At 34.6% G+C, this 144,179-nt stretch overlaps 5 protein-coding genes across 14 annotated transcripts in view; 3 read left to right on the top strand and 2 right to left on the bottom strand.

The window, feature by feature from the left end:
- LOC117321644 (prefoldin subunit 5-like) overlaps positions 1-4,640 on the bottom strand; it is a 7,107-nt gene extending 2,467 nt beyond the window's left edge. The window contains exons 1-3 of the mRNA XM_033876148.1: positions 4,454-4,640; positions 2,164-2,298; positions 1,653-1,727 (exon numbers count right to left, since the gene is read on the bottom strand). Coding sequence (XP_033732039.1) covers positions 1,653-1,727; positions 2,164-2,298; positions 4,454-4,534 — 291 coding nt within the window. The 5' untranslated portion in view covers positions 4,535-4,640. The remainder of the gene's footprint in view (positions 1-1,652; positions 1,728-2,163; positions 2,299-4,453) is intronic.
- Positions 4,641-7,506: 2,866 nt separating this feature from the next.
- On the bottom strand, positions 7,507-17,420 carry LOC117321642. Its single transcript, XM_033876147.1, has 2 exons — positions 17,359-17,420; positions 7,507-10,434 (listed from the first exon to the last, which is right to left on the bottom strand). Exon 2 carries the CDS (start codon positions 10,431-10,433, stop codon positions 9,183-9,185), a length of 1,251 nt encoding a protein of 416 aa, XP_033732038.1. The 5' UTR covers position 10,434; positions 17,359-17,420; the 3' UTR covers positions 7,507-9,182.
- A 6,996-nt stretch (positions 17,421-24,416) lies between these two features.
- Positions 24,417-52,495, top strand: LOC117321640 (cytoplasmic dynein 1 intermediate chain 2-like). The gene is given in 21 exon segments (XM_033876139.1): positions 24,417-24,623; positions 25,189-25,282; positions 26,874-26,967; positions 27,278-27,402; positions 29,745-29,759; positions 31,824-31,847; positions 32,984-33,019; positions 35,752-35,772; positions 39,506-39,601; positions 45,036-45,152; positions 45,766-45,922; positions 46,177-46,273; positions 47,093-47,218; positions 47,401-47,547; positions 47,893-48,006; positions 48,262-48,395; positions 48,930-49,002; positions 49,004-49,075; positions 49,330-49,470; positions 51,400-51,525; positions 51,888-52,495. Coding segments are annotated over 21 exon segments (2,034 nt in total). The 5' UTR covers positions 24,417-24,524; the 3' UTR covers positions 52,014-52,495.
- Positions 27,411-29,738, top strand: LOC117321641. 7 transcript variants are annotated; one of them, XM_033876144.1, is made up of 3 exons: positions 27,411-28,073; positions 28,239-28,430; positions 28,533-29,738. In XM_033876144.1, exons 2-3 carry the CDS (start codon positions 28,243-28,245, stop codon positions 29,368-29,370), a joined length of 1,026 nt encoding a protein of 341 aa, XP_033732035.1. In that variant the 5' UTR covers positions 27,411-28,073; positions 28,239-28,242; the 3' UTR covers positions 29,371-29,738. The 7 variants fall into 7 exon arrangements, with proteins under 7 accessions (XP_033732035.1, XP_033732032.1, XP_033732037.1 ...); XM_033876141.1 differs by having other exon boundaries at positions 28,185-28,430; XM_033876146.1 differs by lacking the exon at positions 27,411-28,073 and having other exon boundaries at positions 28,082-28,265.
- Positions 52,496-68,444: 15,949 nt separating the features above from the next.
- LOC117321639 (unconventional myosin-Ia-like) lies at positions 68,445-143,597 on the top strand. Of its 4 annotated transcripts, XM_033876135.1 has the most exons (33): positions 68,445-68,586; positions 95,440-95,593; positions 98,904-99,019; positions 114,166-114,260; positions 114,598-114,702; positions 114,960-115,006; positions 115,131-115,194; positions 115,539-115,552; positions 115,910-115,994; positions 116,381-116,487; positions 116,983-117,130; positions 117,400-117,518; positions 117,954-118,040; positions 119,374-119,445; positions 119,948-120,052; positions 120,694-120,756; positions 123,068-123,085; positions 127,689-127,883; positions 128,017-128,131; positions 128,353-128,408; positions 128,815-128,880; positions 129,134-129,201; positions 129,571-129,787; positions 131,155-131,304; positions 131,741-131,809; positions 132,541-132,702; positions 133,150-133,281; positions 133,577-133,683; positions 134,879-135,014; positions 135,708-135,860; positions 136,679-136,711; positions 137,450-137,586; positions 137,920-143,597. In XM_033876135.1, the coding sequence occupies exons 2-33, from the start codon at positions 95,459-95,461 to the stop codon at positions 138,038-138,040; spliced, it is 3,297 nt and encodes a 1,098-aa protein (XP_033732026.1). In that variant the 5' UTR covers positions 68,445-68,586; positions 95,440-95,458; the 3' UTR covers positions 138,041-143,597. The 4 variants fall into 4 exon arrangements, with proteins under 4 accessions (XP_033732026.1, XP_033732027.1, XP_033732028.1 ...); XM_033876136.1 differs by lacking the exon at positions 123,068-123,085; XM_033876137.1 differs by lacking the exon at positions 136,679-136,711 and having other exon boundaries at positions 68,446-68,586.
- The last annotated feature ends 582 nt before the right edge of the window (positions 143,598-144,179 follow it).

The following is a 144,179-nucleotide window of genomic DNA, read 5'->3' as shown; positions in this document are numbered from 1 at the left end:
TACAATAGGTCCCACCAAACTCATACTTCCATCCATACAATAGGTGCCACCAACTCTTACTCCCATCCATACAATATGTCCCATCAACTCATACTTCCACCCATACAATAGGTCCCACCAACTCTTACTCCCATCCATACAATAGGTCCCACCAACTCTTACTCCCATCCATACAATAGGTCCCACCAAACTCATACTTCCATCCATACAATAGGTCCAACCAAACTCATACTCCCATCCATACAATAAATAAGTCAAACAATGTATGGCCCTAATTAACCATACAATAAATCCAAACTCACCATACAATACAATAGTCCCACCAGTGTATGTTCCCATCCATGCATCAAGTCCTACCTACCAACTGAGGTTCCTATCAATGATTCAATATATCTATTCCCACCAACTCTATCAATTATTCAATATATCTATTCACACCAACTCATGTTTCTTTCCATGATGTAAGTCCAACCATCTCATGTTCTCCGTGCAATAAGTCCCATCATCTGATTATCCCATCAATATGATAAGTCCCACTCACCATCTCGTATTCCCATCAATATAAATCTTGCCATCATATGTTCCCATCCATGCAAAAAGTGCTGCCATCCCATGTTCTCCACGAAATAAGTCCCAAAATCCCATGTTCTCCATGCATTAACCCCACCATCTTGTGATCTCCATGCAATAAGCTCCATCTCGTGTTTCCATCCATGCAACAAGTCCAATCATCTCATGTTCTACATGCAGTAAGTCCCACAATCTCATGTGTCTATCCATGCAGTAAGTCCCACAATCTCATGTTTCTATCCATGCAGTAAGTCCCAGCATCTTGTGTTCTCCATGCAATAAGTCCCATTTCATGTTTCTATCCGTGCAATAAGTCCCAACATCTTGTGTTCTCCATGCAATAAGTCCCACAATCTCGTGTTGCCACCAATACAATAAGCTCAAACAACATGTTCTCCATGCAACAAGTCCAATCATCTCATGTTCTACATGCAATAGTACCATCATCTCATGTTCTACATGCAATAGTACCATCATCTCATGTTCTACATGCAATAGTACCATCATCTCATGTTCTACATGCAATAGTACCATCATCTCATGTTCCCATCCAATCATCTCATGTTCATGCAATAAGTTCAATATGATGTTCCAATTCAAGCAATTAGTCCAACCATCTCTTGTTCCCCATGCAATAAGTCCCGCCATCTTTTGTTCTCCATGCAATAAGTCCCATCTTGTGTTCCCATCCATACAATAAGTCCCACCATGTTGTGTTCTCCATGCAATAAGTCCCATCTTGTGTTCCCATCCATACAATAAGTCCCGCCATATTTTGTTCTCCATGCAATAAGTCGCAACATTTCATGTTCCTATCCATGCAAAAAGTCCCACCATTTCATATTCCCATCCATGCAATAAGTCCCAACTTCTCATGTTCTCACCAATATGACAAGTCCAACCCACTATCTCATGTTTTCATTGATATATCAAGTCTCACCATCACATATTCCCATTCATGCAATAAGTTACGCCATCTCATGTTTGAGATGTTCCCATCCTGGCATCCAAACATTACCATGTCAATTCAAATATTCCAACAAACTTGTGCTTGATAATATAACAAATGAGAATGTACTTACCATTTCTACATAATACCCAGTACCAATGTCCACCAACACATTTTGTACATCACTCAACTGCCCCGGAACATACATCTGTTGTTTAGGTCAAGGTCAGTAAAATACAAATGACTCAATTTGGTCTATATTGTCATAACTGTACAAAGTACTCAATAGAGATGAACATCAATATTCATAACTAAATATCAATATAAAGTATGATGGCTGATTTTAAAGTTTCTTACAATGAATACAGTATCCATGTATGTAGAACTAAACCTTTAAATTTCTATATCTGATACATGTATGTCATTGAATTGTACTGGATATTTTCCGATAACCATGGCCACTCCAGGAAAGCATCTGGTCTCTTGTTGCACGAATAAATCCTGCTTTCAATGTAATATACCTGGTAGACTTATTATTTGTTATCAATCAATACGTGCATTTAATCACACTATGATTTTTTTTCTCTAGAACAATATACACACACATATAATCAACTTTATATTACCGGTACTTAAAAGGATACAGAGCTGGTGAGAGGCACCAAGATGTCTTTACTCAGATTATCTGGACTGACTTTGTTCAAGCATTCCTGGGACTCGACAAACTTTCCTTGTGCCAATTTCAGCTGATTCAATGAGTTTGAAAAGAATTCTATCTCCTGTAAACAAAATCAGCAAATGTCATTTATAAAACTGTAACAGTATAATATAATCATACCAAACAACCAAAGGAACAAGAAATTTTAACATATCAATCATTTTCTTGATAGAAAATTAAAAATAGGAAGCATTTTTCTTTTTCTCTTCCATGTTACACGTTATCACTCTGAACTTTCACTTTCTTTTGAGTTTGTTTTTTACTTCCAAAATTAGGTCAGAGTTTTGACAGGTCTATAAAACAAGTTAACTGTTTTTACATATACAGTAATTAATACTGGAATTAAGATGATCTACACTGCTCTCTGGTAGGGTACATGAAACTATTCCTCCTACTGATAGTACTAGTGTAACAAGTCTGATGTGATTCACATGTATACAGGCAGTGTTAGTTCTATGACTACAGTTTTCTCGGATAAAAAGCACATGTAAATTGATGATATGGGTATTTATTATAATCAATATATAATCCAAAAACCTACTCATTAAATTATTTCTTTGACATCAATATTCAATCCAAAAACCTACTCATTAAATTATTTCTTTGACATTAGTAAAATTGAAGATGAAGACAAGAAGAGAGAAATCAGTTCAAATATACCACCATGCATCTTTTATACAAATTTACAATTTCCTCATAAGGCAATCAAAATAAATTGATGCTTATTATGAGATTTCCAACAAAGTTTCAACAGATAAGTTATATCTTTGGATGAGCAAGGTCAAACATTCTGAAATTGAATAACACAAAGTAAGATGCACTATTCAAAAGATAACATTCTTTCCTCAAGTAGCTTGATCCATATTTGGTCACAGATACCATATTTGGATCAGCATCCTTGCGAAAGTTCTCCAAGAAATATCATGGCGGATTACTGAAACAAAGTCCTCCAAGTAGTATATTGTTGAAATGTGTGAAGGAACCGGTGATGGTAGGATATAATACGTGTACATTGCAAAATAGCATTAAAATGTTTAATTATACCAAATATTATTGCAGAGTTACAACATCCACTATTTGTAGCATTTTCGTGTAACATGATCATCAATGGAAGGGAAGCGTAGCTCTGATGACGACCTACTGTCAGAAATCTCCATTCATATCCAGAGCTATATGCTATCAAGCTAAATCTCAACTTGCTTAAATGCTTCCATGAATGTTCGCAAAATAAATATAAATAAAGTAATTAGGAGCAAGATATAGCATCAACTATTTATCTTTAACCATATTTTATGCTCTAGAAATTTCATTTTGAAGGCTTTTCTTTTTTCCAAATACTGACAATATTAATAGCAACCAGATTGCTAAATATCTAAACAAGTACAACTTGTAATGTTATCATTGGGGAAAACCTCCAACATGTTTATAATGTGCAAACTTACGTACTATATGCCAGTTGGTGTATGGATTTGTTACCAAAAGTAGATAAGAGTGGTTGAACAGTTGATTTTGCATTTATTCACTACAAGGTAAATAATATTATACTAAAAGATGTTCACTGATGAAAGGGTGGTCTACTTATAGAAACATGATGTTAACATGTTACTCTACCGGAAGTATTGCATCAATTTTTGGCACTTTCCGATGTGCAAATTCTTTTTACTGTATGATGTTTCATGACTAAACTAATGCAATTTGGACGAAATGTTTTAAAAAGTGAAACTTTAAAGTGATTTTGGTTATGTATTTATATTATGGACATCTACCGTCACTTTACCAACAAAGAGTAGAGCCAAATATTTTATACAATTTTTATCCTAAAATAAATAGAAAATCTTCTTCCTTTTCACTCCTCTCAGGCATTTTCCCTTCAAATTGTAAAGTTAGCCGGCGTCATTAACATATAGACCATAGATGATAGACCATTAGCAACTTTGTGTATTATTTATACGCAAGTTTGTGGTTTCCCCAAACTGATTAGCAATTCACAACTTCACTGTCAACTCAAATGAGCATAGTACATGTACATTTTATTGTGAAACGTGACTCAAATGACGGATTCCCACATATACCATTAGTTAGTACTCATTTTGAACGATTTGTAAATTGTGTGCTGTGTCAGTGAATGAATAAGCACGTCTAGCTTTCTAGAACGAGAAACGACCAATACAAAAAAAAAGAGAAGGTGAAACCATATCATTTGAAATAGGTTGTACCTGATCTAACTGCTGTGTCAACTGATTCAGTTGAGGCGCTGGTAACTGGGAAACGTCGATTTGTTGTTGCTTCCCTGCCATGCTTGTCGTCCGGTTGAAACTTGTGCAAAGGGAGATAATCTTGCGGAAGTGTGTAATATTCCACCAGATGACGGAGATGGACAATCATATCCGGAACTCGTGCGTTTGAGTCAGTACGACAGTGACCTCACAAATTAATTACTTCATTCATGAATATCAACAATTTGTACTATCGGTGAAATTTATGAGTTATATCATAATACGCTGAAGATTTATTTGATTTGATTCAGAATCTTGACAATCTTTACTGTGTATTGACTGTTGTTAAGTAATATTTGAAGGAATATGTACACTGGTGTAAATATAAATCCTCTCTCTCTCTCTCATCTGAAAGAGGTATTATAAGTGTAATTGTTAAACGTTGATGATTATGATCATATTAAGTTCAGAAAAGCGTCGTTAACTTTTCAAATATGACACCAGAAAAGTCAGGAGGTTCAGGATCACTCCTTAATGGTAAAGTTTGTTCGAAACTAAAATTTTAAAAAGGCACAAATATTATATATAAGATACTATTTGAATTGCTTACGGGTCCGAAAACCACATGAAATATTTTGTGGTACATTACAAGTTTTGGCAAATTTTGAAAATGACCTTTTAAATATAAAAATAACTTTCTGAAAACAAAACATTCCGCGGAGGTTGGCATACTGCTGAACGCAACAGTACCAGAGGACATACCAAAAAAATATTCCCTAGACTATCCACAAATACGCTAAGAAATACTTTTCAAACAGAACAGTGTCAATCTGGAATGAATTGCCAGAACAGGTTATATCAGCATTAAATGTAAACTCCTTCAAAAACAAGCTAGACGATCACTGGAAAAACCAAGAACTTTTCTTTAATTACAAAGCATCAATTAAATCATAAACAATGTACAGTAGACCGGACAGAAGTATATATCAATCTCATGTATTATTTTGAGTCTGGTATAGAGGACTTTAAAAGAAAAACTTTAAAAAGAAATAAACTTATCTTATCTTATACTTATTAATAGCAAGGGAAAAGGTGAAAGACTTGTTCCATGCGTACCATTTAAAAATATGCTGTTATGCCTTGCCCTCGTTCATGTTTTGTGATTTCTTAAGTTCATGGTGATGTCTACTAGTGTCTATGATAGATATGACTAGAGATGCGCATGACAGGTCCAATTTAAACTTAAAATCAGAAAAGTGATAATTATGAGGAAGGAGTATCCGCTTACATAGCTATAGCCATATGAAAAACTTTCCGATCAAATTTGTCATAGTCTACTGTACTCGGCGAAGTTTCCAGAATTCAAAATTATAACATAATGCTAACACTTAACTATTATCAGGATCATTATCATTATTATGCATAAACACCTTTGCGGTTTTCTACCATAAAATACCTGTACTACGACCTAAATTGTTTGTTTACGAACTAAGTGGTACATTCGTCATTTATCACACGATCATTGCACAAGATAACACCCTATATATGGTGACATATCATCCAGTGGACGACAAATGCAAACCTGTCTTAGATATGTGTTTGTCTATGATAATTAAATGTGGACAAAAACACATACAAAGCATGTACAAACTGTCAAACATGTGAAAAATTACACAAATTATTTATATATATGCACCACTATTTTCAGATTTCTGGTATTTACAAGAGCTGTTGGAGAACAGCATAGCTCGTCTCGCAAATGTTTGTCAATAAATAATTAAAATATATTAATTGGAATGGTTTCGCAAATTGCATTAATAATATTTATATTGTTTACTCGATCAGATTATGCTTTTTGAATTCATGCAATTTTCAAAACCATACCAATTTATATATATATAAATTATTTATTGACAAACATTCGGGAGACAAGCTATGCTGATGTAGATTAAATGAATATATTAAATGCAAATGTAATTGCTTTTGGACATATTTCTTCAATTTTTTGACAAAATATTATCCTAATGAGAGTTGTCTCCCTTGAAAAATGTGGACCGGTATAAATTGTCTATTGTGAGCATTTTCACATTGTTTTATTTTCAGTTTCACCCCAAGAAGGGATAGTGTAACTCCAGAGGGACACTTTTACCAAATATCAGCACCCTAGTACAATCATAAAGAGATGTGTTAAATAGCTTTCAACATTTGCACAAACATTTTTAAAAAATGTGTTTTTCCCCCAAAAAAAATATTTCAGTTAACTCCGGCAAGGGATAGTTTAACCCCAACAGGGAACCTAATACCATGTATTACTATGCCTTTCAACACTCACAATATAAACTTAACACAAAGTCCAAAGATTTAAAAATAAAAACAAAAAAACACAGATTTAAAAAGAAAAAATCCAATTTTTTTTTTTTTAAGTTTTACTCCAGGAAGGGATTGTCTTACTCCATAGGGACTCTATTGCCAAATATCAGCACTCTAGTACAATTATAAAGTGATGTATTAAAACCTCTTAACATTTGCACCAAAAACTTAACGCAGAAATATTCTAAGTCCAAAAATTTGAACATTCTGGTTTTTTCCCAAAACAATCTTTTATTTTAACTCCGGCAGGGGATAGTTTAACCCAAGAGGGAGTCTATTACCAATTATCAGCACACTAGCACAATTATAAAGTGATGTATAAATACCTTTCAACACTTGCACCAAATAATTAACGCAGAAATATTCTAAGTCCAAAAATTTGAAAATTCTGTTTTTTTCCCAAAAAAATCTTTTAGTTTAACTCTGGCAGGGGATAGTCTAACCCCAGAGGGACTCTATTGCCAATTATCAGCACCCTAGTACAATTATGAAGTGATGTATTAATACCTTTCAACACTTACACCAAAAACTTAACGCAAAAATTTTCTAAGTCCACAAATTTTCCAAAATCTGTTTTTTTTCCAAAAAATCTTTTAGTTTAACTCCGACAGGGGATAGTTTGACTCTCACAGGGACCATATTACCATAAATTACTATGCCTTTCAACACTTGCATCAAAAATTTAACATTTTGAAAACCAACGCCGACGCCGGAGTGACGACATAAGCTCTCACTCTTCTTTGAAGAGACGAGCTAAAAAGTATATGCATTTTTTAGAAAATATCTTCTTTCATGAACTTTTTTTTCTGACAGGTCGTTTATCTGTTTGAAAATCGCTCTAAAAAATGCTACACAGTCTAATTAACTTTAATTGGCTTTTCAGAGATTTTTTTTCTGTGATTGTCAAATGCAAGCTAGGTGAGTATTTATATATTGCTTCTGTTAATTTTAAAAAAGATAAACAAACTCACTACAATGATTTCTCTTTCAAGAAGATTAGATTTTGATTTTCATTCTGTAATTTTCAAACTAGATAAACTCTTTGAAATCTTCTATGGTTAACATACTCTTTATTCGTAATAATTACGATACATTTGTTATAAGAATATGCAATTTATGCAAAACCAATAATTAGCGGAATTTTCGGTCTCTGATATGTTGGCATTCATGTGCGTATATATAAGTCCCACAATGGGAACTGGTTGGACAATAGTTTTGTGATGGGTTAATGTAAACTTTATTTTGTTTCTTTTGATAGAGCATATGACAACATTTTTGTATCAACAAACAGAAACAGGATATGGAAACAAGGTTGAAAGCTTATACTAGTCCACTTCCTTCAATTGGAATTTACATTATTGAGATGGACAGCAATAAACGAAATCCGAGAGAAAAAAAGAAGATGTGATCATATATAAACCTTAATATTACTAGAAGGAGTGGGTGTGCAGGGAAGAGGGGATAGGTGGAACGATTAACAACATTTAATCTTTCATGAGTATAATTATCTCTATTTATATTAGGGAATATAATACAGGGTACCAAATGAATCGTTAAACTGAGGTAGTAATTTCCAAAGTGATGAAAGTAACGAACATATTTTGTATCAAATCAAAAGTGTTTAGTAGCAATTATAAACTTTTGAATACATGTAAACAATTCCTATTTTCTTCGAAAGAGAGGTTTTCATCTCCAAATAACGTATAGTGGGCATCGAAAATATAGTAGAAATATGTTTCATTCGGTAGTCTGCATGAATAGAGAGGACTATCAACTAAGCCTTTCGAGTAAAGGTGGCTATTTAGGGAGCTACATTCCACTCTTAGTCTCGCATGGAGGATCTGACCTTGTCTGCATCAAGAGTAGTATAATGGTACTTTGGTGGAAGGTCCGTGCAAGTGTTTTTGCAATGACGGTTTTAACATCAGACGGAAGAGAGTTCCAACATTTTAAGACAGAGGGAATGAAAGAAGTTTTTGAAACAAAAGTTTGACAAGAGACGACGAAAATTTTCTCCGTCTCTAGTAGCACAAATTTCTATTTGTGACTGCGTTATCTTGCTGCATGCAGTGTGTAATATATAAAAAGTACATTTTGACTTTTGAATCACATTAAAGAAATTTTTTTGACTTAATCTCATAATCTCACTCAATCTCAAATAAATCAGTCGTCGGTCTATTTCTTCTGGACCTCCTTGATAGCGATTTTGCGCCTTCCAATGGAACCCTTGATTTCTTTTCTTAAAAAATTGAATTCATGTTATAAATTATACTGTAATATATATTATCATGCTTTGTCACTGGATCATCTTACTAGGGTTAATCTTTGTTGGGACATTGGCCATGACTCACTCAGAGACCTATATTACATCAGTTTCTGACTGTACAATCTGTTGTTTGATGATGCGTCGATTTCGATCGACCTCATGTTGAAGCGAGTTCAAACAAGTCTTTTGTTGCCTTATCTTCTCTATCAGCATTTCCCTTGTCATATCTTTATGTTTGTAAGTGCTGCTGAGAAGGTTCTTCTGCATATGTTTGGACTTAGCTTCCATCCTATGTTTCCTTTCCCACAGGTAACGTCTATATGTCGAGCACTTTGAACATCTAGTTCCCTCAACCAGCAATCCGCAGTCAACTAACCTAATTGTTGAATTATATGTAAGGTCCCCTAACTGGGCACAAAAGTCTCCCTCTCTATAGGCAATTATTTCTGACGACCCACTGCCACTAAGCCCACTGCCAACTGGAACCAGTGTCTCAAATTCCTTGTCAGGATTTCCAATGCAAACAACATATTTCTTCAATTTTGACATGAGACTGGAAAATTTGCTATAAGAGTCATATCGCGAGGGAAGACCAGTCCAAAAATCATGACTAGCAAGAACTTCTTTTTGATGAACTAGTATCCTTGCTTGGAATTTTCTGTTGATGCTCACACTTATCTTGACACTAATCTTCCCATTCACTTTGTAAAATTCCAAAATGTCAATGCTGTCCTCAGCTGAGATGCACACATATGGTGTTGACAGCTCTTTCTTTATCTCTCGAGTCAGGGTGTCAAATAAGTTCAGTGGTTCTTCACTTTCATCAAGTGTGTTATATGTTATATACGTATCCATATTGATGTGGTAAGGCAACTCAATGACCTCTGAATCTGAATGATCCTGATTGATTTTCAAATCGTCCACATTTGAATAACTTGCGTAGGAATGATCCAGACTTAAGTGTGTATATGTGCCATTATCCAGACATACTTGGGCGACATCCTCACCTAGACTCAATGGGGCGACATCCTCATCAAGACTCAATGGGGCGACATCCTCATCTAGACTCAATGGGGCGACATCCTCATCTAGACTCAATGGGGCGACATCCTCATCTAGACTCAATGGGGTGACATCCTCATCTAGACCCAATGGGACGACATCCTCATCTAGACTCAATGGGGCAATAGCACTGTCAGTATACCCATCATCATCATGGCCTCCATTCTCTATTGCAGCATAGTCTAACAATATGTCTTTACTTTTCTCCTGACATTTTTTCTTTGTTTGATAGCTATGGTACTTACGTCGTTCACCAGTGGTAGATCTCTTCTTCTTTGGCATTCTGAAAAAAAAAGTTTAAGTATGATACATTATGGTATAGAATAGACAGTGAAGCTTAAAGCTTCTATGAGATATAATTTTGAAACATTCAAATTTCAAACACCCTGTAGTAAATTCATATGCCCCAAATGTTAATTTAAACTTTTTTGGAAATTAACCTTAAAACTGCTGAAAGAATGAACTATACCTAGAAAGGAGAGACTTCATTAATATGATGTTCAGCTTTGAAAGTGTGTGTTAGTTAAACAAGGCAAATTATTTGTTTGTTAAGGATTTTTTAACCCCTGCCTAAAACTTTTTTCAGCTTATAGAACTTTTTAAAAAAGAAAATGTCTGTAAAACATAAATGCTTCCACCTCCATTTGAAATAGGCTCTGCAAAATTTCTTGAAACTTCGACAATATTTACATTTTGACCAATCAAAGGCCAGGAAATGGCTGCCTTTTTTTTTTTACAAAAATAAATACTGCCATTGTGTTTGTATTGCCAGACTTCATTTACATACCACCTGTCATGCAAATTGGACAATTTGTAAATTTTGACCAATCATAAGTCTCTATTTGGTGGTCATCTTGAATCGTAACTCCATACTTTTTTGTTTATTATAATTATAAATGAGAACTGTCATGTAACCATCCCTCCCACCATGTTTCATGATGAGAATCCAGAAACAAGAGATCCAAGAGGGATCTTGGCGCCCACCATTGAATGATCTTCATAGGTTCCATGTCAGATTGATCTTTTCTCTACTTTTCCCTTCCTCTAAGTCTTACTAATCTGTGTAAATTCAGAAACAGCCCTCTAGTACTTTTCAAACAAGGGGAACCTATATATATATACAATTTAAGATTTAGCGATAATGGCTATGTTGTTTTCGGATTGGTCCCAAAACGCAACATCAGGGACCAAGGGGAACCTACATATGAAATTTGAGAAAGATCCCTTCAGTTCCTTCTGTAAAATAGCGATAACAAACTTCAATTGTCAAAATACAAGATGGCTGCCTGTCGGCCAGGTTGTTTTCTGACTGGTCTCAAAATCCAATATGCATAACTAGGCACAGAGGGCAACCTACAAAGGGGGTCCGCGGTGGCCGAGTGGTTAAGGTGTCCTGACACTTTAACACTAGCCCTCCACCTCTGGGTTGCGAGTTCGAAACCTACGTGGGGCAGTTGCCAGGTAATGACTGTAGGCAGGTGGTTTTTCTCCGGGTACTCCGGCTTTCCTCCACCTATAAAACCTGGCACGTCCTTAAATGACCCTGGCTGTTAATAGGACGTTAAGCAAACACAAACCAAACAAACCAAAAGCAACCTACAAATGAAATTTCAGAAAGATCCTTTCAGCAATTTCCGATAAATAGGGATAACAAACTTCAATTGTCAAAATCCGAGATGGCTGCCTGTCAGCCATGTTGAATCCTATTTGGTCACAAGATGCAATATGCAGAACTACAGACCAAGGATATACCGGAGAACTTACAAAAAAGTTTGAGAAAGATCCCTTCAGTACTTTCTGAAAAATAGCGATAACAAACTTCAATTGTCAAAATCCAAGATGGCTGCCTGTCGGCCATGTTGTTTTCCAATTGGTCTCAAAATGCAATATGCATAACTAGGCACCAAGAGGAACCTACATATGAAATTGGAGAAAGATCCCTTTAGCACTTTCTTAGAAATAGCGATAACAAGTTTCATTTGTCAAAATCTAAGATGGCTGCCAGTCGGCCATGGTGTTTTCCGATTGGTCTCAAAATCCAATATGCATAACAAGGCACCGAGGGGAACCTACATATGAAATTTGAGAAAGATTCCTTCATTACTTTCTGAGAAATAGCGATAACAAACTTCAATTGTCAAAATCCAAGATGGCTTCCTGTCGGCCATGTTGTTTTCCGATTGGTCACAATATGCAATATGCATAAATAGGCACCAAGGGGAACCTACATATGAAATTTCAGAAAGATCCCTTCATTGGTTTCTGAGAAAGAGCGATAACAAACTTCAATTGTTAAAATCCAAGATGACTTCCTGTCGGCCATGTTGTTTTCCAATTAGTCTCAAAATATAATATGCATAACTACTAACTAGGCATCAAGAGGAACCGATATATGAAATTTCAGAAAGATCCCTTCAGTGCTTTCTGAGAATTAGCGATAACAAAATCCAAGATGGCTGCCTGTCGGCCATGTTGTTTTCCAATTGGTCTCAAAATGCAATATGCATAACTAGACAACAAGGGGAACCAGCATATGAAATTTGAGAAAGATCCCTTAAGTACTTTCTCAGAAATAGCGATAACAAGAATTGTTTACGGACAGACCACGGACGGTTAGGCAATTTGAATGAGTGTAGGACAAAAGCCCCCCCGGACATTAGCCCCCCCGGACATTAGCCCCTAGGACAAAAGCCCCTCCGGACGAAAGCCCCCCCGGACATTAGCCCCCCCGGACAAAAGCCCCTTCATTATAAATTTAACTGGTATACTTTATATGAATCTGTACTTTTGAAAAACAAAAACTGTATATATAAGCTTACTGCTGTTTTTATCTCTGAAATTTGGAGAATAATTGTGTGAAAAATGAAAGTCCTTGGTTCAATGTCAGAGCTGCATTATATGTCTGTGGTTAAACATCATAATTTATTTGTTCGAACTTTATATTATTAAGTAAGCTGAACATTTCAGGAAAGCTTATCATTTAAAACAAAATGTCTTGAAGTTTGAAAACCTACCAAACACCTGTGTAACAGCTTATTGTTTATGTAACAGTAAAATCAATGAAAAACCTACCAAACACCTGTGTAACAGCTTATTGTTTATGTAACAGTTCAAGTAGTTGTTTTTCGAACTGGTTGTTTACATTGCAGAAGCCACTGGTGACTGAAGTCACTTACATATATATGTAGCACTTAATATAACCACTGCTAAAACATATATTGTAATTTAAAAAAAAAAATGAATAAATAAAAACATAAAAAAATAAAAAAAATAAATATATTTTTTTTTATGAAGGGGCTTTTGTCCACTTTTTGATTAGTGTGAAGGGGCTAATGTCCGGGGGGGCTTTTGTCCGTACCTCAATTTGAATAGCCCACCATCATCAGATGGTGGGCTAATAAATCTGAATCATTTGTACACCAATGAAATTATGAATGGACCTAGTTAAGGGTTAATTAGGGAATGAGGGCACACCTGGGGGACTTTTGTCTTCCAGAGTACAGGTAAATATTTATATTGTATACTGCACAGCATGCTATGAACTCCCTTTATCTAGTGATTTGGGGAGATTGACATGGCCAGCCTCAGGACAGGTGTTGACAATGTGACACACCTGTTGATTGATGTATATCTCAAAGGTAATGAAGGTGTGGTCAATGTCCCTATGGTTTGGATGAAGTGGGGGAGCCCATGCCAGATGATCACCATGACAACCATTTTTTCTTTAGACCCAGAAGTACAGGTACATAAGTATACAGCTGGTACTCTACACATATTCTGAATGGACCCCCCTTCGAGTTTATTAGGAGATGAATTTTCGTCAAAAATTAAATTAAGATCATCATCAATATCATCAGAATTTAATATAAAAATAACCTCAGTTTTGTCTGGATAAAAAGGAACTAGCCATGTTTTTGCCCACCTATTTATTTTTTCTAAAACTTTATTTAAAGCTAATTCTATTTCTCGACAAGTAGAAGATGATTTTTTGAGAGAAGTATCATCAGCGAATAGACGAGCTGTTGATTCTAGTTCATCTGCTATATCATTTATATAAATGAGAAAAAGAAGAGGCCCGAGAATCGAGCCCTGGGGAACTCCGGCCCCTATCATACCTGATAAGATTATTAAATAAATCAAAATTACCTCTTTTGTATAACCATACTCTTCTCTTATATTATAAACTGGTTTTATTTTGAAAGGGACATGAATGTAAGCAACACAACCTTCATGATCAGTAAAGCGTTTATCTGTTTCTATAACAGAAGAATCTATATATATACATGTAAGAGAGTCTGTTAGCAATATTGGATCAAGCAAACTAGATCTAGTAAAACCTGTCCTTGTAGGTTCATGAATAACATTTTTCAAAATGAAAGTATACCCCAATCATGTCTGCAAAAACATGGTTCTGTGACATTAATTTGTTAGCAAATCCAAGTTAAAATCTCCATTAACCATATACCATTAACATATTATGAAAATATGTATTGGTCATAATGAAAAAAAAAACTTTTTGTTTTTATTAATTCCCCCCACAATACAATAAAACATATACCGCAGTATTTAATGTTTTGCTAATAATGTGCAAAACATATCATTGCTATTATTTCAACACACTCATTCCTCGATCAATCCCTGCAATTCTGTATCAAATATCGGTTTTGAAACACTAAATAATTTACAAAAAGTATAATATTTAATTTACTTAAATTAGACTGATTTATGCTATTTCAATTAATTCCAAATACAAATGTAATGCAATTTTTCAATAATGGCTTTATTATTCATGAGATCAATGTTAACAGAAGTCATGATGATACTTAGCCATCAAATCACTATTCTAATTATAAATCTGATAATAAAGTTGAATTGAATATTATAATTAATGGTAGTTTAAATTATATACACCTTCGAAAAGCAAAATGGGGGATAGTATACCACAGTATATATACCTGCCATCTTTTTCTCTTGTTTTGTTTACTAATTTTCACTGTGTGATTACTAAATATTCACAGTGAATAACACAACAAATTTGACTTCATAAGATACAACAGCTATTAAGCAACAATAATTTGAAAACCGTGATGAAATTGATCAATAAATAAAAAAGGACTTTAACATAAACTGAAACCATGTAGCACTGTCCTTAACACTAGACATTCACAGTACTAGTACTGTCATCTTGTTTTGTTTACCAATTTTCACTGGGCGATAACTAATATTCACAATGAATTACACAACAACTTTGACTTCATGCGATACAGTAACTATCGAGTATGCTGTAACAATTATTTGAAAACCGTGTTGAAATTGATCAATAAATAAAAAGGGAGCTTAACATAAACTGAAACCATGTAGCACTGTCCTTAACACCAGACATTCACAGTATAATATATTATATATGACTGTCATCTTGTTTTGTTTACTAACTTTCACTGGGTGATAACTAAACATTCACATTGAATTACACAACAAATTTGACTTCATGCGATAGAGTAACTATCGAGCAACAATTATTTGAAAACCGTGATGAAATTGATCAATAAATAAAAAAAGTTGAGTTTAACATAAACCTAAACCATGTAGCACTGTACATGTCCTTAACATCTTGTTTTGTTTACTAATTTTTCACTGGGCGATACTAAATATTCACAATGAATTACACAACAAATTTGACGTCATGCGATACGGGTAACTATCGAGCAACAATTATTTGAAAACCGTGTTGAAATTGATCAATAAATAAAAAAGGAGTTTAACACAAACTGAGACCATGTAGCATCGTCTTTAACACTAGACATAAGCTAACCAGCGTGGTAATCGCCGTGAAAAGATCGTTCACATGTGCAGTCTTTCGAACATGAAGTACGACGAAATACGATTTAGTCCCACTAAATTTCTTAATGAAATACTATTCTAAATAAAAATATGCACTAACGTTTGATTCCCGTTATTTGTTATCGGATAATAGTCTTTTACGAGCTGTCATCAAGTTGACCGTGTTTCAGGCGTACCTTCAATATGGCGTCTAAACAGTTGGATCAGCAATGCACTCTGGGATATATTACCCTAACTTCCGCTCGGCGGTGTCGTTTGGTAATAATTTAATACGATTTAATACGATAAATAATGGACGCAGGCTGTAAGCCTCTATGTCCATATCAATTGATATTACAATGTTTACAATGTGATATACATCTGGTGTGCAATGAGTTAATTTGTCCTTTTTCATATATATACACAAGTTATTTGTTGGTATTATCCCAGTGATTGTCCAGTGCAATTTCAAACTGTTTAACCTCCTCGGCATCTATAACATGTTGTGGCAAATTGTTCCAAACATCTACTACCCTGAAGCTGAAAACGTTTTTTCTTATGTCTAGGTTACATCGTTTTTTGAATATTTTGTGCGAGTGTCCCCTTGTCCTGCTGGTGGTGTCCATTTGGAACATATTTGTTGTGACTCGCTCGTCATAAATATTCTTCACGATTTTAAAGACGTTGATTAGGTCACCTCTATTCCTTCGGTGTTCTAAGGTTGGCAGTTTCAGTCTCTGCAAGCGTTCCGGGTACGACAAGTTTTTAAAACCAGGTATGAGTTTTGTGGCCCTCCTCTGGACGTTCTCTATCAAATCGATGTCCCTCGTCTTATAGGGACTCCATACGCTTGAGGCGTATTCAAGATGGGGTCTTACAGCTGTAAGCCAACGAGCTTGTCGCGAATCCCTTTAGTTAGAAGTCTCTGGCTTACTTGCATAGAACTTGTATAAAAAAAAAAAGACTGAGTGTAACTGCACAAACAGTTGAATTAAAATGTATTAATATGGTCTGGAAAACACAGAAGATACCAGAAAAATGGAACGGGGGGAAAATCCCAACCTTCCACTCTCCGATATCACTAACATGTAACGTTACATTATGTAAGGTCATGGAGAAAATGGTTAACAACAGACTAAAGTGGTTAAAGTAGAATAGAGTTGTGTAATCCTACAGCTGTATGGCCCAGCGACCGAATTTACAGTGACCGAATACGGTACATGAAGTTTATACACATGTAATACATTATTCCAGTCTCCAATTAAATATCATAACCTTACTGTATATATTTTATCCAACAATTAATTGAATCACACTCTTGTATGGAGAGGCGGTAACTTAGTGTTAAAGATTTTCTTCTTTTTTCTTTCATAGTTTATTAACTCACGTATGTACATCATCCGTTTCCCTACGAAGACCGTTGATAATATAACCGTTCGAGGATTCTTTTTCGATGAGCTAACCACTAACAAATCCTTGAATCAGTATGTGAATTATTTTTGCTTTTTAATTCAAATGCCTATAGGCAGGGACATATATATGTCTCTGCTATATGTTATTCGTTATTAACATATTATGGTCATTGGCACTACACCAAATATTATGCCCTCCCTCCACTAAAAGCAGGAGTGGACCAAGGGAGGTAAATCTAACGGAAAATTCCGGTCAGGAACAAACTGACACACTATTTTTTATAACAAACAGTTAATTTGAAAGAAAACTTGTCTCGTGGCAGGAGACACAGTATAAATAAAACATTTTTTTGGGGAAAAGTCTCATTATACCTAAATAAGTCTGGCAACATTTATTCTCTGGCATCTATCACAAATCTGATCAAAATCCCCGGTGGCATAAATCTCCCTCTTTACTCGTTGCATCCAAATAATTTTTTACTGACAACTTCTCGCAAATCTGTGTAAAATGTGGAAATCTTACATCTGCAATCTTGAAGTTACTAAATGTTTTAAACTTGTTGGAATAAGAAGTACGAATAGAGAAACACATAAGTACAATTATTGTACATTTTAACTATCCTTATATAACATTGGTAACTTCATTCTTATTTTTTAATCCTTTTAAATTTTATCTTCTAATCCAAATTATTTAATATACGTAGTAACATACGTAACCTAATAAAAAGCTGGTTGGTTTTCCTCACATTTTACTTATAATAAGTATAAAACATTATTTTTGACGGAATAAATCAAAATCCTCCTCCGTATTAGCAAAGGTGCCGTTGCAGAACCGCCCACAGGGATTTCTTGAAATCGACTATATTTTCCAGTAAAGCTATGACAATTAGTTATACATATGGAACAAGATGTTATTTTCCACTTGACCCATACGCGCGCCCATAGCGCCACCTACTTCACTTTTTCGTTTACAAGCATACCTGTGTTTTTCACGGACCCATAAGTGGTATTTCTGTTTGTCACCGAGAGGTTTTCTCACGACTAGGTATTGTACATACATTGAAGTTTAAAATGATAAACAGTTGACCATGAAAAAAACAAACGAGTTTAGTACAAGATGACGTATAAAACCAAAATTCGAAAATTTTCATCAAATTCAAAATACCATTTTTAAAATCAAGCGGCAAATTCGGCACAATCATATGCGAGTACTATCGATGTTAGTGTTTCAAAAACATATTTGACTATCCCTCTGTATACCAGCAAAAGAAAGTCGTGCCGAATCACTGGATAAGGGCAGTAATTCAATGTTGAAAAATGTATGTGGCAAAAATGCACGGGCGATACAAGTGGTCCTTGTCGTACACAAATACAACGTATTGATTTATTATGAAAATGATTTGATACAATGTCCATGGCAATGTATTATGTTCTACTATGTTTAACATACTTATAGTAGTTCCGTATTACGTATGATTCATCATTTTTCTCACTTGACCATCTTCGTCTTTAGTACTTCTTCAAAGTTTCTCCTCCGTTGGGGTGTGCCACACAAAAGTTCCCTTTGCCACTTGGTCTTTTGACTACTCACCGCGAATGGTGCTCGGCGTGTTGTTATAATTGCTGTTACGTTTTACAATTATATTAAGTTCATTTATTCTGTAGTAAAGTTGTCTTTGTCTCAAATAGGAAAATGGAGAACTCCTGCGTTGGGTTGGGATGTAAAGTTAAGTTCAAGTACAACCAGTTTGGCGATGGTAAAAATCCGCGAAAAATTCAGGACTGGATGAAAGATCTTCTCCTTTCTGAAGGTGTCATACTTTCTGAATCAACAGAAGCAAAGATATGTCCAAAATGCTTTCTCATATACCTCAAGAAACGTACTGCATCCGAGAATGCCAATGAACCGGAACGGAAAAAACTTCCGTAGACAATGATGATTCTGTTGACGAATCTGACACTCTGGACGGGTATCTTTCTGTAGATGATTTACACTATGCCCCTTCTTCGAACAGAAAATGTAGCATTTGTCGAACTTACAACACGAAGAGTTCTAGCTGCATCAGTGAGAAAGCAAAACACCAGCTGCTTATCAAACATATACTGTACATGCCTGAGAATTCCAGGGTGTGTTCAAGTCATCTTCTTGGTAAGGATATCAGTCCTGACATTGAGCCGGTTTTGACAGGGAGGGATAAACTTGTTAATCACTTAGCCACCAAGTCACCAGCTGTTATCAACGATTTACTCAAAATCATACAGAACATGTCCAATAACTTGTCACCGCTTGTATTAAACTTCGACAACATGGATGATGAAGATTGCCAAGCTTGGACAGGCTGGGATTGTAATCAATTCAATCAAATACACGATGCATGTTCCGAACATATTACTGGTACAAAAGCATTGTCATCTAAGAATGCCCTTCTGCTGTTTTGGGTTAAACTCAAAACAGACATATCTTTCACTCAGTTGGCTTCTCTTTTCCGCATTCACAAATCGAGCGTCAGCAGAATTTTCCAGATCGTTACAGATGCTCTAAATCAAGCCGTAGTTCCCACACATCTTGGTCCGGATCACGTGTCTAGGGCGCAAGCGTTGGATCACAATACAGTTTTCACAAAAACATTCTTCGGCAACAAAGTCACTGTAATATTGGATGGTACATATATATATATATCGGCAAAAGTGAAGAACATGAGTTTCAGCGGGAAAGTTACTGCGGTCAAAAAAACGCAACTACGTGAAGTTTATGAGTATTGTGTTCCCTAACGGTTACGTTCTAGACACTGTTGGCCCATTTCTTGGTAGTGATAATGACGCCAAAATCACTGACAAGATACTTACCTCATTACAAAGTCTGTCAGGTATCCTAGAGGAAGATGATCAGGTAATTGTAGACAGGGGTTTCCGAGACATTTTGAGCAAACTATCAGACGAGGGATACGAGACTCGCATGCCGACATTTCTCAAACCTGGACAGAGTCAACATGATGGTATAGAGGCAAACACAGACAGGTGTATCACTAAAACAAGATGGGTAGTCGAAAGTTATCACTCTCGTTTCAAGCAATTCAGATTTTTTTAAACTGAACTCACATCAAACTACTTCATCAAAAATCTCGAAAGTCTTCTGAAAAGTGTCACAGCATGTCTGAATTGGCTACGTGGACCCATATATCAGCCTTCATCAACAAAAGCAGCCGAAGATGAAAAAGTTGCTCTGGAGATGAAGTTACTTCTAAACTAGTCCAACATCCTAGCAGAGCGTGTTGAGAAAGAGCCAGACCTATCACGGAGAGCCAAATCCCAATGACAGAAGCTAGAGGCAGCCCAGCTCGAGTTCCCACGTCTTGACCAAGCATATCTAGAAACTCTGGCATGTGGGACGTACCAGGTGAAGTTGGCCCCCGGATACATATCGGAATATTTGACAGCAGATGGAGATTATTAAGTCATGGCATACCAACACTCTTCTGACCTGATTCGATGTCAAATCCGATCTCGTCATCAATCGCAAACGAAATACAACATATGGATCCAGTACTCAGTTACCGAACAACCACCAATACAGAATTACTACTGTACGTGTCCAACCGGTTAGAGGACTGTCGGTATGTGTGCTCATATCGCCAGTGTTCTCTTCTACCTTGGGGTCTATGTCCATAGTCAATCTCGAAAACCACTTCGACCAACCAAGTTTATGCCACTGATGAAGTAAATAGCCCGCTAATACATATAATCCAAGATACTACATTGAATGTTTCTGATATACACAACGTAGCGTCATTGTCACTCTTCATAAATGATCGACAGTGTCTAGAATGTAACTGTGAAGGAATGTAATACTCATATATATATGATATTAAGTTCTAAATACACAAATAATACATGATGAGCTGAATGAGCAAGAACAAAGCACATTAGTTGTACAAAAAAGTCATGGAGATAGGAAAATTGGTAAAGGGACTAACATTATCCTGACAAAAATCTTGAAACAAATAGTTTCCTTGAAGCGAATTCGTCCAATCGTGTTTCCTATAATATTTCAACGTATTTCTTGTCCGGACGAGATGTCTTTACTAGCATGCAGTGCCTTCAGCACTTTGATCTATATGAAGATTTATGGGGGTTGACTAATAGAAGTTGCAAAAACGAGGCATATCCAGTAATTCTGAAGCGCAATTTTTTTTCATGGATTACACAAATGAATGTAGATATTTTCTATCGACAAAATTCGATAGTACTCGGGGTTTGAATTAGACAAAATCCCGTTTAAACGGCATTCAACTTTATGAGAAATATCATTTTTTATGTTTGATGTCAAATTTCACAGAAACTAACGAAAAGTTTCATACAATCGATATCCGATTACGTTGCCCGATATATAAATGTAATTTTAGTACATTCCTTACAAAAAATTAACATTTTGACCTTATAAATACTTGATAAAGTGTGCTTGTGAGTATTTACGACTTTGGTACAAAATGGCCTCGTTCTGGCATGTCCGGAACGGAACAAGGTTTTCATATGTACTAACAGATGCCCCATGGATATGTCTATCCGGGCATTAGGTAAAGGATCGATTTCCTTCGTGGGCGGTTTTAGAGCATTCCTGCAACAGCACCTTTAGATAATATTTTTTGTTCTATAAACCTGATATATATATTTTTTTTTTTTGCCTTTTTTTTTGCTTTTTTGTGAATAATATACATACACTATCGATAAAAGTTAAACCGCATATACCATAAGGACCCCCCGGACCATCTATACTTCTGGCCAAGCCCGGCAAAAGAACTAAGTACTGTACCAAACGGAGGCAGTGACGTCCTCTACTGTCGGGTGTAACCGGCTGTACTAGACCCGGGGCACATAACAAACAACTGAATACCTCCCCTAAAGTACATAAACATATCCAATAATTACACTATGAACAGTTAACTTATATATATATATGAATTCTTTCTGATAAAATAAATCTTGGTAAGCCTTCTTGGCCCCTTTCGGTCGCCAACCCACGACATGAACACCTAGAACGTGGGACAGTTATATACCACCATCACCAAGCGACTGGCGAATATGGGCCCGCCCAAACCGCCATGAAGAGAAGAAAATCTCTCTGCATCGAACTTCTATGGTGTTCCGTTAGGGCCAAATTTCCAATATCGCTCCTTCGCTCCTTCGACCTAAACGCGAAGTAGCGAAGGATAGAAAACACGATGGCAAAGGAGCGATGGAACTTCGCTCCTTCGCCATCGTGTTTTCGCTCCTTCGCCATCGTATTTTCGCTTCTTCGCTCCTTTGCGTTCGGAAGTTCGATGGGGAGTAATTGATTTGCATAAGTATTCCAAATGATTTTGCAGCTACCGTACCTTGAAGAGACGTTTAAAGAATCTTGGTCTCAAGAAACAGGGAAATTGGAATTTAGGTGAAATTGTCACCGCTATTAAGGTTAATATACAATCTCTCTAATAGTATGTTCCACGTCTTATAGTATTTCGACTGATCCTATTGTATGTATATACATGTATGTATATTATCCAAGTTGAAAAAGTGGCTCAATGAACCGAACTATTTATGAAAACTTCTCTCCGCCCACACTTCATTTAACTTTCATAGTACATGTAGTTATCTTATTACTGTTTTCCATTTGGGAAAATACATGTACCACTGAAATTTTTGGAAAACAACTTTTTTGTCTAAGGGAAACTGTACTGAAATTCTACGAAAAAATAGGGCTAAAACTCACTGAATTGAAAGTGTTGATTAACAATTTATGAAAATCGTAGAATCTATATGATAAAACAATATTTAACTCAAATTTAGTGTTTGCGTATTTTTTTTTTTTTTCATGTAAAACTCAATTTGGTTGCCTGGTAAGGTATTTAAGGCTTCATTTATAAACACTATTAAATCTTCATATCAAAAGGAGGAAATCGAAGGGAGTGGACAGGTTTTGGGATGCCGGAGCATGGCATAGCTGCTGGAAGGTACCTTACACTACATAATCAATAATTCGTTATAGCTGCAGGGGATATACTTATATAGGTGGTGTTATTCTGAAATGATTGTTTTCCAACTTTCTGGTGGCATCAGGTGACTAAGTCAGTGTTTCCAAATATAATATATGGTCGTTATTACTATACATGCAAGTAGATTAATATCTTTAATTAAGGATCAAATAATAGATAGAATAGTAATATTTCTGAATGTTTGAAAGCTATATGTATTTCACTGTGGTGAACGATCACATTTTGTTCCTGTTCTTTGCAATATTATTCTCATTCAGAATCAAAGAGTCGAGCACAAAATTAATTTTGAACCTTAAAGTTGTGTACATTCAAATATACATGTACATGAGTTGGTAGTCTTTGTAAGTCAATTTTGTGCAAATTAAAATAATGTCGTATATCAATATATAGTGTACTAGTGACATTTTTCTAATTTCTGAAACCACTGAACATAAATCAGGGAATGGAAAAAACGGACACTTTTCGAAACTAGGTATACCTCCATCGAACTTCCGAACGCGAAGGAGCGAAAATACGATGGCGAAGGAGCGAAAACACGATGGCGAAGGAGCGAAAGCACGATGGCGAAGGAGCGAAGTTCCATCGGTCCTTCGCCATCGTGTTTTCGCTCCTTCGCTCCTTCGCGTTTAGGTCGAAGGAGCGAAGGAGCGATATTGGAAATTTGGCCCTAACGGAGCACCATAAACTTCTGATATCACCTATTAATTAAAACTATAGCGATAATGACCAGCCATTTCCATACGAGTTATGCCCCTTATACTACGTCCGCCGGCCGAATGATATACTTCTTACTGGTACAGTACTGTACCTTATATAATATTACAGTTCTCGCGTATACTGAAAACTATACTTTGTGAAATGTTAATTTTGTTATAATTTCCCCAAATTTCTGAGATTGTATCCATTAATGATTTCTTATATTAGCCTCTACATTCCGGATTTATTGTGAAATCTATTTTATAACTAGTTGTGCAGGTATCGTTCGGAAGTATTCTATTTCCAGAATGAAATTAGAGAGTTGCCGAATAGAGATTAAGTCACTTCCGCTGCAGTATCTTTTCAGCATAAATTATTGTATATTTTATTGATTACCAGCTCGCAGCCCGAAAATGTCGGACAGGAAAGCAGAGCTCGAGCGCAAAAAGGCTAGGCTCGAACAGATGCGCAAGGAAAGACAAGAGAAAGACAGAATTAAAAAGCTTAAAGAGGTAAGGCCTACGATGGACCAGCCCAACATCAGTCCGTTTCGGCCATAATAATGAATCATCAAAATGATTTTTGAGTGTGCATGTATATGCATGATGATCGATACCATTGGTTTCACCATTTGCATGATACATTATCACACTTATTGCCATATGTGACCGTCACCATTTTTTGCCATAATATATGAATAACTACAACACAATGTAATATAGTCCTGGCACACCTGACTTAGGCATTATGACACTGACAGATGGATGTCTACTCAAGAAACCTATCCATCAGAATGTATGTCTTGTATCTGGGTCAGAGGAAACTTGGATACCCCCACTGCATCAGTGAGATATTACAGATATGATTATTGAATGATGGTTTTATGACTGAATAAATGCTACTTGGACAAACAATTTTTGAACAGTTCAGTTTAAAGTAATTTTGGCTTATTTTAGTAACAAGGCTATACCTCAATTGACGTGTGATAGATAATTTTATTCATTTATATGCAGTTTGATAAATTTTCCAAACATGATGATGATGGTATTATTAATTATTATTATGAATTATTTGCAGACACCAGATGAAAATGTACAAAAGAAAGCTCCAACAGGAGATATTCACAAAGAAACAGAAGATCTGCTGAGAGATCTAGGGATACCTCCTGCTGGTATGCATGTACTATACTAGTTACTTGGCAATTAGATAACAATGCAATTATTATTGAATGAACACAGAGGTCCTCTTTGACAGATCTATTTTCTTATGCACCATACAAAGTGTCCTGGTACAGCGTCAAGTCCAAAATGACAGTCCACTTTTACAGGTTAGAAAAACATTTACATCCACAACTAGTCTTGGATTCCACTGGTGCCAACACCATAAAGAAGTAGGTATTTTGACATTGGAACACTCAAACAGATGTACATGCCTGGTATGGATTAAGCTAAAGAGACATTTTAAGTTGTCTGATATTGATGTGGATCCAGCTAGAACTAGTGAGACATTTTGACTAACAGATGTCTGGTGTGGATAAAGCTAGAGAGACCTTTAGACAAACAGATGTCTGGTGTGGATATAAAGCTAGAGAGATATTTTGAAAAACAATTTATATGTCTGTTGTAGATCCATCTAGAGCTAGAGAGACCTTATGACAAATTAAACTGATGTCTGGTGTGGATCCAGCTATAATTAGAATGACCTTTTGACAAACAGATATCTGGTGTGGATCGATCCAGCTAGAACTAGAGTGACCTTTTGACTAACAGATGTCTGTTGTGGATATAGCCAGAGAGACCTTTAGACAAACAGATGTCTGGTGTGGATACAGCTAGAGAGATATTGTGTAAAACAATTCAAATGTCTGTTAACGTTGTGGATCCAGCTAGAGCATTTATGTACATTTTTGTAAGAAATATGAAAATGTTCTTCACTGGTTTGGCAAATTTTATGTTACAGACAGATTTACCTCATATTTTTCTGTCAGTTGAATTTCACCATATTTCCTGTACTATGATGGCACATATATATAAACTCTTCTCCATTTTATCTTTGTTTTAAGCTGGGGCATTTTAAATTGGGGAGGCAACTGCTATAGAACAGTTTTTAATACACAATTAATTTGCGATGAATATAATTTGCAATCAAATATCATTATCTTATTTACTTCTTAAGGTCAACAACATCAAGAAAATTTAAGTTAAGGATATTTTTGTATTTTTAAGAAAAGAAAAACTTGCTGATAGGATTCATTTATAACTAGCAAATCTCTTTAGGTATCACCCTTTGTTAGCATTCCATTCTAGAATATTTCCCTTTGTTAATTTCATAGGTTTAGGTAATATGATTTTGATACACAGAATGAATAGTTTAAAACATCGCTTCGGCTGGCCGAAGGCTATTCAGTGGACAGCTCTTGAATATTTTAATAGCAGCTGTTTTATCTTCGATGGCTATGTCAATATATTCAATACCTACAGGTCGAACTTTATTTACATATACGTACGGATTTCTCAAATATGAATTAAAGATGACACTCAGGGGAATGAAAACCTCAAACACAACATCTCTGCAATTGACAGAGTAGCTGTTTCACATATTTTGCACTCATTTAACAGTTAACTTTATTATTCAGGCCAAGTCAACTTTGTTATGTTAGGACATTTTACGATAATTAACTTAGTTTATACGGCTTTGTGATAATCTGCTGTTTGATGAGTGTTTTTTATTTGACCTTTAATAACAATTCTTGTATGTTGTAGGTGCTCCCTCAGCTGCTGCACCCAGTGAAGCAGTGAAGGCTAATTCAGGACAGACAGATCAAGAATCAGGGGCACCACAACCTCCACAGACATTGTACTTATCTGTTGTGTTCTTATTAATTTGATTAATTATTTAATTATTTTATTTCCAACTATGAACTAATTATAATATATAATATATTAATTTTTTTGTCAAGTAAATGCAGGATAAAAATGATAATTTATTTGTATTTATATGTGTCACTGACTGATACAGGCCCAAAATGATTATCAGCATATTTTTATGTCTGATATACCTGAAGAAGTTATTTTGATGCAATATATATATATATATCTACTGAACACATCAACAAAGATTTTCAGTACATTTACATCTAATTCACATTGAATTGTTTACTTTGCAGGTCAGTGAGACCAAAAATGAAACTGAGTGTAACGAAAGTATCAGAAACAAGCATCCCGCCTCGTGAAAATGTTGTGTACAGCAAAGAAACTCAGACAACCACTGTTGAGCCCCTAGATAAGGAAGGCAAGTACATGATGGACATTGCTGTATATATACAAAACCAATGTTTTCTACTATTGCATGAAACATTTGAAATAATAACACAAATTTTCCCTGGAGTTTGACCAAGTGTGAAAATACACTACAAGCAGACATGTCCTTTCAAACCCTGAAGTCCGAATAAATGTGCAAGTGAATATCACACCCTCAAGGCTTTAATGAAATCCTTGCTTAGTATGACTATATGTGTAAGCAGGTTACCTTATTAATAAGATAAAAACAGAGAGAATTTTTCAAATTTTGTATATTGAGATCAGCTCTTGTATTAAATGGGATGTTGACTCCTGTATGTGGGTAAATGGGTCTTTCAGGTCAAATGCCAAGAGCCTTGTTCTTCAAATTTTGTGTACTGTATCACCTGCAGAAACTATGAACTGAAAAATGTGAATGAGATTATGGTTCACTCATGATCATTGCTCTGCGTTACATCTGATATTCAGAAATCATTGTCAATTTGGTGCTATATACATGGAAGCTTGTGTTAATACAGTACATCTCTGTAGCAAAATAGTCTACATGAGCATTACTCTATGATGAATAGAAACCACGAAATAAAAAAAATCCAGCGATATGATAAGTATATAATACTAAATTAAATGTACTAATGTAAAGACATGCATCCGGTATTATAGGAGGTGTATGTTAATACTAGAGTGTAGGAGGTGTTGTACGTTAATACTAGAGTGTAGGAGGTGTACATTAATACTAGAGTGTAGGAGGTGTACGTTAATACTAGAGTGTAGTAGGTGTATGTTAATACTAGAGTGTAGGAGGTGTACGTTAATACTAGAGTGTAGGAGGTGTATGTTAATACTAGAGTGTAGGAGGTGTACGTTAATACTAGAGTGTAGGAGGTGTATGTTAATACTAGAGTGTAGGAGGTGTTGTATGTTAATACTAGAGTGTAGGAGGTGTACGTTAATACTAGAGTGTAGGAGGTGTACGTTAATACTAGAGTGTAGGAGGTGTATGTTAATACTAGAGTGTAGGAGGTGTTGTACGTTAATACTAGAGTGTAGTAGGTGTACGTTAATACATAATGTACTAGAGTGTAGTAGGTGTACGTTAATACATAATGTACTAGAGTGTAGTAGGTGTATGTTAATACTAGAGTGTAGGAGGTGTACGTTAATACTAGAGTGTAGGAGGTGTACGTTAATACTAGAGTGTAGGAGGTGTACGTTAATACTAGAGTGTAGGAGGTGTACGTTAATACTAGAGTGTAGTAGGTGTATGTTAATACTAGAGTGTAGGAGGTGTATGTTAATACTAGAGTGTAGTAGGTGTATGTTAATACTAGAGTGTAGGAGGTGTATGTTAATACTAGAGTGTAGGAGGTGTATGTTAATACTAGAGTGTAGGAGGTGTACGTTAATACTAGAGTGTAGGAGGTGTATGTTAATACTAGAGTGTAGGAGGTGTTGTATGTTAATACTAGAGTGTAGGAGGTGTATGTTAATACTAGAGTGTAGGAGGTGTATGTTAATACTAGAGTGTAGGAGGTGTATGTTAATACTAGAGTGTAGGAGGTGTTGTATGTTAATACTAGAGTGTAGGAGGTGTACGTTAATACTAGAGTGTAGGAGGTGTATGTTAATACTAGAGTGTAGGAGGTGTATGTTAATACTAGAGTGTAGGAGGTGTACATTAATACTAGAGTGTAGGAGGTGTTGTATGTTAATACTAGAGTGTAGGAGGTGTATGTTAATACTAGAGTGTAGGAGGTGTATGTTAATACTAGAGTGTAGGAGGTGTACGTTAATACTAGAGTGTAGGAGGTGTACATTAATACTAGAGTGTAGGAGGTGTACGTTAATACTAGAGTGTAGGAGGTGTACGTTAATACTAGAGTGTAGGAGTGTCATCATTTGTATTTGCAAAGCATTTTATTTTTGTTCTATAATAATTTATCAAAGTGTTTGCCGTATTTAAGTGTGCAAGTGATATATTATGATCTTTGTACAAATTATAGAATGTGTATTTATATACAAATCTATAAACAACAGACATGTAGATTGTTTTTCAATGTGAATCTTTATTCTCTGGAATCTAGATGGATGATTAGAAATTAGATTTTTCTTGGTTGTATCCAGTCCTAACCGATGAGACGCATAACTTGTACTGTTATAGCGTATAAAACATTAATGTGTGGTGTGTTTTAACTATTGAAATGCAAATTATTTATATAGTTTTACAATTCTTGCAACTCTACTGATTCTGAAGTAATCATATAGATTCAAAATAAATCTAATATATGTATCTGTATGTGTAATTTATTCAAATTGTGTCCTTGCATTCTGAAATAGGACACAGGCATGGTGGTAAGTGTTAACACACTATAGTGTATAATACTATATATAGTCTCCAGAAAGTGAATCACTTATATTTTCATTCAAATGTAAGGCAATATTAAAGGATTGATGAGCATGTTGCTTTCTCCGAAGTTTATGAAACATTCTGACTATCAAAACACATTCTTTATGAAACATTCCGCCTATCAAAACACATTCTTTCTGAAACATTCTTACTATCAAAACACATTCTTTATGAAACATTCTGACTTTCAATTTTCAATTTTAAATCACTCTAAATTTTGGTGTTTGATGAGAAAAAAAGTATGAAATGAGTGATGAAACCATAGGTTAAATTTCAAACTGTAAAATTATGATGAAAATCTGGGACAAGTTTATGTAGAAGCTTGGCATGTCTGGCAGAATTTAATAAGACATTATGAATATAAGTGATTACACTTTACTATAACCAACTTATTAAATATATACTTCTAATTCAGTTGACTACATTTATCATTTATTTAATCTATTTTGCCTACATAGTTTTATTTACATGCACACAACATTGATGTAGACAAACACATATACATAACATTCTACTGATGCACAGAAATTTGGTACAGATTTCCAATGAACACACCTGTATATATTATACATGTATTCTAATACTTATGTATATATTTATATGCACTGTGAGTTGGAAATCTATGCCAAGTTCATGTGTATTGATCGTGATGCACATGGGACATGTTCAGTGTGGGCAAGGTATTATACACTCATTTATCAAATTGTTTAACCAGGAAACATGGCAGTTACATTATATGGGGAAAATGAAAATACATTATAGAATCAAATTTAATTATATTATAATTTATAAACCCGCTTCTGGTGTGCTATTAATGTAATATTGAAATAAACAAAAAACACCATTGAATTTTTTTTTCTATTAATTTCACAGTAGATCCAACTTGACTAATATCATTGAGCAAAGAACATTTTGAAACAGTGTAGACACTGGACATGTGTATACATATTGATTATGAATGACTCTTGAGGAAACTAGCTAATTATAATAAACTTTGATGTGCTCTGTTTCCATAGAGATGTGTATGTCTGTATAATAACACTAGCAGTATACAGTGACATGCATATATTATATCAGTCATTCCTCGATTGCTTTTCTCTGTACTTTAAAAATTTTATTTGTATAATTTGTGTTACATCTCCTGCCATATACGCTATGTATTTACCCTTTGGTTTAGGTATGAATCAATTATGCATGTGGTTGGTTGTTTTTTCCAGATTTTTTTTGTATTTATGGAACCACTCAACACTTGTCTGTATAAAACTTAAATCTATCCAATATATACAGCTTTGTTTGATGTGTGTATCATTGTAACCAAGCCTTTCCTAGCTTACTACATAATTAACTAGAGAATGTTTTGGAGTCTGTTAAGTACTGGTACATTTTGTACATTCATTTTTCTCATTTTTGTTCACCTTTTACATATAATTTATACTTTGTACATCAATACATGTAAATGCTTCTTAGTGTACATTTTTGCTTATGTAAGTTACATGTAAAGATTTAAGTTATTTAAACTGTCTTTCCCAGTTATTTTCATTTTTTTGTTCTTGTACAATTTAATAAAGATTGCATAAACATATAAACATATCATAAAGATTTAAGTTTGTACTGTTAAGGCTGATGTAAAAATATACCTTGACATGTATCTTAGAACAAAATATATCCAGAATTATTTAAATAATGGACACAGTCACTGTAATTCAACTGAAAGGTTGACAAGTGTTAACTAGCAATGGTCTGTGCATATGTAGCAAGGAATATTTAATTTTAAGTTTGATTAAAATATACATATGTAATGTACCACCAAACTTACAATTTTTAAATTTGTGTCATTGCAAATTCATATTTGACATATGAAGATATACTGATTTTACAATGTTACTAGTAGTAATTTTTTTATGAAAGTAAAACCCTGAGAGTAAGAGATTATTTAATTACTGATTATAAAATCATCATATCATATTTGTCACCTAAAGTTGATATGTTTCTGTTAATGCTATCGCTAGTGAGAGGGCCATGGGATTATTACGGTAAGTGTAGTTCTTTAAATGAAAGATTGACTCTTCTTTGGACACCACAGTACCATAACTCTAGTACCATGGAAATTCTTCTTGACAAAATTCTGTTGTTTGGGGTTATTTCACTACCACGTGTAGGACTTGTGTTTTGGGAGTTGTTTTATTACGTTGGAACCCCTCTGTACCCCCTTCTCCCCCTCAGTACATTTTGTTTTGTTCTGTGTCTCAGTTACACCTATTATGTATCTACCTTCATTATTGTACACATACAATTAATTTTCATCTATGTACACAATTTATGCATGATGAAAGTTATATAAGTGTCTTGATTTGGCTCTAGAACACATTTTATCACAGTTATCAATCCTTAATTATTTAAATTTCAATATTTAAAAAAAAATTTTAGAATTATCTAGGTACAGATTTTAACTTTCTATCATATATCAATCAGAATTTTTTTCTGAAATTGAAACAAAATGACTTCTTTCATGATAATTTAATCTGCTGACCTGGAAATTGCTCCATTTCAACCCAGTGACTTTTTTCATTCTGTTGCTTAATTTCTTCGTATTCAAATTTTATGTAAGACTTAAAATATTATAGAAATCCAAAATATTTTTAAAGTTTATTTCAAAATGACAAAAAGTCATTCAGATAGCTATTTTCTGTCATTCATTATTAAAAAAATTAAGAGACCTTGGGTCATTTGATAAGGTACTTACAGTATCCTGACAGTGAAACCGAATTACATCATACATTACATTACATTGTAAAAGGTTAAATAATGCTTCTAAATTATCATGAATGAATATAATATACAAATTATATTCCAATAATTGATTTTACCTGTATAAGTAGCTAATTATATATTCATGAAGGGGAAAATACTGACAAGCTTATAGATATAGACAAACATACAGTGCAGTATAAAGACAACACCTCAAATATGTCTATAAAAACTGCCCAGACTTTGGTATATTCCATGTATATATGTACTGCGTGTACATTTCAGTGCACAGACAACAACACCCCAAATACATCTATAAAAAACGCCCAGACTTTGGATATATTTCTCGTAGGGTTGATCATTAACATGTTACTAGATAAATAATTGTTTTAAAATCAGAACTGGCTATTTATATTTGTAGATGATATTTCAGACGCAGGTAGCAGTCCAAAGCGTGGTAGGTTTTTTTAAGAAGATAAAAAATATAATTCTTGTTTCTACATTTGATCATTTTTGAATATATGCAGTTTGCTGCTGCTCCTGCTGTGCCATGTCTCATACACAATGGTCATACTAAAACATGTGTCATACTCATTTCACTTCATGCATATACATTTTCCTATTTTTGATCATTTGTTTATTTTACTTCAGTTATATATCTGTAAATCTGGGTACTGTTTCCTTGCATTTTTGTTCAATGGGGATATTGAAGTTTATTTTTCAGAATTCTTTGTTCAATCCTAATTTTTACAATTATAACGCCATTTAACCCCACTACCATCACATTCCTCTCAATGGAAATATGGTATACAATTTGTACATTGGTATATTTAAGAAATAATTAACGATGATTCGTGTATTGTTGCAGGATATACAACGAGGACAAGGATATTTTGCAATTAAATTAATAACGAAGGCCGCAGGCCTGAGTTATTAATTAAAATTGCCAAATATCCGAGTGCGAGTTGTATATCCTGCAACAATACACGAGTCAAAGTTAATTATTATTTCTATTCTACCATGTACTGTTTAGTTCTGAGATCGACCTCTTTCTAATAGAAAAAAAGCAAAGAAACCCTGAGAAAACCTTGTAATTTATTTCTGGAGTATTGCATTATTTGTTGATGAAATATACAGGCAATACAGTACTACGATCAAGAGCATCTATCATATGGCATTGATTTTGAAAAAAAAGGATAAAAAAAAAATAAAAAGGGGGAGGGGGGGGGCGCTCCGTAGGATTCGAACTCGCATCGTGATAAAAATTTATTGAAAGACTAACCCATTAGCCCACTCGGCTATAGTAACCTTTTATAAAATGTGTGAATATTAGATATATAAAATTGTACACAGCCGTGACTCACTACCGTGTATTATTAGCACGAGCGTGGGTTATTGGAAAATAATACATGGTTTTAAACCAATCAAAACTGGCGTTACATAGCAAACATGGTAGAATCCCTGTTTCTTCAGTGGTTTTAGGTGTATTATTTGATATATAATTATGATCTGCCCTATCATCAAGTTTGTGTACATCTTTTAGATCATTTTGATTTCTATAAACAAAATGTACAAACATCATCTTAATTTGAAGCACTTAATCAATTAGTATCCAGATTTACAGAAACCTGTCTTTGATCTTAGGTATAATTGATTCAACGCAGACTGACTTTATATACCAGGTAGTTTCTCAATGGTTTTATTTGTTCTTTGTGTGTTTTTTTTTTGGTTTTTTTTTCTTTATTATTATCATTATTTGTTAATTCTATGGAATCTACTTATTTTGCTTATAATAAAGTCAGTTTTGGTCTTACACATTTATAGATTTTACTGTGAAATCTATCATACATTTGTTTGTCTCCTGAGACTCAGAAGTACCCGGCCAGAAGTTGATATTTTTTCAGAGATATCACTTGTGCACACTTTCTAGGATAAGACTGCTTCAACTGAAGATATTAATTAGGTTAAATTAAATGCTAAATCCTGTATCACACCTGTGGAATTTATAAAGTTAAGTGTACATGTGTTACCTGTACCTTGTATAATGTCAAGCAGCCCAGGTTGAAACATTAAAGACTACAGCTGACAGCTCTCTATGTATAGGGAATGAATGCTTCCATGTTTCCTTGTTTCCTTTTGATTGTATTTGGTTTGCTTTGTTTTAACTTGATGCTTGTTATCCTGGTTAAGTTTACACCAATGATAACTATATAGATGTGAGCATGAATCTGTGATCGCGGGAAATGTTTCTGGGGAGAGGGTTAAATTATTTAGGTTATTCAAATATAGTGTTTTTGATAGTTTTATTGAATCAAAATATCCTTATATAATATTGGGTAAATTGTTTTGTATATGGAATAAATCTATAGGATGAAAATACAATATACTGATATATATACATACCAATGTATGTGTTCTAGGTATGATGTGTACAGTGTAAACTTCACTAACTATGAAAACAGTACAAAATAATTGTCTTTAAGTTCTGAGAGTAAAAGATTTCAAAATGGTTTTGCAGTGTTCCATACAAAAAAGTAAAGAGAATTTATTAAGAAAGGAAATCATTATTGAAGTATATGAGACTAAATAGGATTATATAATAGTATTTTCATCAGAAAATTGACTGTCTTTAATTATAGTTTATAATGTTTCTGATATAAAACCTAAATGTCATCAGACTTAAGTACATTCCTCTGATGCTGATATTTTGGCTAAGATTGTTTTTATGTGTAGATGTATTATTGCCTTTGGTCATATCCTTTGAAATGTCACAGCAAAATACTGTTCACATTTGGAGAATTTCTGGCAGTAGTTACAAATACTAACAGTTGATAAAAGAACACACTTTCAGATACCGTCATAATTAAACTGATCATCGAATTTCCAACCTGTAACTCACAGTCCCAATATTTGTTTTGTAATTAAAAAAAAACGTGGATGGGAATTTGTTCCAAGTGCCTGTTGTATTACACAAATGATAAATATTATTATTGAACAAAGTGTCAATTTCATATAAACAGTTAATCCCGTCATAATTTCCAACAACTTTGGTAGCAAATGTAGTTCATTACAATACTCATATTGAACACTCTTGGCTAGCGAAGTTGAGTTTCCAATTTACGTTGATACATTGACACATATGATTGTAAAACGATGCTGTTTTCTCTCTCTATGTTCTGCCCATGGTAGGCCAGGGGCCTGGTAGTAGGGGTAAGTGTCACTTTATGCATGTTTTGACTCTGTAACAGTAGGTACGTTTAGTATCAGTGATCTCGCGTCTCTACACTCGAGGGTCTGGGCATTACAAGGCTGTACACACTAAACGAGATGCTTTGTATGTGTTGCTCTAGAGGATGACTTGTTTGTTGACTGTGTGGCTATTGATTGGTTTCTTGTGCTTCAGAATCGTTCTTCCTCTTGTCCACTTCACCCAGTAATTACTTGCCAAGCTTATTTAATTCAGGAAAAAATATGAAGTAGATTTCACTGATATACATGATAATAAAATTTAAATCCTTCACTTTCATCTAATGCTGAGAATCGGATAGTGATTTATGATCTAACGAGACTGAATAACTGAATATTCATTTGTCTGGAAGTTCTTGATGAGGATTCAACAGGGAAGTCTAATCTTTTCCAAGATATCCTTCTGATAGCCTTAGCATTACCCCAGCATAATGCATAATGGTCAAATTTCCAATGGTCATGCCATCAGGAGCTTCATTGAAGCTTGTAATGATTAAATGTGATATTGCTGGAAAGGGGATTCAAGATATCAGGTGCATCAATATTAATTAGGTCATTCAATTAATGATGTCACAAATCATCGTGAGAGTTACCCCGGGTATCCCAAAATGTCAAAATTTTGACTCCAGTTCAACCTGTTTCTGGTATATGCTCTGGAAATTGTCATTATGGGGCCATTGTCAGGATGTAGACATGCTGAGTGTATCAAATATAGAGGAGAGATAGAATAAGGGGGAGAAAGAGAGAAAGGGGAAGGAAAGGGAAAAATCACACCATTATGAAAAAAAAAACATGTCCCACACTCTGATTTTCCTGCTGTATATGTGACTCCTGCACGGTGGAATTTATTTTTCAACAGGTGCCTAAATTCTACACCACCACCAAAAAATGAGTGAAATTGATAGACCCCTAGTTGTTGAGAAGATTTAGGGGATGTTGCTTATTGGTGATCATTTTCTGTAAAATCACTTCAGCACAAAAAATTGCAAGTTACAGATTTTTAACAGTATTTCTAATGAATAACAGGCTGTTGTGGTCTTTATGACATTTCAACCTTAGAGTTGGATTTCAGTATAAGACTGATGGTTATTAGTCTCCCCACCTGGAACGAGTGGGACTATAGTTTTGTGTTGTGTCAGTCCATCTTTGAAGTGGCAGTGTGTCATACATCTAAACAAAAGTAGCTATATAGGTCGCTCTGACCTACATTTTCATCTTTGAACCACATCACAGAAGAAAACATTTGCACTGGCTCTTTTTCCTGTCACTTGTTACTGGAACTTCTTACTTGGGTCATGGGTTCACCAAGGTGAGATGGTGTAATTACGTACATGTGTCATTTACAAAAAGTATGTTAACCTCACCTACAATTGACCACCGACCTATATATCAAGGAAAATGTTTTCTATCTCCTATACTACCAGTCATAGGAACTTCATACTAGGATCATGGGTTCACCTAGCTAAGGTGGTGTACCATATATCAAATGTACGTCGCTCTGACCTTCATTTTGACTTGAAGGAAAAACATTGGTTCTGATCTGCTGCACTTCTTACCACTGGAACTTCTTACTTGGGACACAGGTTCATCTTACTTAGAGTTCACTTGAATTGAATTTCTTATATTGCTTACTAAGATTAGTAATATTTCTGAATTCTTTCACAAAATACCTCCCACCAAATGCAATTTGAATGTGATGGGTCTGTCAAACAATGTGTAGAATTAGTTAAAGCACATTGACAAATTCATTACCCTGGTATATATGCATTCTTGGCATACAATTTCACATCCAGTAGAGGACTTCGCCAAATTGTCTTTATACACATATCTTACGGGATGCTGCTGACTTGTATTCAGGTTTCGTGTTGGCAGCTGTATCAGAAATCTACTGATGTTCTCAGATGTTGTTTTTCAAAATTCTCCTCAACATGTTACTTCTTGACTACATAGGTAATCTTGGTACTTAGTGTAGGCTTATTTCAGAAATAAATGAATGAGACATTTTAATTCCAATAGTACGTATCAGACAATGGATGTTTTATGGTATGGCACATGGCTTTAAAAGCAGGGTTAAAGTATGGCTTGAATTAATTTCCTGAATGGTCACTTTCAATATGGCTTTAAGTTTCTAGACTTGATCAAGTCTGAGGTCATTGATGTGCATGTCCCAGTGCAAGCATGATTTTACTTCATTACTTTGACTGAATGTCACAGGCCCCTTTCACATTTTAATTGATGTAAATTTTGAAGGACCACTGACCTCTTGTTTTATGTAAATTCTGTAGCTCCATTGTGCATCGAGTATGTAAATGTCTGTGGTTTTGGCATTGTACAGTTTGGAGGCCCATCTTACCTCTTGTTCTTGGATTTTGCAGGCCAGGCCCATTTCACCTCTTGTTCTTTATGGATTTTGCAGGCCAGGCCATTTCACCTCTTGTTCTTTATGGACTTTGCAAGCCCATTTCAACTCCAGTTCTATGTAGATTTGGCAGATCTATTTCACCTCTTGTTCTATGTAGATTTTGCAGGTCTGTTCCACCTCTTGTTCTTTGTAGATTTTGCAGGTTCATTTCACCTTTGTTCTATATACATGTATGTAGATTTTGCAGGCCCATTCCACCTCTTCATTTTGTGGAGTTTGCAGGCCCTTTTCACTTCTTGTTCTATATACATTGTATGTAGATTTTGTAGGCCCATTCCACCTCTTATTCTTTGTAGATTTTACAGGCTCATTTCACCCTTGTTCTATATATAGATTTGGCAGGCCCAATTCACCATTGATTTTGTTCTATGTAGTGGTCTGGCAGGCCCATATTTGACCTTTTATTCTGTGTAGATTTGGCTGGCCCATATTTTATCACATGTTCTATGTAGATTTGACAGGCCAATCTCACCTCTTGTCTGTATGTTTTATGGCAGGGCCATTTCACATTTCATTCTGTGTAGACTTGGCAGGCCAATTCTTCTTTTGTTTGGTGTTGAAATGTTATATAATGCTCTAGGTGTATTTTACCTCTTGTTTAGTGCTGAACGTATATATGACTTTTTAACAGCACATCTTTGTTTTTTCCTGGTCATGTTTACACTCCAATTGAATGCAGTTTTAATAGTACTATGACCTATTTCTGTTTACCAGTCTGTATTTGTATCTCGGTATCTCAAGACTAATCCCCATAATTCGTCACTATAAAAAAAAATATGAAAAAAGTCTGCAAACTAAGAATACACATAGGGAGATTCTTGTCTGTCAATAAAATTGTTTTCACAATAACTGTTTATAAACAAAAGGATTTTATTTTTATTTCATTTTTTTTCCTTGGCTTGCTTTTTGTGAAGGACAATGATGTTCTTTATTTTGATTTTGGTTATACATGTACAGACATATTTACATAGCAAGTAGAAATATACAACCTATATACAACCTCTACAACTGATATTTAACTTGTTTCTAAAATATGCATTGATTAGAATTGTTAAATGAAATAATTTTGTAGAATAATTCTGTGTATATTCAAATTAGAACTCTCATTGAAATTGTTTTAAAAGTTTACTTAATTTTCTGTCATAATATTAAAAGAATGATATTGTAAATGGACTAAACATTTCAATTTTTATATGAGAGACCAGAAAGGACTCTGTATTGATGTATCTTGCTATTTTTCTGCTTATTAATGCTTCATTCGGACTCTGCGTTTAGGTGGGTCGTCGCGATATAGCTCTCCTCGACATGGTTCACCCAAATTTATTTATCACGATTTGGAATGGGAGGACGAGTTTTTTGATGATGATGAAGGTATTTAGTGATGTTAAAGTCTGTGTCCACTAGATCTTGTTGAAGTCATGGTTACTCAGACTCTTGTAGTTAATTAGTCAGTGTTTGGTTTAAATGTAAAGCGGCGATCTAGATCTTTCTGGAAACTCTTCTTCCTGTACAGTTCCTGTCAAAAAATTCTGTAGGCTACATTTACAAGAGGCAATACCAATTGTTTAATAATATATCTACTGGTTTATCTATTTCTCTCTTCCTTTTGATTTATAATCATTACTTTAGACTAAAATTAGAAACAACGTTAAAATAATTATGTATTTGTTTACTATGTTAAAAATTAATCCAGACACCTTTTATTTACCTGGTACTTAGTCCCAGTCTTTAATGGGAACACTTGTCTCTTTAAACTGTCTCTATGATATTGCTTCTGCAGTTGAGCTATCTATATGTAGAATCTGGATTTTCGCTGGCATTGTAAAGGAAGGTGACTGGATTATCCTTTTCAAACTTTGACTAGATTATCTACTGGGAAGTTGCTTGATTATAAACCCATTGAATCATTGAAGTCAAACTTAAGCTACACTAAATTATGTTTTAACGTAATTCCCTGAGATTTTACTGTGGATGTAATATGTTAAAGTCTCATAATCTAACTCTTTACTAGGAGACACATGTACAGACAAAATTTAAGAAAAAACTTCGCATCATACAGCATTATCTTAGGATTTAAAGTTACATTCACTTATCAGCTTACAGTGTAAATAGCATACATTGGATTCATTTAGGTTGTGTTGTATATTATCTAGGCCTGTTATATATTATCTAGTTCTGTTATATATTATCTAGGCCTGTTATATATTATCTAGTTCTGTTGTATATTATCTAGGCCTGTTATATATTATCTAGTTCTGTTATATATTATCAAGGCCTGTTGTATATTATCTAGTTCTGTTATATATTTCCTAGGACTGTTGTATTTGGGTTACAAATGAATTAATTGTTTCAAATATCAGATATTTTCCTTGGGGTTAAGTCCAGCTGTAACATAAATTTTTTTTTTGAAAGTACATCATTCTTTATAACTAATACAAGAGTCTGACTGACCATAACTGTATCAGAAGCACGGTAGCGTGTCACAAGTTTTGGCTTTATATGGGGTCATTGTTGTCATGTAAGTGTAATTATTTCATCTCTGTGATTTTCTCTTTGTTTGTTTCATTCCACATTGTCACAATTAGATATCATTTACATCTACATAATGCATGTCAGTATAGGATTTATAGATTTTCAGATCTATAAGCACAAAGATTAAAGAATAGAGATCAAATATTATGGATTCATAATCATTGTCAAAATTTTAAGGAATTAATTATCATGATGATTGGATTATCAAAAATCAGGAATTTGGATTATAACACACCAGGTATATGTATTGGTTTTCTTTTTGACATTGTGATATGTGTCATCGTTAAACAGCAAACATTGAGACATTAATGTCTTGTGTTGCTGGTTCCAAAATATATGTCATATATATATTCATGAATTAAAAAGGAATAAGAAAACTTTGATGGTGACATGTTTCCTTCATTTTATTCCAACACTGTCTTTATAATTTTCCAATCCTATTTAATTTCTTTCTGTCTGTTGATGAACTATTTAATTTCTATTGTTCTATAGTAAAGAGCTTTAAATGTATTCAATATTTTGTATACATATACTCAAAGCATGCATTAGTTAAGGTGAAGACTCTTTGCAAATTAAAATAAAAAATGGAAAATCAATACATTTATTGAGATGTAGTTTAACTAACCTAAGCCATTGATGGTGTCAAGCTCTCATTAGTAATAATGTTAATCAATTAACATGTCAGATTTTTAGGTGGACAACTAAGTGTGGACATGCATTCAAGTGACACAAATTTATAGGTGAATTAATAAAAACTTGTCATAAACTGTAAAAAGATATGATTCTAAAAGTCATAGCAAGAATTTAGTCAAATATGAAGTTTTTATTTAAAATATTGATCTGTATTTTTTATCGGACATTAATATTCAAGTAGTAAAGTATGCATATTTCCAACTTTCATCAAATCTTTTAAAAAAGAAAAAGTTTATTTTGTACCTACCTTTTACCGTATTTATCCACAAATAAGCTCCAGTCCACAAACAAGCCCAATTCTTCATTTATAGATTCATCAATTTTGAAATAGTAAGCTATGGTTCACAAACAAGTCCTCCCCATTTCAATATGAAAGTTTGATTGAGTCATGTTTGAGGATGAGTACAGACTTAATCACCTGGTTCTCTCAGAGAATGCTATTAATATTTTTTTTTCAATTCTTTCCTCTTTAATGTTATTTCTGTTATATTTGTTGTCTTTTTTCTAAAGAAAAAAAAATCATCACTTTCATCTTCATCATCATCACCACTGTCATCTCCTGTCATTTCAACATGTGTATACAGATGTATAAGGAATGTTAGCAGTACTCGGTATTTACTGGTATTTATGTATGAGTAGGTTTAGATACTTGTTCATATCTAGGCTGATAATATTGCCAGGTATTTTTACTGTATAGTACATACTTCTGTTCATTTTTCACCTTTTTATTTTTATAGTGCTTGCTTACTTCTGTTATAATTTGGGTAGATGTGTTGATGACTACGACATGTATAACATATATTTTGTTGTACAATACCATGTAACCATGTAAAAATATTGATGTATACAAATATATTATAAGTACTGCATACACTCTTATTGTTAGAGATAATGCTATAATATATTGTAATTGGATCATTTATACTTTGAACTTTCCCTTATAAAATCAGTATAATGAGCAACATGCCAAACAATCTGACTACTGTATAACATGTTATGTTCATTGTGTTTTAAATATTTATGGTTTTTGTGGTTGATAATATAATTATGACCCACAGACATAAATACAACAAAAATACTTGTGGCATCCTTAAAAGATTGAAAAGAGTGAAATGAAATATTTCATGTTATACAGTATGAAATAAACATTGATATTTTTGTATTGTTTTTAATTCCAAGGAACATAATTCATAGAAAAAGATAATGACATAATTATCTCCCCTGCGTATATCACGCTTGCATAGCCAGATAGAAATTGAAAGGATGTTATTCAGTCATCTGGATAAAAGTCTAGAAATGATGGCATGCTGTGTTAATGCATTTAGATAATAGAAGCATTAAAGCAGTATTGATGGAATGATTGAAATTTCCATGAAGCACACTTTTGACCAAAGTATTTATAGTTGATGTATGTACGCCATCAGAATTTGGTTATGTTATCATCATGTTGTATTTTTATTTCAGCTGTAGTTTAGTTGCTTAGTTTGTCATCCCCACCTGTCTCCCTGGTTTTGATTTTCTATATTAAGACATTATTTCAGTATGTGTAGTAGCAGCAAACTGTCTTCAGAAAGATATGAGGAAATTTACATTCGATTTATACCTTGGTTATAATACACATATATCAGTATTATTTAAAAAATTATCTATTGTCTTCTCCATAGTGCAATTACTTATGTGATAGGGAATATGGAGACGGATTATTTATGCTAAAAACTAATATAATTTGATAAAAAATACTAAGAATTACTAAAACTATATCCTCCATAATAAAAAAAAATATACTTAGATAATAGCAAAAATACAGGGTTTTGATGATGTGAACATGCATAGCTTATTAAACGTATTTTAGATTTAGCCTTATACAGTATGTTTAGATATAGAGATTCATCTGTTAGCATGATGCTACATTATGATAATGGAGCCTGCCTCTTTAACAGGGGCTTGACAAATTCCTAAGACCCAGAATGAAGAATTAAACCTGGGTCTGACCCCTAGATAAATAAGTAATCTAGGGGTTAGACCCTGGACTTAATTTTTCATCTGGGTCATACAAATGTATCAAGCCCCTGTGTGTCTGTCTATAGAGATTGAGACGACATGAATATATTTACGTACATCGCATGTCTGGTTGACACTAAAGGACACATGCATTGCTGTAGAGTAAAAGTAGAAACAAATGCATGATTATAGGTAGTACATTCAAATAGCATCAATGAAGGTATTAGTATTCTTCAGAAATCCTTGTTTTGGATCTTATGATCAGGAAACCCCATCAGGTCAAGGTTTTTGACCAACTTGTCATAAATGTTTAGAAAGTTATGCTGTATATGTTATAAATACAGTAAACCTGATGAAAAGTCACCATATATCATAATACAAGGGTGATTTAATAGGTACAACTTTCATATGTACTTCAATATTGTGTTTTGATATAAATTATGCCTCCATGCTATTGCGCAGATTTAGACTACAATGTTAAGTGTATTAAAAACCAAATGTTGATGAGAAATTTTCAGGTCAAATTCTGTATTTCATTTAAGTGCAATTAGTCCTTTTCTAATTCACTGTATCTGAATGCAGAAATATGTTCATATCTTTTTTTCTGTAATTTCACCCTTTCTGATCTACTGCTTTTTATTTTGACAGCAAATGTTACACATGTACATGTATCAGCAGAGATCCTGTATGAATTATACTATGTCACTAGGATCCCAAAATCAAAATAAAATGAAGTAAAAATAACTCAGAGGGATACTGCAGCTTTTACTTATTGTGTTTGGAGGACTTTATCCAAAAATCAAGATGGCCAGTGTTTACTGTTTTTTATTGGCCAAGAAATGATATGACTTTAACTTTTGTGTTAAAATTGGTGTAATTATATTAATATATTCAGTGGTTTACATAAAAAAATATGGACATGTCTTTTCTTCAATTCTGTATTCCAAGATAGCTCCAAGATAGCTCTTATGACTTCTGACCTAATTGTTGTCTTTGTGCATCGACTTCTATTGGATAGTGTATCATTGGTGCTAGGACTTTGGATTGGCTAAGATCATCTGTGCTAGAACTTCTGATTGGTTAGTGTTATTCATGATAGGACCTTTGATTGGTTAGGATCATTTGTACTAGGACTTCTGATTGGTTAGTGTTATTCATGATAGGACCTTTGATCAACTAGGATCAAGGATTATTTTTACTTGAACTTCTGTTGGCTAGATCATTTGTTGAGTGTGTCTTATTAATATTTTTTTTTCAAAATATACCTGTGGTTTATGGAAGGATTACATGCATCATACCTTGTAACCATAATCTCAAATAGAAGATGAATTTGGCAGCTACTGTTGTCTGTGGTGAGACACGACAGGGCCCTAAAATTGCTGGTCTGTTAGTGTCCTAGTTGAGTTTTATAGTTATTTGGCACCACAGGAACTACAAGAAAGTTGGCTGTGTGGTGCAAATCCATATTGAGATGTATATCTTTCTTATATTATCAGAGTCACAAAGCATTTGTTATAGAACAGCAGAGGGAAATATTAACAAACAGTTCTTGTATATGACGACCCTGTTGGTCGTACAGATGATGATGCCGACTCAATGGATGTAACAGAACACTCCCCGAGCCACAAGATGCCACATGTTGAGATGGTGCCGCCCTCCAAGACACTAGAGGATGACAAGAAGGAGGACAAACCCTGTAAGTTCTAGGCCAATAATTTAACCCAGGATGTCAGTTTTTTCAGTGCTATTAGCAAACCTTCCACAAGTATATATTTGGAATAATATTACCAATGCACAGATTTCACAGAGTCTGGTCTTTCATTTTAATGATAAAACATTAACTGTCCATCAGAGATACTGTCTAAAGAATTGGAAAGATTTCTGTAAAATTACTAAATAATTGTCAGATTATGTCCTAAGCCTGCTGTTTATCAGATTTATCACCAAAAGCATTTGAGTCCGAGCACAGAATGTGTACTTCATGAGCACGAGTACGGTTTTATGAATGGGCCCTAGTTTCAGATTGTCTATACAATCTTTAAAGGTTATCCATTGTCATGTATATAGGGGAATCTGTTAATAATATGGCTGTTTAAGGGAATTTTATCTAGTTCATTAGTAAATGTACATTGAATTTAATTAACACTGCTAGAACATACTTTGTTTTTCCTTAAGCATATTGTAGTTCTTCAGAAATATTACAAGCTATAAGTTTTGATAGACCAAGTTCACTAACTAAAACAAAAAAACAGAACATCTATAGATATTAAACTTTGAATGATGAGAATTTGTATTTCCGATGTACATAGTACCAGAGTTAAGTGAGGAGGAGAAAAAGCAGGCAATGATGTCCGAAGACTTTCAGATATTTTTTGACCACACAACACGCATCATTGAGCGTGCGCTTTGTGAAAGTGTTGATATCTTCATGGACTACACCGGAGGAGATGGGGAGGGCAAAGATGAGTAGGTGTCAACTTAGAATCTTAATATATCAATTAGTTACTTAAATCTAAATACACATGATTATTTGTTAATGCATGTAAAATTATTTAGAAATTATTCTTATGTACAGACAGAATTGTATCTTTACATACTGTGTAATCCATTGAATGCCACAGAAGTTTTCATACTTAAGACCTGGTTGGCATTATGTCCCACATTGGTGAGAATTTCTTTGTGATCCTTCCAAAATAAACAGTATTTATACATGTGTTTAGTGACCTGGCTGGAGAGAGACTGAAGCTGAACAGGGAGTTCTATGATGAAAGATGGTCCAAGCACAGAACAATCACCAGCATGGACTGGTCAAAACAGGTGTGTATTAAATATTAGGCATTGGGTAAAAAACAGGTGCCCTTTATAATACTATACCATCACACTCTGTCACAGGACACATCTGGTACAACAGGCCACATTCATGATCCTGCCCTCAGAAAAATATAGTAATGTGCATTGTAAGGGGAGATAACATAACGATCGAGATAACTAACGATCCAGATAACTAACGATTGAGATAACATAATGATCGAGATAACATAACGATCGAGATAACATAACGATCGAGATCACATAATGATAGAGATCACATAACGATCGAGATAACAAACGATCGAGATCACATAACGATCGAGATAACATAACGATCGAGATAACAAACGATCGAGATCACATAACGATCAAGATAACATAATGATCAAGATCACATAATGATCGAGAAAACATAACAATTGAGATAACTAACGATCGAGATAACATAACGATCGAGATAACATAACGATCGAGATAACATAACTATCTAGATAACATAACGATCGAGATAACATAACAATCGAGATAACTAACGATTGAGATGACATAACGATCGAGATAACATAACGATCGAGATAACATAACTAGCTAGATAACATAACGATCGAGATCACATAATGATCGAGATCACATAACTATCAGAAAAGACTGTACAGGCATATTAGGGCCCCAATTGTTTCATGAAGTGTACAGATTTTAGATGTATCGCTACATGTATGGATTGGCTGGTATATAATTAACATTCAAAAATAATTCTTTCCAAATAAAGTTTTGATACATAAGATATCAATGGTACTGGTGTTTATTTTTTTCTTGAAATTGCAGCACCCTGAGTTACTGGTAGCCTCTTACAATACAAATGAAGATGCACCCCATGATCCTGATGGAGTGGCACTAGTGTGGAATGTCAAGTTTAAAAAACAGACACCAGAATACATTTTTCACTGCCAGGTATGCAAAATTATTCAACATAATAACTCGAATATAAATAGTTCAGGTCCATGTTTATGTGAAGAGAGTTTTTGTTCTTGAAACCTTTGTAATCATGATATTATGAAGCAAGCATTTTCAACTCGGATCTCATTCAAACTTCCAGTCAATGGTTAATTGTGATGTGTTGTTGCTCTAAACAGTCAGCAGTGATGTCGAGCTGTTTTGCGGAGTTCCATCCTAACTTGGTTGTGGGTGGTACATACTCTGGACAAATTGTACTATGGGACAATCGAGTCAACAAGAGGACCCCTGTACAGAGAACTCCACTGTCTGCTGCAGCTCACACGGTATGTTTTAATTATTGTTCTATTTATAGACCTAATGCTTTGTGTCTCAGAAATTGAGACTTGTATGTCTTTTGGCCAGTCCTAACTACATATATACTACAAAGGATTAAAATGCTGTCAATGATTCATTACGTTAGCCAAATTTAATTGAAGCATACTTATCAACTTAGAAATATTTGAGAAAACAATGAAATCTAATCTTTATTTCTCTAATTCTTGCTTAATTTCATCTTTTATGTATTGAAGTGTACATGTGATCAGTCAAATCAATTATATTTGGAAAAAAAAATCCAAAACTGATCATCCTTACAAAACATCAACTGATGAAACTGGTCATTATTGCAGCATCCAGTTTACTGTGTTAATGTGGTGGGAACACAGAACGCTCACAACCTCATCAGTGTGTCCACGGACGGCAAGATGTGTTCCTGGAGTCTGGATATGTTGTCACAACCACAGGTAGATCATAGGATAAACAGAGGTTCACTAATGTTTAATTAATTTAATATGGACAAATTGTATCAGAAAGGGAGTTATGAAGCATTTCAGTTGACTGAACTTACCTACATCACATATGTCATACAACATTGATGGTTCTTTTATTTTCTCCTTTAGTTATGATTGTATATTCAACCTTTGTCAGTGTTTCTCTATTTCCTGAAATTAAAAAAAAAAAAAACAACAAAAACAACAATATTCAATTGCTGTTTCTAGGACAGTATGGAACTCCAGCACAAGCAGAGTAAAGCGGTTGCAGTGACTTCATTTTCTTTCCTGGCCAATGATGTCAATAACTTTGTGGTTGGGAGTGAGGATTGTACTGTATACACAGCCTGTAGGCATGGAAGGTAGGTGTCTCTACAGTCAGAAAAACGGTACTGTGTAATTTTGTATGAACATTTCAGTCACATACAAAAGAGCGCAAAGATTGTATATATATATATCATTGAATGATTTATATATCTTCCTGTATAATTATTTGTTAGTAGTACTATTACGAAAAAATGTTTTGTAAATTAACACAATGTAAATGGTGTAATTCGCAGAATCAAGAGTTACCTCCCATGTTGTATGAACCTGAGAAACTATAATGTCTGTTTCTGTGCCCCTTCTTACAAAGTTATAATTTTAAAGGAATATTCTCCATATAACACATGCCCTCAGTTGAACTGTACATTTACCTAAGAGTTTATTTCTTAACTGATGTTTGTTAAAAAGACATTATTGATTCAATGAACTTGGTAAAGTTTTAAAAAAAATTTTATTGATGGTACTCGTTGAAAAAAATTACTTTACTGCATGCTGACCATCTTATTGTTAATGTTAGTACTGTATAAAAGATAGAAATGTTTGAGTTAATACATGTGTACATGTAATTACAGTAAGGCTGGTATCAGTGAGGCGTTTGAGGGACACCAGGGTCCCATTACTGGCATTAACTGTCACTCCGTACCCTGGCCAGATAGACTTCTCTCCGTACTTCCTCACATCCTCTTTTGATTGGACGATCAAGCTGTGGAGTATAAAAGTAAGGCGTAAAGTATCAATAAAATATTACATATTTAATTAGCACTTTATCTTTCTCTCTGAAGATATGTGAATAGAAATTTTTAGGTAACTTATATTGGAATTAAGAAAAAATGTGAAAATATTTCAAATAATTACCTGAAATTGAAAAAAAAGAAAATTTCGTGTGAATTTTAGGAAAATGTTAACTGTAAATTCCAGATTTATTTGATAGATTTCTATGAAATAATGCTTTCTCTGGATATTTGTTCACAGGATTCCAAGTTTATCCATTCGTTTGAGGACAACAGCGACTATGTTTATGATGTACAGTGGTCACCAGTCCATCCAGCTTTGTTTGCCAGTGTGGACGGTATGGGACGCCTGGACTTGTGGCACCTTAATAACGATACTGAGGTAGGTACAGCTAGGTACAGATGTCAGACTGACATCACAGTGACACTAAGATACGGATGTCAGACTGACATCACAGTAACACTAAGATACGGATGTCAGACTGACATCACAGTGACACTAAGGTACAGATGTCAGACTGATATCACAGTGACACTAAGGTACAGATGTCAGACTGATATCACAGTAACACTAAGGTACAGATGTCAGACTGATATCACAGTGACACTAAGGTACAGATGTCAGACTGATATCACAGTGACACTAAGGTACAGATGTCAGACTGATATCACAGTGACACTAAGGTACAGATGTCAGACTGATATCACAGTAACACTAAGGTACAGATGTCAGACTAACATCACAGTGACACTAAGGTACGGATGTCAGACTGACATCACAGTAACACTAAGGTACAGATGTCAGACTGACGTCCCAGTAACACTAAGGTACGGATGTCAGACTGACATCACAATAACACTAAGGTACAGTTGTCAGACTGACATCACAGTAACACTAAGGTACAGATGTCAGACTGATATCACAGAAACACTAAGGTACAGATGTCAGACTAACATCACAGTGACACTAAGGTACGGATGTCAGACTGACATCACAGTACCACTAAGGTACAGATGTCAGACTGACGTCCCAGTAACACTAAGGTATGGATGTCAGACTGACATCACAATAACACTAAGGTACAGTTGTCAGACTGACATCACAGTAACACTAAGGTACAGATGTCAGACTGACATCACAGTAACACTAAGATACGGATGTCAGACTGACTTCACAGTAACACTAAGGTACAGATGTTAGACTGACATCACAGTAACACTAAGATACGGATGTCAGACTGACATCACAGTAACACTAAGGTACAGATGTCAGACTGACATCACAGTAACACTAAGGTACAGATGTCAGACTGACATCACAGTAACACTGAGATACGGATGTCAGACTGACGTTACAGTAACACTAAGATACGGATGTCAGACTGATGTCCCAGTAACACTAAGGTACGGATGTCAGACTAACATCACAGTGACACTAAGGTACAGATGTCAGACTGACATCACAGTAACACTAAGGTACAGATGTCAGACTGACATCACAGTAACACTAAGGTACAGATGTCGGACCAACATCACAGTAACACTAAGGTACAGATGTCAGACTGACATCACAGTGACACTAAGGTACAGATGTCAGACTGACATCACAGTGACACTAAGGTACAGATGTCAGACTGATATCACAGTGACACTAAGGTACAGATGTCAGACTGATATCACAGTGACACTAAGGTACAGATGTCAGACTGACGTCACATTAACACTAAAGTACAGATGTCAGACTGACATCACAGTAACACTAAGGTACAGTTGTCAGACTGACATCACAGTAACACTAAGGTACAGATGTCAGACTGACGTCACAGTAACACTGAGGTACAGATGTCAGACTGACGTCCCAGTAACACTAAGATACGGATGTCAGACTGACATCACAGTAACACTAAGGTACAGATGTCGGACCAACATCACAGTAACACTAAGGTACAGATGTCAGACTGACATCACAGTAACACTAAGATACAGATGTCAGACTGACGTCCCAGTAACACTAAGATACAGATGTCAGACTGACATCACAGTGACACTAAGGTACAGATGTCAGACTGACATCACAGTGACACTAAGGTACAGATGTCAGACTGACATCACAGTAACACTAAGGTACAGATGTCAGACTGACATCACAATTACACTAAGGTACAGATGTCAGATTGACGTCATGGTAACACTAAGGTATAGATGTCAGACTGAAATCACAGTCACAAATAACAATAATGAATTATCCATATTAAGATAAATTCTAGGCTAACTTGTAATTGTAAATTTATAATTATTTCCTGGTTTCTAGGTACCCACTGCCACAGTTGTCATGGAGAATAATGTTGCACTGAACCGTTGTCGATGGCACCAGACAGGTGCCCACATAGCCACTGGGGATGATCTAGGACATATATACATCTATGATGTGGCAGAGGTTAGTACTGATTTTTCTATGTCATTTGCATATGACAATTCTTTGCTACATACATGTGAATACTTGGAAAAGTCATTCTCACTCACAAATATACTGTTAACTTTGTATAGACACACAAAAATCATGAACACTTACATATTTATTTTGTTTGTACAAACACAAACCATTTCAATATTATACTTCCCATATGAAACAATATACAAAAACTAAAATAAGTACAACTTACTGTACTATGATTTAGAAGAATGCTTCTAGTGCAAAATGCAAAGATAAGATTAGCCCTGAAATATGTCCATTTTCAAGCAATATTTGTACTAAATGCTAAAAATATTTTTCTTATAATTATTTTCGTTCTTTTTCAGACCATTGCAACACCAAAGCATGATGAATGGTCACGATTTGCACACACTCTACACGAACTTAAACAACACGCTGCTGAGAGAGAGGAGGAGTCTTCCTTAGCAACCATGACATCACCTTTACGATGATTGATCCATCTGCCTGTAATCTTTGAACTTTGACCCTTAACCTCTGTGTGTCATGTGACCTACGTAACAGAGTATTCTATAGCTTGTTTGGTTGTTGGTGCTTAAAAACTGCAAAATAAGATGTTCACACTGCCTACATTGGGACATGCATACCTTTAAATCAGCCAGATCAGACAAAATATTTAAACATTGACTATTTGATTTGTAGAAATTGTGGACTCCATTCATTTCTACATCTGAAAGAGAAGAAAAAATATTCTGATGTAAAACATTAATCTGCTATTTTGATGTACAAACAGGACAGAACATATACTCATTACCAATCATATAACCAAAGGAATACTGGTACATCTAACTGTATAAGCCAACAAAAGTGCAATGCTGTCATATATATGTACTGGAGCCTATATATTATGTGAGATTATTTTTCTGTATTGGAGAAGTTGCTAGAAGGGTTATCACAAATGACAAAGCTTGAAATGGGGTGATGTTATGACAAGAAAATGGGGTGATGTTAGGACAAGAAAATGGGGTGATGTTAGGACAAGAAAATGGGGTGATGTTAGGACAAGAAAATGGGGTGATGTATAAATGAAGGCGAGAGTTGTGTGAGAGAAGGCAAATAAAAAAAATGTTGTCATGGAAAAGTGGTATCTTCTTACGTCCTCTCAAATGTATGATTGTAAGAGAGGGTGGGGTGTGGTGGGGGTGAATGTCCTCTCAAGTGTATGATTGGAAGAGAGGGTGGGGTGTGGTGGGGGTGAATGTCCTCTCAAGTGTATGATTGGAAGAGAGGGTGGGGTGTGGTGGGGGTGAGAAATATTGTTAGAGATATATTTATTTTTCATTATGATACACAGTAACTCATTACTGTACATATTAAGATTATTTTTTTTGGAGAAAGCCACTTTGATCAATTATTGGTATGTACACATGTAAAATGGTTCTACATATAACAATGGGTTCTTGTTTATTGTGTAGAAAGAAAAACAAAAATATGAAGTTTTCATAAGAAGTCAACTATAGTATTACTGTGTATGAAAGTTTTATTCCGTTATATTTATTATTTATGTAAGATACATGTTATGTTCTATACATGCTTACATACATTGTAGTTGCTTTTTCGATTTTATTGGTAAAATGTAAGATGTTGAAAGCTGAAAATAACTGTTAGTTTTATTTTGTCATTCTAAGATCTGTTCATACAGTGGTTGTTCTTGTTTACAATATTACTCGGCAAAGTTATGTTACAAAATTCTAAAATACACAACAACATGCATGTACATATACTTATAATCTGGAAAGTAGCAATATTTAGAATTAAGAATTACGACAGTTTCACAGGAAGTACTTTCCTACAATACCCATAGTTTGCCAGTTTGAACATTGATGCACATGTATGCCTACTACATGCATTCTGAACCAAAACTACTCTACCATTAATTGTATTGTGAACTTAAGTTTGTAAGCATCCATGTCTTATACCACTGAGAGCTTGAACAGATTTGTAAATTGTACATAGGCTAACTGAACAGGAATGCATGTGGTGTATTTCTGGTGTAAATCATGTTCATAATAAATGCAGGTACTACTGCCACAGATATGTACTCTCAACTTGTTCTTTGTTATAACTTAGACTGGTGTTAGGTAAGTTAAAGCACAGAATGTTCAGATATGTAAATTGAATTCTACAGGAATCATGTGACATAGTTTGAAAAGTAAGACTTCATATTTAAAAAAAAAATCAAACTGAAAATTTAATAAACTACAGCAGTAACCATAACAGAATGACATGTTTTTGAGGAAATGAATAAACTTTATAATTCATAAATTCAGGAAGAAAAGATCCTAACATCAAAATCAGGACGTGCGACCACCCTAAAATGTCCTGTTTCTGGTGTTATCAGTCACTGATGTATGATGATGTGTTTATTCCTCAATGTCTTATTACAGACAACACACAAATAACAGATCACTTTAGCAAATTAGGTGGCCAGTCAAAGACAATAAATCTGATGATGAAAACCAAAAATGATTTATCATTACAATGATTATCAGAGAGTCTGATACAGTCAATATTGTCACCATGACGACCAGGCAGTTTGGTGTGGTTTTATGGTCACCATGACTAGACAATATGACATAGTTTTATTGTGACCATGACTACCAGACATTATCACACAGATATATATATGTTTTGGGTATAAAACCATGCTGACGACTAGACAGTATGACATAGTTATATGTTGTGGGTACTAGACAGTATGACGTGGTAATATGTTGTGGGTACTAGACAGTATGACGTGGTGATATGTTGTGGGTACTAGACAGTATGACGTAGTTATATGTTGTGGGTACCAGACAGTATGACATGGTAATATGTTGTCTGTATAACTAACAACATTCTGACGACTAGACAGTATGACGTGGTTATATGTTGTGGGTACTAGACAGTATGACGTGGTTATATGTTGTGGGTACTAGACAGTATGACATGGTTATATGTTGTGGGTACTAGACAGTATGACATGGTTATATGTTGTGGGTACAAGACAGTATGACATGGTTATATGTTGTGTGTACTAGACAGTACGACGTGGTTATATGTTGTGTGTACTAGACAGTACGACGTGGTTATATGTTATGGGTACTAGACAGTATGACGTGGTTATATGTTGTGGGTACTAGACAGTATGACATAGTTATATGTTGTGGGTACTAGACAGTATGACATGGTTATATGTTGTGGGTACTAGACAGTACGACGTGGTTATATGTTGTGGGTACAAGACAGTACGACGTGGTTATATGTTGTGGGTACTAGACAGTATGAGGTGGTTATATGTTGTGGGTACTAGACAGTATGACGTGGTTATATGTTGTGGGTACTAGACAGTATGACATGGTTATATGTTGTTGGTACTAGACAGTATGACATGGTTATATGTTGTGGGTCCTAGACAGTATGACATGGTTATATGTTGTGGGTACTAGACTGTATGTTGTGGGTACTAGACAGTATGACATGGTTATATGTTGTTGGTACTAGACAGTATGACATGGTTATATGTTGTGGGTACTAGATAGTATGTTGTGGGTACTAGACAGTATGACATGGTTATATGTTGTTGGTACTAGAAAGTATGACATGGTTATATGTTGTGTGTACTAGACAGTATGACATGGTTATATGTTGTGGGTACTAGACAGTATGACATGGTTATATGCTGTGGGTACTAGACAGTATGACGTGGTTATATGTTGTGGGTACTAGACAGTATGACATGGTTATATGTTGTGGGTACTAGACAGTATGACGTGGTTATATGTTGTGGGTACAAGACAGTATGACATGGTTATATGTTGTGTGTACTAGACAGTATGACGTGGTTATATGTTGTGGGTACTAGACAGTATGCCATGGTTATATGTTGTGGGTACTAGACAGTATGACGTGGTTATATGTTGTCGGTATAACAACATTCTGATGACTAGACAGTATGACATTGTTATATTGTATCCATGACTACTAGACAGTATGAGGTGGTTATATTGTCACCATGACTACTAGACAGTATGGTGTTGTTATATTGTCACCATGACTACTAGACAGTATGGTGTGGTTATATTGTCACCATGACTATTAGACAGTATGACATTGTTATATTGTATCCATGACTACCAGACAGTATGACATGGTTATATTGTATCCATGACTACTAGACAGTATGACATGGTTATATTGTCACCATGACTACTAGACAGTATGACATGGTTATATTGTCACCATGACTCCCAGACAGAATGACATGGTTATATTGTCACCATGACTACTAGACAGTATGACATGGTTATATTGTCATCATGACTACTAGACAGTATGACATGGTTATATTGTCACCATGACTACTAGACAGTATGACATGGTTATATTGTATCCATGACTACTAGACAGTATGACATGGTTATATTGTCACCATGACTACTAGACAGTATGACATGGTTATATTGTCACCATGACTACTAGACAGTATGGTGTGGTTATATTGTCACCATGACTACCAGACAGTATGGTGTGGTTATATTGTCACCATGACTACTAGACAGTATGACATGGTTATATTTTCACCATGACTACTAGACAGTATGACATGGTTATATTGTCACCATGACTACTAGACAGTATGACATGGTTATATTGTCACCATGACTACTAGACAGTATTACATGGTTATATTGTATCCATGACTACTAGACAGAATGATATTGTCACCATGACTACTAGACAGAATGAAATGGTTATATTGTCACCATGACTACTAGACAGTATGACATGGTTATGTTGTCACCATGACTACTAGACAGTATGACATGGTTATATTGTCACCATGACTACTAGACAGTATGACTTGGTTATATTGTCACCATGACTACTAGACAGTATGACATGGTTATATTGTCACCATGACTACCAGACAGTATGACATGGTTATATTGTCACCATGACTACTAGACAGTATGACATGGTTATATTGATACCATGACTACCTGACAATATGACATGATAATATTGTCACCATGACTACCTGACAATATGACATGGTTATATTGTCACCATGACTACCAGACAGAATGGTGTGGTTATATTGTAACCATGACTACTAGACAGAATGGTGTGGTTATATTGTCACCATGACTACTAGACAGTATGGTGTGGTTATATTGTCACCATGACTACTAGACAGTATGACGTGGTTATATTGTCACCATGACTACTAGACAGTATGGTGTGGTTATATTGTCAACATGACTACTAGACAGAATGGTGTGGTTATATTGTCACCATGACTACTAGACAGTATGGTGTGGTTATACTGTCACCATGACTACTAGACAGTATGACATGGTTATATTGTCACCATGACTACTAGACAGTATTACATGGTTATATTGTCATCATGACTACTAGACAGTATGACATGGTTATATTGTCACCATGACTACTAGACAGTATGATATGGTTATATTGTCACCATGACTACTAGACAGTATGGTGTGGTTATATTGTCACCATGACTACTAGACTGTATGACATGGTTATATTGTCACCATGACTACTAGACAGTATGACGTGGTTATATTGTCACCATGACTACTAGACAGTATGGTGTGGTTATATTGTCACCATGACTACTAGACAGAATGGTGTGGTTATATTGTCACCATGACTACTAGACAGTATGATATGGTTATATTGTCTCCATGACTACTAGACAGAATGACGTGGTTATATTGTCACCACGACTACTAGACAGTATGACATGGTTATATTGTCACCATGACTACTAGACAGTTTGACATGGTTATATTGTCTCCATGACTACTAGACAGAATGGTGTGGTTATATTGTCACCATGACTACCAGACAGTATGGTGTGGTTATATTGTCACCATGACTACCAGACAGAATGATATTGTTATATTGTCACCATGACTACCAGACAGAATGACATGGTTATATTGTCACCATGACTACTAAGAGAGAATGACATGGTTATATTGTCACCATGACTACCAGACAGTTTGACATGGTTACATTGTTACCATGACTACCAGACAGTATGACATGGTTATATTGTCATCATGACTACTAGATAGAATGACATGGTTATATTGTATCCATGACTACTAAACAGTGTGAAATGGTTATATTATCACCATGACTACTAGACAGAATGACATGGTTACATTGTATCCATGACTACTAGACAGTATGACATTGTTATATTGTCACCATGACTACCAGACAGTATGGTGTGGTTATATTGTCACTATGACTACTAGACAGTATGACATGGTTATATTGTCACCATGACTACCAGACAGTATGACATGGTTATATTGTCACCATGACTACCAGACAGTATGACATGGTTATAATGTCACCATGACTACTAGACAGTATGACGTGGTTATATTGAGACTTAACACGAACATACCGCAGCCTCCCATGGCACACATACACACTCACCACACACATGCATGTCGCACACACGGGAGGCCGACCTTAAATGACCTTAGTTGTTAACATGACGTTAAACAAAATAAACCAAACCAAACCAAATGTCACCATGACTACTAGACAGTATGACATGGTTATATTGTCACCATGACTACTAGACAGTATGACATGGTTATATTGTCACCATGACTACTAGACAGTATGACATGGTTATATTGTCACCATGACTACCAGACAGTATGACGTGGTTATATTGTCACAATGACTACTACACCGTATGACATGGTTATATTGTCACCATGACTTCTACACAGTATGAGGCGGTTATATTGCCACTATGACTACTACACCGTATGACATCGTTATATTGTCACCATGACTACCAGACAGTATGATATTGTTATATTGTCATCATGACTTTCAGACATTATGGCGTGGTTACATTTTATCCATGACTACCAGACAGAATGACATGGTTATATTGTCACTTTGACTACCAGACAGTGTGACTTGGTTATATTGTCACAATGACTACCAGACAGAATGATATTGTTGTATTGTCACCATGACTACCAGACAGAATGACATGGTTATATTGTCACCATGACTACCAGACAGTATGACATGGTTACATTGTTACCATGACTACCAGACAGTATGACATGGTTATATTGTCACCATGACTACTAGATAGAATGACATGGTTATATTGTATCCATGACTACTAGACAGTATGACATGGTTATATTATCACCATGACTACTAGACAGAATGACATGGTTACATTGTATCCATGACTACTAGACAGTATGACATTGTTATATTGTCACCATGACTACCAGACAGTATGGTGTGGTTATATTGTCACCATGACTACCAGACAGAATGATATTGTTATATTGTCACCATGACTACCAGACAGAATGACATGGTTATATTGTCACCATGACTACTAAGAGAGAATGACATGGTTATATTGTCACCATGACTACCAGACAGTTTGACATGGTTACATTGTTACCATGACTACCAGACAGTATGACATGGTTATATTGTCATCATGACTACTAGATAGAATGACATGGTTATATTGTATCCATGACTACTAGACAGTGTGACATGGTTATATTATCACCATGACTACTAGACAGAATGACATGGTTACATTGTATCCATGACTACTAGACAGTATGACATTGTTATATTGTCACCATGACTACCAGACAGTATGGTGTGGTTATATTGTCACTATGACTACTAGACAGTATGACATGGTTATATTGTCACCATGACTACCAGACAGTATGACATGGTTATATTGTCACCATGACTACCAGACAGTATGACATGGTTATAATGTCACCATGACTACTAGACAGTATGACGTGGTTATATTGAGACTTAACACGAACATACCGCAGCCTCCCATGGCACACATACACACTCACCACACACATGCATGTCGCACACACGGGAGGCCGACCTTAAATGACCTTAGTTGTTAACATGACGTTAAACAAAATAAACCAAACCAAACCAAATGTCACCATGACTACTAGACAGTATGACATGGTTATATTGTCACCATGACTACTAGACAGTATGACATGGTTATATTGTCACCATGACTACCAGACAGTATGACGTGGTTATATTGTCACAATGACTACTACACCGTATGACATGGTTATATTGTCACCATGACTTCTACACAGTATGAGGCGGTTATATTGCCACTATGACTACTACACCGTATGACATCGTTATATTGTCACCATGACTACCAGACAGTATGATATTGTTATATTGTCATCATGACTTTGACATTATGGCGTGGTTACATTTTATCCATGACTACCAGACAGAATGACATGGTTATATTGTCACTTTGACTACCAGACAGTGTGACTTGGTTATATTGTCACAATGACTACCAGACAGAATGATATTGTTGTATTGTCACCATGACTACCAGACAGAATGACATGGTTACATTGTTACCATGACTACCAGACAGTATGACATGGTTATATTGTCACCATGACTACTAGATAGAATGACATGGTTATATTGTATCCATGACTACTAGACAGTATGACATGGTTATATTATCACCATGACTACTAGACAGAATGACATGGTTACATTGTATCCATGACTACTAGACAGTATGACATTGTTATATTGTCACCATGACTACCAGACAGTATGGTGTGGTTATATTGTCACCATGACTACGACCAGTATGACGTGGTTATATTGTCACCATGACTACTAGACAGTATGACATGGTTATATTGTCACCATGACTACTACACAGTATGACGTGGTTATAATGTCACCATGACTACTAGACAGTATGACATGGTTATATTGTCACCATGACTACTAGACAGTATTACATGGTTATATTGTCATCATGACTACTAGACAGTATGACATGGTTATATTGTCACCATGACTACTAGACAGTATGACATGGTTATAATGTCACCATGACTACTAGACAGTATGACGTGGTTATATTGAGACTTAACACGAACATACCGCAGCCTCCCAGGGCACACATACACACTCACCACACGCATGCATGTCGCACACACGGGAGGCCGTCCTTAAATGACCTTAGCTGTTAACATGACGTTAAACAAAATAAACCAAACCAAACCAAATGTCACCATGACTACTACACAGTATGGTGTGGTTGTATTGTCACCATGACTACTAGACAGTATGACTTGGTTATATTGTCACCATGACTACTAGACAGTATGACATGGTTATGTTGTCATCATGACTACTAGACAGTATGACATGGTTATATTGTCACCATGACTACTAGACAGTATGACATGGTTATATTGTCACCATGACTACTAGACAGTATGACATGGTTATATTGTCACCATGACTACCAGACAGTATGACGTGGTTATATTGTCACCATGACTACTACACCGTATGACATCGTTATATTGTCACCATGACTACTACACCGTATGACATGATTATATTGTCACCATGACTACCAGACAGTATGGTGTGGTTATATTGTCACCATGACTACTAGACAGTATGACATGGTTATATTGTCACCATGACTACTGGACTGTATGACGTGGTTATATTGTCACCATGACTACTAGACAGTATGACATGGTTATATTGTCACCATGACTACCAGACAGTATGACATGGTTATATTGTCACCATGACTACTAGACAGTATGACATGGTGATATTGTCACCATGATTTTCAGACAGTATGACGTGGTTATATTGTCACCATGACTACCAGACAGTATGACGTGGTAATATTGTCACCATGACTACCAGACAGTATGACGTGGTTATATTGTCACCATGACTACTAGATAGTATGGCATGTTATTATCACCGTAACTACCAGACAGTATGACATGTTTATATCATCACCATGACTACCAGAGTAAACAGTACTCATTAGAGTGTTTTATGTGTGCATGTTTTAAGTCCTGTTGGGATGCATATAATATAAAAAAGAACTATACATACATCCGTAACCTGTTTGTCACACACCCTTAACGCCTTTGTGTTAATAAATGGACATGGTTTGAATTAAACGTTGTTGAAGCTATTTATGTACTTTAGTTAAATCATAAGTCAATGATCGATAATGACATAAGTCATTCCATAGTTGGGTATACGACCGTGCTTAACACTTTGACAAGGCCCAGACCAGCCTATGGTGTCATGAATATAACGTAGAGCAGGTTAATCAAAATGTTTTAACACCTCTCATCATCATTTCAGAAAGCCCACGTGACGGATCACATTGGTGTGTTATTCCACAGATGCGACGCTGTATATCAATATGTTATCGCTTGTCGATCATTGTAAAACCTCATACAATGTAACACAGGAAGGAAATACATAAATGTATATGATGCATTAAATTTATATGTTAAAACAGGGAAGTGTGTCATTTCAAACTGTAGATTTATTGGCACGGTGTATGTAACTTAATAATGAGAGGGCCTAAAATCCCAGCATAAATGTAAATGTGTAAGAATGAATGTTTTGATGAAAGCGGAAGATTACGTGCTCTCTCGAAAACATAAAATCTTGGCACTTACACGTATGTGCTTTTTCTGATACATTTTATTCTGCAATGCTTTATTTCATTTGGAAATGTTAACGAAATTAATGCTGCATGCATATGTCAAAGTACAAATTATACTGTGTACAATCACAAGATAACTCGATGAGGTAGAAAGAAGTTTTTGATATGCGACATCTTCGAAATCTGTCCTCTCCGTATGTAGCGACATCTTTGTGGACAAGTGACAACACATCAGCCTGCAGTCGTGCGTTGCAGTTTCCAAGGTCACGGACATGGCCTAGTCAGCATTTGTCTTACCAAACCAGCTTGGAAATGTACTAATAGTTTTCCATAAATTCCTAGTTCAGGGAAATCGATTGCATTTGGATCGTGAAGTGTTGCTAGTGGATGTGCATTTATTCATTCGTCCCTGCCAGAATGCGAATTTTAACGCGAAGTTCATCAATTTCGATTTGAGAATATAGTAAATGTAAATAATCGACTGACTTGTTGACGATGGCATGACAACCAGCAATCATTCCTATACCAGGCATCAAATTACTAAGTCATGTTATAATACCATTCCGGAGTATGTGTTAAAAAATGTATACATTGGTAACAATTGCCAGACACTTGAATCACGGCAACCACTCCGAGCTTGCCTGTTGTGGCATGTATGGCCATTTGGCATGTGAATCAAATGCAACTAACGAGTTACCGAACTGTACTAAAACGTTATAAAAAATGACTGTATTGAGATTGAAAATACTTAGGATTGAAATTGGTATGTCGAGGCACATACAGATAACTCGTCGATGTTGACGTCACGCCGTTAGTCTGGGACTGCTATTGACGTACCTTCAACTTTATCTATTGGTATGGGTGGTTTTCGCTCCCGATCCACCCCCACTCTGCAACATGCGTATAAATTCAATTAGCATTTCTCGCTAAAGGACATACATGTAGCAGAAACTGGAGAGATAATGACGTAACAAATAAAGATTTGTGTAGAACTAACACCGTAGTACTACATGTATAGGTAAAAACTGTGTGTAGATATTCTTAATTGATTCGATAAACTGAAAAATGAAAATAAAAAATTTAAAATCACAGATTTTATAATACTGCAAACTATTTCAAAATACTTAGTCGCTATAACAGAACATAACAAAAATATTTGAATAAAACGTAAATACAACCATTGTATTGTAATTGCTTTGTTTGGATACAAGATATATTTAAGATAAAATGGTTACATCCGTATTTAAAATAAAGTCCTAGCGAACTTCATACAGATTCCTGACCCACGTATGCACCATCACATATATATGGACAATGGGTTGGGAATTATGTCCCTGTGTAAACTGTCTGTATTGATACCGATATGAATAGTCTCCATGATGAATGCAAAATATCTGAAAATGTAAAATAAGTAACGATGGCATTGTGATGAATGCTGATTAACGCGAAATGCGGTTGATAATTTTCACAATTACCTATTTCCCAGTTCTTTATTCTGAGATGAAAAAAGCTAATGGTGGAATGCAATACACTAAATACTACTACGATGTACTATACACATGTCAACACAAAACCACAAGGTGAAATCGTGGGGTGATCTAGCCCTAGTTGCATTAACGTTCCTTAACTTACAATAGGAAAGCATTATTGAATTTAAGAATACAATTCTCAGTAACAGGGTTAGCACGGGCCCCGAGAAAGCCTTCAATTTCACCTTGGGCCTTGAAAAGCCTTGAAAATCGGAATATGGCCTTGAAAAAAACCTTGAATATTAAGGTTTCATGAGGATAAGTGAAACCCTGGCCATCTTTCAATACTATTCTTTCTAGTCTGATAATAAATCCTAAAAGTTTTTCACGATCTTGGATCTGGGAATGGGGTTAAAATGGCACTTGGCTTACGCCCGCAGGGATATACATGTACAGTGTTACCCATGTCCGTCCCGTCCCCTCCCGTCCCGATGTAATTTAACTATAGTCTCACTGCTGATGCGATTCTCACCAAACTGTGTTTCGGTGTGTCAAGTGGCAGCGGGGGCATTTACAGACATTTTCCAGTTATTTTTGATTGATTTAGATCAACCTCCCAAAACAGAAGAATAGTCTGATCATTTGGATTCATCTTTGTCGGTGCCGCCTCCCCCTGCAGACGTTATTGTTTGGGTAAATGTTGTATTTTGATCAAATGGACAGTTATAAGTTGCTTTTTTCTTCTCTTGTTCCCTCTCAACCTGACTTCAATGACGAGTAAAATGGGCCTTAGATGTATAATGAAGACATTGAAAAAGCCTTGAAAAGGCCTTGCATTTGGTTTGACATAATCCGTATGAACCCCGAGTAAGACACTTTCCTTCATTTGTTATGCTTTCCGATGGAAAACTTGAAGTTAAGGGATATTGATCAAATTTGGGCCTGGTAGAATGTTCCTGTTTGTGTTAGTTTATAAAAGGTTTGTCCATCCCGTCACTCTAAACTGTGAAATGAGCCTTAATGAGATTCCTTTACAGAGGAACTATTGGAAGCGGAAGCGATACCACCATACAGCATGTCGTGCCTGAATTGAGAGGTAGATTGTGTTGCTTCCAAGAAAACTTCCTGCCAAACCACTTAGTTGGTATTCATCAGGAATTCAATACAACAAATGGACTGTAAAATACTTCTTTTCTAAGGAAGCATTAAACATCCATACCCACAGGGGAACGTAACATCATTATTTCTACCAGAGAAGTCTGCATTTTAGCAGCGGCGCAAAAATTACATGAATGTTCTGTGCCCTGTTTTATTACCCATACAACGTCTAATACTTATTATTCATAAAATTCAGGGATATCCATAAAAAGTCCATCATATGCTCGTGGCCGTTCTCAACAGAAATATTAGACTGTCCCGTGGAGGCAATGCGCCCATGATCAATATCAATCATATACCACTGCATCAGAAACCACGCGGCGCACTCGTCAAAGACTTGGTTAAAACTATTGGATCAAGCATTTGGTCTGACGACGAATTGGTTTTGTAAGATTGAGGCAAAGCTCATTCACACAAGTACATTTGAATGATGAACATTTTTGTTCTTAATGCAACAAGACTTTATTACGGGTAGGGTTTCGTAACCATTTGTTACAACCAACCAATGTCTATAATGGAATGAAAAGCACGTCAATGGCAATCTTGTTACAGAATCCAACAAAATGAGAATTAGTAACAAGCGTACTAGCTACTCATTGAATGATGTGAATACATGGAGATGTTGAGTCGACTGTTAGAAATGAGGATGACAGTTCCTATTACGTATGTCGTGTTAAAAGAGAGAGAAAATATCGCATCGATTGTATCCGGAAATAGCGCCAGGCGCGTTTAGGAATTCCATGGCTTTAATTCCCATCTGGAAAGGCCATCCCAAAATCACTGCTAAATTTATACGGTATCGACGGATTCCGAATCAAATATCAAGTAGAGTTTTCATTCAAACCGTTTTTTGTTATTGTCAAATAAACCTGTAGAAACAAAATGGCTATGGAATCAAAGTAATATTAATAAGGCCTTTTTTGACGTCCCTTTCTAGGGGTATGCCGTTCGACTAAAGCTTGTTGACAATAATTTGTACGACACGTTCAGTAAAACTTACTCAGCTTGGAACGTATTCAGCTAGTAAGATATGGAGTGTGGCGAGGAGGTCTGAACTGGCAGCTTACTGTATCACGGTGTCTACCCGTCCACCGAACATTGGTACTAAGGAGGCGGAGCTACCCGTCCACCGAACATTGGTACTAAGGAGGCGGAGAAGGAACAACACAAGGCCTCTTAGGATCACATATATATAACAGGTTTGAAAGGGACAATATTAGCTACATACGATATAAATACATAAAATACTGCAAATCTTTGCAGAGGAATCTTCCTTAGCAACCATGACATCACATTTACGATAATCGATCCATCTGCCAAATAAATCTGTAGAAACAAAATGGCCATGGAATCAGTGATATTGATAAGGCCTTTTTAACGCTCCTTTCTAGCGGTATGCCGTTCGATGATAATATACATAAAATACTAAATTACTGCAAATATTTGCCAAACATAACCTTGTGCCGTTCCTTCCCCGCCGTTAAGTGATCTATCTTTCTTTTCTATCGGATAAGCTCCAATCATGATAATAGTTGTGTTTTCCTAAGAGGCATCTTTATTGACCGATTGTGGTCATTCGATAAAGATCAAAATGTCGGACAATATTGACGGAGAGATAAAACGATGCTCATTCAGAGAAAAGGACATGATATAAGAGAACGAAAACTATTGATAGGGAGGTCATGTGACTGGGTGGTCAAACAAGATTGATGAATTGATTTATGGAGAGAGAGAGGAGACGGAATGGGCGAAACAAAAGAAGATATAAATGGGACAAACGTAATGAAGAAGTAGGACAAATAACATTAAACGGGTTAAATGTAAAAGTGAAAAAAAGCAATGTAGAAATGGGATAAGCGTGTAGAAATGGGACAAATGTGTAGAAATGGGACAAATGTGATGTAGATATTGGACAATCTAATTAAAATCTAGATGGTCATTCACACTACGTTACATGAACATCTAACAACATCCTATGAAGGGTCGCGTCGAGGTGACCGTTTTGATTAGCCAATCAAATGACTACTTCCAGAATCTTGGAAGTGAATTTTATATGTCCGAATTAGCATGACTAGAGTGCATATATTGAATTATCTGTCAATTTGTTTCAAGTCGTTTCGTCCAAATATCATATAGCTATTCAGATGCATGCTGTAACGAAATCGTTTGCTTCCAAGACATCGACAAATTGACAATTCGCCCTGGAAGTGAAATACACACATCTCAAAGGTCATATAGATTTTAATTAAATTGGAGATTGGACAAATGTAATGTAGAGATTGGACAAATGTGATGTAGAGATTGGACAAAGGTGTTGTAGAGATTGGACAATGGTAATATAGAAATGGGACAAATGTGTAGAAATGGGACAAATGTGTAGAAATGGGACAAATGTGTAGAAATGGGACAAATGTGTTGTAGAGGTATGTCGAAGGTAATGTAGAAATGGCCGGGACAAAGGTTATTTAGAGACGGGTCAAATGCTGATGTAGATAAAGGAATAGAGATATGTATTGTACATTCGGCAATTATAATCACTCCCATATCATTAATGTGGATTCAACAATCATCATCATCATCGTCGTTGTCGTCGTCGTCGTCACAACAGCAACCTGTGGGTAACATCATCCGTTATGATTTTAACAAACATGTTCTATATGCCTATAATACATGATGAAAATTTACATAATGGTATTGATATACAAATGTACATGTTTTACGTCACTTGACAAATGGAGACATACACCAATCTGATATAGAAACAGGACAAATATCAAGGACAGAAATAGTGACCTGTCCGTGGTAACTAGTGGTCACTTCTTTGGCATTGATCCGTGACTAAGAAATCATTAATATATAGGACCATATATATGTACGTAATACTTGAACTAACCGGAATGGGAGACACTTTGTATCTAACGGAAACGAGTCCTTGTATTGAAGCACGATAACTGTTGTTGGCTTAGTCAGCCCACTTTGCTATACATTGTATCTCGGCGTTAGCAAATATCAATCCTCCTCTATGTGAGAAAAACAGTTGTTTTCGGATATGCTAATTATAAGTTTTAATCGTGCATTTTCAGTTATTTAATTTTTCGTTAGTCACCGTACCCGATGCCGATGTGCATGTATACTCCGCACAGTACACTAGCGCAGAGTTTTGTTTCTTCATCATTCACTTACAAAGATCGACTACTCTTAATTGGTAGAGATTGCCTGTTAATGTTCCTAGTCAAGCTCAAAACAATTATATAAGATGTACACGCAATAATTATCTTGATGTACTTTTTATTATTTGAATATGAGCCAGTCGATTGTGGTTATTTTAAATGGTGTGTCAGAATAAAGAGTTGTATATCCGTTCTTGATCAGAAGATATTAATTCTAGTTACTAAAAAACCGGCATATCCTGGTCGCTGAGTCTACATAGTTTGTATGAAAATTGTATTTCATGTTTATTTTTATATCATAACAAAAATATAATATCAAAATATGTTTCTTCTATAATATTTCAGTCGTTAATTGATAACTATTATGTATCCTCTATATAATCAAAAACATGGCATGCCTTCCTTGAGAATGGTGTAACTAATTTACTAGCTTGCTAGATCTAGGTATCGGTAAAAATTTAGTCACAGGAAACTACTACTGTCGCGCATGCGTGCTAGCTGAAAATCATGGCTGTCATACCGGCGATACCAGGCAGGCATTAGCCTGCGATACACACTAGTGATAAATATAGATAGCAAGAGATATGTTCGTGTAGAAACCAAAAATTTCAAACGGAGAGATAGTTTGGATTAAACTGTATGACTTGTTGAGGTAAGTACGAAATTTGTTTCGTTTTCAGTTGAATTTAATGAAAAACAAATTGTCTATTTTCACTATCGCTGTGACTGCGATTGATTTTTTTGGTTTTCTTTCAATCATCTGCATACGGCTGAATGATTCAGCGTCTGACATATGACAAAGCTGAGTGTCCCGCGGGACAAATTCTTCGATCGCCTGTCTGAGTAATAGAGTAGTATTTGTCGATCAAGAATTATTTGTTAAATTATCCGAATTAAACTAAATATAATCCTGTATACACACAGTAAGGTCAAGACAAACTTCTATTTTCATTTCATATCGCGACATGTTTTAACAATTTATCAACATCAGAAATTTATTGAACAATTTGTTATTTTTCATTATAAGATTCTTATGTTTTAGTCCTAAATGCAGACAATAAGTTTTGTGTATGTCTTGTAATTTTGCAGTCATGATAAAAGAACACTTGTTTGCACTGTTTGTCTGGTGTGCTCGGGTATTTGACAACTGTTCTGTTCACGAGCCGAGACCGGCTATAGGCCGTTTCAGAAAAGTCCGGGCTGTGTATTGTACTGCAGATATTGAACCGTCAAATAAGTGTATGACTAACGTAAAAGGGTAATATATTATTGAAAGGGGAGTCACATTGACAAACATCCTATGCTACATTATTGGCTCTCTCCTTATATGGTACATGCCATTATCAAGTACAGTGGAACATTGTATAACAATGTACAAGTGTTTTGTGAGATATTGAAACACTTGTCTAAAATCAATATGTAAAATGGTTTATATTTCTAATGGTAAGATATTATAAAACGAAATTTAGTCCTGTGTATTATTTTTTCTTTATGTTGGCAGATGACTGTAAAAATTTCATATTTTGTATTATTTTATTATACTGTGATTTTTAGCCCACCATCTGCTTACAATGAAACATTTTGATTTTTGATTTGATTTTTTTTTTTTTAAATAATTATGATTGATAAAATCACATCAATACTCATACATTAGGTATTTATTAATGAGATATGTCATTTACTACCAATGTACACAGTAAATGGCAATTCACTTTGTTACATACCTAACTGGGTGGACATGACTCAGATGAACTCGCGATCGGTAACACTGCAGTTTGGTATAATTTTATGTGTTTCACCACTACCAGTGTATTTTGTTTTAAATAAAAGAAACATTTAAAATGAAGCAGATTAGTATTGATAGATATAATGAATGAGATCATACACTCAAACTTTATCACACAGATAAAATATATATTAAATGACTCTCAAAATTTCAGAATATCTATGGTAATCTATATGAATTCCTGTGGTTTGCTGTTGGGGAGTACTGAAAAATTCCATATATGTTTATATATACTGGGTTATGTGGTGTTAATGATCTGAATCAAATCACTGGTCCTAACACCAGACATCTACCTCTGTGATCAGTGAGGTAATATTATCTGTCACACTGAGATGAAAGTATTGATTGATTTCAGAAAAAAAGGATGAACATGCTAATTGAAACATATGAAAAGTTCCTTAACTCACTGATCTGCAAATATAATCTTCAGTCTTTTAATTAAAGGCTCAAGGTTTTAATTGATTTTTGCTAAATAATGTTATGTAAATGAAAAACAGTTACTCACCCCTTCTGTGTTTATGTAAGTGCACAGTGCACTTATTAGGTCACCTACACAGTATCTATAAATATATTTTTAAATGGAACAGAGTTGCTGCACAGTGTAGTTTTTTCATGTATCTTATGCAGTCAATATTGAAGGAATTTCCATATACTGTCATGTGATATCTGTTCTTACTTACTATTATCTAGATCTACACCCAACTATTTTGTCTCTATATCAAACTATTTTGGAGATATATTCACACTTAATGCCAGTATACATCTACTGACAGACTTAACTTGCCACACCTTTCTATTTCTGGAAACACTAACTGATTTTGCCACACCCATTTCTTCTCTCCTATACTGGCATACTGTCAGCAGTATGACTGAAGGTTGCTAACTGTATTATTGATTTAGTTGATATTTGTTGCTACAATAATATACATTATGTTATGTAATTTTGTGTACATGTCAGAGTACTGTAACTAAAAACCTTCAGCATATATACAGTGAATTTTATTAGTGTTTATTAGGTTTCATTGATATGTAGGTCTAGGGATTGCTGTCAACAGACTTATTATAGTTTGGTTATCAGCCATGTAATCATCTATGACAATTTCAAAGGTTTTCATTGGATAACTGGAGATCTTACAGTGCTTATATACATTCTGTATAATATAATATAATTTGCAGATGTCAAAGTCAAGTTCAACTTCATCATAATAAATTAAAATTGGCTTATGTGCAATTAGTTAATTTCCTTCTAAGGCTTATTGATCTCAAAATCCATGCAGTGATTTAAATTATGACAAAAAATGATTGTTTGAGATTACTTTTGAGGGCTGAAGGTCAAAAGTCAGGGTCACTTTTATGACAATAAGAAAACAAGTATCCCATGCAATGACTTACTACACTGTATATATTTTTCGATAGGTATATATCAAAATTGAAATTTGTAAGATGCTTCCTTAGGTCAAACTAGTAGATCTTTGTGATCTACTACTATAGTAGCTTTATACTAGGTATTATCTTGAGGTAATGTTTTAGGTTCAAGGTCACTTTTATTTACTGTGAACAGAAAATTTATTTCAGCTCAAATACATTAGTTTACAGACCAAACTTCATGCAGTTCTTCTTGCCAAAAGTGCTTACCAAAGATTTCCTAATCTTCATCTGAAGTTAAGTATGGTCATATTCGAGGTTCAATATGGCCACCTGAGTGGCTTTCTTAGATTTTGACACTTAAAGAGCATTTAGGTCCATACTTCCTAACAGGTTGCTTTGAATTTCATGAAACTTCTTCGTAATATTCTAGGAATATTACGGTAATGACCTGCGCAAGATTGATTTTAAATTGGGTATGAAATTCAATATGGCCACCATTGAATTATTCTTTTCCTGGACTATCCTTGGCGAGTAGACAAAAATAAGTTATTTCAATAGGATATGATCATGCATGAAGTTTAATTTATCAAACACAATGTGGACAGTTATGACTTCAGTAATGTTTTGAAAATCTTCTGTTTTTGCCATCTTAACTATGATTATAAGACTGCCAAACATATTTTTGACAGAGCATTACAAGTAAGCCACCTCATTGGAAAAACAGCAAACATGAATATATTTCTTTGTAACAAGGAAATCGAAGCAGCTAGGTTATCAGGAAAATTCCAGCTATCCTTTAAATCTACTAAGTTTACATAAACTTTTCAAATGAGGAAGTTAAAATGATAAACAGTAAGACTGCCAAGACAGTTATAGAACTGCTGTAGTGTTAACGTTGCTGATAGAATATATAAATAACTCTTTAGATTGGCATGCCACTGTCGACAGCAGATACTTAACGAAAGCCTACTTAACCTGCAGCTTATATGCATCTGTTTGTATAATTTTTAAAAGTGCCCCAGGATTGATCTGGGTTACACTGTTATAACGTTTTTCATATGGCGTTATTGGTACACATTGTCTAACAAAGATTTTGAGCTTCTGTGAAAGAATTTAAACTCCATGCTGGTAGCCCTAAACAATATACACACAGAAAAAAATGTATAAGTGTATTGTATAAAGTCTAGCTAGTAAGTGGAATAAACATTGATCAATAAAATCACATCATCCAAAAGATGCCTGATCTTTTGCAACACCTCTGTATTCCAACAACAACAAAATGCATAGGCCAACTTAGACTGGCCACCAGCTCCTAAGTTTTTTGTTGGAACTGCTCCACTAAATTTTAATACTAGATTATCTGCCCCTAGTTTGAAACTGAGACTCAGACATATCCTAGTGACCAAAATCATACAGATCAATTTTATTAATAATTGTTATATTCTAGAGACAGGGAGCCAGTCTAAGGCCAAATATATATATATATGCATGCCAGGATTTGAGTTTTGTATAGAAATAGTATAACTGAGATAAGTTTACTTTCTTCTTCAGGTAAACCTCAACAGATGTTATATATTATATTTTCCATAATTGACGTGTGAATTAAGTAGTGATTAAAGTAGAAGTGCTTAATTTAGACTAGGGATCTGTATGTATAGATGAACACTTTACAGAGATTTGTTAGTTTCTTTGATATTTCATGATTTCTAACTGTATATTAATTTTAATGACAATCTCTATTCATCTTGATAGCTGATTTCCTGATATCATATTATAATATTGTACTGCACCTGCAAAATTGTATATATATGTCTAATCTAATAAAAGGTTGGGTTAATTTCTTATATCTGTGAATGAGTACTGCATTGCAAATAGCTTTAATTTTTATAGTCTAAAGACATAAATCATATCTGTCGAGGTTTGTATGTAAAAATAACCTTGTGTATTCATCTTTCCTTCCCATTCATACATTCTACTTCTAAGTGAGGAATAAATGGATTTTGTAGTAATTTTACGCAGGTGTCAACATGTATACAGGAAGCACTTGACTGTTATAAGCACCTGGGTTAAATATACATCGGTTGGATAATTACGGTATGCATCACTGTATGAACCTAATAGCTTTGAAACATTACAAAGACAGATGCAGGGAACCATCAAACAAGAAAGAGCACTTAAAACTTAAAAATAGAATATACTTGACAAGAACCATTTTATACAGATCATAGGCATGTGTAGAGGCAATTAACAAAAAAACTTAGGTTATAAACAACTGACAATGGGTGAAAACTCATATTAACAATTACATTACAGAAAGAGGAGAAAGATTGATATTAACAGTAAAACTTAAAGCACAAAATGATTTATATTGAAAGTTAAAATTCAAAGAGAGACTCGATATTAAAATTAAAAAACTCCAAATTTACTTGTTAAATTTTTATTCACAAACACTGTACACTATATATATATGTTGTCTGATCTATATAATTAGCTGCAGTCAATAGTTACAGGGTTTTTCTAAGATATTGTTTACATATCCCTCTTGTTGGCTATTTGTGTTTGAATGTGCATTCAAAGCGTTGGCTTAGAAATTAAATTCCATGTTTCATTCATCATTATGCATGAGAGCATCGATACAATCTCCAGCATGAGTCATCGCAGAAACACATGTAATGGTACAAACTAAAAAAGGTGACGGTATAGTAGTGGACTCCTGTGCATTAATGCACATTAAGGTTGTTTTGATTTGGGATTTGAAACTGAAAGATTTGCACACTTCTAATACCACAAAACAGCTGACTTCTTTCCTTAGGAAGGGGTTGCTTTAAATAAGTGAAGATCCAATGCTTTTATAGCTGGATCGAGCTGCAAATGTTTTAAAATTTTGCATTGATATCAACACACATACATGTATTTATAGTATGCATGTGTTTATTTTCTGTAAAATCATTGATCAGCTTTAATAACATTAAAATGAATAGTAGGATTTTGACCTGGTTTTCATTAAATTGAGAAATACTGGTATATTATTGCGATATAATCTAGACATTTCGTTATTCTGGATTAGATTTCATAAAAGCTGATATTGATGTACACTGTACATTTTACATGACATGATGTACACAGTAACACTGTATACATTACCTGATGTAAATTAATTAATGTACACCTCGATCGCGCTCACCAACTAAATAGATGGGTCACTTATCAGATAAAGATGACTTTTCATTAGTCCTTGAATATCATCCAATGTAAAAATCAACTGACTATGTACAACATGCAATACATTGGAGCAAAGACAACAGATGTTTATATGCTAATTCTTATAGATGTATTCATTAGATGAGGTTGTCTGGAATGCAAAGGCAATCTAATTCTCTGTATTGCCTCATTTGTATTTTACGCAGATTGGTTCGTTGGATTGATACGATTAGTGATGCAGTATCATTTGTTCAACACCTTCTCTTCGCTGATGATGACCTCATTCCAATGGCAGCCATCACATCTGCTATGGTTCCTCATTTCTAAATTTTTTACCTGAAATTTCTACAATTTCACTTTTAATTGCTTCTTTTTGTTTTCTGAAATCTAATCTGGCATTGTCATCTTGCCTACAAGTCTCTTCAAAAAGATCTATTTGGTAGTTCCTTACGGAACTTGAACCATTCTCTTCCTGAATTCAAATTATCATTTTTTTTTACATCACCTATGGTCTACATGTAATACTGTCCATAATCTGGTATCCCATATAAGTTGCTTTTAAATCTCACTCCTCATGGTTATCTGATCCCATCTATGAACTATGCCTTAAAAAACATCTCATCTAATCTAATTATACTTTATATTCATAATCTTCTCTCAAATTTCTGCTGTACATTGCACATCATATGCTTGACTTCTCCTTTTTCCCTAGTAATTGAAATTATTTCCTATTTAGGCCAAATTCCCACAATTTTCAATTTACTCCTGAAAAAAAACATCTGAATTCAAAATGTTCATCCCAAAGTGAGACAAAGGAGGACCAATCACAAACCAGTGAGAAAAAGCCCTGCATATTGATGTTATTTTGTTGTGATGTGGCCATGGCCTTATAACTAATGGAAGACTGCTATACAAAATATAAATATTATTGTATACATTGCTTATATAACACGCGGAGAGATAGGTTTTTACACAAATTACAAAATAACTTGGTAAAACTCTTCAACAAAGAGCTAGACATGGCTTTCCCCTTTTATATTATGTCGTCGGTAGTATATAATGCATGAAAAACATGTTTACAAGATATCATATTACCATCTTGCAGTTGCTCTTAAAAATGTATTAAGCTATAAGGTTATACAGAGGATGGATGTCTTTTTGTATTGTTTGTTTGATGCATTTTAAACAGGTAATTTTACCAAATTTTTACGCTGTTATATCTACATTACAAGATCTAGTACGTAGGCGTCCTTCATAAAGGAAAATGTAAATCGGTGCATTGGAAATAGTGTGTTACGATAGATGAGCAATAAAACAAGCAAACATGCAGCAGCCATGATGTACACAATTGGGGATATCATATAATGTGAACATATAAACTTTATTTGTTTACATACAATATATCATGGCAATGGCTTGCTTGAATAGGAAGGGTCCCTATTTGAATTGTCCTTCAGGTTCTCCGACAGTGTAGTCCATGTATAATTGATTAAGAATTAACAGGACCAAAAATCATAAAATTATGGTGTTGTCTCATCATTGCCTTAGCAAGATTATTAGGATTTCACTGGATGGATATTTCAGACTGGTTTAATTTAAACTGCAATATTCCAGGACTCAATCCTGCAGTCTGAAGAGACGTAACCAAAAGGTTGTTAATTTAGCATGGGACCAATATATGCATTCACTAATTAATCATGGGTCTATATATACATTATTTGAGTATATGGTAAAGTCCAGGGAATGATCATCTTGCATACTCGAGGGATCCGATGTGGACTTCATGGTAGGCCACAAAACCTCTCTGTTTTATACAGATCATAATATTATCAACCATCCATGTGGCTCATCTAGATATCAGGGATATGTAAATCATTGAAGATAACCCCAGAGGCATATTTGTAAATTCTACTTAGGATTGGATGAAAACATTAAATTCTTTGGTTGTTATCTGAAGTCTGATATTTGCATAGTTATCTGTAAGTTGTGGCAATATGGCCTTCATTAGAATTTTAGTTATGCTGTATATTTGCATAAACTATCTTTGCTTAACTGGAACAATACGATTTGATAAGATTTTTTTTTTATATCTCTGTAATATCATCATTATCATCTTCAGGAGGAAAACACTGAAAAGTAGTTATTTTGCTTAATTTTTACTTTATTTCAGGACTACTTAAACATTTGATAAAATTGGACAGATTGACTACAACAAAATAAGTATGTTATGAGTAATTTCCAACTTCAGTTTACATGTAGCATTGTATACGGTAGCTATAACCTTGGTTTCTGTAGAATTGTAAATTTAGATATGATATATATACATTGTATATCATATTCTGACGAAGAGATATCAATAATGTTGAAATAACTTACCATGTCTAGCCACTTTCAAGGTTCCATAAGTATACATCAAATAAGTAAAAACCTTAAAAATCATCTTCAAAACCATGATGCAACGAGTCATAATATCTGCCATGTATCTTGTTAGAAGAGTGAGTTACGAAGATTTATAGATTTGTTGACATTTTCTCCCAGTTTCAACCCCACATGTATAATTTTACAGTGTATGCCTTACTGGATGAAATTTCAAGTTCACTAAAGTTTCTGATGTGCTTTGCAGCTTGAAAAAAGAACATATACCGGTAGGTCCAGGTAGGGTCTATATACATCAGGTTCAATGGTCTTATATGTATTTGTGAATTCCCAATACAATGAAGAAGACACAAGTTTATGGTGGTTATGCAGATTTTTTTGTTGGTGGAATCCATTATTCCTGTCATCATTTTGTGTCAAGAAACTTGGACTTGAACCATGTCACCTTAATTTTTTAACAGTCCATTTGTTATTTCAAGATATTGAATGCAATTTCTAGTGAGGCAACATTCAAACCATAGCTGGTGGTTATGTGTTTTTATATATGATCCGGTAAATTCATGGTCTATTTCTCTATGTGTATTGATGTAACATATCATCTCAATGCTTATGTTTTAAATTTATAGATAAGTGACACATCTTAATTGTTAAAAAATGTTATAGTTGCATGTCATAATCTATGTCTTGGGTATGACTACTCAAATACAATCCTTCAAGATCTGTGCTGTTATTATTTAATTGTCTACAAAATGTTCAAGTTGTGTGTAGCTACAAATGTTCTTAGAGATCTATTGCAATGCAGGTTAATTCAGACATAACTGATCATGACTGATCAGGAATGTCTCCTTTCAGCTTAATTACAATCCAAAGCATTTTTCTATTCATATGTCTCATTGTAATTAGTACAGATATAGACAACTCTAGTCGAAGTTCCGGTTTTGCCTAAATGCACAAATAGTCATAATATATACATGTATATGTACAATGTACAGTAAAAAACATGTACATAAATTAAACTACCTGATGTACATGTTCTGGTTAACAGGGTGCATGCATGCTGTACAATCATATCATGACCATGGACATGTAGACTTAGCAGGCTTGTAAAAATATCTTATTTATGTTGACAGATTCTTTTGATAATACAAAGCACACAAAGCGTTGTTCACACCTTGGATCCCTGGCCCATATATGATGTAATCACAACCAGTACCAGGAACTTGTCTGTATTCATAAATGATTTAAAGAAAAACCTGACGTCAACCAGTTTAAGTATTAGAGTACATTTTTTCAAAGCAATTACAATGTTATCTGTCGGCAATCAACAAAATGTATTTGGTCTGTTTAAGTTTTAAGGTTTAGTTATTATTTCATTAATAGCATGGCGTCTGTAGAATGAATACAAAATTAATGTGATCAAAATTTGGGAATATGTGTCGTAGCACTTAATGCATGAGTAGTATATCCTGCATGGTTATAATATAAGCTAAGCTTTGTTAAAAAAATTACCTCTAAAATTTAACACTCCTTGATTCGTGAGCCAATACTTCCTACTCTCGTAAAAACAAGTTTGATGTGGTTATCACTTATGGTGTTGTGATTAATCCCTCCGGGGTGCAGAGGAAGGGGAGAGGTGATGTACTTATCACAAGGAACCGAAAATTAGGGATCGGATAAGGGAAAGTAACAGATTAATTAAGTGTACTTATAATTAACAGCTGTATATGGAACAGAAAATTAGGATCCTATAATGTCAAGTAACAGATTAATTAAGTGTATTAATTATAATTAACAGCTATAAAGAACAGAAAATTATGGATCAAATAATGGATTATAACAGATTAATTCATATTTGTTTAAAAACAGGTAGCTAAAGGTAGAAAATTTGGGATAAAAATGGAATTCAGAAGATAAATTAAAGTTAAGAAACATGAATATAAATTTAATGTGATGGTACAAGTTCAACTGTCTGAAGATGATTTACATGTACATGTATGTATATAATTTAAGGTTAAAAATTCAAATCAAAATATTTAATGCACAATTCTAACTACATGGATAATTGATGGCAATGCATATACTATTTTCGTTAGCCAAGACTTAATGCAATCGGAAGCCTTGGCTAGCAAAGATACATATAAATACAAGAACGCTGCAATATACTGGATGCAAGACCATGCACTCTTCATTTCTAATGACTGTTTTATGAAAAGACAAGTACAACATAGATATAGTGTATTGCACTAGAAGGCTCAGTGACATCCTTGATATTGCATATATATATACATGTATAAGGAAACCAATTATGATGCAATTATAATAAATTTAGACAACTTTCAACCCCCATTCCACTGTCCTCAATATCCCCTCTCACTCCGTCCTCTTCCTCTTCTAAATAGCCTTACACATGTTCAGAGGGTGAACAAAGGTGAAACAAGTACAGGCAGAATTAAAATGTCTGGAATATTCTAGGTGGTATGTAGTACGCACACACCATAAATAAACTGCACCCCACTGTACCTAGCCATTATGTATTATACATGGTGAGAATAATTCATCATTTAATAATTGAAGGCAAGAGCAAGTCATCAAAAAATGGAGGAACATATGGCATTCAAACTACAACATTTTAGATTAAGATATATTATGTGCTGTTGGGGTTTGGGATGGGGTTGTAATAAAAGACAATAATATATCAATCATCTTTGATATAAAAACATGGAAATGATTCTATTGTAGGACAATGAGATGCATATATTGGCAATTCTACTGAACTGAATATCTAGGAATGGCAATGGGCTAGCTTATTACAAGACATATGTGTTTATTGCTTGATAAATTTGGTACAAATGTATACTGCACGCTATTGAATGACTAGCTGTGTCGGTGCAGCATTACATAAGGTGTAGGAAATTACCTCCCCTTTTGAGACGAAATATCCTTATTTTGATGGTTTTTAATATCTACATTTTTCCCTATAACATGATGGGTGTTCTGAAATTGTTCACCTCTGTTTTTAGGAAACAATTATAACTCTAGATATGATTATCTGAGTTTCAATATATGATTATCTAGAGATCTAGAGCTAATGTATCCATTGATATTGAATGAATAGACATTTGTAAATGTGTTGATCACATCAACATAAATATCAATTAAACAATATCAAGGATTCAGAAGACAATCTATCATGGCATGTTATTTAAAAAAAAAATTAGGGACATTTGTTCTCTTTCTATGTAAGATTTTCATATTATCTTATCACAGCCACCGGGCCTTGTGGGATTACACACATGGTCCCTGTCCCTTCCAATCATCCTTGCAGTATAGATTGTTATTTTCTGATATCAGTGCCAATTATAGATAAACAGATCAATTAATCACAGACTTTTATGTGTTTGTTATACACAGTTTTCCCTACTTACTATATTGATCATTGGAAGACTTTCTCTCTACCTGATACTAAGCCTTCCGTATTATGCCATGCACAATTGAATTTCATTACAGCACAGCTTGTCACCAAAATCAATACTGGTTCATTATAGGCCTTCATTAATTGGTTCTACAGCTTCTGGTGTACTTTATGTATCCGATTGTCAACGTAAACAGATAAAAAAGCATCACATGTGATATTGTTTGTGTGAGTAAAGGTAGACAGGACTTTTTGAAATGCTTGCTTGACCCATTTTAAAATTTCAACCTTCCTTCATTGTGTGACAGATTGTCCTGTAGCTGTTCCAAAACATGGACGCAGATACAATAATATGTAATATTATGTTTTGCCAGATTTTTTGAGAGATTTATTGTAGATTTATTGTGAATTTTATAGTAAATGTTAAAAGACTGTTACAGATTGGGAACAATACTCTTAGTGTACTCTAGCTGATACTTGTAACCAAATATAAAGTTCAATGTCTGTGCAAAAAAACACCCAAAATGATGGAAAACTCTCAGGTTCAGTGTTCAGCTTATAATCAAATACATGTGATATAGGGGTCTATTATATTTATCATTGTCAATTACAGAAGACAGTACTGTAGCCTTTATCAGCTGTGGTATTAGTGTAATATACTGCTGAGTCAGAGGATTTTAGAAAAAAACAAAATATTGAGGTGTTTCAATCTAGGAAGAGATATAAAACAGATCATTTGGTAGCTAATACTGATCGACAGTCAAGGCTTGAGGCCGACTGATTAATCCTCCATGTCTGTACTGCTAGAGCATTGTTAGTAACATAGACATTCCTGCATTTTGTTTACCCATACTTTTGAGAGTAACTGTTACAAATCGCTTACCTGGTATTGATTTTGAGTATGCATAACAAATTTTGTTTTCAGTCTCTATAATGATATCTTTTTTCATTTAATTCTAATTTTTATCATGATGTTATTATAAACAGAAACATTTGTTTGTGTATCTTCCGACCAACAAAGATATGATGAAAAAAAAAAACTTAAAAAACTTCCTACAGTTTGATATCTTTATCAGGTTTCCTGTTATCCTCAGTTTCCTGATAATATTTATTTACTTTCACTGAGCTTTTCAGCTTATCTAGTTGAAGGTTTTCATGGCTTCTGATCGATCTGATCTCTAGCTGCCCTTTGCTAATTAGCTTTCCCTTAAATTGTCTATATCTGCTCTGATGACAGTTTGTTTTGAGTATTAATGCTGCTTGACTCTCTAAACCAGTTAGTTGGAAACTTCATGGTGAACATGACAGTAGTATTTTTTGTTAACATATCCTTATTTCATCTTTTTTCTGTCTCCTGAAAAACATAGGGGGACAATGTTGCTGTACATATGATATCCTTAGAAGAACATGTTACCCTCTACAGTCCAGCTGTCATGATCAGTGTGACCAGAGACAGAATCCTTGTTTTATGTTTACTTATATATGTTAATCAGCATTCATGAAAGGTAACAGCCAATTTATGGAATACCTTATCATCTGCTGTACACCAGGAAGTCGAAAACCTGGCTTGCCGAATTCAAGGAGATTAAAGATATCTTGGAAACTTCTTGTATATATTGCTACCTAGCTAGGTGCTGGCATAGATAAATTACATAATATATATGTTTTCTACATTGTGTAACACTCGTAACTGGACACTTAATTCTAGCTGTCACCATATACTGATCCCCTGGAGTCCATGTACAGTTGACTTTGGTTATGATTCTATTATACTTAATATCAACATGTAAAATATAATACATTATCATTGTAGAGTATTATACCCTGATATCTTAATTGTTCAATACTTTGTAATTATATATACATAGTCAATATTTTCCTTGTTTATTTGACAAAAATAGAAGCTACATGTGTTGATGTTGTTTGCATAAATTTATCCGGTGGTGTGATTCATTCGATGATGTTATTATCATCATGTACTGGTGTTAAATTGCCTTGGTAATAATATTTCTCAAATCTTTTTATATAAGTCAGATTACATGCTGTGTTAAAAGCTGTAAAGTAAATTAAGTTTCACCATCCATCCGTAGAATTTAAACTCCGAAAACTTACCTGTATATGAAATTGTGAGTGCAGCTTTTATGAAAAAGACTATAAACAGGTGTAAATGTTAAGCACTTTATGTTTGCTTAGGTTTCAAGTTGGCCATACATGTGTACATGTACACACAACCTTGCGGAATTAACCTTGTTCCCATTTGATCATGAACATACTTTATCAATATGTGACTTTTCCCAAACAAATGTAAATTCATAGCAGTTTGAACGCTAAAACTGTTTATTTCTTTGTCCATATATGACTCAAGTGACCTAAACTAACTATGGTGTAGCATCTGCTGTGTGACTCCTTGTGTTGGATTTCTGACATCAAAACCTTGCTCCTGACAGTTCATTGTATATTAACCAGATTGATGATACCTCATATATGACCAGCAAATCAAACAATATGTTAAGGAATGGTTTGCAGGAGGAGAAGAGATGAAAACATCCATATACATCTAGCTGCCAATAGGGATCTTTTGGGAGTTTGACTTTTCCCTTGAAGGCAAATTCTCTGGATTGTAACTTAAACATTTCAAGTTTAGATCCTGATCCATATAAGGTATGCAGTTGCTGGACATGGAAAGTTGAGCACACTATTCCTACCTTGAATTGGCTCAATTAATATTCTGCAGCTCTGTTTCTGATGACAGTTTTCTTTGGGTAATGACTTTAAAACAGTTTATGTCTCCACCCAGGCCAATCAATCACACAACATATGATTTACTTACAAGAAAAAAAGTGGATGTACAGTGCATTATTGTCTGCCAGGCTAAACCACCAAGGATTTTAAAAAAAAATAGACTCGATTGACATAGGAATGATTGAGATACCTAACCACTCTCCGATCAGATACAGATCTGAACTTTTGAAACATATTTGGTTTAGGACATGCATAGGGAGAATTGTTCTGAAAATAAACCATGTAGTTCCTATAGGGGCTATAAGGTTCAAAAAACAAATAGAAGAGGTACATATGATACCTGTATTTATTTATGAAAGAATTTGCCATTACAAACAAAAAGAAGGGTAATGCTAGTTTTTACAACCTAAACTGGTTTTCCTTCTTTTGGCCAATAGTATATGGTGTCCTCATGAAGTCTGGCATATACGTATACTATATCCCTTTAAAGTGAGTTAGGACAGATTTTCCCCTATGTCATTGGAGCTGTCTATAGCTTGGATGTCTATATTTTTCCTATTCAAACAAACGTGACTTCCATTTCAAATACTTCATATTTGACAACTATAATTTGAAGCTTGCTATAACATATAAGATATTCATAAAAATGTTTGTTCTGGTAGAATTCACTTAAAACTTAGTATGCACTGTGCATATTGTAACTTGACTGTTTGTTTTAATTTGCAAACAATAAAAGTATTTTATTTATATTTCTTCACATTGCAAATACAGGCACTGTGAGATCAGCTATCTCTGGCTGAAGGTATGCGCCTAATAAACATGATAAATATTTCAAATACAGCTAATATAGAGTACTGGGTGATGCTATCTAGCCTGTGTTAGTGTGAAGGTGTATTTAATGTCAGTTTATGATCAGTACCTGGTATTTATGGTAATTAAATAACACTATGTGTGTATATATATGACCATTCGGACACTGACACCACCTTCATACCCATCATTAATATATATTTAACCTATCTCTATAGAAATCTAATGTACTGCCCATGCCATATTTCACCAAACATTGGAATTGATTGTAACTATTACTTGTTAACTTACACAGAAATTTTACATCACATTTTCGATATAAGGTATTGATTCAATATAAATCTTCATTATCAATGTTTTTCAGTTTTGAGATTGAGATTAAAAGGTAAGAAGATGTATGATTTCTAGCTCAAAGGTGGCCCTGGTGCCCATATGGAATGGGATTGTTGTTGATCATTAAGTTGAGCAGACATTTAAGAATATAGGGAAAGTTTGTTGATGTGCCGACATGATTTACCTGTAAGTGTTTACGGCACACACCAATCACATTATCAATTTCACTTTAAATCTCCCTACTATTATATACATTCATATGTTACCTAACGGTCACCATTAGTTCCTTTATACTGACCTTATATTAGCTTTGGTACACGTAGAAAGTTACATCTTATTACTGAGTGAGTACAATCGTCTCTTGTGATTTGACATTGATGTGAAATTTTTCTGTGTAATATAATACATGAATTGAAATATAGATGTTGATTAAAAATCTTTAGACAATATGTTAGGTCATGCAAATTTAATGGAATCTCTATAAAAACTAAATAGAAAACTTGGCCTTTACTCAAATTCAATGGGAATTCTGAAGTGAAAACACAATGTAAAGTAAATTTAAGTTCAGATTCCTTATATGTAAGAGAATGGTAGTGGCACGAATTACCCGGAAAAAAACCCACCGGCCTACGGTCAGTACCTGGCAACTGCCCCACGTAGGTTTCGAACTCGCAACCCAGAGGTGGACGGCTAGTGTTAAAGTGTCGGGACACCTTATAACCACTCGGCCACCGCGGCCCCCAATTTACAATTAGGAGTTGTTTGTATTTCATTGGGATTCCATACACTTAGATATACTTATTAATTTAATAAATTTGAGATCACTTGGAAAATAGATGCTTTTGTTAAAATTCAGATGGTAATTATTTAAAAACAATAATATAGAAACTCCATGGTTTCAACAAAAAACAGTAGGAAAACAATGTCTCGAGGAATTTTGTCAAAGGAAAACCTCCAGAAATGTGACTTGGAATGTGGAAATCAACCCACTGCATTGTGAATTAGATTTCTCAAGATTCAAGCAAGTACAGTTGATGGGAAATCCCAGAAAAGCTCTAGCCTATACCCATGGACTAAATACGGTTTGAGGAAAATACATGTATATTAAGAGTGTAGGTTGTTTGTGAATTGCAGTTCTACTATAGTTCATCACCACTGAGGTGCAGGGATGTGATCAGGCAATGGATTCTTCACTGTTAATTGCCTCAGTGGATTTTGAATTTTCCACTATTTCAATTTTCCCTCCACTCCTTAGTGATGTCCTTACTTAATGACCATATAGACAGTTGGTGCTGAATAACACTAAACAATCAAAAAACGAACTTGTGATAATCATTCTTATATTGTACATAAAGTATTATCTCAACAAAATTTTCAAAGATTTCCATCAAACACATAAACCTTTTGGAATTTATTTTATGGTGTAAATGTTGATGAGGAAGATAACAGAACTTCATATGTTCCCTCTAATGGCAGAGATGAATAAGTTTAATTTCTGAATAATATGTCCTCATGGGGATTTTGTAGAGTATTAGAGGAGCTACATGTTTCCTGTCTGATGAGCATGTGGTTGTTACATGTGAGAAGGTTTCATACCCAGGTAGAAAATTGATAATTGTATGTCAGGTAAAATAAGAAAAAATGTCAGTTTCATTTAGTGCATAAGTTTTCAAAATTACAGGCTTATTATCAAATTAGGACACTCATAAAATGTTAAAATAAATGTACCATAGTATGAAGAAGAAGAAATTTTAAATTCCTTACAGGAATGTTGCTGCTAATCAATGAGTACAAGAACATAGATCACATCTGGGCGTTAAACAGGACAGCGGTTTATACGGTAACTATCAGTAAATTCTGGTAGCTCAGAAAGGTGTTAAGAACCTTGATACAGTAAGATGGCGAAGTCAATAATATAAATGATATTTCCTGAGATTTTACTGACTTGGGGATCTGCTTAAAACCATGATGACAGTTATATCTACAATTACTGTCTCCTACAGAATCCATATAATGCTACCATGCATACTACCACGTTTTTTCTTGTCAACTAAGCTTTCCTCAGCAAAAAGTGGATCCATTCAAGGATGAATGAACCATTTTTATGCCCCTGCCATATAGCGTTGCAGAAATCTATCCCTTCCCAATTCAACTTTAACACCTAGCAACTTCTTTGACAGATTCTTCATCAAATTTTATACAAAGGTCAAGTATGAGTGTACTTCTGACATTGCTGTGTTTAAGGGTTACAAGGTCAAGGTCGCGCTTGCTCTATATAGGAAAATAATCAACTGTTTCAATTTAAATACTTATAATTAGCCAACTTCATTCTCTCATGGATTTTTGCTCCAACTGAATGCAAAGGTCACAATACTAGATTTGATTTGCACTCCATTGTAAACCAAGTAACCAAGTTATGGCCTAGCTGTTGTTGCAAGGGGGGTATTGTACATGTCTTGGAGAAATATGTTTTGGGCAACATGGTTTGTTTCTACAGTTCATAGAAACTGAATTATCTGCAGTCAGAGTAACCTGCACTCTTTGTTGAATTAGATACATCCAGTAGAATCGACAGCATCTTCAAATGTCAGTTTCAGCCAAATACCAAGACTAGTCATCAATGTTAGAGCAGTCAATTATAGCCACAATGAATTTGCTTAAAGGCCACATACAGTAGCTCATTCTTTAACACTGAAAGTTGTTAGAGTGTTAAATAAAAACGAGACATTCTTGTTTACTAGTCAAAATTACATTTCTAATCTCATGTAACATGTGTGTTCTGTTCTGTATAGAAGCAGCTTGTAGAATTTCACAAGCATTATAATCACAAAGCTTGAAAGTCTTATTCACTTATAGGATTTCAGTTACATATTTTTTTTTTATCTTTTTAAACAGAATTTTGTTTGTTTTAGAATTTATGCTTTTTCTCTAATCTTGTCTTTGTCATTGGTATGATCGACGCTACGAAAAGTTGAAACTTCAGTAATTCATTTGTATCAGTTTTCTGTGTTAAGCTGACGTTTGAGCCCAAAAATAGGAAGCAATTTGGGAAAAAAAAAAAAAAAGACTGAGCAGTTGTCCTTGGTGCTGCATGCCTAATCAGGGGATTCATTTGTATTCATTGAATGTAGAATTGTATTTACGGGAAATGTACAGCAGTTTTGATGCTATAGTTATAAATTATGGAGTTTCAGTTTGGGTGTCATATGGCCTGTTAGTGAGATATTTTTTATTTCCTTGTAAGGGTGTGACTAAAGAAATAAAGTTAACACTTCAAAATGATGTTAAAAGATAAATTACTTTCAAATATATGTATTTTGGGTAAAATTTAAAGCAAACATATATACATTGGTTAAGTATAGATACTAAGATTAAATATTTTCTTATGTGAGATGTTATAGATATGTGTATGCAGGTTTATTGAAACTTAAAATCTTAAGTAATAATGGATATTATATATGACTTCAAACCCTTAGGAAGGAAGCTTAAGTATTCAACACATTTAAATGTTTAAAAGTAGTGATTATTTCTTTTAAAAATCAATTATAAGTGAATTTAAATGATTAGAAAATACTTCAATTTGACTTTGTTTGATTTGTAGTACCCAAGATTTAAATAGTTCTTATATATAATTACCATTAATGGAGTATAAATGCTGATACGCTTTCAAATTTTAATAAATAGTCCTGTATCAAATAAACTTGTATTTATGTTTTAATGACACTAGCATTTTCTTGTTTAGAGAGAGAATTAATGGTAATACCCATTGTATACATGTGAGTTGTAAAGTACGTATATATACATACTACTCTTTCTGCATTGGGAAAGTTTTATTTTGTGTTTTGTTCAGTATTGTGTATCTTTACAACAGCTTATTGGTGTGTAGACAAGATACTGAGTGACACACTAGTAAATTTTGGCCCAAAACTAAAAATTCATCAGATAAATCACAGATGGCGTAAGATGGCGTAAGAGTTAATGATAACATATTAGTGAGCAGTAAGATTGTGTAAGAGTTAATGATAACATATTAGTGAACAGTTTGTCTGTTTAGGTGATCCACTGGTAAGGTATTTACATATATTACAAAAAACTGGCACATGTTCAAGTCAAAGTTGTAATGTAAAAAATTATGTACATTTTTCAATGCTCGTATGACAAGAGTCTTGGTGACACAAATATGTAGGGAAAAACTTCTAGGTCATGTCATGTCTTGGTTGTCATTGTCCTTTTAACAGCTTCCATTATTTTTGCTGTGTTCGGTAGAAATTAAGAGCAGACATTACTGTTTGTGACCTAATGATATGCTGTGAAAATGACATAAAGTACTGAATTACGGAAATCTACTTTTGTACCTCATGATGAAGGTAATAAAAATACAGATTTTTTTAATATCATAGTTTACAACATTCTCATATACATATTTCATATTACTCTGGTTTATGTATCACATTTACTGGTAGACTATTTGCTTTATAAAATCTGTTTCGCTGCCAATTTTGTCATGTCTATGATGGAAAATTCTTGAAAGTAAGACAATGGACTGTTACTACTTTTCTGGTGGTTTTGACCCTGATTGTCAATTTAAACATTACTTTCAAGATTTGTGTTCAGACATGTACATATATTGTCCAAAAAGCACAATTCCACCATAGCTGGATCACATAGTGAACATCTCAACACACCCATCTATTGTAGAATAACTTTACATGTATACAGTTTCACAGTTAGGGCCAGGTGCTGGAAAACCACCAATTAATTCTACCAAACTGGAAATCTTGACCCACAGATTATATATTTATATTTTATCTATTTTATTTTCTGTTATATTTTGGGTTAAAAAAAGATAGATTTGCATGAAGATATTGCTGTGAAATTTCAAATCTTTATCTTGCATTATTGCTTTTCAAATTAACTTTAAAATGTCCATAGTCATATTGAAAAAAGTACTGCAATACAGACTTAATTATTTAACTGGGATGATAACTAAGTTATAACTAATGAATGAGTGGGTTAATGGTGACCTGACATTGACAGATTAATGGTGACCTGAGATTGACAGATTAGTGGCGACAATAGATTGATAGATGATGTAATTAGTGGTGACCTGAGATAGCCAGATTAGTGGTGACCTGAGATAGACAGATTAGTGGTGACCTGACATTGACAGATTAGTGGTGACCTGAGATTGACAGATTAGTGGTGACCTGAGATTGACAGATTAGTGGTGACCTGAGAGTGACAGATTAGTGGCGACAATAGATTGATAGATGATATAATTAGTGGTGACCTGAGATAGCCAGATTAGTGGTGACCTGAGATTGACAGATTAGTGGCGACAATAGATTGATAGATTATATAATTAGTTGTGACCTGAGATAGCCTGATTAGTGGTGACCTTAGATTGACAGATTAGTGGTGACTATAGATTGACAGATTAGTGGTGACTATAGTTTGACAGACAAATGGTGACTATAGATTGACAGATTAGTGGTGAACAGCTGATTAACAGATTTATGGTGACCTGAGATTGACATATAAGTGGTGACTAGATAGACAGATTAGTGGTGACTAGATAGACAGATTAGTGGTGACTATAGATTGACAGATTAGTGGTGACTATAGATTGACAGATTAGTGGTGACTATAGATTGACAGATTAGTGGTGACTATAGATTGACAGATTAGTGGTGAACAGCTGATTAACAGATTTATGGTGACCTGAGATTGACATATAAGTGGTGACTAGATAGACAGATTAGTGGTGACCAGATTGACAGATTAGTGGTGACTGTAGTCTGAAGGATTATTATGATGTAATATATGGTATTTTGTTTTCTTGTGACAGCTTGTTATTTCAAATACCAGGTAATGTTTCCTAGGTTGGGCATAAGGTTTTTTATTCATCAATCAAAAGGAAAAAATCAAAAACACTCCAAGAGACTGTTTATAATTTACAAGGTAAGAAATTTAAGTACCCAATAAAAGACCTAATAAAAGTTTGGGATTATAGTGTCCTTTTTATAGCATTAGCTTCACTGCAGTGTAACATATCCTGTAATATTGTGATTGGGTAGTAAAATGGTATTATAACACAATAGAGAATGGTGTTGATGTGCTGGTGTCTGTTAACTACTGTTTATATAGGCCCCATCCCATCCTGTAATCAGTGTGCGGGGTAATTCAGGTGATTTGGTAGGATGACAAAACATGTTAATGTTAAGCATAGGAGAACATAATCATTTAACCCCAACCTGATCGATAGTGGAGAATTTATAACTTATAAACTACTTGAACTGAAGTTATTACATATATATACAGTATAGGTATCCAGTGTCTCAAACCTGAATCTAGGTGAAGTACACATGTACAAATCTCTCGAACTAAATCTATATGTATGATGTGTACATCAGTATCTGCATTATTTCGTATTTAGAAGGGACCTGATTTCCTATCATGAAGAAGGTACAGAGAAATATCATAGATCTCCACTTTCTCACAGATTTATCTGTCTTAACCTGAGCTACATATGGAAACATATTATTAGGGCCCCGCATCGAGAGATGTGGGTGCCCTATAGTAATAATGTTGTCCGTCCGTCCGTCCGTCCGTCCGTCCGTCTGTCTGTCCGTCTGTCCGTTTTTTTCTTTTGCGCCAAATTATTGACAAGAGTTGGAGGATTTCGGTGAAAATTGGTACATAGTGGTATTTAGGGAAGCCAAACACAATGGTACCACTTACAAAATCGTCTGTTGCCATGGTAACAAATGGAGGTTTCTGATTGGTTGAAATTTCGATATTGTTCGATTTCGGTGAAAATTGGTACATAGTGGTATTTAGGGAAGCCAAACACAATGTACCACTTACGAAACCGTCTGTTGCCATGGTAACAAATGGAGGTTTCTGATTGGTCAAAATTTAGTTATTGTTCGATTTTGGTGAGAGAATTGGTATATAGGGGTTTTGAGGGAACAATGGTTCACCTTTCCAAAACCTGTGTTGTCATGGGAATGAAACAGAGGCTTCTGATTGCGGCGAAAATTGGTACATACAGGTATTGAGGGAAGCCGATTTTCGATGATGTAACATTTTACATATTGACATAAAACCACAATACACACATACATATACAATACTATTACAGTCTTCCATTAGCATAATTTATGACTTATGCAAAGTTGGTCACAATCAAACAAGATATCAACTGACCAAAGTTCAAAGTCAATGGGTCATATGTTAAGGTCGGATTGACATTTTGTAAATGGTATTAAAGATTTTGTTATGACATTATGAAGGTAAGTTGGTGTCAAGCGACCAAATTTTGAAGTTGATTGGGTCTAAATATAAAAAGTTTTAAAACAAAAAAAGGTGAAAAAAGTACTGGTTTAATGGATTTCTTATACCTCAAATGACAAAAAAAGGACATTATTAAAATATTTTAAAAAATCCTTTTTTTCTCCCCTTTTCTTCACATTTGGTATGTTTTGTTTTTCAGAAAACCCTCTCAAGTTTACCTTATTAGAATAACTGCATTGAGTTTATATCAGTTTGTGTGCTCCTTGATATTAGATTTGAAACAAATTTGAAAAGTGTAATGCTTGTAGAATTCTTTTAGCTAGCTTTTCCATACAATAATAATAAGCAGTATTGTCAGTGGCCCTATTAATGCTAACATTAATGAAACAATAGCAAAGGTTAATCAAAAACATATATCTAATAGTTTCATGTCAGTATATTACAATCAGTGTTTTTCCTGGGTATTTTTACAGTGCACAGTGTATTCCTAAAAACGAAACTGGGAATTTTTCAATTGATTGTGAAAAGTTGTCATACAAATGTTATTTGGAATTTTCGAGTTGATTTTGGGAAAAAATCAGGCTAAAACGCATTGAGAATGGGGTCGTTTGGCGCACCCAGTTATATAGGCAGGAAAAACACTGACAATAATTATTACATTTACCCTGAAGGGTCAGACACATAGCGGGGCCCTTTCTGACGTGTCAGTGTTCTAGTTAATCCAGGTATACAGCTATAGTTGTACTGAAATCAGGAAAATCATAATTATAATTCAAACAGAATTTGCACGGAAACCATGGTAACCGCATACTGCAGTAACCAGGCAATCAAATAGAAGATTATATATTGACTCTTTATATCATTGTCCATATATCATCACTTTGGTTGGATGGTATCAACCTTTCATGTATTACAGCAGTTATGTCAGTCAGAATCAGCCTCTCTATCATTACAGATTGTGGATCGAAGTGTTCTTATAAAGACTACAAAGGCACGGTTAAGTTCTATTAGTTCTGAGCTGTTTAAAAAGTGATGTTCAGGATATGATTTTAATTACTGGTAACTAGTTGGGATAAACCAATTATTAGTAAGTTTGAGTATACAAATTTTGACAATTGAATATTTTCACACAGATTTTGATAGTCAAATCTCAAAGAACCTGTTTGTTATGATATACTTGCTTTTAGACTATAGAAGGATGTAAAAAGGTATGTGATTTGATGGTGAATTTTTGCGAAAGCTCACAGACTGTACCCAGTGTTCCAGTAAAAATCTTTGTCTGAGGTGTATGGATTTATAACAGTCTGATAACAGCTGACCTCACACAGGATTTCATTGTGTAAAGATTCTTCTTGTATATAATTAAAGAGTTCAGCTTGTGTTCTGGGATTACTTTCTTGAGATCTGCTGATAAAAAACTGCTATTTCAAGAGGTAAGTCCTTTGCTTCTTCAAGAACTTTCAATTTCTATACTAATGTTGTTCTGCAGTTTTTCTACTGGTTACTAAAACTATACATGTACTCCATAGTTTTAAGAATCATAAATCATGATTTTGAACACCTGAGACAAACCAAGGATAATTTGTATTCTGTTGCTGTCAATATGTTATTCAGTATAATTTAGTTTATACATTAGTATTCTCTTTTAAAATTTCAAGGTGTGTTTTTTTTTTGGGGGGGGGGGGGGGGGGGGGTATTGCAGTTCATCATAATTGATAATAGATTAGCATAATATATACATTAGTATTTCTGCAGATTAGCAATAGATCATAGATAAGAATATTGATGGACTTAAATCATCAGGCATTGGCCTGGTCATCTCATTCTAGCAGCTGAACTGGTCCAATTTCTCATTGACTTACACATTAGCATTTCATATTAGTTTAGCTTTGGAAAAATATGAAAGAGTGTTACAAATAGTAAATGTTTTGTCAATGAAACTAAAAGATGAGAAATGAATGGAATAAACTGTTCCTGTTTCAGATATATTATGATAGAAGGAAGTTCACTGTAACTTGACTGACCTTACATTCCTCAGAATGGCTAAGACACTCAAACTTTTATTAGGATCAGGATGTTTGAAAGGTTGATCATATGATGAGCTTTGGTTAGAAGACAAGGAGATGACTGATAGATGTTTTGTAGATAAGATCAATTCTGAAAAATTGTTCCAGATAGAGATTGATTCAAGTGGGTTGTTTAGGCCGAATGTATATAATATACTGGCAACAAGCTCAAGGAAGCAGCTTGCTGGCAGAGATGCTTCCTTGAGCATGCATAGAAGTTTGTAAGAATTGAAAAAAAACAAGCTTGACTATTCATTTAGCTGGCTAATTAATGTTTTTATCTATTACCCTATAACTACAAACTATTTTAATTTTAGAGCAGATCTACATTCCATTTGAACATAATTGATATTTCCACTTTCCAAAGGAGTTAAATACTGTATTGGACTTTGTTAAAGTTCCTAAGGAAACTTATTCTTACATTAAAGTTTTTAGCAGAATATCAACGAAACTGTTGACAATATCATAATGATGTGAGTGTATTCCAGGATTTAGGCTCCACTTGTGCTTCAAACAGGGCTTCCACACCATATCTAATTAATCAGAAAGTTAAGCCTTAAACTAATGTTAATTTCTTTACAAGTAATACAGTGCATCTCCAATTGTAATTGATGTCGACGAATTGATGCAGAATGCTGCTGGCTGACTTAATTTTCTCCCTCTATATTCTAGAGATATGTTTTTGACTTTTCTGTTCGCAAAGAGATAAAATCTCATTGATCATGCTCTTATATCTAATGCTCACACAGTCTAATTTGGTTCCTTACTGATTATGTTGCAGATATCTGAAATGGTACAGACAAACATTTGGTTGTATCCTCTTCAGACGAATTAGTGTTTTATATCTTGACATTTGGGAGTCTTGAACAATATGAGTTTTGTTCATAACATACAAGTTATTACACTTGTATGTTTACTTTAAAGGAATTTAAGTTCTTTAAAAGTATGTCTGTTTTAACTGATTAATAAGTCACAGTGTTAAATTGATAAGACAGAATACAGGTTGTAAGAATACAAAAGTGTACAAATGAAGGGTTTTCAATAGTTGCTATGCTGTTGTAAACTTGTTGCCTTGAATATTTTGTTTTGCCTGAATGAAGAGAGACATAATATGCTGTTATACTTGTTAAAAAAATATTGTATTGTTTTGATTTTATTAATCCCCTTACCAGTTAAACCGGTGAGTGAGGGTGGGAGGTGGACTATGGGTTAATTTCTCTCCATCCGTCTTGGATGTATATAATGTACATAATGCCAATGATTATAATGTCAGCACTCTAGCTGCTTTATCCCTTCATGGATTTTGATCAAAGTTCACACAATGTCATGAAGGACAAAAATATCTTGGGACACAAGTTTGAGTAGTAACTTTCGCTTGTTTGCATTTACTCTTTTTTTTTTTGGGGGGGGGGGGGGGGGGGGGGGGGAATTCAATCACTGTAATAAATGGAAGGTTCAGATAATCATCAAAATTATTTATGTTACAAATCCAAATTTGTGTTCTTGTCTTAACATTTCATATAGACTTAATGTCAGTATATGAACAAAATAACCTTGGAGTTATTACTCCATTTTAAGTAGAAATGACTTCCCGTACTTCTATGAGCGTCTGGCCATCATGTACAACATTTATAGGTTCCAAACATATGTTTTCCATTATGGTCAATACACACAGTACGGTATTGTCTCGGGCTTCTTTGATGCATGTGAAACATTTTTTTGCTAAAAATTGTGGCATGTTATTTGACATGAGAGAAATTTTATCATGTGTTTTTGTGCATATGTATGATGTTGTCGGTCAGCGAACATGACATTTATATGTTTCAGTCGACAGGCGTTACCGCCATACCAGATTAATGATATAACAGAAGGTGGTTTCAGAAACATTAGGGTTTCTTTTAGTGAAATATAGAACAAAGAATGAATCAATATTTAAACACTGCCCCTAATCTTGTCATTAAATTTTACCGTTGTATTTCTAATAAACATCATAAAAAGAGTAATGGATTTTCTTTGTGTGTATGTTAAGGTCTGCATTCTTAAAATCTGGATTTTCTAATGATATTATGAAAAAAAAAAATACAATTTTAAAAATATTTCATTATTTTATTCCAGCTGTAACTAACCTGTCGCCATGGCGCTGCACCAGGTGACCCTTTCAATCTTTGAGAACAATGTCGGTGTCAGCGATGCAGTCCTGCTAGATCCACTGACAGAAGAGGCATTCATTGAAAATATCCAGCAACGCTTTGGACATGACCAGATATATGTAAGTTTAAAAGCTTTACAAATCTATTACTGACAAAAATGCATGCAAGACCAATTATATAGGTATGACAAGAGGCAAGTGAGCCTAATACAGTGTATATATTTATATACTATCGGCTACAGAGTTTGTTATCTGTCTGGTAGCAAATTCAAAAAAAAAAAGAAGATTTCTACTTGATAAAAAAGAACCTAAGGTTCATGATGTTGGGCCAATTATCATGCTGGGACAGCTGCCATAGAATGAATTTAGCCCATAATCAGGATCACAGGAGTCAAAAGTGCAGAATATTAGAATTATTCCTTCTGAATAACAACAAGTCCGGGGTCTGCAGCATGCTAGGAATAAAGGCTAGTGTCACCTGTTCATGCAAAAGAATGACCTTGACCTTCACTAGGGTAGAGGGGTTAAATGATGTGTTTAAGGTAACATGGTAGGATGATTGATGGCGAAGCAGTTTTAGTAAATGATTAATGAGTTTAATGGAGAAGCAATGCCTAAGAATAGACAGTGTGACTGATTTATTGTTATATCATTACATGCCCATACACTTGTAGGTTGTTCCTATACAGCCTCTGAAAAAAGGTTTTTTTTTATCACAAATATTGTAATGGGGAATTTTCTACTGCAGGGAATGAAATTGAATTAAGATTTAGATACCAGATCAAGGTTGTTATTTGGATAACCTTGAATTAGACATAAGGATTCATTGGAAAGCGGGAAAGGGTGTCTGTGAGTTTCACTAACAATCATCCTGTTGGAATATTGGTTCATGTTTATAATTATGGTTCTTGAATATGCCTCAAATAACACAACATTAGGCACACTGCTTCACAATCAACAATATATATCCAACCATTTATTTCTATGATTATTTTGTATTAACCAATTTTCTGCAAGTAATGACTGAATTCATTGCTATATTTATTTAGGTCAATTTTGTGAAAGTACTTAAGTTAGGGTTACATGTTTACAAAAAATAATTAAAAGTTGGATTCAAAATTTCAATTAGAATTTTTAGTGCCATTATTGTATGTATACACTTCCTTATGAGATTATCATTCATATAACATCTAACCATGTTTTCCCTGCACTTGCAGAGTTTTAAAGCAGTTGTCATTAAGACGAATCTCGCCTCTATTGGATTTGATGAAAAAACTTATAGAAAATGTACCCTACACTCAGGCCCTACTGAGTCACTAGTTGATCTCCCTTCACTCAGACCCTACTGAGTCACTAGTTGATCTCCCTACACTCAGGCCCAACCGAGTCACTAGTTGATCTCCCTACACTAAGGCCCTACTGAGTCACTAGTTGATCTCTCTACACTCAGGCCCTACTGAGTCACTAGTTGATCTCCCTACTCAGGCCCTACTGAGTCACTAGTTGATCTCCCTACACTCAGGCCCTACTGAGTCACTAGTTGATCTCCCTACACTCAGGCCCTTACTGAGTCACTAGTTGATCTCCCTACACTCAGGCCCTACTGAGTCACTAGTTGATCTCCCTACACTCAGGTCCTACTGAGTCACTAGTTGATCTCCCTACACTCAGGCCCTACTGAGTCACTAGTTGATCTCCCTACACTCAGGCCCTACTGAGTCACTTGTTGATCTCCCTACACTCAGGTCCTACTGAGTCACTAGTTGATCTCCCTACACTAAGGCCCTACTGAGTCACTAGTTGATCTCCCTACACTCAGGCCTTACTGAGTCACTAGTTGATCTCCCTACACTCAGGCCCTACTGAGTCACTAGTTGATCTCCCTACACTCAGGCCCTACTGAGTCACTAGTTGATCTCCCTACACTCAGGCCCCACTGAGTCACTAGTTGATCTCCCTACACTCAGGCCCTACTGAGTCACTAGTTGATCTCCCTACACTAAGGCCCTACTGAGTCACTAGTTGATCTCCCTACACTGAGGCCTTACTGAGTCACTAGTTGATCTCCCTACACTCAGGCTCTACTGAGTCACTAGTTTATCTCCATACACTCATGCCCTACTGAGTCACTAGTTGATCTATCTAGACTCAAGCCCTACTGAGTCACTAGTTGATCTCCTTAACTCAGGCCCTACTGAGTCACTAGTTGATCTCTCTACACTCAGGCCCAACTGAGTCACTAGTTGATCTCTCTACACTCAGGCCCTACTGAGTCACTAGTTGATCTCCCTACACTCAGGCCCTACTGAGTCACTAGTTGATCTCCCTACACTCAGGCCCCACTGAGTCACTAGTTGATCCCCCTACACTCAGGCCCTACTGAGTCACTAGTTGATCTCCCTACACTCAGGTCCTACTTAGTCACTAGTTGATCTCCCTACACTCAGGCCCTACTGAGTCACTAGTTGATCTCCCTACCCTCAGGCCCTACTGAGTCACTAGTTGATCTCCCTACACTCAGGCCCCACTGAGTCACTAGTTGATCCCCCTACACTCAGGCCCTACTGAGTCACTAGTTGATCTCCCTACACTCAGGCCCTACTGAGTCACTAGTTGATCTCCCTACACTCAGGCCCTACTGAGTCACTAGTTGATCTCCCTACACTCAGGCCCTACTGAGTCACTAGTTGATCTCCCTACACTCAGGCCCTACTGAGTCACTTGTTGATCTCCCTACACTCAGGCCCTACTGAGTCACTAGTTGATTTTCCTGCACTCAGGCCCTACTGAGTCACTAGTTGATCTCCCTACACTCAGGTCCTCCTAAGTTACTAGCTGATTTCTCTACACTTATGCACTACTAAATCAATTTGGTATAACATCAAAGATCATTTTGATCTTAAACTAGGGGAGATAATCTACTATTTAAGTATTATAATTTAGTATGGCAATTTTTTACAAATACATTCTTTCTGGGTAACAGTTTTTTTATATGAATTTTATATATATATATATATAAAGTATCATGTTTGTCTAAGATTATTGTCCTAATGACTTTTACAAAGTCAGTATTACAGGAAACATTTGTTGCATATAAAGTAAACTTTCATTGCTTTTGTGGTTACTTATGGATCCACGAGTATAAGAATACATTGCATATTATTGTATGTATTATTTTTATGTACCACAAACATTTGTATGCACGAAATAATTTGGAATCTCCAAACCTAGAAAGAAAGTACACACAAGCATTTTGTTATACAGTAAGTGTATAGTGTGGTGAAGCTATGAGAATGTGTACCTGCATGTTGTTGGAGACTACCTGTCCCAAAAGAAAAACATTTTACTGAAGTAGTATATGTACTTTATAAACACAAAGTTTGTTTTGTTTCAAATGTGAATAATGTATCTTCTTTTCTTCTTTCTGCAGACATACATTGGTAATGTGGTGGTTTCTGTCAACCCGTACAGGAAGTTGGCCCTCTATACTGACAGTGTGATTGAAGAGTACAGATGTCGCAACATTTATGAACTTCCACCGCACATGTAAGAATCCTTCATCCAGTGAAACTCATTTCCATGCAGCAAATGTGTAAATCAATTTGGTGTATTTGTATCCTGGGCTCATGTTTAGACCAGAACATCAGTTTTCAATTTGTTTAGAGTACTTTTAAACAAAATCTTCTTTTTCACCAGGGGAAAAACATGTACACTATAACCAAAAAAAACATGTACACTATATACATGTAGTGATTTCCAAAGCATTGTCAGGATTAAACAAAACTAGATAAATCTATACTTGTATATCAATTAAAATTGAATTGATACCATCATATCAGTCCAGTGTATATTATATATGATCAGTTGAGATGGACCATATTCTTTGAGGGCAGCAGTGGCTGAGTGGTTAAGGTTTCCGGACACTTTATCACTGAGCCCTCCACCTCTGGGTTGCAAGATCGAAACGCACGTAGGGCAGATGCCTAATGCCGACCATTGCATTTGGTCAGTGGTTTTTCTTCAGGTACTCCAGCTTTCCTCCAATCAACCAAACGTTAGTATGGCTAGGGAACTATTGATTTAAATGTCAAAATAATTAAAGTCCTATATAGCATATTGTGGACTAAATTGATCTGTCCAAGATAGGCTAGATCTGTCAAAATAACTTGGGTGCCCATGCAACATTGCTATGAACTAAATCCATCCACTGTAGAATATATTAGTCCATTTTGATCAAAGTCATGTGGTATATAGGTTTGGACTAGATCTGTCCAATAGGAGACCTCAGTTCAAAGTCATGTGGTATAGGTTTGGACTAGATCTGTCCAATAGGAGACCTCTGTTCTAGGATATGACATATACCTAGGCCTGTAGCCATCAACTTAACTTTAGGATTACATTCTGAAACAGTCTAGTTTAGTCCAGATTGTCAAGTGGCACTGCCTTTTACTGTTACATCAGATTACTGTGAACAATAGTAGGGAACATCGTAAAGATTTAAGGAGTCTATTTTGTAGACTGCGGCTTGTCATCATTACATGAATTCATAAGAAACTGAAATGGACTCCGTCCTCAGAAATTTTCTTTCAAATGTATAAAAAATTATGTAAAATTAGACACAAGTTATCAAAAGATGCAGCATGCATTCATTTAGAAACACAGATAGTGATGATTGAGAGCCCTGTCCAACACCAGTGCAGCTGTTTATCTTTGTGACCCTGTTCATGTTATTTACATATCTCATTTCACCTCTCCAGGAAACAAAACGTCATTCCCACACAGCATGTTATATAAAGTTATATAGCTAAAAAAATATTGTGACATTCCTGATTATTATGTGTGCAATTAAACAAAAAGCAGAGATGACCTTCAGTTGGAATTACGTTGATATCTAATACTGAACATCTGTTCAACAAACATGAGAATTTGGCTTTCCTTAACATCATCTCACCTATCTTATAAAGCAATTATGTGCAATTCTGAAATCTAGCCCAAACCAGTCAGGATTCCGGGGAGTTTGGTGTATAGCTGGGTTATTTGGTAATTCATTTAAAGTCATTGCTGTCAAAATGGGTGGAGAGTTCCGATGGTTAGGAACGTCTAGATAACAGCTGTTTATGGGTGTTTTGATGCTATGTACATTTCTTGTTTAAAGTTTGAAAGGATGTAGAAGAAAGTTATCAGAGTTTCCATGGTGATATCAACACCATATAATATAATAATACATTAAAGATACAGGTTGTCTAATTTATCGAAATCAGATTGGAAAGTATTTTTGTAATATTTTTTACAGAAACATGTTCATTGTTTGTTTTTGTTTTTTTTTATTAAATTTTTTATTTTTTTTTTTTTGAGGGGGGGGGGGGGGGGGGGGGGGATAAGTTTCATCAGACAGTAACATGGTTTGTTAAAGTAAAGTTGTAGGCCAATGTCTATTTAAAGATAATGACAAACAATAGTTGAACAGATGTGCATCCTACATCCTACATAATCAACTAGATGTGATATAGAGTAGTGTTGGGGAGGAAAGTATTATGATTGGTGATATTATCTCCGGTCTTTGATCTGTGTAACTCCTCATTGTGGAGTTAATGGTGATGGCTTGGGTGGTAGGGACTGTTGGATAGAGGTATCTGGAGCCTTTTGTAGTGGTTTCAATCTCCCTCAAGTACCTAGTGGTTGATATTTATTAGTCACTAAACATGGCCTATCTGGTTTACTGCTAACTCAGAGGAAAGAGACACGTTTGTTTTATTTCTGAACTGATAATTCTAGTGCAGATGGACAATGTTTATTTGTACTCTCCAAAATTCTCCTCTTGTTTTCTCTGCAATTTATCTCAACAAGCCAGCTAGGATGTAGTAATATCTGCAGTTTCAGAATCATTGGAGTAACCTTTGTGAACATTTTGTTATCAGTTACTATGGCTACAGGGTGACTCATCTTTCTGATCTGACTCTTCTGCATCATTGGTAATTTGTTTATGTCATGGATATAATGGAGCATAAAATTATAATCTCTTTTCTCATCAAAGACTTTTTTTTCATTTTTTTTTTGGGGGAGCATTTACTGTACAATCTAGATGAGAAATGGTAAAATCTTTGCACCAATGCCCTTTTACTACATAAACACTGTAAAGACACGACTGCTGTATAATTCATCATTTTAATCAACATCATTCAAATAACATTAATTAAATTATAAAAAATCAATATAAATTAATGGAGATGAATAGGAAATTTTAGAATACAAAAATGTACTTTTGTTGTTGACCAGTACAGAACTTCCTTCCACTTATCCTCTCCCCACCATATCTCCTCGGAACTTCATCAGGTGGTAGGTTTGTGGTTGTTGGTGTAGAGTTAGTTAATTTGTCTGTCACCTCTAATTTGTCTCCAGAGGAAATGTAGTGGTCTGCTGCTCCTGATAAGGCTCTCTTCATATATCACCACACACAAGGCCAAGGCAAATTCTTGATTGGTTTATATATCACCACAAACGAGGCCAAGGCAGAGTTTTGTTTGGTATATATACCTACACACAAGGCCAAGGCAAAGTCCTGTTTGGTTTATATATACCACACACGAGGCCAAGGCAGAGTTTAGTTTGGTTTATATACCATCACCCACAAGACCAAGGCACAGTCTTGTTTGGTTTATGTATACCACACGAGGCCAAGGCAGAATTTTGTTTGGTATATATACCACACACGAGGCCAAGACAGAGTTTAGTTTGGTTTATATACCACACATGAGGCCAAGGAAGAGTCTTGTTTGGTTTATATATACCACACACGAGGCCAAGGCAGAGTCTTGTTTGGTTTATATATACCACACACGAGGCCAAGGCAGAGTTTAGTTTGGTTTATATATATCACACACGAGACCAAGGCAGAGTGTTGTTTGGTTTATGTATACCACACGAGGCCTAGGCAGAATTTTGTTTGGTATATATACCAGGCAGAGTTTAGTTTGGTTTATATACCACACACGAGGCCAAGGCAGGGTCTTGTTTGGTTTATATATACCACACACAAGGCCAAGGCAGAGTTTATTTTGGTTTATATATATCACACACGAGACCAAGGCACAGTCTTGTTTGGTTTGTGTATACCACACGAGGCCAAGGCAGAATTTTGTTTGGTATATATACCACACACGAGGCCAAGGCAGAGTTTAGTTTGGTTTATATACCACACACGAGGCCAAGGCAGAGTCTTGTTTGGTTTATATATACCACACACAAGGCCAAGGCAGAGTTTAGTTTGGTTTATATATATCACACACGAGGCCAAGGCAGAGTATTGTTTGGTTTATGTATACCACATGAGGCCTAGGCAGAATTTTGTTTGGTTTATGTATACCACACGAGGCCTAGACAGAATTTTGTTTGGTATATATACCAGGCAGAGTTTAGTTTGGTTTATATACCACACACGAGGCCAAGGCAGAGTTTATTTTGGTTTGTAATATATATCACACACGAGACCAAGGCAGAGTATTGTTTGGTTTATGTATACCACACGAGGCCAAGGCAGAATTTTGTTTGGTATATACCATACACAAGGCCAAGGCAGATTTTCGTTTGATTTATTTACCACACACGAGGCCAAGGCAGATTTTTGTTTGGTTTATATGCCACACACATTAGGCCAAGGCAAATTTTAAACTCTTTTGTATAAGGGAAGTTTTCTTTGATTTGTATACCACACATGAGGCCAAGATCGAGTTTTGTTCAGTTTATATACCACACATGAGGCCAAGGCAAGGTTTTGTTTTGTTTATATACCACACTTGAGGCCAGGGTACTGTGTTTTGCTATGTTTTCTATGGTTATGTTGTAAAATTGTCTGATTTAAAGAGGTGATTGCGGTGGTGGTCATAGCCAATATTTAGAAGAAAAAAAACAACAGATCAGTCATATCCAATATTATATTAGGGGTCATGATGAGTAAATTTGTTATATTTGTTTACATTTAATTACATTCAAAGTATATGCTATCAAGATGGGTTAATTTGATAATTACAATACTGTAGTTTGGCACAATTTTATAACTTTCTTAGCCTTGTTGCATTTGTTTACATGACTCTTGCAACAAGGGCACAGTCAAGGACGGAAAGTGGGCCTTACACAACAAGTGTAGTATTGTTTCTACTGTAATGGGGTTTTGTTCTCAGGCTTTGTGAAAGGAAGGAAAACAGAATATGTAGATGATTGAAGTATGATAACTTTTGACAGACTTAAATACTGTTGTCTGTGAATAAAGAAATGCAAATGATCAGTGTTCAGATAACACAGAACATTAATTTTGTTGAAAACATATGTCACTACCTGATAAAAAACTGTTGTCCATGAATAAAGAAATGTAAATAATCAGTGTTCAGATAACTTAGAACATTTAATTTGTTTAAAGATACCTTTAATATATTTGTAGGAATTTATTTACAAATTAACAATTAATGATATGTTTTACACCGGAAACAACGATACACAAGAAAACTAGATATAAGCAAAACTGTCCTAACTCCAAAACCAATGAATCTTAAGTATGCAAATATTATAAAATACAATTTATTCATAGATCTGTGTAAATCTAGGTCAAATCCTAGTAATGCAACATCAAAATTTGAACCACCTGGGTATAGTAACCAATGGCAACAGACATGTAAACAAGTATCAAATGCATCTAAATGCACTCCCTCAAGGAAAAATTTATATTGGAATGGAATAACTATAATGATATGACTATATGTCCCCTAGTCCTCTTCATCATGCATCATTCAAAACCTGTGGTGGAAGTTTTTTCTGTCAGCAGTCACTGCTTACTATAATGCATTATGGTGATAATATATATAGGAACAAGCCCTTAGATATCAATATCAGCTGTGACATGTTTATACATGGTAGGTTGGAAAGCAGGGATGCTACTATCAAGAAATAGAAAATGCATTTCATTTAGTTATAGCTAACAAAAAAAATCTACTTATTTACAGAATCCCTGGTGTTGATGCTCTATCTATTATCTATATCGTCTATGGAGCTCTATTAGAATACCCTGCTATCCACCTAGGATTCGTCACTGAGACTTCTACCAACCAGCACCTTCAGGGACTCCTCTAGACTGGCCACCAGACCCTAAGTTTTGTTGTTAGGAATTGCCAAGCTAAATTCTAATACTAGATTATCTGCCCCTAGTTTGAAACTTAGAATCAGACATATCCTAGGGATCAAAATCATAAAGGTCAATTTTATTTATAATTTTAATATTCTAGAGACAGAGGGCCAGTCTAGCACTCCTCTACCTTAAGGTGTTATTCTTAGTCAGTTAAGTTTTCCTTGCTGTTTATCTTGTGTATGTAGTAATGATAAGGTAAAGGGCTGATATGGAAGAGGCCTTTACATTTGAATAGAAATTTAAAATAAAAAAAACAAATCAGTATATCATATCACTTGTATCAGGATAAAGGACTGCCTGTTTTTCTTACTTCATTGTGACTGACATTGTGGTATGCAGCAAAATGCAGAGTTGTTTATAGCTATCAGTTACCTGCGCGTGCGTTCCTTGGTTAACTTTTACTTACTGGTGATTTTGTATGAAAACGTGTTGTGTCAGAGATGTTAAATTATACAAGAACTGTACCGTATATACCAGGTAGGATACTATGTTAGGTCATTGCTATATGAGGTCAGTAATATATTTCTACAGAAAAAAAAAGAGATTAATGAACTGTCAGGGCCACAAAACCTGCTGTGTGATAAAATGTAGGAATGAAAGGTGATCTAGGTAAAACCTCATGTGATTGGTGAAGTCATCTCCGTGTGTTTGTAAACATAAACTACCACCGTAGAGAGTGGGACGTCTTCTTACTGTTCAAAGGTCAGCACTAAAATATCTCCAGGATTACCACGGAACATTTCCAGATTATATCATGTTTGATATAACCTATAACAGATCCGTACTATAATGGTATATCTAGACATTGTTCGAGTGTGTGGTCCCCCACGGTATCATTCTTTATTACATCATGTAACTGATCTAAATTGTAATGTGATATTGGACAAGTCAAATTATTGAGATTAATTATCCAAAGTTAACATAGCGAAGATAAAGACAACATAACAATATTAAACCTGATCTGAAGGACTGGTGAGCTTCTGTAGGCTTTCTATTTGCCTTCAGCCTAGGTGAATATTCTTCAGACCAGGTTCATAAATAAGGGATGGACCTCACCTGAAGTCCATAATTGTACTGTATTAACATGTACATTAGTTATGATTACTAAATGTCAATTCATTATAATAAGAGACCTAAAAGTTAATTAAGAGACTTTCAAAGTTGGGAATAAAAGTGCACATGATATTGTGAATTGTGTATTATAAGGAACTGAATATTTTAATGTGTATGATGAAGTTGTATTGTAAATAGTATTGAGTTATGTTGATTTAACATGATTAGTACATCAGTAATGTGACATGTTTCATTGATTTGTTATTCCAAAATTAACCATAGCTACAGTAAATTGATGTCAACATTATATGAGTCTAGTTTTAAAGTGGTATGTAGACAGGGACTGGTGCAAGTCTAGATTGACTCATTTTTTAGGTCAAAAAGTTGGAATCAGCAAAATTTTAGATAGATTTTCTTACATCAAATATTTTTGGAATTTGGAGTATAACCTGCATGTCCTGAGTGAGTGTATTGTAGGATAAAGCTGGTCTGAGGGATTAGGTGGTCTGACTTTGGCTCGGTTTGGTATTTGTTTAGTTGGGTCAGGCCACTTTCCCTTCTGATTGATGTGGATCTGATGACACTATATGTCCCTTTATCATCCCAGTGTTTGGGATAATACATGTACAGCTATCACTACTATCAGACTGGCTCAAACAAATGTTAGGCGCTTAATATTAGTATAGAAGATAAAAGCCTGCCTAAAGTAGTTCTTCAATACCTAATGTAGTAAAAAATATCATGTCTTGTTTGAAAAGTTACTCTCCTTTTGGAAACCTTTCTTTTTCTTAAAAATCTTGATGATTTCAAGTTGTAGATAGTGTAGCATTAATTTATGCCTGAAATGAATCCATTTGAATTTTTCCAATTTCTATTGAGACTATATAAATCAAATTGTTGAGTGATACATTTTGTTTATAACTAGGGACTTTCAAATGAAGTTGGGAAGATTCTTTGACTAATTATCCTACTGATCCTATCTGGAAACCATGCAGTTAGTAAGCTCACCAGATTATTATAACTCTCCGTACAAACCAGTCAGTAAGCTCACAAGACTTGTATAACTTTCTGTGTGTAAACCAGTAAGTACATTTGTAAGCACACCAGACTTGTATAACTTTCTGTGTGTAAATTTTTAAACCAGTCAGTATAAGCTCACAAAACTTGTATAACTTTCTGTGTACAAACCAGTCAGTAAGCACACCAGACTTGTATAACTTTCTTTGTGTAAACCAGTAAGTAAGCACACCAGACTTGTATAACTGTCTGTGTGTAAACCAGTCAGTAAGCACACCAGACTTGTATAACTGTCTGTACAAACCAGTTAGTAAGCACACCAGACTTGTATAACTGTCTGTACAAACCAGTTAGTAAACACACCAGATTGTATAACTGTCTGTGTGTAAACCAGTTAGTAAGCACACCAGACTTGTATCAAGCACACCAGACTTGTATCAAGCACACCAGACTTGTATCAAGCACACCAGACTTGTATAACTATCTCTGTTCCAGGTATATGAAAGTCTTGACATAGAGATGTAATTGTTTCTGTGTAAATATTGGGTCCAGGGCTTATCCATCTCCTTCCTTCCGTTTGATTTAGGGTGGGTGAGCCCTATGTCCAGGTATCTCCTGCTGTCTAAAAGGGATGTTCTACAACAGTCGGATGTCCTGTCTGCTGAAGTCTCTTGAGCTGTGTAAACAATAATACAAATAGCATTTACGAAAAGAATGTTTTAAAAATATTTTGTTAAAACTTAAAGGTTGAATTGACAGTAAATGTCTTTAAACAATAACTTAATTCTTAGCCCATTGTATCTTGAATTTTCACTCTTAATATCACTGGAGCATTCTGGAGTACCATGGATATGCACTTATTTATTTTCTTTTTTTTATGAGAGTTATTTCCCTTCAAAATTAAATCATATCGAAACCTTGCTTATCTACAACTCCTTTATTTTTTTATCAAAATTTTTGTTTTAACTCTATCGGGAACATAATCATCACATTCCAGATTTGTGCACCTGTGTGAAACATATTTTGATCTTTTTTGTTAAAGAAGTTATTATAGTTAATTCTTATCCTGCCAATTTAACAGTTTTCATCTGATTTTATATTAACTTGGTATAGTCAATACCGCCTGTCATGTTGATCTGACAATTTCTGTCTTTTTAATTTTTGATGCTGATCTGACGAGTTAAAGAGAATTATTAGACAAGTCTTGTCCATGTAATTCCTCCAACAGTAATGCTGTTCTTATTTAAAAGAAATTTTTATTTGAAGAGAATTTTTCATCAGTGATAGGTTTCCAGGTACACCAGTATGTATAACAGAATGGCCTAGATTTAGGTATCTTAGTGATAAAACATGAACATCTCTGAAAGGGTGACCAAGGTGGGAAAAGTCAGTGTTTGCCCTTATTATCTTACAAAAGATGTTGGTATAAGTTTATATTGGACAGTATATGTACTATGGTAAACAAATTACATTTTTTTTTCAAACATCTGGTATAGTCCATTTGTGAATTCCTGTGTTACTGGGTAGTCCTGGATTTACTCTAACGGTGTATATCTTTGAGATACTTCATGGACCCTTTGTACTAAGATACACTAGAGAAATTAATTTGCTGTGACCTGATATATTTGTCAGGTTTTAGTATTCTTCTCAAACAGTATTAGAGTTATCTACAGAGTTTAATAGGACTGACAATGTATACACTTCTTGATCAGGGGGACTTGGAGTAGACATATGAAAGGTAGCTGATTAAAATTAGACAAGTGGTGGATATGGAAAGGATGTTAATTTTTATAAAGAGGTGGTAGTTATAGAGAGGTGGTAGTAATAGACAGGTGGTAGTTATAGACGGGTGGTAGTTTTAGACAGGTGGTAGTTATAGACAGGTGGTAGTTATAGACAGGTGGTAGTTATAGATGGATGGTAGTTATAGACAGGTGGTAGTTATAGACGGTTGGTAGTTATAGACAGGTGGTAGTTATAGACAGATTGTAGTTATAGACAGATGGTAGTTATAGACAGGTGGTAGTTATAGACTGGTGGTAGTTATAGACAGGTGGTAGTTATAGACAGGTGGTAGTTATAGACAGGTGGTAGTTATAGACGGTTGGTAGTTATAGACAGGTGGTAGTTATAGACAGGTGATAGATATAGACAGGTGATAGATATAGACAGGTGATAAATATAGACTGGTGGTAGTTATAGACAGGTGGTAGTTATAGACAGGTGGTAGTTATAGATAGGTGGTAGATATAGACAGGTGGTAGTTATAGACAGATTGTAGTTATAGACAGGTGGTAGTTATAGACAGGTGGTAGTTATAGACAGTTGATAGTTATAGACAGGTGGTAGTTATAGACAGGTGGTAGTTATAGACAGGTGGTAGTTAAAGACATGTGGTAGTTATAGACAGATGATGGTTATAGACAGGTGGTAGTTATAGGCAGGTGATAGATATAGACAGGTGGTAGTTATAGGCAGGTGATAGATATAGACAGGTGGTAGTTATAGACAGGTTGTAGTTATAGACGGATTGTAGTTATAGACGGGTGGTAGTTAAAGACATATGGTAGTTATAGACAGGTGGTAGTTATAGACAGGTGATAATTATAGACTGGTTAAAGTTATAGACAGGTGGTAGTTATAGACAGGTAAAAGTAAAAGGCAAGTTGTAGTTACAGTCGGAAATTAAGGACATGTGGTAGAATTATAGGAAGAAACTATTTCTTCACAACAGGTGGTTTATAAGAATAGCTAGGTGGTTAATTGGCTGCGCAGAATGTGTGCAGATTGAAGTTTCATATAAGGCTATCTATGTTATTTAAAAATAAGTACAGTTAACAAACGTGCTGATATTTAAGTTGCCCACTTCATTTGATACTATCGGACAGATTTATGATTGTGTGAAGTGATGATCAGCTAGTACCAATATCATATTGCAGGCCCTTCAGAATTCCTTGACCTATTCTTAGGTACTATCATGTAGGTTAGGTACATAGTTTGTGTTGAGGGGAGCTATTTTGGTCATTTGTAGACATGCTTAGCACACAATATCAAATTGGGAGTGGTGATAATATAAAATTCTGTATTGTAAACTTCCTGAAACTTTGATGTGCTTACTACCTGGTCACATTTTACAAATATAAACTTTTCAACATAGTTGTGATTGAAAGAAACCCTTCGGAAAGATTTGATTTGTAGCTAGGCAAATTATAACTGTTTCAATTTTTAGCCTGCCATCAGATGGTGGGCTATTCAAATTGCCCTGTGTCTATGGACCATGGTCCATCATCCATAAACAATCCTTGATTATTATCACTATTTTTTGAAAAGTACTAGAGGAATATTCCTCAAACTTCATGTGGAGGTTTCTCTTGGTACCTAATTGTGCAGATGCAATTGAGATTTTTGATTAGAAAAAGTAAAGCCAACAGGTGGCCATCTTGGATTATGAGAATTGATGTTTGTTTGAAAAGAACTGGATGGATGTTTCTCAAACTTCTTCACACAACACAACTTGTTCTTGCTATCAGATTTTTAAGAAAGAAGAAAGAATGGACAAGTACAGATTGATAAATCTGACATGGAATCATTAAAGATCATTCAATGGTGGGCACCAATTAAAGATCCCTCTGGGATCTCTTTGTTTTATATGCCAATCAAATTTTGGTACATGTCAGACTAAATGCAGATGGAGCTGTTCTTGCATGTAACCGTGTTAATCTAATAATTCTTTTTTTTTTTAAATTTTACATACCAGTGGTATAAAGACAAATTGCTATTACACATGGCTACAATTTTTAGAATTCCAATCAATAATAATACAAAAAAAACAGATTATTTTAAGTGAAATTAGATTGATCTGTGATCGAGGAATGGTAATCTAAAGATTAATTGATTCAGTGAATGTAGCTAAGTTATTAGAAATGCAATACGTGATTCTTATCGACTGTATAACAAAACCAGGTGCCCTGATAGCTGTGATCAGAATGCATAAATGATGATCACTGTGAATTGATATGGTATGAGGTGTATGGAAAATTGGATTATGAATGTCAGCAGTTTGCTTTCTAATTTATCAGATACTGCGATCTAATACACACACCTATGTTTTATCAAGGTAAAAATAAATGAAAGCAGCAGAACTGTTTTGAATAAGGTTTGCTAGCACATAAATCAATCGCTTATGCAATTCCAACTGGTTCAACAGTGTTTTGAGGGGCTACCAAAAGGAAGAAATATATAACATTTAGCAGATTGCCATTACCTCTCCTTTCAAGTATTGTTTTATTTGATCAATGGAAAGTTGCCTCAAAAGGATATGATATATTCTACTTAAGAATAGAAATCAGAGAATTATTTTTCCTGGATTTTACAAAATGCAGTTTTAAATGAGTATGACCTGATCTAGTAAATTGATTATTAAAATTTTGATAATTTTTTAATTGTTACTATTTTTAGTATTTTGTTAGATATGCATGATGTGAAGATACTTGTTGAAGATAAAGTGAGGCAAGGAATGAATTGTGAAAGTTTTAAAAAATCCAAAAGGCCCTCCCTCTCCCTCTGATCCTATCTCTCCCCCTCCCCCTTCACACAAAAAAGGAATAAGGGAAGAAATTTATGGGAAATTCTTTCGTAGACCAGTAAAAATTGTTAATGGTGAGACTTTGTACAGTTATTGTCACTATAATAACAATAAAATAGGGCTGCAGACACCTTTATACTTTTATCTGAGGTCATGAGCTGTGAACAATGTGGCTGACTTTACTTTTTCTGTGGATATGTTATATTGATTTCTGTCTACTAATAATCCTGTTTAGTTGTCAGGGTTACACTAATTACAGATTTACCTGCCTCAGATCAAGTGACACCTTATTACAGTCCTTAATAAGCAAGTAGATGTGAATGCTGGGAACATATATTTTTGTGTGGACAAGGATCTTCTACAGACAACTCCTCCTGCAGCTTTCATTAACAGCTTTGTGAAACTATATGGGTGTAGTTATCCCTTACTGGAGTTGTGCACCTGGGCTTTTTTTTGGGGGGTTCCTCCTATTTTAATGGCAGTTTTGTCCTTTAGTTAAGATTGTAGGCTGAATCTTGTCTGGTCAACTCCTTCAGAAGAAGATATTCAAAACATCACTAATGTAATCAGCTCATGCTAATTGGCCTCTCAATTAACACAGGTGGTCTTTTAATGCAGGTTCAGTTCACAACAAATCACAACAATTTAGAAACAGTAAGGCAGGTGGTGTCCTGAGGATGCATTGTAATCTTCATATGGTTTAAGGTCATTAAGTAAAAGAAGTAAGTTGTGTGTTATTGAGTTATCACTGTAAAGCTCATTAGAATAGCTTATTAACACCCCCCCCCCCCCTCCCCCTCCCCCCCAGCAACATATTAAATGAGGATTGTATAGGTGGATGCATCTCAGGTCAGCATCAGGGACATCAAAATATTCTATGTGTATTACCACTCAAATATTTTCACCTGAAAATCTCCTTGAACAGCTTGAGGTTAATCAAAGTGGACACAACAGCTAACATTGTAGCTCAGGAATTCAGTGAACCCTTCAGTTATCTTGTATGTGGTCAACTTATAATTGGTGTCCATCTGCTCCGGCTGTTCATCCCAAGGGTCAGTGCCTCCCTGAGTCTTTGATGCTCATTGTGGCAGCAGTTTCAGGTCTCGTCAATTCGACATGAAATCCATCACCTTTACACAGGAATTCTGAAAAAGACCACAGAAAGCCCAGCTATTAATAGACACGATTTTTTTAATGAAGTGATCAAGGTTAAAGGAAGGTCACACTTGACCACTTTAAAATAAAAAAATGTTTGTGTTTAAAATTCTTTTCCCCATATTGATTCCAAATGCCAATCAAATTAATAGACATATCTACATGCTTAGGTCGTGTAGTATCATTAATGGGTAGGTTTATTTGTGATATTTGATATAAAACCCATTAAATGAAAAATTAATAAATAAAAAATACCTTATGGAGATGAGAGTTTTAAGATTCATATATCAAAGATGTAATATATCATAAGCCCCTCGACAATTAGTTAACTGTAAGTATTATGATATTAAAAAATATATAACATAAATATTATGTTAGGGACTTAGCTTTAGAGATGGACACATATTGCATGGACATTTATAAATTATCATTATCAATCAAGTTAAGCTTCAAACTTCAATTGATTCATTCATAAAATATGTAATGTATAGGTTTACATGTACTCAAAAAATGTCAGGTAGATTTTGTAAATAACAAATATTTTCTGTAGGTTCTTTAGATGTTGGCTGTAATGTAGTGACCATGTAAATATTTGAAATTCCAAAAATATCATAAAGTAGGTTAATATCTATCTATGCCTAGCATTATCAATTTTGTTTATTTTCTATTTTTGTATATGTATGACTCAACAGAGAAATATGTGAAAATGATACTATTTGTGTCATAGCTTACTAATATTGGAAACATTTAAACTCTAAATAACATTTTTGATATAGCCTAACTAAAAGACCTTGTATTTGATATTAAACATTGTAATAAGCTGCTGAATATGTTGATTTTCTGTATTTTCAATTACTTTAGAACATTTAAAATAGATAGCTTCCCTATACTTTCCTCTGGCCCCAAAGCCAGGCATGAGACATTTTGACAGAATGCCTGGTATGGTGGTCGGACCAGAGAAAATTTGGGATTGTAATTGAAGAATATGCTTTGGATAACCAAAGGAATCATTAACTTTGGCTGCCTTTGAATTGCATCAGTTTTTTGCTGTATGTGTCTAAAAAGGTTTATGCTGTACAAACAAGATGTAAGTGTATTTATATCTACAGGAAGTCTTCATTGATAGGCTCTCTAAGTATGACTCTTGAGTATATCTCAAGAAATGTCTGTTTTGTATAAAAAAATATTTTTTTATTGTTGCACAAATTAAAAAAATGGGTTAGATACAGATAGGAAGAAGCTACTGCAACAATTTAAAAGATAGGGTTATTACATTTCCTTGAAACTTTAATAATCTAATTTGATACTGAACATTCTTGGGACTAGAAAATTTAGACCATGAATGAAAAAGAAAAAAAAAGGGGGGGGGGGGTGGCCCACTTACAGAGGTGTTGGGTCTGATAAGGAACTAGAGGGTTCTACTACTCGTTAAGTATGAAGGGACTATCACTTATCTGGTTACAATGTACACACACATTGGTCAACAATAGTCATTGGGGTTATTGTTTCCTCTCTTTCAATGATATGTCAAAGAAAGTGAAAATCATATTTGACAGTCGATTCTGCTGTCCATACTCTTTAACAATACCAATGATTTGTGATGAGAACCGTATTAAACACCAAAACATTCTAAGATCATATGGTTATAATAGAAATGTAGATATAAATGTAACAAAGTTTTTGACCAATATTGTTTTTCCTCCACAGATATGCTATATCAGACGATGCCTATCGGTCGATGCGTGACCGGAACCTTGACCAATGCATCATCATATCAGGGGAGAGTGGGTCGGGTAAAACTGGTAAGTTGTGTTTAAATGATATTAAAACATCGATAGAAACAGGGCCCAGAGCTGTACTCATTAGTTGTCCCATTTCTGAATGACAGTTGAAGAACATCCAACCTGTAAAATTTAATTTGAAAGTGTACATGGAATATGTACTTCCATTTATAAGCACAGTCCAGTTTTGGAGCTAAACTTTTATGAACATCATCTGTATAAGTGAACCTATAATGTATACTGTTAATATAAACCTTTTGGGCATACTTAACATAGATTATAAAGCAAATGAAGTTATAAAGAATAAAAGTGCTTAAAATTACAAAATTCAGTCGGAATGTAAAATTGTGTGTTACAGAGGCCAGTAAGATGATCATGCACTACATTGCTAAGGTGTCAGGAAAAGGTCGTGACATTGACCAGGTCAAGGAACAGCTGCTGCAGTCTAACCCAGTACTGGAGGGTGAGCTCCTCTTGTCTTATCATTACCTCCCTTTGATTCTTTGTTGGATTCTTGTGTATCATCTACTGTGATTTATTAAAAAATGATAATATTGAACTTTGAAAAAATTCAGCAGGCATAATATTAACCAAAATATCATTCTATTTTATTTGTGTTTTCTACTTAGTGTGATAGAGGATAATAACATGTGTTTGTTTCTGTTTTATTTTCGATAGAGGAAATTATGATTGATAATTTGTTTTGTCTATTTTTTTCAGCCTTTGGAAATGCCAAGACCAATAAGAATGATAATTCTTCTCGATTTGTGAGTATTATTATGCTTATATTGAGGATCTTTTCATGATTGTTTATTGAAATTAATCCAATTGATTCATAAGATCATTTTAAATTGTGAACTCCTACTCAGACAATTTATTTTTTGTTGACAGGGGAAGTACATGGACATTGAGTTTGATTACAAGGGTGATCCCATTGGCGGTGTCATTACTAACTGTAAGAATAACTGCACATCTCTAATAACCAAGTGGAGATAACTCTCCTTTAAGCATAGATTTTTTTTTTACATTTAATCATTGTTAAGATTAATATTATGTGCTTTTACCTATGTTTAAATAAAATTTAAATATAACAGCTATTCAATGAATATAAAGATATAAATATGTCACATCTCCAATTCAACTTTGTACCAAACTGATTTTTTTTATGTTAGCTTAATCAAAAAACATGTCCAAATAAAAGTTAAAATTTTGAATGAAGTTTTGAAAACCTCATTTATTTTTAAAAAATTGAGCATATAAAAGCATACTAATGTTGTATCATCTACCTTTGATTTGTAGATCTTTTAGAAAAAGTGAGTATTATTTTAATAGTTTCATGCAATGTGGTACTTCACATTTTCTGGGTTCATAGAAAGAAAAGATAACTCTAAAATGATTGCAGAACCGGCGCAATGAAATACTAAATATGCATAATATTCCAGAACTTTTCCAGATCTATTTCATATGAAAAAATTAACAATAAAAATGCTTTTGTACTATTATATGTTTTCATGCAAAATGTATAAAGTAATTGTTCATTCTCTTTAAACACTTACCTGATATTTTTGCCATCATACTCTATTGGACTATACATCCTGAATTGAATTAATTTTTACACTGTTTATATTAACCTCAAACTTTCATAATATGATTTCCGATGTTTCCTCTAGTCACGGGTCGCTGGACAGAGTACAGGGGAAAGGAACTTCCATATATTTTACCAACTACTGACTGGAGCAGATCCTGGCACACTAGGTATGGTATACAGTATGACCATAGACTACAGATATACATTGTTTGAAAAATGGTCTAAGGTGCTAGTGATTTCAGCATATTGAATAAATGACATTTTTATATTTTGCAATAGGACAGTTGTACTTCAACACAAAAGTTCTGATTCAATTATATGTCACAAATACATTATAAAGAAGGGTAATAAAAAGTAATGTTACTATCATTGATGATATTCCTTTTCCAGAACAACTTTAAGATACCTTCAGAGCCCTTTGCTTGCATTGAAATTCTGGATATTTATTAGAAACAAACTGTATAAATTTTATAACAGATACACTACATCCCTAATGATAAACTCTATCATTTCAGCTATTAAGTAAATCTGGAAATACTTTAATTTTTTTCAGCAAATTTAAAGTTAACTTCAGATCCAAACCAGTTTGCTATCCTCAACAAGAGTGGGTGTGTATCTGTAGACACAGTGGATGATAAAGACAATTATCACACTGTTATGGTAAGTTATGCATCTGCTTGGCCTGAATTATTTTCCTCAAAAAAAGTGTCATGAAAAAACATTATCCTTTACTAGTGTCAGTCCCTATTGTTCAAGTTGTCCCTGAAACTGAAGCTCTAAGAAACCCAAAAGCTGTGAATGTTTGAAAAGAATTATTGTTAGCTATTTTTCACTTTAAGTCTAGCTTTAAAATCCTTAATATTCTCAGTCTTCCAAACTTTATTGTTCATTGCACATTGAATCTGATTTGCTTTTATCACACTGAGTTGTCTCCCCTCAATTGTCTAACAATGCCAGATTCTTAAATCTGATGCCTCAATTTTCCTACTGTCCCATAGACAACAATATATACATAGCTTCATGACCAGTCTCCAAACATCATAAATGACCTCCAAATCCAGACAATAAGGTTTAGGGCAGACATTTGTAAAAATATATATATATGTATTCAATGAGGTTTAAGGAGGGATAATATAGACATATGATCTATTACAGCATGGGATGGAGGTGATAGGGTTTAGGAAGGATGAAATCAAGGCTGTACATCAACTCCTAGCTAGTGTACTGAAGCTTGGTAATGTGGAGTTTGTTCACCGCAGTAACATGGATGGAACTGATGGCTGTGAAATAGAGGACGATACAGGTTAGGCTATCTACATTCATAACAAATTACATTTAGGAAGTTAAATCATAAACTTCAATTTAACTTAAGGACAAATCTTCTTTACTTGAAATGGAGATAATTACAGTAATCAGGCTTTGCTAGTACAGATCTCTTTGTAAGAATTGTGTATCAGTCAAACTGTTGTAGTTTGTTTTGAAATGAATATCCTGAGACATATTAATATAATAATTTATATTGAAATAAATTCTTTTAATGAATTATTTCACCATATATATTTTTTATTTCAGAACTCAGAGATATTGCTGATTTGCTGTCTTGTTCCTTGGAGAACCTTTATGAAAGTTTGACCCGCAAATCAGTTGAGGTCAGAGGGGAAAAGGTCAAGTCAGACCTTAATCTAGCAGGGGTAAGCAAAGCATCTATTACCAAATACCTGTAAACATAGATGGGGTTGTTTAAATGGCTGAATTTAAAAGTAAAATTTACATAGATAGAATATGATTTGTAGTTTAAAGTTGATATAATTCCAATTAAAATAGGGGTTGTACAAAAAATTGTTCCGATGTGATGGGACCATCAAGGGGTACATAAATAATGTCAGGTGTATTATAGAAATGAGAAATAAACAATGTCATATAACCTGATTATTTTTAATTGATATAGTCTCAGCTGTAAAATGTTACTAATAATACGGAGGCATATCTGTAACTCAGGCACGTCACATGATTTGATACCTTTAATAACATGTGCATCAATGAACCTATAATAATGCTCATATCAGTGTAAATCTCTAACGCACACACCTTTAGAACACCTGTTACATAATTGTCTCGTGTTACAGGCCACCTATGCCCGAGATGCTCTTTGTAAGGCCATCTACAGTCGCATGTTCTCCTGGCTGGTGACAAGGATCAACGACAGTATCAGGGTAAAATCATACAACAGAATCAGAGTAAGGTGTCATGGTACCGTGTTAAGTGCTGCAATGCAAAATAATAAATTTAAAAAAACAGTATCGGCTCTTCACTATCCCTGAGATCAGTTTATTAGATCAGATTTAGGGGATTTACCGGTATCCAGCATTTACTGGACAAAGTCTAATGTACCGCACATTAGAAACCTAGCATTTACTGGACAATTAAGCATTGAACGGCTTTCAGTTGGCATTCATATTGACTATGAATGCCAACTGAAAGCCGTTCAATGCTTATATTTACCATCTGCGATTTTTTATTTGTCGTGCGATTTTTTTTTGAAATTTTCAAATTCAAATTTCAGTTGGCAGTTCATAAGCTGGTGAACTTGCAACTGAATTGGTAGGGTTATATAGTGGCAGTGCCATACAATGGTAAATATAATCTAATGTACTGGACATTAGAGACCTAGCATTTACTGGACAAAGTTTAATGTACTGGACATCTACTGTGCATTGAAGTTACGGCTGATTGAGCAGAGAATTATTCCAGGTGGAAAATAAGTTACTAGAGAGGGGGTATTGTCTTTTGGAAACTGATGTGTCGCGTAGAAACTATATATATGTGTATGTAGGTGGTGGATGGTTTCAGATGGGTAAACTGCCTTCAGTAGTAGGAAATCTGTTTCTGGTAGAAGACAGATTGCAAGAGTGCATGGCCTCGCCTCATGGATGTTGGAAGGGGAGTAGGCAAGGGACCCCCCCCCCCCCCCCCCCCCATTTTAGAGATTGCAAACAGAACATGATCAGGAATGGAGGGAATATTGTTAAATACTACATTTAAGTATAGATGTAATAGAAATGATGTATTGAATACCAGGTGTGGCGTGGTATTTTGATGAAGCATGGCGAAATGAACCAGGTCAAAATACAATTATGCCCCCCCCCCCCCCATTGGTAAAGTGAGGCCACATTATAATTTCTTTTCAACTGAGTTTTCTTCACTTAAGTTTTTTGTTTTCTGTTACCTTATCTATTTCTCTAAACATGATAAAACAAAAACTCACGATGGGGTGCACTGGTTCATAGTAAAGTGAAGCATTTCACTGTTTTCTTACTAATTAACTTTAACCAGATTCTGTTATAGATTACCAAAAAATATGTCCGGGGTCAGAGAATTTAGGGCTGAGTGGGATGCTGTACTTTACCAGGGGCTTCCCTTTACCATACTACACAGGTAGATGTCTATGGACAACTGTAGCTTTGTCATCATTACTTGTGTTTTATGTGGATTGAACATTTGTTACTTGTTAGTTAAACTGCTTTTAATTGTTTCTTGAATCTCTAGGTGAAATCTCAGTCAACTGGCAAATGTAAAGTGATGGGCGTCCTGGATATCTATGGATTTGAAGTGTTCCAGGTAGGTTTTACATTCTAAGACCTTAGAAGGGCTTGCTTATCCTGTTGATTTTGTCTCATCTGGGAAGAGTGGGGTTTTTTTGGGGTTAAATTGTCATAGATTGGTGAATGTTGAGAATTAGTGTATTGTTTGTTTTTAGAAATAAATACAAAACTTTTAGTGTATTTTTGACTTCAAAGTTAATTACTTCATGTATACTGTCTAACAGACAAAGTCAAGTGGGACATTCAGCATAACAATAGCATTCTACTTTTCTGATTAAGAAAATTAATTTGAAAAATCAGGAATTTTATTATAAATTCTACAATGATACAAGCTGTATTTATAATCTAGTGTTCTTGCAGTTGTCTTATTACAGACCTATAAACTTATTGACTCCTGAACATTTGCTCTCCTGTGCAAAAACATTTATCTTCAGTATGAAATGTTCAGTATACAGATAACATGAGCATATTGGACTCCTAATTAAGGACTAACTGTATATTGTATCTTTGTTTTGTAGGAGAACAGTTTTGAGCAGTTCATCATTAACTACTGTAATGAAAAGCTACAGCAGATATTTATAGAATTGACTCTGAAGGAGGAACAGGATGAGTACATCAAAGAGGTAACTGCTGATGACATTTGAACATTTTCAGAAATATGTCATTGAACTTTGACTGCCAATTTGAATTTTTCTACAGCATCTATTTGTCTTTGCAACCTATTTCTGTGTTTTGGTCTTCCTTGCTTAACTCCCTTACTTCCTTTTAGAAATTAACATTATTATCTGATTTATTCGTCGCCACCCAAATGTTTGTTCATTAGAATTTAGTAAATGTATCACCATGGCTCTTAATGACCAGAGCAATTGACAGGGCAGTTAAATCTGAACAAAAAAACAAATTCCCTTACTTGAAGTTTCGTTAGTGTTCATTAACGTAAGGAAAGTTCCCTAATTTTAAATTTTTGATAGGAAAACACTATTGGATCTAAGGAAAACGTATCTGGTTAGGAACTTTCCTCAAATTCTATGATACTTTCCTATAGTAAATTTTGAGCTAAAGGATTTCCTTTTTTTTTTTTTTCTTTATAGTTGCAGAATATTGATGAAACTGAGTCCTGATTTCCCTCAACCATGAATTTTGTTGCAGTAGCCCTTCACATAACAATTTGGTCATTGATTAAAATTTACGAAAAGGACAATCTATGATTGTACATTTTTGTTAAATAACTTTGTATAATAATATTATGTGTCTTTTTTTCCAGGGAATTGAATGGATACATGTTGACTTCTTCAACAATGCAGTGATCTGTGAGCTGATAGAAAAGGTATATTAATTAGGCAGGGCACCTGTTTGATTGTATTTATATATTTTACAGCTCGTTACTGATGTAATGGTTACATTAGTCCTGAGGTATTGCTCTTTATAGATGGAGAGTAGAACCACTGATTATCTGTAGTATCGTCAGCATCACTATACAGTTCTATTTGCTTGAAAGAGAATCTGTATTTCCTCATCACTCTTGATCATTATGGTGTCAAAGTGTTATCACAAGATTATATGGTAGCTCTAAGGAACTGAATAAATAGCAATGTTAATGTGATCAATTATACTGTCACTACTGAAGTCAATCATTGGATGGTTCATCTATAGATTTGGTTTCAGTAAAGTTCTGCAAATGATACATTGCTGGAATTAATATTATTAAATTTAGCATACCTAACTATTTTAAAAAAAAAAAAGTTTTTTTTTTTTCTTATTGCAAAAGAACTATAATTGCATATTATGCATGTAGATAAAAGCTTTTGAAAAAAAAATAGAAAAACTATTTTGACCTCACTATTTCCTGTATTTCTCATATGTTAAGCATCTTGTGTGCATCTTGACTTGTTTGGGGTTTGAACCAGGAGCTATCTGTTGTGTATCACTATTAGTATTTGGTGGAACCAGAGATTATTTGTTGTGTATCTTTAGTCTCATACTGATATAATATTTACAGAAATTTTACTAGAACTTTCCTCAGATACATGTAATCAAATGCATGTTAAATTCTTCCTTTAATATACAAAACTTGCCAAACTTTCACATTTTGTGTGGGACAGACACTAATTGACAGAATCCAAAATGACTGATTACTTGTAGTGATTTCTTTTTCACAAATATCTGCAGTTTAAGCTGTTCTTTGAAATGAATTATATAATACTGAGTGAAATAAAAATGAAGATGAGAAAACATTTTACCCTCTTGAAAAAAATTCAAAATGATATTTTTAAAAAATGAGTGTCCCTCCAAATAATGGAGACCAGGCAAGTACATCTACGCATGTTATGTATTAAGTACAGAATATTGTTATGATTGACATATGTATTTAATGATTTTGCATTCCTTTCATTATTTCATTGATTTTATTTCCACAAAAAAAAAAAAAATTCCAATCAACAGTAATTGATTTAACACTTGAATCTTTATAATCCAATATATATATTAACGAGAGTGGAAAACTTTGATTTAGGAGATGAGAATATGGCAGATGGTACAAGCATCAGTATTTCTATAACTAGCTGCCTGTATTGATAAGAAATTAAGAGAAATTGTGGTAAATAGAATTGATGTAATAATGAACTTTTCTTCAAACTGTCAATCTAACATTAACAACCCATTAAAATTAGAAATGATTGACACCATATCATCTTTGTTTTTGGTTGTCAACTCATTACTTTTAAAATTCGAAATTGGGGTTGTGTATTATGTTTGAGGATATTGGCAGACTGAACTTTCTCCCATCGTTCACAGATTAGTATTCCATTTTACTTGTTCAAGGTTTAGGGTATGATATCTCTGTCACCCCTGAGGGTGTGATATCTCTGTCACCCCTGAGGGTGTGATATCTCTGTCATCCCCAGGGTGTGATATCTCTGTCACCCCTGAGGGTGTGATATCTCTGTCATCCCCTAGGGTATGATATCTCTGTCACCCCTGAGGGTGTGATATCTCTGTCCTCCCCTAGGGTGTGATATCTCTGTCCTCCCCTAGGGTGTGGTATCTCTGTCATCCCTGAGGGTGTGATATCTCTGTCATCCCCTAGGGTGTGATATTTCTGTCATCCCTGAGGGTTTGATATCTCTGTCATCCCCTAGGGTGTGATATCTCTGTCATCCCCTAGGGTGTGATATCTCTGTCACTCCTGAGGGTGTGATATCTCTGTCATCCCCTAGGGTGTGATATCTCTGTCAAGCCCTACAATATGACCGATAGCACGTTCTTTCAATAATACCATGGGGATATTTCAATCACATCAAGTCAACATCATATTTCAGTGCAATATGTTTTGTCAATTTATGAAAAACTGGACCCAGTGTCATTAAATCTGTCTGATGGGAGAAAAATAATCATACCCTGCCTTTAGGATGTGACAGAAAATCTCCAACCCATGGGATGATATTCTTGATTGTCAAACCCTTGTCTGTCTAGCCCACAGCTCCGCCGAGGGTTAAACAATAAAGACTATCATCCCTAGGGTTGGAGATTTGTCTGTCACACCCTCGAGGTAGGGGATGATTCTATTAATCCATACTTGTAATTAAGCATGGTGTGTGACCTTGTGTATAATGTATAGACTTGCTCAATCCTTCTTCCAGTCAGCAACTAAGGGTGATGTAAGTAAATTGTACAATATCTCCTATTAGCTCTAACCTCCTCAACTTGGGTCTACTTTGTCTAACAGGTGTAAACAGGTGTAAACAGGTGTAAAGTACCATCTAACACCCTAACAATATTAACAGGACATAAAAAAGATGTGTTTTGTATCTCACATTTAATCCTGTGTAGGTATATCTAATGATTGTACATTATGGTACATCAGGTTCTCTTGTTGAACAGGATATGTAACATGTAACTAACATAGTCATTTCAGAAGTATAACAGTTTCAAACAGCGCAATTTAAAGCTTCATATCCCACATATCTACAGTTTGAATATGTTTTAAATGGGACAATCAACATACATGTATATTGCAATAAACTTTGCCAATAATTCCTTGGAGCACTGCATCTAAAACGGTACATTGACAGCTTTCTGTACAGTTCATTTGTATCGGAGAAACCTATCATATCTAACATTTCCAGATATGTTGGCCTGTGTAAAACCTAACATATAATGCCCCTAGCATCATGTATTTGTTGCGCAATACCCATGTTAGTTTTCTATTTCAAGGGAGATTATTAGAGGACTCAACATGTTAAGAAATCCCTGGGTATCATGTTTATTTAGATCTATATGGATTGATTACGGTAAACCTCCAATTAATTCGAACATGCGGATAGTTCGAACACACATTTTTTCCTAGAAAAACAATATTTTTTTAGCTAGTAATAGTTCGAACTCTGGCTGTTTATAACTGACACCATTTCGGATAGTTCGAACTTGTCAAATGAAGAACGTAAAGTAAGATTTTTTATCGGCAAACTCCATTGAAAGCTCGCAATGACTCGGCCCCGATGGTCGGCCCAGAAAAAATGCCAAGATTTAAATTTGATCAGCAAGCACATTTAGGTTATTAAATTGTATGCGTGATCATTAGAATGCGTCTGTGATTTAATATATGCCACATATTTTAGCTTTATTTCAGTTTTTTACATTGCAAAATACACCACGCACGAGACAGCTGATTGCAAATTTAGGCCCCGATAATGTATAAATAACATGGGATATTTGTATTCGCGCTGTATGGCAAACTAAGAAATCGTCCGTGTATTTTCACATATAACTAGTGTTAACTTAGCATTATGATTATTTAATTGTGACATCTCATAAGTACTGCCAATCAAAGTATTACATGAAAACCTGCAACTTCACGCTAGGTAAGCAGGCCAAGCGAGGTGTCGCTTGTGGTAAAGTTGAAAGGATCGGCTGCCCGATCGTGCTGAGTGACGTGAAAAGCATTCATATCCAGTCAAAACAATCCACAGGTGTCCCAATTAGTGATGGATAATTTTGCAGGTATCAACTATGTTTGGTAGATAATACGACTGGGCATCTGACCTAATTTTACCAACATATATCGCCTATTTTTACAGTGTAGTGCTTTCGTAAACGCAACAGGTTATGTATACTGCTTTTAATATATTGAAGAGACCATTTATTACAATAATATAGCGATAGTTTCTGATTCAGATAAAATATATAACCATGCAAAGATTATACTGTACACATGTTTAACTTTTGTGTCACAAATGAAACGTGTATTGTACTGTTTTGGGGCCTACTGTAGCTACGCATTAATGAGCGGCTTCGCGCAATAACCATCATAATTATCGCGAAATGAAGAACATTTAACGATCAATTAACATTGAATTAAATAAAATTCTATTATTTTACTTACTTATAAATGTGCCATTATTCAGGCCGCTGTTATTACGTATCAGATTTACGATGGATGTGTTTGTGTCTAATGATTTTACTCTGCCGAGATTTTCGCCATTATTGACTTGAATAGTTCGAACTCGCGCTTATTTTCTGAAGCCTAATTTCGAATAATTCGAACAGGTTCGTCAATATTTATTCAATTTTGTTCAAACTAACCGGAGGTTTACCGTATACCACAGTGAGGGCACTACAGATAACTTTAAACATGGTTATTTTTGCGGGGGGTTAATTTAGATTTTGATATGTAAACTAATTTTTTGCAATCGATCCACCCATTTGTATTTCGAGATTACTCAAATTGATATCCAAATAATACATGTTGGGGAAATTTTCATAATCAAAAAAAATTTCCCCCTTGCTTCAATACAGAGCATTACAGATTCAGGGTATATAGATGTAGCTTTTAAAACAAAAGGTAGAATCAATAATTGTTAATTCATTCAATTAATTTGAAAAGAAAAATGAATGCATTTTGTTTTCCTTTTTTTTTTTAAATAATGACTTATTCTTGTGGTGGTATAGTGTTAACTTTAGCGGTGTTTATGATTGGAACATTGGATGAGAACTGTAGTTGTTATAAAATTGATTCTCTCTTTCCTGGTAACTGGCATTATAATCTGTGGTGAAATGTAACTCAAATTCTAATACAATCTGATACTAATAGCCATGGGGAAAAGCAGGTATGTAAATGTACAAATCCTGCAAACTAACATTACTTGGTGAAGGTTTGAGAAACTGGTAAAACAAATCTTGACAAAAAATGTTTATTTTTCAGCTACATTTGGTTGTAATTTACATTTTCCAGGGATTTCTAAGCTATTTTAATATAATAATATAATAAATGAACCAATTCAGAAATGATAAAATGGTTAACATAATAATTTGGTTGCATAAACAAAAAACAGTGTAGAGATTAAATAAATGTATATTTATCTGATATTAACAGAAGCAGTTAGATCCTTATCAGCATAATTGATATATTTCATTACCAGGTACCTGATGTAGTTACAATATTATAAAAAATATTTTATGCACTTTTTCCCATACAGTTTATATTATATATTATCACTCATTATCTGTATGATTCCTACAATGTATTAAGCTATCTATTGCACTATAAATCTACCATATACCTACCAGGTATGTATGTAAGCAAGCACATGTAATGCACCTGCCATCATGCGGCCCCAGTGTTATATTCCTGTCATCATGCGGCCCCAGTGTAATTCCTGTCATCATGCGCCCCTGTAATATCTGTGTATCTTTGTTTTGTTAGACATCCGGTAGTAAACGTAAAAACATGGTAAGAAATGGTGTGAGATTTTTCTGTGAAGGGCTTTCATATGATTTCCTCTCTCACGTTTCCTGCGGCATTCAAAACTGAATACATATACAATGTATATATGTAGTTGCTTTAATTTGCTTTAGATATGAAAATATGTTATGATTTATGAACATGAGGGTATATAAGAAACACGATTTTACACATATTTTTTTCTTTTTGTTTTCAATGAAATTACATAATTATCATATTTGCTGATATCTTCCTTAGTTTGATATGATTTTACATATGTAAGTCTTTTTTGATTTCATGCTAAATGTTGTCGGCTTTTATTATCCAAAATAATCTATTCTATACAACGATACGCTCTTGATCAAGTTGACACTAATATTACACATTGTTAACTGAAAAATGCACTCTTGAAGTTGGGGACTTTAGGTAACCAGAAGAATTTTAATTCAGTAAATGCGAAAACCCATAAATGTTCTCGGAATATCTGTGGTCTACCTGTGGTCTAATTGTCTTTCTTTATCATTTTGGAAGCTGTACTTATATAAGTGTTCAAACTGTATAAATTGCTACGCTCTTGTTAAATTGGTTTCCAAGGTGACACTAATTCACTAACAGGTGTAATTGCATGGTCAATTAAATATATTGATACATCTACCGGTATTTGAAATACTTCTTGATGGTTTTGTAAAAAGGACTGTTTCAAGATTTGAACATTTGTTTTGTTCAAGGAAAATAAAGTTTTATGCTGATATTGAATTTTAAAAACTTGTTTGAAAGCTGAAGTCTATGAATGGTGAAGTTGTGGTAAATTAATTATTGTATTTATATTATTGTGTTAAATTGAAAGTTGATTATGATATGAGCCACTTGATTTGTACAGTTGCTGTTCCATATTTATATGTAGCTTATGCTCTGCTTTGACAATTACGGTGTTGAAGGCATTATCATTATTGAATCTTAACTTTATGTTTTGAGCTTTCACTTTCCTTTTTGCACAAAGAATTAAAAATGTTAGAATTACAGCATAGTTACTCTGTTGCTTTGTACCTTCTCTTGTTAATTAATCAAGCTCCAATTGAAATAACAGTAACAGTTAACAATTTAATTAATTTTAAAACAGTATAAGTTTCAATGAAAATATTTTCATAAACACAAATTGATATAATTTTCAGTTATGTATTTAAAAACATTTTAAATATGTTAAATTGATGGGAACTAAATTATATTTCTAAATACAAAAATTATTAATCATCTCAATGAAAATTGCAAATGTTGATTTAAAAACAAAATCAAAACAATTTGGTAATGACATTATTGAATGCAACTTACTGGTGGTGGCTAAGGGGAGATAACTTTAAAGACCCACATTCATGAGGAGGTAATGTAAAAGTTACAAATAAACACCCTCTTCCCCCACCCACCCCCCACCCTTCTAAATCTCTACTTAATTCAATTATAAATTGACACCTGTGGGACTCTCATAGTCTAATTTTATTTGTGTGTTATGATATAATAATCAAGCTGTTCTTTTCTATTCTTAGCCAAATGTTGGTATCCTGGCTATGCTGGATGAGGAATGTCTCCGCCCTGGAAATGTCACAGACAAAACTTTCTTGGAGAAACTGAATGTAGCATGTGGGAACCATCCCCACTATGAGAGCAGAGGCTGTCGAAAAAATCAGTCTGACCGTACCTTGTCACACGATATCTTTCGTCTGAAGCATTATGCTGGAAATGTAAGTAAACAATATTTTGTTGGTCTTACAAGTAATGACAGTTAAAAAACATGCATGTCAACAATGTGAAAGTAGAAATTGTTTATTTATCAATATTTGTTTTATACTTACACACCTGGTTTTTGTTTAACAGGTGACTTACAAAGTGGAGGGATTTATAGACAAGAACAACGACCTACTATTCCGTGACCTCTCTCAAGCCATGTATGCCTGTGGTCATTCTCTTTTGAAGGAGCTCTTTCCGGAGGGTAAATGTTTATTTCTACATCCTGTGATACATGTCTCCAAAACTTACACAAAATTATTCGACCAGTATAAGCTAGTTAGAAAAGTGTTATGGCTGAAAATTTATCATTTTGATATCCTCAAATGTAATGACCTTGAGCTACACTATATACTTCAGGAGCATTCCATAAACAGCTGTACACCTTTACTTCTATATTTTTACAATATCTTTGTTTTATTACAGGTGACCCAGCCCTGAAGTCACTCAAGAGACCAGCTACAACAGGATCACAGTTCAAGGTAATATTATGAAATATTACAAGATAACTTAGGTTTTAGAAGGGTAACTTTGCCTATTGATGGATAGTGTTTGTCTCTGCTTTGTCTCTCATCCTCACACTTGTTAGATTTCATTTATTAATGTAGAAGGCGACAGAGTGTACAGTCAGAAAAACATCATTAAAAAATCCAATATTTATTACTGGTTGTGATGATCAATAGTCTATTCACATACATACTTATAGGAGGTACCTACGTGGAGAAAACGTTTCATTGGTGATACCCTTTACTAATTTTACATCCTACTTGGCTCTAAAGGACTCTAGTTGATGATGGGTCTTGAAACCTACAAAACAAACCCTTTACATGTTGTATCTGATGTATGGGTGTCAATCTTCTATAATTCTTCTTTCCTTTTTTTCTGCAGGTGTCTGTGACAGAACTGATGAAAAATCTTTTGTCCAAGAATCCAAATTATGTCCGATGTATCAAGGTTAGTAAACTCTCTACATGAATGAATATAAATGTATCATAGTTTGTATAGGTACATGTGCCTAGACATTTTGTCATTGTACCTTGTATAGTTTACAAACATCGTAGTGACATTGATAATGTCCAGCAGAAATTTTCCTGATCTATAAGTATTTATTGTACTTGTTGTTATGCTGATTAAGTAAGAAAATTTTGGACACTACAGAGTGATTTCTTATAGGTATTTATTGTTGAAGTTTGTTTTCATTTTTTAGCCCAATGACCAGAAAAGGCCTGGAGTTTTCTCATTAGAGATTGTCAAGCATCAAGTCCGATACCTTGGGTAAGTACTTAAAATTTCTTTTTCTACGGTTTAAACATCCTTACAGCAGCCACTGGGGGATTGAAAATGAGAGTTCATGTAGTGTTTTGTGATGTGATTGTGGTGAGCTCATTTCACATTGCAGAGATTGCCCATTACGTGCATTGTATTTGCAGATATCAGGTTTTCTAAAAAAAAAAAAAAAATTTAAAACCATAACACATTTTCTATATTTACCATGCATCTTGATTTAGTAAAAACTGTATTAATTAGCCATTGAGCTGCATTCATATCTACAGGGATCAATTGCTTTAAAACATTCCAACAATTTTTACGAACCATTAGGTATATATGATGATATTAAGTCTGTATTCTGTGTCTTTGTAACAGACTAATGGAGAATGTAAGAGTGAGAAGGGCGGGTTACGCCTTCAGACAGACCTACCCACAATTTCTTTACCGCTACAAGATGTTGGCCAAGGAGACGTGGCCTCACTGGGAAGGTGACCCTAAGGAGGGTGTGAAAATCATCTGTTTAGCTCAAGATATTTCAAGTGAGGAGTATGCCTTTGGAAAATCCAAGATCTTTATCCGAAACCCACGCATGGTAAGATTTCATCATGTACAGTCAAACCTCGATGATTCGAACTTCGTTGATTCGAATTTCTCGCTGTTTCGAACTTTTTGCTTGGTCCCGAATTTTCTCACTATATAACACTACTAACAAAACTATTTATGATTCAAATTTTTATAAATCGAAGTTTTCGATGTATCGAACTTTTTTCATGACCCGTTAGCTATGATATTATAGGTAATTGACATCTCATGATTCGAACAAAAAATTCACCTGTACTGACCACTGGACAGGTGTTTGTCGTGACCCCTGCGGCAAGATTTCACACCTCTCCCCCAAATGCCCTGACTGACAATAGGGATAACGATAGCGTGTGTTGTCACTCCTGGTCATGGGGTTAATTAATAATCAGACCAAATTGATAGATAAAAAGTGTATTTAGAAGCCATGACATTTAATCACTCCGGTAAAACATTTCGGTAGTCGTCTCTGATAATCTCCGTCGCCTTTGAAATCAGCAGTCGGTGAGTACATTTTGCGGAACTGTAAAACAACCGGACCAATTTTAAACACAAACAATTAGCGATGGCTTCACTCATATTCAAAATATCATGTTTCAAACTTATACATAAATATCCAAGTAAATCGATTATTTGGCATTCAATCATGCATTCTCCAACCGATCGGCAATCCGTATTTTATATGCACATAACGTAAACGCACGTGTCTTTAGCAGAAAAGCCTAACGACTTACGTAAGTGTGCATTGTACTTCTTTTGCTTTATCTGTTAAACATGATATAAGTGTTTTGTAACCGATACATATTTTGTTTAATTAATAAAATGCTTAGGTATAATTAATGAAAAGAGTTTTTATTTTGTTGTGTTTGAGGTATAAATTAACTAAACTTTTCGATGTGAGCCTGACAGGCGACGATCAACACGAAGACACTGAGGACATGTAACGTTAACAGATATGGTCATTATCAAGAAAACATCGATCTATTGTCAACCATGAATAATTAGAAGTCCCGCTGTTTCGAAGTTTTTCTGTTAGTCCCTTAAACTTCGAAACATCGAAGTTTGACTGTAGTACCATTATATTTCAGATTTTCCTTTCAAATTGATGTGATACTATATTTTTGGTTTGGTTGGTCATCATTCAAGTTTTAAGGACCCAAGGTCAAGATATCCTATGATTTCCTGAACAGATTTAGCTGATGTTTGCACCATCAAATAACTCTAAATTACATTTTGATGGTCATTCATAAAGGTTAAAAGGCCAAGGTTACACTTGACCACTTTTGAAATTAAAAAAAACTCTTTTACAAGATTTCTCTTGACAGATAAATCACATGCACAGTTTTATGACTATGCTTATTGTAAGTTGTGTGCCTATAGTTGTTTGACATGGAGGAGAGGAGGAGAGACCGTATGCACTATTTAGCTGTGATGATTCAGAAAACATACAAAGGCTGGAAGCAGCAGAAACTGTACCAGTTGATGCGGGCTAGTCAGGTCATCATTGCCGCACGATTCAGAGGATTCTGGGTAAGTCACAAATATAAATCATGCCAGTTTGTCATTGCTGTATGATTCTGGGGATTCTGGGTAAGTTGAAACTATAAGTCACACCAGTTCATTGCTGTACGATTCTGGGGATTCTGGGTAAGTCACAAATATAAATCATGCCAATTTGTCATTGCTGTATGATTCTGGGCATTCTGGGTAAGTCGCAAATATAAATCATGCCAGTTTGTCATTGCTGTAAGATTCTGGGCATTCTGGGTAATTCTGAACTGTAAGTCACGCCAGTTTGTCATTGCTGTATGATTCTGGACATTCTGGGTAAGTCGAAACTATAAGTCACGTCAGTTCATCATTGCTGTATGACTCTCAGGATTCTGAGTTGTAATATATTGTATCTAATGAAGAATAAAATAAATGGTTGGTATAGATTATAAAACCTTGACATTGTTTTTTACAGGCACAGAAACAGTACAAGAGGACAAAGAGAGCTACCTTGGTGTTACAGTGTTTTGTCCGTGGCTGGCGGGTAAGCTCATGTTTTCATATGATATTGTGTGTTATAGAGATTTTCTCAGGCAGGAGGGTAGGCAGTTGACCACATCCTATTACTATAGCCCAAGTTTCCTCTTGCTGTGACACCTGTTTGGTGTAGGGCCAGAGCGCACTACTATAATATGAAAATGTGGAATTCTCTGACACCGTTTGGTAATGCTTAGATTTTGGAACAGAAACAATAAGATCGGGCGGGACATTACACATAACTTACATTTTTGGATAAATGAGACATTTATTAACCCCAAAACACCCATTTAGTCCCAAATTGATGTTCTATTCCGACTATACACATAGACCCTTGTGGTATGCTGGTCAAAATTTCTTCTATGCTTGGGGGTTTAATGTTGTTTGCTGATTTGTTGAATAATCCATGAATTCTAATTATAACTGTTGTAACTTTAATATTTTGATAATTTGGGCTCAGCATCACCACTTATAATGTTTGTCTGTTGTACATCCAGTATTTCTGAATCATTTCAAAATTTTACAGATATACTGCTTTTTATATAGGTGTGCCAATTATATAACAGGTGATTTGAAGAAAAATGTCAAGGTCTCTAGAAATAGATCAGAGGATAAACTGTCAAATACAGGGATACATAGTTCCACAGCATAGCCTAAATTGCTGACTTCAGTATTCTAGTTTAACTAGCCATGATGTGGATGTTGTAAGGGAGATAACTCTGGTATTTTGAATTACAGGCACGTGTGCTACTGAAGAAATTAAGGAGAGAAAAACTGGAGCTGTGGGCTGTGGCCGTCATCAGGAAATACTTCCTGGGCTGGAAGGTCCGTAAAGAATACAGGAAGAAGTTCCGTGCCCAGGCTGGACCAAAGATCGTCAAGTTCCTTCAGGTGGCATTGGTAGGTTGATAGTTTTCTGGAAACTCCAAATTATGATTAAAATGTCAAGCTTCATGGTGTGAACCACAGCAATTCAACCAGCATTAGTAAATTAAATAGATTAATTCTATTTTCATTTGTTGAATAGGAAAACGAAAACACCAGTGATCTTAACCAATATCTAAATCACTTGATGAAATATCCTTCACTGATTTTTGGAATTTGGATACTTGAGTCAACCTGGACTCATGCTTTTCCAGTGGGAATCAGTCCTGGTCTCAAGATTTTCCTGTCAGTCTCCTTAAAATTCTGAGAACTAATTATATCTCTTAGTATTATCCTTCAGGCATTATTCATCTGTAGAAAATTAGCTGACATTATTTCCTGTGTCTTCCGTAAACTCTTATGAGGTCAAAGAATAGTATTTTTTTGAATTGGATACAACTGCTTCGTTGGTGTTATTTACAGAAAAAACAGTTCTTGTTGAACTTGAAGAAGAGCCTTCCTTCCATGTCACCCACAGACCCCTACTGGCCCAAGTGTTCACCACGATTCAAGAATACGTCAGACCAACTACAAGTCCTCTTCCACCGATGGCGGGTAAGTACATGGAACGGAAGCTGACAGCTAGCTATGGGTTGTTTAGCTCTATAGTTCAAAGGAATTAACAACTCAATGCAAATGATTTATGCCTCCGTACATATATATTGTTTTACCCCAATTCCTCCTGTCAATCTTCTGCAGCATTATAGGTTAAACTGTTTTAACCAAGTATTTGAAGGTTACATATGGGGGTCAAAATAAAGTGGAGAACGGGGGCATTAATTTTGCGTCAACATATTTCTAACAAATTGTTAAATCTTCATTGAGCCTGAAGTTCTTTTTTCTGTTTTAGTGTTCTAAATACAGAGAGAAGTTTGATGCAGCAGAGAGGTACAGGATGAAAGAGAAAGTCACTGCCAGTGACCTATTTAAGGATAAAAAGGAGGGATACACACAAACGTAAGAACCTGATGTGTCAAGCCTTTCAGAGACTGGTCAATATAATTATAAACTAAAAATACATATATTTGAAAATATTTAAGGAATAGAATACATTACTTGTGAATGCTCCATAACTTTGTCACTGCTAGTCACTGAAATGTCATACTTGCGGTATGGGTTCACCTTAGTGAGGCAGTGCCAGGAAGGTCAGTCTGACATAAATTTTGACCTTTGATATTCATTGAAATATTGTCTCGGCTCTTTCTCTAACACTTCTTGCCACAGGAAATTCATACATGAGGTATGGGTTCATCTTGGTGAAGCAGTGTGTCTTTTAATAAAAGTAGATCACTCAGACCTGCATTTTGACCTATGACCTACGTCAAAGAAAAAATTTGTCCTGGCACATCTCCTACACTACTTGTCACTGGAATTTCACATCTAGTGGGGGACTGTAATTTGTCAAATTGTCTTGATAGCTTTGTCCTTCAAAGGTCAAGTCTCGAGCTTCTCATTGTACCCTATATGATGAAATACAGAAAAGTTATGTCTGCTCAATAAATTTTCTTAATCAATTAAATCTTAAATCCATAACTAGATATGCATGTTATTGTTGTGAAAATTAATATTTGTTGTTGCTGAGGGTTTCGTAATCAGATCAAAGACATGTGCAATGTCATGGTCCTTAGAGATGGTTTTCATCTAGTTTTGAATGGTTTTAGTGTTGAGTTTCAATATATTTTTTTTTTGCTGCCTCCATTTTATGGGGGGGAAGGCAACATTATACAATGTATACATGTTACCAAGGTTAACTGCATTCACCATATTCTGATGGCATGATATCATTACTCTTGTGAGTTCAGTTTCTTTAAGGATTTTGATCAAACTTTGTATGTTAATACAGCAAGTGAGTTATTGGTTCATGGTTAAGGTCAAGGTCACTTATTATTTATAGAAAATTGTGAAACAATGACAAAATTTTGCTCTGGAGATGAAGCATCTATGGGTATTTTCTGGCAAGAAAAGTTTTAGAATATATACCGGTAAGCTTAGAATTTCAACAAATGCATCCTTCAAACAGTCAAAAAGAAGTACAAGTTGTATTGGTTACCAAATCTATACAAATACTAACAGACAAGATGTGTTGTGTTTTTTAACTAAATTTCTCAAATTGATTGGTTTTAATTATTACGGATTTGTTTCTTGATTTCAGTGTATCAGTGCAGTTTGCTGGGGATTATCAGAATCTACGACAGAATCCAAAATGGAAAAAAATGAATGAAGTGGCCAATGACAACCATGTTGTTTTTGCAGATGCTATCAGAAAGGTCAACAGAGCCAATGGAAAGGTGAGGTTTTAAAACTTCAGATTTGTTGATTAATTTGAGATATTTTGTTTTTATTTTCAATCTGTGTATTCCTTATATATTTATATATGTACCTTGTATTTAGTTAAAAACAACCAAATAGAGTTGGCCGTATGCAGAACTATTATCATATAAAGTTTCATGAGTCGGTACAATAGAAATGTAGAAAATATCTCATTTACTCTGTTAAAAACAAACTTCTGTATAAAGCACTTGTAATTCAAACTATGGTGGTGTGAAATCATATACAATAATGTAGTTATAAACTCTCATAAACTGTTGAAAACTGAAACTTGACTTTGTTAAAAAATTAAGAATAAAAATAGAATTGCAATGGGAAAATGAACTGTCTTTTTAAATAATCAAATTTTACTTACTGCACTGAGTTATCTCAGGAAAACACAAATGAAAGTTTTATTGCTGGATACATAAACCAACTACAGCCAAGTCATTTTGAGGTTGGGTTTCCTTGTAGTAGCTGGTGGTAACCTCACTGAACAACACACAGGAGGCTAGTCACATGCTATCCTAGTGTCTTGCCCGAGGATGATTTAAAACAGTACTTCACTGTCTGTTATCCCCACTTCATGAGAAAATATTACTAAGGAATATTTAACACTTCACAGTAAACACTAAAAGGATTTAATTTTAATCATGAGTCGATTTATTTTACAGATGGTTGACCAGCTACTGGTTGTCAGCACACAAGCCATACTCGTGATAGAACACCATACCATGATGGTCAAGTACCGCATTCCTGTTGGTGAAATCAAAAGGATATCACTGAGTCCCTTCAGGGATTCTCTAGTTGTCCTTCACCTTCAAAAGGTGAGCATACCATTTAGGGTCATGAGTATGGGGGTCGTGTTAACAATGGTTGGACTGAGGTCAGAGGTCAATAACAATGACCAGGGTTCAGAGGTCAATAAACTTTTACAGTAATTGATCTAATTTCATTATAATATGTATTTGTAGTGGTTTGTCCTTGTTCATTGACCAGCGACAATACCAGGATGTTATTTTGACTAATCCTGTTCAGTTGTTTTTATGACATATTCCTTTGGGATATTCTTGGTTAATGTTACTATTATTGACATGTATTTATTGATTACATGATACCCCTTAGCTATAACTGTTATCTCTATGTTACTTTAACCAAGTAAGAACACATTTTATACATGTTTCTATCCCTTGTATTATCAAAAATGTAGTTGTCTTTCCTTGATGAAATTTTCTTGATGAATGCAAAATTTAGATTTAGATTTTACAATATCCCTGATACACTGGATATAGATTACCCCTTTTTGATTTATTACTTAACCAATTTAGAACATATTTTAACACCTTTCTTATTCCTTGTAGTTTCATCAGTATGGTTATCTCCCCTCCTTAGGATTTCCTTAGTCAATGCAACAATTTGCTGACATGAATTTAGTGATTTTCCTATTTCCTATGATACACTGACTTGGCTATTGCATTTTCCCTTTGTTACTTTAACAAATCTAGAACATTCAGTATTGTACATCCTTGCTATCCCTTGTAGTATTATAACATAGTTATCTCCCCTTGTCTGATCTAACATTGTATAGACACACCCCTGGTGTTGTGGTAATTCATAGTTGTCTCCCTTGTTTATGATGCATTAGACAGAAGAGGAAGAGCTACCATCTGATCCAGCAGTGAGTTGTGTGTCATTGTATTGCCATGTCTACTTTGAGCTTCACATTGTCTTCAGTTTTTTTAATTTGCACAACTTTTGAAACGTGATTCTTTATCTTTTGTTAGAATTGATTTATTTCAGGTTGAGTTTTGAATTTCAAAAAAGGTTCATATCTAGAAATAAAAATAGTCACACATTTTACTTCTTTTATGAATTAAATATTACATGTAATCTTGTATCTGCATTAACTTGATTTTAACATGGACCATGATTAATTTCTGTTTTAATATTCACATTTTTGGAAATTCCACACACAAAAATAATATTTGCTTTTCATTCAGTTTGCTTTAAACATAGAAATAAGCCTACCAGTACTTATAGATTCATTTCTGTAGAAACATTTATTTTTTTTAAATGTAATCATCGACACTAATTTTATAAGAATTGAACAAAAAGCTGAACATTTTGATCATTTCCAATAAGCTATATTATATAAGTTCAATGCTAAATTTAGCATTATTGATTTTTAAAAAAAAGGTATATTTTAGCAAAAAAAAAAAAAAAAAAAACATCGGCTGGGTAGATTTTGCAAACATTTACTGTACACCTTTCACATATTAAAGTAAGGAATCATGATACCAAGTATGTAGATATTAACACATCCTGAATTGGTTTCTGATATTAATAACTTAAACTCATTTGTAGACTAAAGAAGGTTACATCAAGATTTTTTTTAAATGTTGTCATTTATTTTCAGCATGAGAATGGTGATAAGCTATCAAAGAAGGGAGATTTCCTGTTTTGCTGTGATCATGCCATTGAAGTAGTGGCTAAAGCTTACCTGGTGATTCAGAACAGTACATCGCAGGCACCTAGTGTTCAGATATCTAAACAGTAAGTATGAGAAATAGAACCTGTAACTAGTGAGTCAGAACAGGACATCACAGGCACCTAGTGTTCAGATATCTAAACAGTAAGTATGAGAAATAGAATATGTAACTTGTGAGACAGAGCAGTACATCACAGGCACCTAGTGTTCAGATATCTAAACAGTAAGTATGAGAAATAGAATCTGCAACTGGTGAGACAGAACAGTACATGTATATGGTTTTGACATAACAGATGTCAATGTAGTTACTCGGCCAGCTTAAAATAAAATTTATAACAGTAATTAAAATTTATCAACAAACTAAAGAGTTAAAAGTTTTGGCTTTCCTTAATTTTCAGATTTTCTGCACAGTTTGGGTCAACATCTGTTCAACTGAATTTCCAAAATGGAGTACAAGACATTGTTGGTGGTATAAAAATCCAAAGAAGGAAAAATGTTATGGATGTACTACAGCCGTAAAGATGTTGTATGTGTCCAATGAAAGGCTGTCTACAGCCTTAGAGAGGTTACATGTGTCTGGTGACAAGCTGCCTACAGTCGTAGAGAGGTTACATGACTTTGTGGTGGTGCCTTAAGTGGTCAATTCCAAATGTGTGAAGATTGAGTCAGAAAAACGCCAGAGACAAGTGGTGTTACTCTGTAAGACCAGGTTGTTTTGTGGAGAGTGGAATGTTAGACCAGCCAAGGATAGACGAGCATTAGGATGTTTTGTGGAGAGTGGAAGGTTTTGCTGAATGTATGATGACATTTGAGCTTTGAATCTTTGTGAATATAGTGCATTAGACCTTCTATGTTTCATCCAAAACCATATATGTTATTTCACTATCACTTCTGGTATTAAGTCAAAAGGGAGCATTAATACCCAGAACTGGCATGGAGATGAGGTTATTTACCTATTGATAAAGAATTTTTGTGGATGACACTTGTTTTGGATATTTATTTTCATCATTTCAGTACACTACTTTCATTGAACATTGATATAGTCAGTTTACATCTTACTATTTTTGTGCACTGAATTTTTACAACATTTAATGAGTGGCAAAAACGTTTTTTCAAAATCTTACAGTACCATTCATATTTTGCACTAGATAATGCAGATGAGTTCATTTGACATCATATACACAACAAAATGTTTGGGTAGTATTTCTCTTGGTGAAATTTTTTACAAAGGTGTATGTAAGTGTTGAGTGATATATATAAATATATATATACAGATATTGTGATGTCATTATAAGCTTATACATATAGTGCTATTTATATAACATTAACATATGATCATGTTACATTGTTTACTCATTATAGCTCTGCTAGATAGCATATATATTAGCCAGATTTTTTCTGTTGTTTTTTTACTGATATTTTGTTGGTGCATTTATTTACCATTGATCTGAACCAAATTATCATAGAAGACCAATATTATACTATGTTCGTTTATATCATGTTGAAACGAAACCAGAAATATTTTGTCATTAAAAGGAATGTGACTTCTAGTCCAGTGATAGTCAGTCATTAGAACTCTGGTATATTAAATTCTGTTGAATTTGAAACCATATTATCAAGGTACCGGTAAACATTAATGGCCCTACAACACTTAAATCATGTTGGACTGTCAAAGTAAATGTAAAATAGTATGATTTTCATACACAATGTACATGAACTTCATATCATAATCGAAAATTCATTTCATGTACCGAAATATTTAAAATGATCTGAGACAAAGTAAGGTTGACTATACGTTATACCTGTACAGTAGTTGTAAGTAACCATAGGTATACAATAATGAAATACCAAGTATTATTGATTATCCTTTTTGGTAATTAACCTGCTTCCTCTGACCCCAACTCCTGACTTCAGACATTCTGACTGACAAATGGACCAACACAAGATGTCTGGCCATTGAAATGTCTATTGTCTGTTTTCAGGACCAGGAGAAACTCGGTCTACCATATTTTCAGAAATATCATCATCAAAGTTTGATATAGTGCTTGGCACATTGGACTATTTGATGATTTTTCGTTCATCTTTTTTGAGAATTACCATACTGATTAGTTTTAAAAATAAGGATGATTCCATTTTGAGGTATTATGAAGGGGTGATCTGTATGCAATAATGGTGCCTTATTGGCTGCTGGTCTGTTGTATTTAGATCTGTGTATGTGTTTAGATTATGCTTAGACATACATAGACTTTATTATTGTTGTTCATTTCATGCATGGTTTTTATGATGCTGTCAATTCTGCAATGCTACGTGCCTTTTTTGGGCTCAAGGAAATTTTGCCTCTATAAATGTTTGCCTGAGTAAAAGGCGTCGCCTTGGATTTTTTTTTTAAATTAATTATTATTTGTCTCAGTTTGTTGTTAGACATCTCTGATTTGCCTACACATGCTAGTGTTTTATATTTCCACTAGTGATGCCAACATAAAGGTCTGATTTTATTACTGTTCTAAGTTGCCTCTCTTACTATTCATTGGATGGGTGGGATGTTTGACAAGAGGTGATTGAACCAGTATGCACTTAATATCACCCATTATATATTCTCCAAAATGAGGATATGTTAATTATATTTTCATGTATTTTTTTTTTTTGTTTATTTTTTTTTTGTTCCATGACTTATAAACAGGTGTCTTTATTAAACCATATACCTATACACAGTAGACTAGTGGACCAATTATCAGTATACTGTACAACAGGTATCGGGTATATGTACTATACTGATGGAGGAGAATCACATATTTCTGTACATTAAACATTTTACTAACATGCCGACATCAACTCTCACAAGTATAGATACAATAGACTTCATCAATTTATTGTTTTTATTTCATGGATAATTGTGATTGTTGTTAATTCATTTAGATAAATTGGTTCTTTTTAAAACATATGAGAATGTGAATATTGATAAATGTTTACTTTGTGTTTCTCTTGTGTTCTGCATGCTTTAAGAAGGAGATGATGATGTATGTTTTACATCAACACTTTTGCAGATGTTGTTTCGAGTCAAGACTCTATAATATTAAGACTATGAAAAAAATACCCTATTTATTTTATACAGTTTATAAATCAGATGAGATGTCTTTGAAATCCATAACATCAAAACTCAGGATTTATTTGTTTATTGTTGTCATGACAAGCTCTTTTTCACTAGGATGTAGATGTCCGATTTTCCGAAATGACAAAAATTCTAAATCAACCCAAAAACAATTCTCTTAGCAATGATTTGGAAAGTAAAACAGGTTTTATAGATTGCTTTTGGATATCCCACTATATAGAAAATAAATCTGTAACATTGTATATACATGGTTTGATGTTAACATCTGAATAAGTGTCTGTTCTAACTTCCTGTATTTCATAATCATAACCCGACAGTTTCAGTGTCGAGTTCTTTGTAATAACCCACTGTTATAGGTATGTAGGCTCGAGATATGAACATGTCAGTTTTCAGGACTGTTAAAAACTGTCGTGGTTGTTAACGGTTATAGAGACAGGTTAAGGGCAGTCTCTGTTGTAGACCTAAATGTTTTCTCCTTTGTATATTATCAATACCGTTGTACATCTTGTAAATGTTAAGTTTGTAGTAATTATATGACATTGCACCTTGTGTTTTTTTTTGTAACCAGGGCTTTCTACACTTTTTTTTTGTGATTTGTCCACATTTTGGCAAAGATCCACAAATACTGTTTATTAGTGGGTTTTTTTTATCTTCAAAACCTAGCGGCCATGTCGCCAAGAGATAAACAACATGTGTAATCTATGTTTTAATTCTCTACATGATGAAATCTTCATATAAAAACCAATAATCTGGAGAGGGTAGAGGGTGAGGAGAGAAATCCACAAAAATATTGAAAAAAATATATATAATATATTCATAAACTGACTGACATAGTTCTAAATAATATGTTGGTTTTTTATTTTTTTATTTCCTCTTTGTTATTGCTAAAAACTTCATCTTTAATTCCAAGGTATCATAGTCATGGTCTTTAAAACAAAAATTTCAAACAATATTTCCATGCATTTAATGATGTATGCTGTTGTGACATCAAGACAATTAATGGTGAACTGGTGGGTAATTTAGATACAGTTTGAAATGAGGAAGTTTGGCCGTATATCCCAACATTATGTTTTACTTTAGGAGTTTTCCAGTAAAATGTCTACCCAACGGGAGGGACTCCAGATTTGTCAAACAGGACCCACTGAAAGAAGTGATTTGATTCCAACAGTACCATATAATAAACATATCCTTCAGCACCCACCATGCATAGAATATATTCCTGGTGTCCTGTAGGATATATATTTCATTGGAATAGGCCTTAAAGGATGTTAAGTGGCTGGGCCTGATATTGTGATTTTGACTTACTAGTAATATGTTGTAATGTGGAGATTGGTGTTTTAATGTCAAATTAAAGTGTTAGTTTGTACATTACATAAAGAGCATAAAATTATGCATGCAGAGTAAATTATTTTGTTTTTGATTTAAATCGGGTTTTATTTGTAGATTTCTGCTTTCATGACAATCTGTTTTGTTGTTTACTCTACACTTGTGTATATTATAGTTTTACACTCAAACTCTAGGCCACTTTGGAAACAGGAAACGTGTTCAGTCTTGGAGATGTTCAGATATATGATTTCATTATCTTGAAATATCAATGGAAATAGAACCCATTAAGCACATAGCCCACACGAACTCAGAATTGTGGAAGAGACACTTTTAACATCACACTTTCTTGTAGGTAGGGAATTGTATTTGTGCAGGATATGCACATTTCCCAGTAATTCTAACCCTGGTTTCCCACACTGTAACCAATTTGGTTGTTTTAGGAAAACACATTCACTCTGAACTTTGAAACCTACACTGTAATTCCAGCTGTCAGATTTACACACTCTGACCCTGCATGAGCCCAGCACTACATTCCCCGACAGATTATATTAGGAATAAATGTTCAAGTAACTCTGATCCTTGTTCTCAAATGTCCATGATATCATTTTAAACGTTTTTATGTTTAGTTCCAACATAAATAAAAGCGGTGTTTTTCAGCAAGCATTCCACACTTGTATTTATCAATGGTCACAAAAATACCCATAACATTTGTTAAACATAATGAAAACTGTATTTTGTCAGCAATACCGTCATTTGGACAAGGATAAGTCATTAAATGGTGCAGTCCCATTCACATATATTTCTTACTTGGTAACTTGAGGAAATTTCTTCATGAACTTTTCCGTTGTGGAAACGTTGCTCTAGATCAAAAAACAAATATGTCAGTTTCACAAAGGTTTCTTAACTCTAGAATTGTGAAGGCATATATTATTATATATATGTTAAGGAGATCTCTTAGGTTACAGAACATCCCAGATACTGAAAACTTAACCCATTCTTGTCCAATGAAGGTACATTGACCTATTGTGACTATATATTGCTGTAAGGTTGGTGGATGGGAACACAGTATCAGAGTATTGGGGTCAATCAGCAGTCAGACATGGAGTCTCGTATACATGCATCAAGAAATGTTGCCAATGAATTCTATATACTGTCCTGATTTTATTTGTTTTGTACAAGTGCTATTTCTATTAATTTAATATGCTAGAACTGAAAATTGAATAAAATCTCGACCAAATGTAAAATGATTGTATTCATTCATGACCAATTTCTATTAGAATATTAAGATTATATTGTATATTGATCAAATGAAATGCAACTTATATTAAATCTTATATATATTTCCAGTGTAATTGATAGCAGTATTATGAAGCTAAGCTTTGCTTTACTATGACATTTACAAAAGGTAGTAAAAATTGTATACCACTATCCTGTAATCCTTTTTAATCTCTTCTCTATTCCAAAAACAGGCTGTGCTTTTAATATCTTATTTTTCAATTTTGTATTTGTTTTGATTGTACAGAAATTTAATTGCTAGTCCCTAAGATCTCGCATATGTTGTGGAGAGTGCAGTAATATTGTATCATGTCAGGATGAAATAAATATGTACAAACAGGAACTGTGATTTTCATTCAGGAAAAATGTTGTTCTATTTTCTTTTTAGACAAAAGTACCAGGGTACAATGATTTCTTCCTCTGAATTCTTACAGTTCGTGTTCATTTACTGGTAATATTTCAGATACAGCAGCATGCATATAGAAAACCTTTTAATAAAATTAGAAAGAAATGAAAAGTGTCACCAAAGAGGCTTATCATAATTGTTGAAGTATCAAGCCCAAAATATGTATTTGTTGTAAAGATTATAAACAACACACTTAAGCCTTGTTATATTAGAAAAGGAACTGTATAGAAGTAATTATAATATATCATGATATACAACAGTTTATATTGCCAAGGACATGATACTTACATATTACCAGGAACAAAATGCTGATGGCAATTCAAAATTGTAATATTGCCATGGAAACAATACAGAATAGTTATGTTGCCATGGAAGCAATACAGAATTGTTAAATTGCTGATGACACATTATACAGAATTATTATATTGCCATTGAAACAATACAAAATTGCTTTACCAAGGTCACTATATATAATTGTTGTTGTCCAGGAACAGATACACAATTGCTTTGCATAGGACACCATTTAGAGTTGCTGTTGCCAA

The sequence above is a fragment of the Pecten maximus genome, chromosome 2 (genome assembly GCF_902652985.1).
Source record: "Pecten maximus chromosome 2, xPecMax1.1, whole genome shotgun sequence".
Taxonomy (NCBI): Eukaryota; Metazoa; Mollusca; class Bivalvia; order Pectinida; family Pectinidae; genus Pecten; species Pecten maximus.
This window is presented reverse-complemented; position numbering and strand designations above follow the sequence as displayed.

Bases quoted from the DNA above. Each gene is read 5' to 3' on its own strand.
- LOC117321642 (XM_033876147.1), bottom strand. From the start codon at position 10,433: ATGCCAAAGAAGAAGAGATCTACCACTGGTGAACGACGTAAGTACCAT.
- LOC117321641 (XM_033876141.1), top strand. From the start codon at position 28,189: ATGTTAATACTAGAGTGTAGGAGGTGTACGTTAATACTAGAGTGTAGG. The intron at 28,431-28,532 runs GTGTTGTACGTT...AGAGTGTAGTAG, and splicing joins TTAATACTAGAGTGTAGGAG to GTGTATGTTAATACTAGAGT.
- LOC117321639 (XM_033876135.1), top strand. From the start codon at position 95,459: ATGGCGCTGCACCAGGTGACCCTTTCAATCTTTGAGAACAATGTCGGT. The intron at 128,132-128,352 runs GTAAATGTTTAT...GTTTTATTACAG, and splicing joins GAAGGAGCTCTTTCCGGAGG to GTGACCCAGCCCTGAAGTCA. The intron at 135,015-135,707 runs GTGAGGTTTTAA...TTTATTTTACAG, and splicing joins TCAACAGAGCCAATGGAAAG to ATGGTTGACCAGCTACTGGT.